Raw genomic sequence first — 135,618 nt, forward strand, 5'->3', positions numbered from 1 at the left:
AGATCAGCCCCAGTGTTCAGGTGTATCGACGCTGTCCGTGCAGCCAGGGGGACATTCTCCCTCTTTCGCGGGAGAAAGCTTTTATTCCCTGACGTCAGGCTTCAGTAAATCCTCAGGCAGGAGCGTCCTACCTGCTGAGTGGATTCCTGGAAAAGAGTGCTCGGGCCCAAACTGCTCCCTGAGAAATCTCACCTCCACTACTTAGCACTCAAGTGGCTCTCCTTCACACACACACACACACACACACACACATTCTTCCTTCCTCTCCCCTCTCTCGCTTCCTCTCGCTCCTTTGTGTAACCGTTCTCACCGGTAGACAATGAACATCAGATGTGTGTAATTGCTGCTGCGATTCAAGGCCTGGATGCACCTGTGATGTATAAGATGGGAGAATTACACGCGTGACAGGGTAATTAGCAAGGAGCGCACCGAGTCAACTCAACAACCTTGAAGACTTCCTCATAAAATACCAATACAGCGGTGATGATCAGTGACAGTGGCCATGTGTGTCCCATTATCAGATGGCGGAGTTTGCAGGGCTAAGATGTGGCTTTGGTCTCAGTTTGAGTCTAAACAGAATCTTCTTTCCCAGGCTGCACATTTGGAATTTAACAGCACACTTGGGACGGGATGAACTCGAAAAGTCACAAGTCGAGTTAGTTAAGATTAAAAAATGGCAATTTAATTGCATAATGATATGTTTTTCATCTACGAATGAGATTGTTACTTGTTTGATCACGTTTCATGATTGTTATATGACTGTATGGTCTATAAAAAATGCAGACCAATAGATCTTCCATAATTTGGAAACAACACACATTTGTGTAACTTTTCAACGCAACATGTGTTCCTGATACATTTCCACGCAACATATGTTAATAATTCAGCTTCTAATGAAAAGTGCACACTGTCCTGAAGAAGACACCCAGATGAAGTCAAAATGTATGACTGTGTATGACCTGTGTGACTTGTTTTTAATGGTTCCTATGGGAATAAAGTCTTTATTGGTGCCTGACCTGACCCAACTGTACAAGTTGATCCTCTTAAACCAAACTCCATTCAAAAAAAAAATCCCGATCTTTTTGGATTTTGATCTTTTAAAATGATCTGATTTCTACTAGCGACCCCTGAGGCTGGGTTGTGAGCAGTTCATCAAAGAACACACTGAGAACCTATTTACCTTCCACCTTAACTGCATTCCAATAAATTTGATCAGTGAACTGACACTTTTTGGATTCTGATTCTAGCAGACCACCAATCCACCAGTTCATTTACTTAAAAACGTTAGTTCTGTTGTTTGTTTGTTTTTAAATAAGCAAGGAAAAATGTAATTGCTACTTTTTCGTTATGGAATATAATTTGTCTGTAGCAGCTCAGCAGCACGCCGTCGTTGTTTGGGAAGACTGATGCTCCGCCAGTGTACTAGTCACGAGATCAGGATCATGAATCAATGCATGGTTGTACCTCAAAGGCACAAACGGAGAGGGAATCATTCCCAGAAATAAGAGAGGAGAAAACATGATGTTATCCATGAAAGCACACCTACTTCAAAACATGTACACCATATACAGCACACCACTGTACAAAAGCAAAATGATCATCCGGAAAAAATCTAATCTTCCCCTTGTTGCTGTGATATGCCTTTTCTTATTGTTTCCTATTGTAAGCTGAAGAGGGAAGGTTGTTCAGGTCCATTGTGTGTTTGGGGAGTGTTCCCTCTTCGTCTGTATGTCAGGTGTCAATTACGTCATTCAAACTTTCTAAAAAAAGGTAATTATAGAAAACCACAATGGCCTCAAGCACGAAATCCTCCCATGAGCACGATGACATCAGTTTTCAGCAATTGGTTTTATTTTCAAGGTCGCTAATAAAAACCGTTACGGTCATTGTGCATCTTTTTTTTCTTCTTTTTTTTCCCCAGAATTCAGCAGCACTCCGATCCCAATATTGATACTGCGGCAATGACATCAGCTGGAGAACCACCGCGCTTCGTCAGGCCCTGCAGCCGGGGCATGTGGAGGGAACATGTCAGCCCTATTAAAGTTTGGTGAATGGCTGGGAAAAGTTTGGGCTTGTGTTTTAAAAAAACGGACACACCGCGAGTGAAAGTGAAGAAGTGAGACTTCACTGGCGAAAGACTGGAGCGGTGGTCGGTGGGTTTGTTTCTGAGAGGACTTGCGCAGCTGAGCCAGGTCGCGGCACAACGTTGGCCCAACCGGGTCCAGGGTCAGGACAGGTCGAGGTGAGCGGATACACCAGGGCCTGTTCTCAGACAGGACACCGGGGCTGCTGCATCTCCCTCTGTGCTTGTTACCCAGTCCCCCGATCCCTTTATTGTGACTATAATCCAGCAATAAAGAGTTATAGCTGCAGTATGAGGTCTCAACTCACTAATGAATGAGAGAGTACTTTGTGTCTTCATGCTGACTCTTTACCGCAGAGCTGGACGCTGGCCAAGACTGAGCCCTGAATCCTGCCCTCCTCTAGAAAGCTAATAAGCAAATCTCCCAGATGAAACTACTCATTGGAGGAATTTATTCTGAAGCAGTCATCTGCCTGAAACAACAAACTTAAACGGACTAAAATGACTTGTGTACAATACATAGCTACTCTTCACTCTGTTATTATTCCCAAGAGAGGCACGATAGACATCGATCTACAAAATACTGTGCAATGCAGCTATCAAATGTTCTTGACTTTCATTTTTCTTTTCTTTTTACCACCATTTGCTCACAGATTTTCCAAAAATAAAAGTTCAGTACGCGGCGTTACGTCCGACCTGTAGCAGTGACAGGATTAGAGTGCATGAGCGATTGCCGCAGTAATAACGACAAGGGATCTACTGTGTGGAGACCAGGTCACGACAAGGGTATAGAGTATCACTAAGAGCTGAGAATGACAGGGATACGGTGAACGACTTTGACCTGGGACTGACGCTGTGTCGGATGATATAGCCACTGCATAAATGAGGTGTTGATGGACTGCAGCTATTCTCCTCCCTGTGCACACTGTTCATCCTGCCTATGATATCTGCTCTACGCGGGATGGTCGTGAGGATCAGAAGGATCAGAAGGATTGGACGATCTTGGCCGGCGGATATTGAAATCAATAATCACAGTTAATGGGGACACTGCTACAGGGGCAGACAGCGTGTGTGAGTTTATTTATAATCTCACACGCACACACGTACACACACAGCGGTGTAAAGCCCAGAGGCCTGGCTCAGACAGGCAGCAGTGCTGGTCTGGCCCGTGTGTATTTTGTGAGGTGGCTGTGATGATGAACAGTACAGCAGACTATACACTGCAGCAGTGCTGAACTCCTTAAAAGCGAGCAATCAGCTTGAAAATATGAAGATGGCTTTGTGAGTAGAAGAAGTAAGGCCTGCTTACTCTCACCCTCAATGCCTCAGTTCTTGTTCTCATAAACTTTAAACTACAATAATAACCTGCAAACTATCACCGCTACCTGCGCAAAAGGCCCACGCGCTGACAAGCAATGCTCCGAGCTCGCTGGCTTTCCATGATGGCACAAATGTCCCGTCTGGAGGAAATGTCATTCCCGGCGGGCCGAGTGTTGAGGCCTTCAGACACCTGCGGGGGCTTAGCCGCGAGCGCAGACAGTCCGCAGAGCGACGCGAGGAGCTTTACAGGGCCGCGGAGCAGGAAACTGCTTCATGCGAACCTGGAAACAGAAAGGACAACTCGGCAGTCATCTGCATTACTGAAATTCCTGTTGGCGAAAAACTGTGAAATGTCCAACAGGTGGATCTGAAAAGACAGAGATGTATTTCTATGCGTGATGGGCTAAAATAAGTTATACACATTATCTCCCTAAAACAACCAAGAGGAGATGTGTATCAGTAACACGCAGCATACCTGAAATGATTTTGCTCACTGTTTACTGGCTTAAGTTAACTATTTGAAGGGTTTCACATCAAGTACAAACTGAACTGTACAACCACGGCCTTTTGCCGGCGAGTTCCTAAATTTGTCGGTGTTTCGAAAATCTGCTGGGAAAAAAACATGTGCAGTGTGAACTAGGCAAAATACAAAAGACGCAATCCCCCCACCCACAATAACGAGCAGGAGTTCAAGGCGCGTTAATAAAACCCATACGAAGAACCAGACAAGAAACATAAAGTGAGCTACATGTCAAATATTTCAGATGGGATATTTTTCAACCAAATTAAAAACATACAGGAGCAAGAAAAGATCAAGAGGCCGTACATACCAGATTAATGTTTCAAGTGATTCGAAGGGACTTGCACGCCCCCCTATCCTTGAATGACTCTGATGAAATAGTGTTGTGACAGTTCATAAATTTATCATATCATGAAATGAAGTTAGAGACCCTTGGTGCAGCGCTGCAGGTGCTTTCTATCATTTGTCCTGATCAGACCTCTTGTCATCACCATGGTGGCGTGAACAGACCACGGCACAATTACACCTTTATTGGAATTTGGACTTGACAAAGGAGAGATGTAATTAATGATGATGATTTAATTTACAGTAAAAAAAACAACATACGGCCGCTTTCCATTGGGCTGTGCCAGTCCCAGGGCCCTTGTGTTGTGCTAACCGGGACACCTACATGGAACAGAGCCATTGCTAATGTTATAGTTACAGCTGGGATTTTCTTGTAAAGTCAAAATGACTTGCAGTGAAAAGACCCTTTGTTTTATTAGCACATGTGGCAGAGCTGAAATGTGCAGCTGATTAATTAGTTGAAAACACAAAATTAATCTGCAACTAGTTGCTTATTAGCTCATCATTCATTTCAATTGAGAATATACCACAAGAAGTGCAGTGAGAATATTAAAGATTCCACCGCTTTGGATAGTGGATAACATTTTCAGAACCGAAATGTATAATTAATTTACCAAAATCAGCAACCTATAGTGAAAATAAGAGTAAGTGACCATGCGTAGATCTGTTATATACCTCCACACCTAAATATTCTGATTGTTTTCTTCTGAGTAGTCTTTCTTTATGGCATTACATATTTGCCCATTCACTATCTATGCCACATATCCTTTGAGGGTCGCGGTGGGGGAGGAAGAATACCAGTCCCAGCCGACATTGGACAACCCTGGACAGGTCGCCAGCATGTCACAGGGCTGACATAAGGAGACAAACCATTCACACTCACATTCACACACATTAATCAAAGATAAATGTCCTCAGATACGGGTAGAAAATGCAAACTCCCAACAGAAAGAACTCCGAACCGGGCTCGAAACCCAGAATCTGCTTACCACTGCGCCGTGCCACCCTATTTGTCGGTTAGCTAAAACACTTTGGTCCAGGCTGAAAGAGATTGACTTCTGTGATATCTTGTACATGAAAATAATTTGTGGTTTTGAAGTTTTGAGATTTCATCACATGATGTTATCATGCTGACATCAGCATTAAATTCAGAGTGTATTCATCTGTGAATTTTCATGCTATTTTTAAATCATCGTGTCCTTCATGCGTCATATATTTATCATTTCACTGTTAAAACCACCTCACGCGCAAACTTAAGCACAACCACGCCAATACAGATACAGGCAGACCACTCTTTGAAAGGGAGCTACATACATCCATGCCATTGGACTGTAAGTCTTTAATAACCCCAAAAAAGGAAACAAAAATTCATACAAAAGTATATGTACATGTCACTTACTGAACTGTATAGCAGTTTATGGAAATTATCTAACATGGTTCATCTTTTAGTTTTAAATACAGTCAGCAGCCACACTACAGGATCTGAAACTCTGAAACATAAAGTGGGCTGCCGGCCGAGAGTCCATCTTTGTCATGGCAGGTGATGCAAAGAATCTGTCCATATCAGGAACCACACACCAGTTATGATGATCAGTGTAACATCTGAAAGAATTAAAGAGGGACGTCCCATGTCACTTGGGAAAGTAAAGCTAATCACTGATTTCCTTTGAAACAGAGCACACAATTGCTGAGAGACATAAATAACGCATTATTTGAAAATCAGTGCAAGAAAAAGCATTCAGAAAAGGGAGACGGGACAAAATCACAGACAGTGGGATTGTAACACTTACAATAAAGCCTGAGTGGGAAGTTCCAACAGAACACAGACACAGAATGTAGTTTTTGGTCTACTGAATATGAGAATCAGTGGACATAACATTAATGTTGAAGTTTATAATGATGGGGTACATTTTTAAAAAAAAGCACATGAAGATGAAACGACAAACAATTGCACCCTATCCCTGCTATGTGCCGTGAGCTCCAACCTGCCCCTCATGATGCTGATCCTCATCTCTGAACCTGAAGGAGAAACTCAGTGGGTTGAGCTGCTGTTGAAGAGGAGGACATGTTGGGGAGCCTCTGACTGGGCGACTGGTTCCAGCTCCCACCTCACTTTGTGGAAGCAAAGTCCTGCAGTGGTCAAAGGTCATTGGTGAGATTATTTGACACCTAACTGTGATGTGTGACAGTGGCTGCATGCGAACGTGAAGCATACAAACACCCTTGTCCTCCCTCCAGCACACGGCCACTGCCATGCACTCTGAACGACGGCTCGGGAGGCATCCGAACATTTGCTAGTACAGTCAAATGTGAAAGCACTGGGACAGCAGACTCTGCGATAGAAGATGGTCCACTGTGAAAAAATGCTTCCAGTTGCAATCATACTCATCATGTGCATTAGTTAAGGACTGTGATTGATTCTATAATTGATAAATTTCCAACAACAAATAGATTGCATTATTTGGTGATGCTGCACAAAAACATTTTAGTACCCTCGTGATTCTGCACCGTGGGTTTGGATGTGAATCTTTTTAGAGATCTTGCAATTTAGAGATGATGGCGATAATAATGAGGTTCAGCACAAAATGTGCCTTGTAGCATTAACAGTATGTAAGCAAGGTTTAAATAATACACATCATAGTGTATGATTTTACACTAATGGTCCATAGTATGAAGAACAGACTACAAAAATGACTAAATCTTAGAGGGTGATTTTTAATACTGAGGCCAAAAAAAGAGCGTGCATTGTTGTTTTGTATCCAGTGTTTAAAATATATATTTATGCTGGAATCAAAAATAAAAGTAAAGCTTACTGTACCAGTACTTCCACTTTTAACTATTCTATGGAAATGTTTACAATAAGTGCAAATTGGTCATTTTTCCAGAATAGCTCCTATGATTTCTGATGCTGCAATCAGATGCTGTGCCCACACATTTCGTGTCACTTCTTCGTATTTTTCCAAAACCCCCTGTGCAAGGTTCTCCATGTCTCGCTCTAGGTCTTCTTCCTCACTTATCAGAGTTCTTGCGCGGCCTGCGGAAGCTGGACATGTTCTCATTTAGTGCATAGATGCGCCTGGAGAACTCCTCAAAGCCGGCCACGTCCAGCTCACCCAGCACATGTTCGTCGCACTCCACGGCTACAGCGTGGTCCACAGGGATGCAGCGGTAGTCTTCCAGCCGGGCCTCATCTACTAACCCTAACCCCATTCCTACGCCCAACCCCAGGCCTAAGCCGGTGGCCTCTGTGCCCATGATTTCCTCAGCTTGCTCCACAGAGCAACGCGGCTCTGGGACCAGGCTAACGGGCACCTGTCCTGGTACCAAAGAACCGTTCATGGTACCCGTGTGCTGAACAGCAGCCACTGTTTCTTCACCAGCTCCCTGCACTGGAGAAGAGTTAGGTGCCCCAGTGCTGCTGGGTGGTCGTTTTTCAGTCTCTTCACTTGTATCTAGTGCAGCCTCTCCATCAGTGCTTCTGCCTCTTTCTACCTCTACTGCATTCTCCCCACCCTGCTCCTTCTCCTCCCTCTGCTCTCCCTCCTCGTTGGCCTCTGTAGTCTTGGTCAGGTTAAGTGAGGCCATGCCAGCATCGAGGGAGGAGGACAGGTGCTTGGGTGAAGGCTCGGGTGGTGCCAGGGCACCCAGGAGCTGCTCGTCATTCATGGCTGTATCGTAGCTGGGTGGAGGTGTTGGCCTGTACTTATCTGCCTCCGAGCTCGCCCTTTTCCTCAGGCCTCGGTCTGGGGAGCTGGTGTGGCAGGGGTAGCCTATCTCTGAGGCGGCAGACACGCCAAGCTGGGACTTGGACGGCACCGGGATGGAGCTAGAGACATTGTGCCGGTCACTGTGAAGGAGGAAAGAGAGGAACATTAAAATGAGCAAGGACATAAAGAAAAGCAGTGACAATAAAACTACTTCTATGAACAGCGTCAAATTCGAGAAAAATATTTTGTATGTTTTCTATTTATCACAGTTAATATGAATCTCTACAGCCCTCATGACTCGGATGTCCTGAGGGGGCGTTTGAGACGCCCAGGTTCTATTTGGACCTGGTTCTCCATGGATGTCATCAGCAGCCCTCCACCCAAATAACCCAGCTCCTTCCCCCTGATCCAGGACAAAGACAGCTGCAGCTCTTTGTAAATCCCTCCACCTTACAACATTCAGAAAGCATTTTGTGCAGCCTGTGAGACTCGCCTCACGATCTGCTGAGTGGAGGAGCACAGCAGGCGGCCACCCAAGTATGTCAGACATTTTCCTCCATAACAGATAACAGACTCTGGATCTGGGACACCCCACCCCACCCCAGTACTGGAGCCATAAATTTACTTAAATGGGGGCCTCACCACCTCCTCTGATAGCCCAAGGCCATGTATAATTTACTAGACTACTTAGCAGTCTGCTTAACGTGACGAGTCCACTATCTCAGGAGGTGAGGCTCTGTCCTGTTGGGGTCAAAGGTGAAGCAGGGCCTCCCCGTGCTCTCCGGAGATTCACATCTGTTGGTTAAGGACTTAGGGACAAATCTCTGCTTGTTCAGTTGAACGTTCAGTTATAATAGATGTTCTTGTAAATTTTCGCCTGTCGCTTGGTAAAAGAAGTCTTGCTCAAAACAGTGGCGCTTACACACCAGTATTGAGAGCACTAGTTGAATATATGCGTTTCTTGTGTACTACCTTGACCCATGCAGACAAGCACCTTGGCGAGGTGGTCCTGACAGGGTTCATAGGCAGGACAGCGCAGAGTCGGGAGCAGAAGTCTGTCTAGTTTTATGGAAAGCTTGTCAAACTTCAAAGTGCCCGTGATAGAGTAAATGAGAACCATCCAAGGTCTAAAGGTACAGTATGTAACCGCTCATGGTAACAACCTGTAAATACTGCACCTCATGTCTAACATGTCAGCTAATTGGAGGCACACACATGTAAATGTTGGATTGGGAACTGAGGTCAGGGTTAAGAAAATAAAGGCATAGGGTAATGACCTGAGGCTGCGAGAGTGTTAGTCTTAAGTGGGCAGAACAGGAGATGGGGCATGCTTTACTTGGCAGTGCATGTCCATCAAGACACATCATTTAATACAAATGGCTTAAGCCTGCCCCTCCAAACGAGCACATGGTTAATTCGGCGGCAAAGGATTTTCAGGCAAAATAGGAACAATGTGCTCTTTAACATTTAATTTTTGGAGAGATAAATAGCAGTAAGAAAAAAGGAATATATAGGAGTTGAATGATTTACCATCTCAAACACATATCTGTGAATATTTTTTTCAAATGAAACCATCATGGGATCTCTGGAAGCCGGTCAAAAAATACAGAACCTGATTTGGTGGAAAGGAATAAAGACAGATGTCATGAGAAGTCAATTATCATTTAAGTAAGTGGAAAATGTGGTTCCGACTCTTTGAAACACAATACAGGTTTGGAAAGCGGAGACAGCTGGTATTGAGTGAAGTTAAGGTTTCAATGCATCATTTATAACAAGCTAATAAGTGGCTACTACATTTCTTTCAAGCTTGATTGAGTGATGTCCTTACGGCAACTTCTGATTAGTCGTCTTTGATTTTAATTATAATCAGCCATTTTCTTCCATTCCTCCCTCCAGCTGACTGCCTCGCATAAAATCCATTCGCTCTGATTTCAGCAGGACATCTATGCCACAAACAAATGTATTACTGACACTGGCAAAAAAAAAAAATCTCATGGTCATCACAGAGTCTTTTGTATAGTCAGAAATGTCTTATTTGGAGCATGTTATTTTGTTCCACTCTGTGTCTTGGTTGGGCCTGCATTAGTTCTGTTATTTGTGTCAAATTGTGCTGCAGCGTATGAGTAGCAGAGGAGAATGGGTGTGTTAGGGAGTTCTTCAGCCAAGCAAACCTCCGGGGCAGTCATAACATTATTCACATTCGAAAAAACATTTTCATTCTTTCACCAATGACATGTTTTTTTAGGGCAATTAGTCCAGACATGTATAGCCACTGTGAATATACGTGTCACTGAAGGGTGCTGGGAAGACAGAACTGTGGAAAAATGTTTTCAGAAAGTTGTTTGGAAAAGCTGGAACTCATAAAGCATCATTACAGAATATGATCACCATTGCAGGAACTAACTGTGTCCGTTGTTGACATACTTGGTGCACTGTGAGATTTTGCATATTCTTTATAAACATTTACTCTGTTGCCTTACGGAAATTCCCATCCCCTTGCACAAAATAATTTATGTAAGTAGTCCTGGTGCTTTTTGAGAAGAGGTGGAATTCAATTGTTTGCTACGTTGGTCATTGGGTTGGCCCTCCACTTTGGTCCACACCATGTCAACTGTTATTGGATAGACTGTCATTATATTTAGGACATGTTTGGTATACCCATGATTGCAAACTTATACAACTGTCTGGCAATAGATCCTATCCTATGATCATGCAGTTAAATCAAGACCTCTAAAAAGTTTCAACATAGCCTGAACATTATAACCAACATGAAGGGAGGATTTATTGCAGGACTGTTCTATTCCATTCCATTCCATTAGTCAGATGTACATAATAAATTCCCAATTGAATCTACATTCATGATCCCCAGAGGAAGACTCCTAATGACTCTGGTGCCCTGACCTTTCCTTTAGAACCACCATAAGGTGGACATTTGTGGTTTAAAGTGAAATGTGGTGACACCTATTGGGTGGTTTGCAACAAAATTTAGTATGCACATTCATGTCTCCCTAAGGAGGAACTGTAATGACTTTGGTGACCCCATCTAGGCGCCATCAACATCTCCCATTGTACAGCCTCACAGAACTGATAGAATGACTGCAGATTTTTTTGTTTTATTAAAAACATAGCTGGGTTCAAATAATCATTGTATCAGAATTCAGTTGAGACAGTATTCACCCATGATTTGTTGGCAGGCTTCTCTGAGTTTGACCGATGCCTGTTCTGGTGGACGCTGCGGTCAACTAGAAGTTATAATGTTGCATATAATAAAGTTACTGGGTACATTTTTTGTACTCCTCAGCTCAGTATGAATAAAGTTTTAACTTTGTAAATGGAAGTTTTGGGAAATGCACTCTGTCATATACAGAGTGCAATATGCCCAGGGGGATGAGCCAGATTTTCCCCTTTCTGCTCTCTATATTCCAACCTCTGCTAAATTATTTTAATCCCCGATGGGGACAAAATTAATCCAACCCTCAAAGTGATCAATGCTTCTTCACCAATACACCAGATAAAATACCTAAATAAGATTGTTTTTTAAATAAATAAAGCGCTGAAACGTGAACAGTGTATAGTGCAATACAACGATAAAATCTTAAGTGGACCAGCCACTGTCAGCGCTCCGTATTGTGAGACAATAGATGACATTGCGACTAATTTACCTAATGATCGTGGTTCAATTAGCCTTGATCAATGCACAGCTTTTCAGAATGTCACCAAGCAAAAAATATTTGGAAGGGGGATTTAATTCTTGCATTTTTTGTTTTGTTGTGCATGTGTAACGGTGGCCAGCCAGTCAAGTGCTGTGCAGTGTGTAAACCTCACTCGCCATTGGTTCCTTCTACTGGTAGCCCAAGCTAGCCACCTACAGTAAGTCTTTAGTTTTCACTAGGCCTCACTCTCTTCTACATCACTCTGACAACAACTTGACTGGGCACTGAATACAGCTCAGAGGCCTGTACCCAAATCATCATGCAGAAAACTTGAGATGCTGATCCAGAAATAGCACTCACTCCTCCAAAGATTTATCCTGCTCTCTTCCTTTCCACTGCTGATGTCAAACCTGGCATACTTCAGACCGACTCAGGAATTCGGTAAGCCAGACCTTTCCACTGTCCAACGACATGCACCTCTTCTTATCCCAGTCCTGCTAGGGAGCCATTATTATGGGCCAAAGCAAACAATGGCAGATGAGATTAGGTTGTTTAATGTGGTTTAAGGAAATCGTTGTGAAACTACAATGTGCTCTGAAGGAAGCTGTCGGATGTTTTCATTTTTCTTCAACAGGGCAGTCTGGCTTTTGAAGACATGGAATCACCACAACATGGCATGAGCGACATGATCAACAAGGAACAACACTGCTCAACCTTAGGCACATGACTGGTGTACTACATTGATTACTAAGAGAGTGATATCATTTTTTTAACTAAAATATAATACTGAGATGACAGGTAAATGCAAATATAAATGCATTATTATTATTATTTTAATCAAAAATATCTGTATATGTCTGATAACATGTCATTTTGGAAAATACACCTATTCATTCTGGATTTGACGGGACTCTCTACAGTTAAAATAGCTAAGAATAAAGAGTGGAAACTGGTAAAAAAAATATCTGCCTTTCAGCACATCTGCAGTTTAATAATTAACATGTCATACTACATCTTGTTTGTTTAATCCACACAAAAACAACAAGCTTCAAGTCTTTATGCTAAAATAAGCTAATCTAATCGTTGTAACCATTGTTACAAAGTCAGATGTTCGTATTACACAAGACCAAAGAATCAAATAATGAGGTAACAGGGGCTCAGGCATCAGACTGCTCACAACCAATCTTCCAATGATTTCTTCTACTACTTGACAAACTGATGTCGGCTCATCATGTCAGCAGTATTATGGACATTAAATGTACTGCAGTATACAGATAACAAACAGTTGTTTGGCAACAGCAGAATAACCTTTTACTAACGTTTGTATTTTCTGTGAGCAGACAATTTTCCCAAAGTAGAACTATTTACAGGGGCGTATATAGAAACATTTCTACATATTGATTGTGACTGAAAGTTGTGTCACACAATCAACAGGTAATGGGCAAATATTTTCAGACAGATACGTCCTGTCGTAATCTTTGTTGCAGCAGATGTTCCACTTCCATATTTAGGATCGGATTTGAGCTAGAACACTTACAGATTAATTCGAGTGGTTAACACTTCATTTCATTATGCTCTCTTAATCAATTTTAAGATAAAATAATCCTTTATTTGTCCCACAATGGGGAAATGTGGGTGTTTCAGCAGCAAAGTGGATAGCAGAATAGTAAAAAAGTGACTAGTTACTTAGTCTTATAGTTTGCTGTTAGAGCCTCCACAACGGTAAGAGGATGAGGTGGTCCTCTGAAGAAGGTCTGGGTTAAAGTTGTCCGTTTCAATCGAAGGCTCTTTTGATTGCTGTATTTTTTGAACTGTGAATCATGCAAAGCTGCATTCGTGGAGTCACTGAATAAAAATATAATGAGCATCATAATTCTCCTTTAAGGTTATTCAGTTGAACAATCTTAGCTGGACCTTGTTTGATCAACGTTGATGATCAGCAGTACTGTACACACTTCTCGTGGTGTGTGTGTGTGTGTGTGTGTGTGTGTGTGTGTGTGTGAGAGATCACTTTCATACATGTAGCCTACATGACAAAACGTCCCTCCTCATGAAGAGTAATAAATTGTAGGGGTATTTACTGTCTACTTTCTATAATGAGCAGTGTACTGACAAAAGCTGGACACATTAGTTTAAGTCAGGTTAACTGGACATATTGATGCCAAACATTACATGTGTGAGATCTTGCCAAGACAGTTATTCTTATGAAAAACTATTATTTCAAATGCAAACATATGGTTGGCGAAATGTTTATGTAAGAGAGCGAGGAGAAATGGTATGTCATTAATATTCCTGACTGATAGTGAGGAAATGGTGTTTGAAGGACCAATGTACCTTTGTACAATATCACATGATCAGGGAAAAGATGATTTATTCTTCAAATCATCATTAATCATTGTAAATATAGTGCATTTGTAGAGCACCTGCCTGTTTTAATGTTAAATAAATTTAAGATTATGTCTTTTCATCTGTCATTGATGAGACTGCCGCTGTCAAAATGTCACAACACTGTGTACATCATGTAGCACATGGGGACTACAGTGGTTTTGCTAACTTTTCACTGCACTATGGGATCTTTGGGATGGTTCACATCCTCCAGCTGCAGTGATGAATCTGCCTGGCCCGGCGCCCTGCCACACCTTGCCTCCCCCCTGTGTACGCAGCCATGCTTCCAGGCACTGGAGTGGGATTAGGGCCCTGTGAACCTCTGCCAGGCCCTCAGCGGATGTGGAGCGGCAAATGGGAGCATGTTGAATGCATTTGCTTTGATCTCAGCAGACTGCAGTTTACAAAGATTTGGTTTCTGGTACTGTCTCTGTCTTTTTCTTAGTAATTTTTTCACTGTTCCTTGTCCTTGACCAAGATTTATTTTTTTTTAAAAACCTATGCTGCCCATTTTTCCCCAGAGCTTGACTATATATATTATGACATGTTATGATGTGTTTCTGAGACCGTGCTGTTTGGAAATGTATAAAGATAAGATCAGCAGCTCCACAGATGAGCATTATATGCCCACTGTACAAAATGCACATACGTTTGTATTATTACGCGCAATCTACTTTTCCTCAGTTTTTCCATCCGTTTTGTATAAAATGATTCTTCAACGCTCCCGTGGTTTGGGTCTCTCTATGCAGACTGAATGTATGAGGAATTCCTTCTATATGGAGGGAGGAACTGTTTCCAAATCTGTTCTGGAAACAGTTCTATCAGCCATATCCTTCATCACATCATCCGTGTTTGGATGCTTGAAAGAAAGAAAGAAAGAGGTGGCAAGGAAGAATAGAGGAAGTAGATTAGCCTCTCACACACAGTCTACATAGAATAATCATCTGCAGCTTTTTTATACAGTCATATTTCCTAAGCTGGGTCTCAGCATTGGAAACTGTATCCGAGTTTAGGCTTCTCAAACAGGGAAGGAGGACTTAAACTGAAATTGGAAAGTAATGGTACAACATGTGAAGAAAAATCTGTGCACATCCCTCATATTACAGGACATTGTAAAAACAGTCACCTCCTCATCCTCACTGGAGGATTTAAATTGGGCTGAAAATGATTTAAGATGAGAGAATGGCAAGTTTATGGGTTTTTTTGCATATTTTTCATGTATATATTTGTAACTGTTTCCACTGCATCATTATAGACTGTGCTTACAGTACAGTATATATTGGTTTTCTGATAGTATGAGGCAGCCAATTATCTTATCTTAGCAGAAAGACTGAAGCATTTTATTCATTGTGTTTTATACTGAGTTATCACTAAAGAGACATTGAAAAAGCCAACCTGATAAAGGCAGCGTCTTGACATCTGAGTCAGCACATAACAGCTTTTGTTCCTGTCCCTGCGGTCTCATAGTCACACAGGAGTGTGGTTGTGGCAAGTCACTGTGGCACTGTTAGACTTCCACTTCTTTAAAAACTTCCATGCATGTGTCCACACATATACACAGACACGTAGCTTAAGGGGTTAGCGGCCACACACTTTCATCTCATCTATCTTCGGGCCCTTCCACTTCCCATTAAGGAGGCGGGGGCAATGGAGGGCTGATTTGAGAGCTCCGGCTTTTCATGGCTTCTTTCCTTTCAAAACAAGAGATTATCCAATTAATGTGTGTAATACAAATTTTCCCCTTTGCTGACCCTGGGAGACGAGTGGAGATCAAAGACAGCTTTCTCTTTTTATAGGGCAGTGGGGCTGAGGTCTGATGCAGACCAACTCCCAGGTTTTTAGTGAAGGGTAACTTACAAGCCATGAGACTGAAGAGGAAGAGAGGCAGGGATTTGAGCCTGAGACGAGAAGTGGGTGCTGCGAACGGCATTAACAACTGCTTTCTTTTTTTTAAATGTCGAGGTACTGATGGTAGGTGGTACATCATTACAAAGGCGAGGTAGAGATAGCACCTTTAACTGGGACCTCCATAGGATTTCAGACAATGCTGTGCTGTGTCAGACCCATTTTCTGCTGCCAAAACAACAGTTCTTCCTCGAGCTAGTTTCGATAGTAAGTAAAAACTATGTGACCAATCTGAGAGAGATTGCAATTAGTGCTGTCAATCGATAAAAAAAACTAATTAATCGCACAATTTGCTGTGATTAATCGCGATTAATCACATTTTTATTTCTTAAGACTGAAGTTTGTAATAATGGATATTTAAATGCAAAATTATGTATTTAATGTGAATCATCTCAAATAAAATATTTTAATTCAAATACAATTTTTTTCACAGATTCTCTCCTGTGAACTACAGAATTCCAATAAAACCATCAAGGCAAAAGTGACATACTGAGGCCTCGCCGACATGTCCAGATATGTAGCAGCTAAACATCTGGACGCGTCAGGGAACCATCTCCTGTGTGAGCTGTGATGTGACAGGCAGTGAGTGTGTCAACCCGGAAACCACAACAACACTCTTCACCTATATTCTCTGCCTTTTACGTGTTTCTGAAAAAAACCATCGCGCAGACTATATGCAAGACTTGTTTCTGTCATGTTGTGCGTTTTCACTGCAGCAGATGACGAGCGTAACTTCGAGCTGACTTTAATGCGGAACCAAATTAACGCTTCAAGTTATTTCTCTCCCTCCGCATAACAAAGAACATCCTGTTTCTTTCAACCTAAGAGTATCTTGCGATATATTGATCGCTTTTCTTTTTGACGTCCATCGTGAAAGTGACAAACAATTCCTGTTTCGCGTGTGTATCACATATTTCCCCGTGTCACTTTTTGTGTGTGTTTTCATGACAAATCGTACTTTAAACTCCTTAAACTCCTTCCCTGTCCTTATCCATCTTCAGCCAGGATGGCTAATGGCAAATGGATAACGGTTATGCGGCACACGTCGTCAGCCGACACAGGAAGTAAACAAAATGCGTCAATGGCGTTAATTTAAAAAAAAATAGTTCACAATTAACGCAAAGATAAACACATTAATTTTGACAGCAGTAATTGCAATATAATATATAAATCCTGCAATGTGCTGTACATACAGACACATGATTTTTATAGAACCTCTATCAGGCGTCAATGACTTATGCTGAAATATTCGTGGTGTAAAGTGTCTCTGATTCTTACCATCGGACCAGCAGGCCATGTTCCAGGAAGTTCTTTAGGTTGGGTAGTGTCTGCTGCAGGTCTGGGGTGGTCAAGCCATGTTGATATCTCAGCTGCAAGAAAATGGAACACAGACTGCCTCATTAACCTCAAACAGCCTACAGCATCATACTGAGTTACTCATATAGTGTGGCGGCCCAGCACCACTCTATATCACTTAGAATCGTGTCCATATTCTCCATGTTTGGATGTAGTTTAGGGAAGACAGAAATATACCTACAGGAGATGTCTGAAGTCTACATACTTTCAGCATGACACAATTCTGTTCTCCCCATTAGACTATTATTCATCTGGACACAAAATGGGCATCCCTCCCTGATAGCAGGCATGTGTGCTAATATGTAAGGTGTGTGGATAGACACGGGATTAGACACGGGATTAGATGCGGGTGGCAAGAAAAACCTAATTTGCCGTTAAAACACCTGGACGAAATGGGGCAAAGAGAGCACATTAGAAACACCATTTATTCCTCCCACGATCCTCTCCCTCTGTCTTCAATAGACCCACTCCTAAATTTGGCTGTCAATGTTCCCTCAGTTGTACCACAGTAGTTTATTTCATGAGGATGAAATCAAATCCAGAATAAAAAAAGAAACTAAACAAAACACCTTGGAACCCCAGCTCGGGGGCCAGAATTTTTTTCATCCAACAGTTGAAAAATGTCACAGCAAGCCAGCTCTTGTCCTGGAGAGTTTATTTAAGCTATATTACTGAACAGCAGAAGAGCATCATGCCGCACGTCCAGCATTCAGCTCTGAGGCCCCTGTCACCCCCGCAGCCTGCACCAGCTGACATCTGTTTTGTTTCCACTTAGGTGCCACGACAACCACTATACTTTTCCACACATACACACACACACACACACACACAAGTGCAAAAGACTCATACACTACTTACGTGGGATAACATGCTCCTCATTCATATATAACCGTATAACGGATGAGTGGCAGGATGATAAAGGTTAAATGTTTTAGGCCAAAGGTCACATTTCTTCGTTATTTGTTCAAGTTCGATTTTTGTTTGGTTTTACAGTTTAGACGAGACAAATTGTTATCTGGTTATCAGCCGACCTCCAAACAGATCCATACCAGTTTACCTGTGGCAAATGCGGTACTATAGCTCTGCTGTAGTGCAAAGTGGCTCTTGTAAAGCTTGATTAATGACCAGAGGAGAGGCGTAAAAGCTTTAACAACAAAGGTCATGCTGACAGAGTACACACAGGCAACATGTGCGCATGTGTCAAATTTCTACTCAACATAACAAGGCTAAAACCCACTATGTCTGATCGGCTGCCAGAATCATGTGAAAACTGTGTAGCATGAATGGTACAGCATGTGTATAGGACATGTATCAATGTGTTCACGTGTCTGCATTAGTGCTCCAGGGTGTCGTGTGTTTGATTTGGCCTCAAATGGTCCGTGTCTGTTAGTGGAGCTAAAGAAACGACAGTTCTGACAATATCAGAGGAGGGTTTTATCAAAAGCAGCCCAGGCCGAGGGAGTCGGACAAGGGAAGGTTGATGCCTGGAAACCCAGCTGGTGACGGGTCCAAAACCTTTGAGAACAACACAGAGATCCATTCATGGCTCAGAGTTTAACCTCAGGGTCTGACCAAATGACGGCACTGCGCCGTCCACAGGGCCGGCTGAACGGAATTGGGTTTGAAACGGTAGGCCAAGATCAATAACACAACGAGGTTAGAAACAGAAGAAGCATAGCAACATTGGGCAGGGGGCTTGCTTGCTCTGTGGCCAGATGCTAAAAAAGGGGGAAAAAACCCAATCTCATGGAAATCTCAATGTTATAGTCTAGAAAATATGAGTTAGAAATCAGATACAAGAATAGAATATGTGATATGAGTCAAGAGTAAATATTATGGCTTCAGCAAAGGCAAACAGCATTTTGTTGGAGATATTTAATGCTTACTTTGATAGTTAGAAAGCGTAACAAAATGCCTCAAATCCCATTGCTTGGCCTGAGCTCTGGGGTGAATGTAATAGGCACACTGTGCGTCTGACAGGAGCCCTATGTCAAATTACATGTCTGTATGTCTGGGTGTGTGTAGGGGACAGAGAGAGCATGAGTGTGCATTTGTATGTGCAGCTTCTTTTGCTTTCCTCACGTGTGGAGATCTTGCCAAGTGTGCAGCGTACAGAAACTAGATATGGGTGAAGACAAGAGCGTGATGAGTGACATCACTGGCGAGGGTACTTCATTACTATCAAGCTCGCTGTGGGGGATTAAATTATAGGAGGATGTTACTGGAAGCACATGTGTGGATGCTTTATGTTTCTGTGAGGAATGTGGTTGTCCTTAGTTCATGATGTATGCCTCCGACAAAGGCAACGCATACGACGGTGAATGAATGTTCGCTCGGGCTTTTGTCAAATGTCTGCCAGTGGGCACCAACAACACTTGAGCTAAGTGCCTGGTTGGCAGCAGTGCAGAGCCACCAGCGCTGGGCGACTGCTGCTTCACACCGTCTTTGTAATGAGGTGTGTTTAACACATTCAGACAGGTTGGAAGACGGAATACTGCAACCCTACAGCTGACCCAGTGCTCAGCCAGCCAGACTCTATCAATATTCATAAACCGGTCTGGCCCTCCCTGGTGGAAACTGCATAAGGTTTCTCCTCTGAGTGCACTGTATGTGTATGTAGGTGTGATCCTTATGAACTTAGTCCAGGGAAGGCATATATCCTGGACGCTGGCTGTCGAATATGCAGACATCAGCCCCCCTTCCCATCTTCTCTGCTCACCAGAGATAAACAGAATAACATTAGTGGGCCTGACTGTGTAATCTAGACGTAGAGAAAGTAGAGAATCTTGGAAAAGAGAAAGAAAAGAAAGGAGGCAGCTTAATGGCATGAAGCTGTGTGTCAACTCCAATAGTTGCACCATGAAAGTTTTGACTGTAGTGTGGAAACAAACAGCTGAGAGGAAAGGTTCAGATTTTGGTCTATAAACAAAAACTGTTCTTGGCAGTGTGTTGTAACTGACAAAAGTTTAAAAAAAATACATAACAGATTTCTTTTGCTAACAACAGGAATGAAAATCGATGCACCATTTCCAGGTCCAAAAGCCATAAACGAGTATCTTTGAGAATTTCTGTACAAGCACAACATCGCGAATAACATAGAAACACTCACACACAGTGTTTCTATGTCAACAACTCCTGACCAAATCAGACAAATTGCTCAGAATCAGTCCACTTGAGACAGCTTGTCATTTCCAGTTTCCCTTTCATACATCCTTTTGATGAATGCTGGTGGAGTTCTTTGCGTGTTGGGTTGAATGTGTGTGGAAGAGTGCTTTTTACGCTGGCCACGGGGTTCTTTGTAACAGGGCTAACCAGATCGTGGTGAGAAATTCCCAGGGCCCATTGAGGACGGCTGAAAGGTGAGAGGACCTATGTGTGGAGGGGGTGGACTGGGGGCACCCACTGGGGCTCTTTCACATGATGACATATTGAAACAGATCCGGCCAGGTCTCCTCGTCACTGTCGACACCTTTGTGTCTGGGCACTCCTTTCCCAGTTTACCTTTTTAACAAATCCCACTCAGGGCTTTGGAGACTCCGCAGCGTGTGTAGTAAGTAATCAGCTGGCATGACCGTAGGGTTTTATATGATTGTGTTTGAGAGTTTAGCAGATGAGCACATCTGACCTGTGACATTGGGGGATTTGGGGGACTCATCATTATCCATCAATAAGACATTAACAGCCCAAAGACTGCAGCAAGTGTATACAGCCCCAGCCGGCCAATCCACTGCAGCCCGACCACACATTAACACACTCAAATGGACTGGAGTTGGTGGGAACTGGACAGTTTACGGTACATTCCACCCATCATTTGGCCAAACCTGCCTGTTTGCCCTGAGCTCTGTACATGGGCTAAACAAACAGTCTAGCTTATGCCACATATTACTGTTTCCCGGAGTTTGTCAGTACCAATCACCTTCAGATCAGACCTCAAATGTGGGCGGGCTGCAGAGAATTTTGAAGGTGATTGCTGCTGATGTGGTGTAGGAGGGCGGCCGAGGTTACACAGCACCCCCAACCCCACCCTCCACGTCTTCCATGAGGTCACCGTGGAAGCGGCTTGTCAGAGCACAACGGTTCAACTGGTGCACATTTTTTAAGCATCAATTGACAAGAGGTTTTCCGTTGTCATTGGAGACAGGATGAAATCTGGGACGCAGGATATCTTCCTCAAGAGCAATGCATTTCATGTGTCAAGAGGTTAAAAGTCTTCAAATCAAACTGCATCACGCACAATTACGGTGGTATATAATTAGCATACTTTTGTCCACTGAGGTAAAAATAGATTTTTTTTTTTCTTATTTCATAGTACATAGGTTTAACATGCTCCCTAGAGAAGATAATCAGGGGGCTCATTAGGTCCTCTGACAGCTAACCAGGTGTTCCTCCCTCCATCATCCCTCTATTCAATCTGTGGACTGGATACTTCAGCAGAGACCAAGAGGTTAACACAGACATTAGTCTCCATTCATAGACCTCATGTTCGGAGAAGTGGAGCCATGGGAGATAACCTGCCACTGACAATATTTCAGGGCTGTGCCTCTCATGGTTAACATGACTAATTCATGAAGAGCTGACCAGTGAATATAAAGAAAAACACTAGATGAGGAAAAACTGTATAAGAGCCCTGAATGATACTGTGGTGTAGCAAAATATCCTGCAGCAAATTAGGAACATGTGTGGACTAATTTGTTACAGTGTAATGAAACACTTCCTGTTACTTCTACCTTTATTTCTACTGATCCTGCCAGGAAATACTACAAAGTGCACATACTGTGCTGTTAATCATTAAGTCAAAGCTAACAGTGCTTCAGTGACCTGTATGCCAAACAAGTGGTCACTACTTTTTGAAAATCAGAAAACACAACAGTGCTGCACTTTGAGTTGATGTGGTATTCTGTCTGTCTGTACGGAGGCCAATCCTCAAAAGGTTTTAATACATGTAATTTCGAGTGAGAAAAGCAATAAAATGGCCACTAACCAATTGTTTCCTGGCTTGTAAGAGCAGCTTTGGGGCATCTATAGTGTCCTCTAGAGTCATTTGGCTGGAGCATGTAAACCACATGGCCCACACAAGGTGTTTTGTTCAGAATTAAACTTAAGGAGCCCTCAACTCTCACCAAGATTTGGCCTGCAGATGATTCCTTCACTCTACACTGCAATGCCCAACGTTCTCATGGCAGCCAGTGAACTTTTACTCTACTCATTACAGATATCATTAAATTTTCGTATTCATGTTCCTGTTTTAATCCTCTCATTACGTCTCTCGGTTTCCGGACGGGGCAGCTCATGCTGTGATGAGTCAGCCAAATTACTTTTTGTTTGGGTTTACAGCTCTGTGGGCCACACATGCACCTCAAGATCTTTATATCAAACATCTTTTTATTTTTGGTTTGCCAACGCATCTACTGGAAGGCTGAGTCCAGCTTTGGGAAAATAAGACATTCACCTCAGCGGCCTGATATGGTGCAAAATGTTAGGATGCCATATTAACATAGAGATTCCTGCTGGATCAAGTGTTTTGATGTTTCAATAAACAGTTTGACTCGCCCAGAAGAAACACAGGCGTGTCTTTTCTGGACAAGCTGCAAAGCCAGACCTCTAGAGTAGATTTACAATACAATATAACAGAAGTATAATTGGCCGTCAGTTTGAATTTAGGGAAGGAAAAAAGATTTGCAGCCCAAACAGAAAATTAAAACAGAGTAGTAACCATGGCAACTGCTCTTTAACATATCGTATGAATCCAGCTTTGAGCAACGGCACAAAATAAAATAAAATCATGAAAAATTGTTATTAAACACAAAGGCTCAGAATTTAGATGTTTATTGAAACATTTGTCTCGGCACAAGGAGCGAGGTGAGAATTTAAGGTTAAGAAACACACCAATCTACTTCTTGCATGTTAACACTACATAAATATGGTGTAATATTGTACTTTCTTGTCTTTCTATGATGTATTTTGCTTTCTTTGTTTATTTCACAACTTAATTTGATTTAGATCAAACATAATCCCCCCCTCTGAAAAGCTGTTTCTAGCTCACTGGTGGATTTGAAATGGTTGATTATGTTTGCTGCAGTGTGGCGCGTCTATGATTCTGCCCATCTGGTTTATCCCGTGCACATAATGACACTCACTGTGTACACCCTTCACTCTTCCACTAGATAAATTACACTGGAATGTTGAGCAGGATGCACACAAAACAGCTACAGATGGCAGAATGAAAACACGAGGATAATATTATATTTATATTTGATGTGTATTTACAGTTATCCTTCACCTTATTCACAGTTTTTTTAATTTCCCATTTGCAGGTCTGTACTACAATGGCAGGTAAAACTTCACATGAGGTTCAAGACCTCAACAATCATGTGGTACAGCATGGAATATGAAATCCAGCTTGATTAATCACTGCTGCCTTTCATGTGTCTCAATAAATATACAGAGCAGGGCTCAAGAGTTGTTTGAGTCTGGCTGGGTTCTTATGATGCATTCACAAAAGAAATTCACTTCCCTTAAACTCAAAATTTCTCTGGCCTTGAATTACACGCCACGGTCATCATCAACCAGTCTTGAAGCCAAACTGAGAATCAGACTTCATAAACACCCCAGCCACTTGCTTAGCACAGAAAATATCTTCCCACATATTTATTGCGAATCCCTGACATCTTGTACTTGACTTGTCCTAGGGATTTCCATAAATCATGGGCTATATTTAGAGTTAAGATTGAAATTGTTAATGCATTTTCACTTCGTTGCATTAAATTTAGACTGTGAATGGGAAGAAAATGCCACACTGAAATGCTGACCGTTTGATTTAAGGAGCAGAGGACTCCTTAACGTTTGGAGACTTATTGTTCATCCACATGGCCTGACATTGAACTTTCCAAAGGGCAAACAATAAGAGAAAAGGGGGATCAAACAAAGAATCACATTCTTATTTCTTCTATGACAGGAGTTTATTTTCATAAAAAATATTTCCAAGGAAGTAAATCTCACACAAAAGCAGTTATATAGAAACCCTCTACTCAGAGAAACTAAACAAACAAAGTGACGCTGTGGCGTGCACTGTGACACAAGATTTCCACTGCCTGAAGCGTTTATTTTGCACTGATTGGGTAAAGGTCAGAATATTGATGTCAATATAAAATGTTCAACAGTCAATGAACTGCTCCTGTTAATTCCAGAAATTAGTCAACTTAAGCGATAAATTTGAAAAACTGATGTCCGAAGTCAATGGTTTTGAAATAATAAATGACAGTTACACTCACACTAATTAAATCAACCATCCTGATAAAACAACAAAAACATGCTCGAGTTTGTTTATGGTGGTTTATGGTTCTAAACATAGAAAATATTGTTAAACATGAGCCTTTAGGGGTTGTTGGGAAAAGTGATAAAGCACAGCAATTGCAACCCATTCTTTCGCTAAGCAACTCAATGTCAACAAGGAAGAGTATGAGCAACAGGCAGACTGGGGAGGATTATACTAGAAAAGACGTGTTGGCCAGTCAATCTGAAGAGAAAAGTGTGATGCCTGGTTCCTTTCTCCCCTCCACACAGCTGGCCAATCACTGTCAGTTTCACACAGTTACAGAAATGGCCAAAACAGGACCCCCGCCCCCCAAGCCTTTCTGATGTTGGGCTTCCAAAGGTATTCACCCATCCAACAACCAACTGAATTGTACACTGGCCCCTTAACACAACTGAATTACGGCTAACGGCTATTTGAAGAGTTAGAACAGGACTGCTTCTGTGTCGAATGAAAGTCATGGGTTAATAAATCATTACTTTTATCAGTCTCTATCATCTGAAGGTCTGTAGCTTACAGTGGCCTGTAACTGATCTACCACACATCAAGTTTAATTTGCAAGAAAATAATTTGTGAGATATTTAGAAAAAATTAAACAATCAAGTGTTATTTGGTTTATTTGGAAATTGGGAATTCCTGAAATTAGGGTGATATTGCTGGTCGGCTATCCTGTCAAAACTTAATGGTTATTTTGTGCTCACAGCCCAGGAAAACTAGCCTGGGACCCAGGCAAAATCTGGGAGCTCATTTCATTTGCTCTGCAAGACTACGTCTGGATCCCCTCCTTTGAGAAAGGATTTCCAAGCGGCAGAAATATTGCTGGTTACAAAACTGTCGTTTGTGACGTCTGTTTGGCAATCTGTCGCCAAACAGACGTCACATGATTCGTTTCTCTCACTGGTTGTAGGTGTATCCAATTGTGTCCGAAGGCACTTTGATCTGTGTCCATTAGTAACGCCTCTTGGAAATCATAAAATAAACTAAGAGGTCCCAGACTAATACACATTTGAGTATTAGTCTGGCTCGACCAGGCAAAGAAAAAACTGTACTAATTGCAATTTTGACATTAAACATCAAAGTCTGTCTCTTGGTATTTAGGAATAAGAGTAAATATGTGAAAAATGTTGTTGGGAGGGAGTTGTGTGATGTCTGATAAATGTCATTGAGTGACATCACTTGAGTCAGCGCTAGTTAAGGATAAAGAATTAAAAAATGTAACAGACCTCTGTAACCTGCTCTTCACCTTTGCTTGGGGCAGGTGGCTGGACGCTACATTAGCTTGCTAGCGTAATACATTTTAAGCTCTGATGGGACTGTAGGGCCAAGTTCAAATGGTGGGTAATGTAAGGCTGATTTTTTTGACAAGGAAAGACGTGTGGGTGTTATAACAAATAACTTAAAAAAACCTGAAATATTTTAAAACTGTTCAATCAAGATCAATTGAACGCAATGCTAAATCGGTGGGGTAATCTTAATTGTCTTTTACAATGCTCTCAAGATGTGCAGGGCCTAAAGCCTTTCACTTTCATAAACATTTCCACACCTCTTGGAGATTAGATATTATATAGTGGAGAAGTATGTGTAAGATTAAGGTGTTTGACTAAGTTATTGACTTTAGCAGCAACCTTATCACAGTAAGACGTTTAAGAAGCAAAGCAAACGCAGCACTCAATTGTTCATGGGAATCGCCTGACTGCACAGCTCACACTAAATGTTTAAAAACTTCCTTAACAGGTGAAATGTAATATTCGTTGTACTTCCTGTCTCTGTTGCCATTTCAAAAAAGCATGTAATAAAACAGTATTTCATATTGCATACTTAAGTGTTCTTCCACTCTCTTCCAGCCTTTCGCTCGGCCAGCTCTAGCCTTTTTCTCTCCCTGCTCTCGGTCTCTTCCACACTGTAGTAATGTAATACAGGTGTGGTGTATTCACTGCGCCCAGGTCTGATTCTAAAGCAGCTCTAATTCAAACCAGATTCTTCCGCGGTATAACTTGTTGTTACACTTTGCTGAGTATCATATTGCCGCCAAATTCAGTCAACAGATTTACATAATTACGGGAAAGGCTGTGTGAGATGAAGAGGAAATTCAGTTAGGGAGACCACCGGTGACAAGAGACCAATGTTAGTCTCCTCTGACCCCAATCACTGCAGGGCAGGTCGGAGGTGGGTACTGCCATGCCCACAGTCTTAATGAGATCCTTTCATGGTGTGGTTACTCAGTCTGTTTGTGTGCTGGTCAGTGAGAAGGCCAATGAGTCTTGTGTGCTACAGTGACATCTATTGGAAGAGCCAGGGTCTTCGATGTCACTCTGCTCCTTCGGGCTAATGACCCTCGTCGCTGTAACACTGGAGCTGAGCAGGGGTAACCCAACACCAACCCAGGCTGACCCCGTTTGTGAAGTCACAACACTGAGGTCAACTTCCTGTTAGCAGTATTGACATGCAGGACCATCATCAATCCTCTTTGGCAGCTCACATGAACTCCTGGTTCCTGGATGAGGCACACCTATGAGAATATGGTAATTCGCTACTTTGTAGTTTAAAATTTAAAGCACACAGAGGTTGCTCTTGAGTGAAGCCACAAACGTTTGTGGTCTGAATGACGAATGGTGCCAAACAGTTAAGGGCACAAAATGTGTGATGGATGACTAGAGGGAAAATGGAGAGTGGAGAGCCTTAGTTCAGTACAGGCCTAACGTCTGTTTTTTTGTTTTGTTCTTTTAGAATGGAAAGATACTTTAATGGAGGAAAGTAACAAACACAACAAACTTTGCCCTAGTTGTAGCATGCCTCTTAAATAACTTTGCCAAATATAGTCAATAAGACATCATTTTTATTTTAGCCAAAGTCTGATCACACTCATTTTATTATCTGGAATTAAAGCATTGTGGTACTTTACAAGGGAAATCCTTTTTTTTTTATGTGTGTTGTGTTTCCACAAGGCCCCTTGGAAAATAGAAGGCCAGATGGGAGAGAATGAATATATGGTTTGTGGGCAGGTGTCTATCCTGGCCTCATGTTGCCCACAATTTCTCTCAAACCCACTTCTTGTGAATGAGCATATTATTTTCTTTTTCTCTTTACGACTGAGATTTCCTGTTAGTATTACCATTGGATTGGAGGTCACAGGGAGAGCTCGGAGTAAATTCTTCCTCATCTGTCTGAGTTACCTGCTCTCAGATGTATTTAACTGTCTGTTTCAACAATTTCAAAGTATGAGTAACCAATAAAAAGAAGTGAAGAATGAATTGTAGCTGATGTGGGACTTGGTTGGTAGTTTCTCACTATTCCTCACGACACAAAAATGACAAACTTCTGCATCTGGCTAATAAAATTATAAACCTCTCTCAACTTACTTCACAGACTCCATTTGTCAAGTATGAATACAACCTTGATGACAGTAAAAAGACCATGTCTGGCCTGCAGTACAACTGACAGGCCAGCTACATGCCCTATCATAACCGTAAGCAAGGAGACCTAGATTAAAGCTCAGACTTCCAATATTTCACAGAGTTCAAAGGGTTTTTCCACCAGATCCTGCTGCTAATCTAGCTGGATAAAATATATAGCATCAAACTGCTAGGTGGAGGAATTTGGGTTAGAAGGGATTAAGGTATACATTGAAGAGCGTGAGGTCTTTCATTGACCCACACGGTGAAGGATTTGCTTTGTAGCTTACATCAATATAAGTGTTTTCATTGAAGGTACAGACTATACATACAGATTAGTGCGATTTTAGTTTTTGCGAGTATCAGTGTAAAATGTTTGTGCGTGAGCCATCAGGACAGGGCTATGACATATTAAGTATTGGCAAGGATCCTAGCCGTAGGCCAACAGATCAACCATTCCTGAGCTCTCAGAGAATAGATCTGAGATTGTGGTCTGCTTTCCAAGAGCCACTCGCAAAGTCCACAGTATGTTTCGGAAACAACTCTTACATGAGAATATTAGAAAGAAAACATACAACATGAGAAACACGGTATAAAAGATAAGCACCATTTCACATTGATTTTAGCCACATTTGAAAGTATAAGACCCAGTGGCTCTATGCACATCCCACAGTATGAGAACCATAGCAGTAGTGAAAGAATTTTTTTTTTGAGGGTAGTAAAAAAAATTCAAAGCAGAATAATGGTACAATAAACAAAAGAAAAGAAAAAAAAACAAGGCTCTCCTTTCCGTTGGCTCCCAGAATCAAATTAAAACCTGCCACGTTAAGCAAAGCGTACAGACTGTGTCCAGTTTACTTTGGAGAGCCTGGAGCATTCCCCGGTCTTCTGGGTTTGTTTAATTATGACCCTGCACAGCGTTAAGGATGTTAAAAGGTGTTTCGTTTTTTTCAACTGCCAATGGGCTGCAGTGTTCGGAATTTAAACACTCATTGTAAATTGCAGAAAGAGATTCTGTTAATGATTGGCTCATTAGAATCAGGGAATTGGTCTTTGCATCCATCTGAAGTGTTTGCTGCATTATTAGTTCAAAATTAGAGAAGAAGGTGTAATCTGTGGTTAGACTGGCTGACTCAAGATTGTAATGTCTTCATACTCAGTGCTGTCCAGAGTTCACAATACCAGTACGGCCAAATGGTAACGACCCATTATATTGCTTTTCCCTGATGTGGGTGTAGTTCAGTTGAACATCCACCGCATTTACCACTCTTACCCAAAAAATGTCGACGGAGGTTTCAATAATAGACAAACAAACATAAAAATGGTTCCAAGAACCTTTAAAAAATTAAACCTAATTTGATTGGAACTTGAATAAGGAGACAGAGACAGAACAATGAACAAGAAACAAATACTAGTTATTGTGTGGTTATTCCCCCCCACCAAACTGTTGGTGGCCAACTATGTAATAATCTGTTCCATTAATCTCAGTGCGGGGGGAAGAGTGTAATGTTGAAAGTGGGGTTTGTAACTTTCTAATGAGCTGGAAGAAGCTCGCTGCTGAATTGAACTAAAGGCTTAAGTGAAATTCGGGTAAATCGAACTCAGCCAATTCATAAAAACCAACCGCTTATAAAAAAGAAACTGCTGTATTACATCATCTGACCTCACGGAAAAAAACATTAAAACGTTAGACTGAAAGAATCAGAGGACTGAAAGAAATATGACAAACATGACAAAATGAAACTAAAGTGAACTTACAAATAGCAAATAACAGCATTTCTCATTAGCTAGATTTATTGATCATGGACTGTCTGAAGTTGTCAGGAGGCGAAGCCCTTGTCAACAAGGATGGAGGAGATAAATTACGACGTAGCTGTTGCCAGGTGTACTTCACAGGCTCTGTGTTTCTCAGTGCAATAGGATGGAGCAATACTCTCCACCTCTAAAAAATAACTTTTTGCTCCACGCCACTTCACTCTGACTGTTGTAATGGTTGTGAGCTCCAAACACATAAAAACCAAACACATGCGCTGACATAAATAATTACCGCATGTGCATTCGTGTTTATATTTGTAGTTGGATGCATACTTAGGCAGGGTGCAGTTTATGTGGACAGTGTCATAATTGCTCTGAAAAGTGCAAGCCAACGACCTGGCTGAGACATGTTTTAACTTAAAAAAGGGTTCTGTTTCCATGGGGACAACAACAGTATCGGCAATAACTTGTCCACTAAAACTTAAGAGATGGCTGCTTGGCGTCATCAAGGGTAAGTAACAACCTGGAGTGTAACAACAAACAAAACAGTTGAGAAGCAATCAAACTGAATCTAAATATACTGTGTAATACAAGCTTATATATCAATTTTAGAAGTAACTGAATTCACAGACATAGCGAGGAATTTCCTGTGAAATCTAACTACTAGCTCATTTCATTATAATATCTTATGATTGGCCAAAATTCCTAATTCCTTTTTATTCTAAAGTTGATACAGAGTATGTATCTGTTCTTGCACTATTTTTAGATCGCGTTTGTCCTTTCATCACATACGCCCACATGCTGTAGATATCAGTAAGTGCCTTGAATTGTATTACTTGTCCCAAGACCACATGGTGAAAATAACATTCTTCATGCAGCAAATATCTTGGAATATGAAAACTTATTTGGATTCAAAGCAAACAGCTGACACTAATTATTTCTAAAGGAAAAGAGAGAAGAAAAAAAAACACGCAGCCTCCTCTTTAACTTGAGCTGGTGTTTATTTAACAGCAGCTTTCATTAGCCACTTAGCCACTTTTCTCCAATAACTGTAAAACGATTATGTGTCCTTCGGGGCAACAGGCCTGGGCTCATCACAGACGCTTCATTAATAATAAGAAAGGTGTGGCAGGAGGTTTGCGATGATGACATGGCAGTGAGGACACTCCACCCATATCATCTTCTCCCGGCAGAGTAATGGAGGCTGACATCAGGGGCTGATAGTGAGAGACACTCCCCTAATGAGGTGAGGCTTTATTTGATGGAGAGAGGTGTCGGAGCGACTGACGTTTAGAGAACAAGACTAATGCTGAGATTAACTTGTCAAAACAAAACTAGAAATACACTCAGAGAGATAATTCTCCTGCACTCCATGCAGTCTTAAATATTCCACATGGGCTACATTGTTAAAATGTTAATTTTATTAAAAAGATAAAGACAAAATAATGACATTATCATAACTTGGCTATTACCTTGATAAAGCCACTGTAAAATGAGATGACATGTGTGACATGATGAGCATAATATATTTGTTTTGTGAGCATATATGTGGTGAATTAAAATCTATGTATAGAGGAACATGTAAATATGTATTAATACAATCTGTAAAAGAACAAAAACCCATTTCACTTGTATATGTAAGTAAATGTGCTTTCAATGTATTTCCCCATATGTGGTGCTTGTCCTTTTTTTTTATTCAGATGACTGCAGGGACGTAGACAGACATTTTTATGTAGCTGTTGCTCAAACTTGAAAAAAGGGACATTATATTTTTACACTGTGCTGGTTATATATAAAAATAGAAATGTTCTCTTTACCCCACTGTTACTGGTATGACCCTTTTATTATAACTCTCACATTCGGCCAAACCACCCTCATATGTACCGTCTGATTTGTCCTTAAAATATATATAAAAAAACTATAATAATTTCCTAAAACCCAAATTAGAGTAATTAAAAAGATTGTTTTGTACATTTAACATAATAAAAAAGATATAAATTAACTATCACATAAGACTTGAATAGCTAATCTTAATAATTGACAGACAGACAGACAGACAGACAGACAAATGCCAGAGACTTTGACTACCTTAACTTGACAATGAGCGCCACTGAGAGAACTCTGTGGTCCAGAGTCGCTGTGTTAATTCAGATAAAAAGCTGCCGATTGGCCAGAGTCAAAGGGCTGTAATGAAATCCACATGGAAGCAGGAACAGCACTGGATACCAGGACTAACACAGAGCCAGCATGGCTGATATTCTTTCAAATACTGACCAGATGGGGCCAGCATTGTTTTATCCTAAGAGCTGTTTAATGTCATTGAGCCGCAATAAGCCCTGAGCTCATGATGGAATACCTCTACTCCCAAACACCCATATGACAGCACAAAGGGTTTGATGAATTAAAAAAAAAAAACGAGTTTTTCTAAACTTGCTGACATAAAATATACTTGCCCTCTATGTTCTTATGACATGGTCTAGAAGGAGGGGGGTTGGCTAGCCAAAAAAGCCCACAAGAAGAGAGAATTCTTTTGTTTGTGTTCATTGGGCCAGTTTCCCTCAGATTTACCAAGAGCAACACAGAATTGATTTTAAAAACTGATGATTTTAGCTTTGTGCGTTTTACTCACTATGACATAACTATCATCAAAGGAAGAGATAGGAACTCCTGTGAGGACTTTACTCAAGTTGCAACGTACTGTCTGGCGGCGCTTTCTCTTCCCTTTTATCTACCGAGCAGTTAGTTTACTTTAAGCAAAAGCCATTTTTCAAAATGATTGCAGAAATGTGCCTGTTGAACTGGAGTTGACAGAGACGAGTTATCTGCGAGTGAAGGGACTTTAGAGAGGACTTGGTACTGAAGCGGAGTGGTATATTTAAGAATGCGCTAAGACAACAGGAGAACAGACTCCAAACAAAAAGGCCTAAGTTACAAATTCCAACCAGCTGGAAACTGCAGACGCACTATTAAGTAAATGAGGGTGCAGAGCAGCCAACGCTTTCAAAACACCCTGTATTACAGAAAACCCCCCAATTGAAGAACAAATCCACAGTCTGATCTGCAGGAAAAAACCCAAGAGTAAATGCATCTTCTCTGGATCTCAACCTATTCATTCCAATGTAATGAGATAAGCTACACTCTCAGGATTGGTCCCTCTCAGCCCACATATGTCCTCACTCTCATCAATCTCTGAACTAGCATTGGCCAAGGCCTCAATAACCCCAAAAAACTGAAAATGTTGTCAAATCACTCACTCTCTCTCCCTTAGAGAGACACACACACACACACACACACACACACACACACACACACACACACACACACACACACACACACACACACACACACACACACACACACACACACACACACACACACACACACACACACACACACACACACACACACACACACACAGGATTAACGTTTACTTTCGCCCTCATATTTAGTGAAACTAGTTCCTCTGGTACCTCTTTGCGGTGAAGAACCAACCTAGAACTACCAGCCACAAAATGTGGAAATTCAATTACACAAATTTAAGTGTTTCATAAAGTCTTAGGTGGCTGTCCAGAGGAATTCCCATAAAACCCTGGAGTTCAGGCGTAATCGCAGCGCACTGACGGCTTCACTATACCTACACACACCCAAAACCAGAAACCAAAGAACACAGTGAGATCTGCTTATAAATCACGGCAAGCTGACAGACTACAAAGAGCACTCTCTTATTGTACTGGTCTACTCTGGAGCATCTTTCTTTCTTATCAAAAACAGAACCTGCAGTAGGGGGGCTAAGGCTTTGCAAGCTAGAGCCCAACCGGCCATTCGTCGGTTTATCTAATGTCGGTTTATCTAATGTGTAAATAATCCAGTGTCCCTGAAATCGTTTTTTTCTTTCTTTCAGTATGATACAACATAGAAGGTTTTTATTAGTTATAATTATTATTTGGCCTATCCAATGTGCTGAGCAAAACTTTCTGGTGCATTGTAGAATGCCCCCCCCTGCGAGGTTCTGTCTGTGATCTTCTCTCCTCCGATTGTCTATCAGCAGGGCCCCTACACACAAATGGTGCGGTTAGTGGGAAATGGGGAAACTTAACATTCATATTCATTTTCGGAGCATTTTTAAATGGCCAAAAATTAGACAAAACACACAATGAAGATAAAGAATACAAATTTAAGGATGAAATTTGCTGATAGTATTATTTTTCAAACCAACATTGGATATTATGTTAATGTTGGCAGCATCCTTTCCAAAAATCCAGCATCAGTCGGGCTCTATTGCAAGAGCACAGCGCCACAGTTGCATTATTTTCCACACTCTCCCTGATACACCAGTATCTGGTATATATCCGTCTATGGAAAAAGGAGCTCCTGCTTGTGCTTGTAAAAAGGGTAGCACCAACAACTCTCCCTGGCCAGTAAGTGGCACTGGATGCAAACTGTAGCTAACAACAAAACTCTGTGATGGAAAACAGGGACCACACAGTGAGGGTACGAACACCAATAGGCGTACAGATGAGTAGGTTATGGCCTGGGTTTGGTTAATAGATAGCTTGAACAAGAGGTTTCAGAGAACCACAGGGCAACTAAACCACAGGGTACTTTCTTTTTCCTACAGGCGGTTTCTTCAGAGCAGCAACACAGGTCCTATCTCAATGCAATGTCTCATTGTCAATCCTTCTTGTAGTGCAGCAGTGCAGTGATCGGGATAAGTTTCTCCGAAAACATCTGCTGCTCAGCCACACTCAGTTCATATCTCGAGACGTTTCCTTCTTTATATTTTAAATTTAGCTACGAGCAAGCAGCAGTAGATTCTGATACTTCCTGGTTATTGTGAAAATTTGAGGATAAATATACATATACCACAATTAAAAGGCAGGATTTTTTTGATGTGTTAATTCACCAATAATCAAGCTAATTTACAACAGCATTTACACATATTATCATAATAATTCAGGTAGTGTCTTTCCAATTCATTCAATGTATAATTCATATTATGCAACAGTAATGTAACAGTACCAGAAACTTAAAAATACAAACGTCTGACAGATCAAATCACAAGTGTGGCACCATGAGAAAAGCAACATCATTCTTCTCTACTTCCTCTTTGCATTAATCATAGGTACCACCATCAGCCTATACTGTCACTGCTCGTCAGACTGCTAACAATCTCACAATACAACACACGGTAACACACTGCCAAAAATAATTTCTTGCTTGAAATGTGTTAAATTAAGTATAGTAATTAAGTGCTTTTTACTGTCAGCTTAGTACGGAGATCTTGTTAGAAGTGGCACCTTAATGGGACTCAAATATAAAACACATTGTCAGACACAGGCTCTATAACTTAACCTCTATTAGAGGTAAGGGGTGATTATGCAACATTTGTACAACATGTGGCAATGTGGGAAATGACGCTTGGAGCATACAGATTCTATTCTTCACCGCGCTAAAGCAAAAACAGACACGTCTATGGCTTGGTCTAAAAGACAACTTCACTTTGTACTCCATTTATTCTACCCTCTCTCCTGTTAAGGCAAAAAGTGAGGTATATTACGTTGACATGCCACTGCATTTTCCGGTGCCTATCCTGCCCATTTATGTGTTTTATCATATCAGTCTCTGTAAAATAGAAAACGGATGTGGCTGTTATGGACGGATGAAGACAATGAGTGGCAGCAGGCGGTTGAAATGGCCTGATTGCTTCCAGGCCCCGTCTGTCTTAGGGTAAAGATGGTGGCAGAGCCTAGGGAACCGTGGTCCAGGGTTCAGGTAAACAAACAGTGTACAGTGGGCTGCTTTATGATTTCTGAACGTTCAAGAGTCTGTTTGTTGAGATGAGGTTTCTGCAGAGGCGACTGGACAGAAGAATGACGGCTGTTGTTCGAGGGGGACAGTGGAGATGTAATCGCCTTCTTTTTCTTCTTCCTTTTCGTTTTCTGGAACGATCTCTGGAACGCTCTGAGAATTCAGTCACAAACCGCAAACCTCAGCTGGGACAGGAGAGGAAGAGAGACCAATAGGCTTCTATGGGGAACCTGGACTAGTTCTGTCTAAATGTCTTCCAATTCTCAGAAAGATCCTGCTTGAATCATTCAAGGGAATTCAAATACTGTACTCATGACCAGATAGAGCAGAACTTTTCTCCTAGTAGCAATGCCTTGGAGATCAGACTAAGAATCCTTGTCAGCTCCCTTTCCCCCCAAACAAGTTTGTTAAGTAGGTTGAGGATTTACGCCTCAGACACATTGTATCTATCACTGTTATCTCACTGAATCCTGTTTTATACAGTACTGAAGGAAGGTTTGCAAAACGTGACAAAATCCAATCAAAATTAGAGTCCTGTGCATTCACATTACAGTGTACAGTCTTTACCACACAATGAAGAGGGAAGCACATATTTTGATTACCTACATTGCGCAATCACTTGTTGTACACACACATTTCTGATTCACAGGCTTGTGGACTTACAAGAGAGTAAACATGCAACTGCTTACGGGAATGTCAACTGTGGAAAAACTGAGTTCATGTGCAAATTTAGCACGCCCTTTGTTTCACTATAGGGACTTGTTTTTCACAAAACCCAGTTGTAAACTCTGTACCATCTCCAACATCCGCATTAACAGAAATAAGGTAATAGCTGGAGATAGCTTTCTGCAGGGAATTTTAACAGTCTTGACAACTTGCTCTGAGGTGGAGGGGAGTTATGATGTGGAGGGTAGCTGTGTAATGTTCTCTTTTTGTATGACTTTGCTTGGATCATATGGTTTTCATCGAAACACTATCACATGAGCTAATGGCTGCAGAGGGCTATGCCAGGACTGTTGTATCTCTGTTGACTGGGGTCAAAAGCTTTGTCGCAGAGGTGAAGAACCGAAGGAAGGGCCAAAAGCTTGGAATACTATGTGGACTTCGCAAAAAAGAAATGGATGACAAAGGAGCAAGAGAGAAAAGAAGAGAAGGGTAGGTGAACGAGTTTGCTTGCAGGCTCCCTTTACCAATCCTGATGACACACACCATATTTCCATTTTTTTTTTTTTACGAGAGCAAACAGAGACTGCTCTCCACCCAGCTCACTTTTATTTGTAGATCACTCAGACTTTTGTTTAAACAGCGGTGGAAAAAAACTATTTCACCTTGTAAGTTTGGGATAAGTGAAAGCAAAACTTTTACAGTTTGGGCTCAGTGGCCTGTGGATCATATGACATAACCACGAACCTCTGAGTCTATATCTGACACAGGACTTTCTCTGTGCGGAAATATTTCTGTTAATGAATTTGGGATGTTTAACACAGTTTGAGAGTTAATATGAGTGTAATGTAATCCCTGTTTAAAACAAAATTTGACTGACGATTTAGCTAATGAATTAGCTAATGAAGAACGAGTATATCATTTATAATGCAAAACAGCGTGTGATATAATGAAATTAAGTCACAGCATTATTCATACAGTCTATATCCATAGTTAGTATTTGCAAAAAGCATATTATATTTACTCTTGTCTTGTCAATGTAATTTTTAAGCAAAAGTTATTCTTGCTTAAGTACATACAACCATTTTCCAAGTAGCTTCACTTAGACAGCCTGCAGCCAACCAGCTCCTGTTCCGCTTGCTGCCACCTCCACTAACCACTAAACACAGTAGGTTCCCCCATGAGCCATTGCTGTGTTTTATGGAGCCACAGTTGCCACCCTTAATGGCAATAGGAGCTCTGACGCATGCTCCAGACCACCAGTATGGCGCTCTGCCTGCAGCTCATGGTGTGAAATTTTCCCAGAGACTTGGAAGGCAAGAGACTGCAAGGCGACTTTCCCCAACATAAAGAAATAAAGGTGAACCCAGAGGTGACCTGACTGGGCCACAACAGATTTACTGTTTTAATTCCCAATACTTGGTTTCCTGTGCCTGAGGACCACAAAATATGATACACCAAGCTTAGTGACTGAAAACTAATTGTTATTCATACTGCCGCACCCCCCCCCCCCCCCACCCCACCCCCTCTTCCTTAAAACTTGATATTTTGTGTGGCATCAGCTGTCATGTAATCAGCTCCACATGCCTGTTTCACAACAATGTAGCATAATAGTGGATAACAGGGAGTAGGTAAAAGCAGCACAAGGCCTGCTTCCAGACATTGGGCGGCTGTTTTTTCTTAGGAGTCAGCCACACTAACTTGGATAATTTGTCTCTGTGAATGGAGGAATGGGAGGTTTAACATTTATGCCCCCCTGTGGATGGGCATTTCAGACCCAGACCAAGTAACAAACCTGTGGCCAAGTACTTCAAACAAAACCACAGCCAGATGCCATTCATGTAACAACTGAGCTGAGAAACTCCAATCACATTTTCATGTAAATCACATTCGTGTTCTGGTTCAACTGGGAAGAAATATCCATAAACAAAAATGGCAATGTCTCCACATAAACATGAATGACTTACTCAGGTGTTGGTGATTTTGTAATATTTTCTGATTGGACAGGAAATGTGAAATGAGGGCTGCAGCCCAGACATTCCTTCCCTTCTTAACTTCTCTTTGTCAAACAAATGAACCTGAAGTGGCAACATGGGAGTGGGTTACCACCTGACATCCAAGGTGATCCAAGCAGACTACCCATCCTTACCCTTGGCCCCATGACATGTGGCCTAATAAAAGCAAACTTCTCCCTCTGCCACATCAAAGCCAGGTGACCCGCTGTGGCCCTGATCCTTCGCCAGCTTTCCTGTATCACTTTCAAACACACCCACACAGGGAAATCTAATAAGAGATGGACAGCTAATGTCTTCCACCCATTCTCCAGTGAGTCAGCACACCAGCCAATCAGCCAGTCAGCCAGTGAGCCAGGTCTGCTGTGAAACCAGACCTCTGCTTTGTATCACTGAGCTAGACATTGGACAAACTGTGCAATGACTGCATAACATGCATGGCTCAACCAAAAGAGGCTATTAAAGACATGAAGAAGAACAATTCACAAACCACGAAAAAAAGATTGGTCTGTAAAATGCTGTCTGTTGGGAAATCATATCAGCAGTAGAAAGTCTATGCTCAGTGTGTAACCCTCAGTAAAGCAACCACTTTCCTAATAAAAGCCCCATAAACAAACAAGAGACACAGCAGAACAGGTGTGAAACATAGTCTCACTAATAAAGTGCTGAATGGCAAGGTTTATTAATCCTCGTTAAATCAGAAGCAGAAATTAAATGTGGCATGAAAGAGTTCTGCTGACTGACACTTGTCCCAGCTTTCACTCCCAAAATTTGGACATGTGAGATGTGATATCCAGGAAACCGAAAAGATCAAAGTGACAGGAGTGCACATTTTAATGCGGTGAGCAGAAATCAACCAAGCTAAGATGGGAAGGCTTTGTTTGTGGTGGGTTCTATTTTATCGACTGTGACATGTTTACCACTTTTTCTGTTTTAAAACAATGGTCTTTTATCACTATCATATGGAGCAGGAGTACTCATATGGCACGGTTATATTGTTTCAGAGTCAACCTGATAACTCATCCTTAACATGGACGTATTTAGGAACACATGGGACGCATAAGACAGGGCTTTGAATGAAAGCTGGAATTTCATCCTGCAAAATTAGTGATGTTCCACTAAACAGTTAAAAGTAGAGCGTGTTACTGTAGATTTAGCAAAAATATGGAAAAAAAGGTGGCCTTAAATTGAAGGTCGCCATAAGCCTGGTGTTTGATTTAGTTTGCTCAGAAACGTACCTCTGTAGAAATGATCCACTCAGGTGTTGAATCAGGAGCAAATGGATTTGGTTGCTGCTCCTGATTCAACACGCTTGTGGATGACTATAACCTGGATGAATGAGAATCTCCACAGACTTCCATACAAATTACATGTTGACGAAAACAAAGAAGTATGCCCTCTGCTTATTACTTCATCATTCCACAGCTTGCTCTTACAAAGCCCACCTGTTGTACAGCTGCTTCCCAAGCCTTAAATTAAAATCTCTCTGCCCTGGTTTCATGGATACAGGTGGAAACGTCCTGCTGTCTGGATCTCATTTTGCCTCATCAGTGGACCAGATTTCTTTAAAGCACACTTTTTTTGAGACAGCCATTTGTATTAGAACTTAAAAGGTGTCCACTCTACAAAACCAGAGGAAACAGTTCTCAGTGCATTACGACATCTTTTTAACATTTATATTCAGCTATATTATTTTTGCTTTTATTGTTGTGAAGCTGATTTAGGTTCCACATGCATGTGTCTCCTATCAGTTGTCACATTAAACTTTCAAACATAGTGAACATGCAGTGTTACATTCGATGGCAACACACGGTTAAGATTTATGAAAGAGAAATCACAGAAAGCTTAGATCATGGTGTGTGGCTTTGATAAAAAGGATTATGGGTGGGGAATGTGTGGGTTGATGAGTAGGAATAAGGAGGAATAAGAATGGAGATGGCAGTGTCATAAACATTCAAATATTTCTCTCTGTGGCATGAATAGAAACAAAAAAGGTTTGACTTATGTTTCACAATCGCATTAGCCATTTTTGATGGTTTGAAAAGCTGAGCTAGTCTACAGATTGTTTATTATGACACTCGCTAAAATGCAATGCAATGAAAAGTACAATGCATTCAACTTGAGGGATGTATAGTACATGCAGATAAGTCACAGTGATAAAACTGCATGTCCCTGTGCATATATTAAACCATCAATAAACTCAATCAAATGATATCGACCTCAGTAATTCAGTCCGGCTAACATTTCTTCTCTCCACTGAGAACGCTTGGATTTACAAGCAGTGACTGTGTCAAAGTGAGTGTCAAGAGTTTGCTTATATTCAACAACATCCAATAATATAATCTTTTTTTATATCACTACACAGAATTAAGACAAACTATACCCAGTGAGGCTGAATCAAAATCCAACCTGCTGTTTTATTTCCCCTTTGGTGGTTTCAGACTGTGCTGAGTGTTTCGTTATCAGGCTAACTTTCTTATTCTTGGACAATGGTTGGAAGGTGGCAGACATGGACACTGGTTCACAGCATTTGGTCACATATCAGAACTTTAACCTCCAAAAGTGCAGTGGTTTGAACTTAGTCACCTGCTAGTGCTAATTGCCCAGTCTAATTCAATGCAGAGGCCTTTTACTTCCGGGTGGACTAGGAGGAAAACAGGGAATGGAGTGCAAATTTGGTAAAAAGTCATTGTTAAATGTCTGACGGAAGAACGGAAGGAGTCACCCAGGTCAATACATTGGGTGTATTTTAATAAGCATGGCCAGTTGAAGAACTCAGTCTTCCTCTGAAGTGTTTGTTCCAGCAAGAGAGAGAAAGGAAAACCAATTTAGAGAATGAATTCAACTGGGATATCAGGTGTTTGAACCTGATCTGAATGGCCACACTTAAAGAGAGGGGGAGATGTAAGATCATGAAATGTGGACAATGGAACATGTATTTAGACAGTCTCTCCTGGAAGACATTTACAGTGTTGCACTCATGTTGAAAGTGTTAAAAGTGATAAATAATGTAACAAAAGAAACCAGAGAACTTTCTCACCTCCACACAGCTGGCCAACCATGGCCAGAATTGGGTGTGGATGGTTAGAACCCCCAAACCCAAAACCTGATCAACTCACAAACAGTTCTGAATATAATGCCCCCATCAAGGCTGAAGTCCGCTGATAGCTATATGTTAATGTTAATGTCAGCAAATCCCATGAAAACACCAAATCCAACAATTACTCCATAACAAGTAATTGCTGTGTAGCTGAAGACTTTAGCTGGTTCCTAGTACATTTTTTCCTGCCTCCGTTTTTTGACACTACAATACAAAATGAATTAATATATTATATTATATTCTAGTAAATATATGTATTTTATGTATAAACCATGTCATTATACTTTTCCAATCTAAAAGTAACTTTCACATATTAGTGGCAAAATATATGCGCTGGATGTGTGTTCATATATTACCTGGGCAATGTTCTTGTTGAGTAAGTAGACCCCGTATTCAAAATGGAACCGCTCTCCTCTTGGGTACAAGGGGAACCTGTGAAGGTGGGGGAAAAAGAAAAACTTAGCATTCAACAGGTGATTTACTCCATTTCATTCATTACAGAGAGTCTGACAAGGTGTTTCCAACCTTCAAACAAACACTCCAAAGCCAACTAAGCATAGTCAATTCTGCAAAACGCCTTACATCCATATCCCAAGCATAACACAATATACCGTAGGTCTAGGCATGTGAAAAAGTCAAAGGACGGTGAAATTAAATAGGGGGTTCATTGTTTGTTAGTTTTGCTTTGAATGATTCAAACAACTGCTGCTCTTTGGATCTGCAACAGGCACTGATTTCATCCTGTTACTGAAAGTCCTCGTTCATGTAGCCACTGGCGTTTACAGAGGGTAACACTTGCAGATGGTTGAAGAAGCCGGGTCTGCGTCTGTGATCCCATCCCACAGACGCCACCTCCGTATCTTGTTAAACTGAAATATCAAACAGGGCAGAGGCGTCCAAACAGCCTGTCCATCTGCCTCTCAGCAGGAACAAAGAGAACTTTTCCTTTCAGCATGGTGGGAAAGTCCCATCGGTGCCAGTCAGATGTCTTAGTTAGGACTGCACAGGGAGTGCTCAGGAAGGATGGGGGGAATTGCCTTGGGTGCTGGACTAGGGTAGAGAGGGGAGTATGCGGCAATCAGAATGGGAACGTTCTCTTTGCTACCAGGAACTTAAGGCTCGACTCATCCCTTCCTGTCATTATGCGCTTACATCTGCTGCTCTCCCGCTGAGGAGGATACAGTCTGTTGGGAAAGCAGCTAGACAGATTGAGCAGGGTTGCGGTCAGGCAACACAAACACACACACCCTCACACACATGCATCACTTGGTAATCTACATTAATACAAAACCGCCATTCCGTCTCTAAATGTGTCACATTAAAGGTATAGTCAGCATTTCTAATCCATTACACTTTTGGTCAAATTCTGCAAATATTCCCTCACGGCCCACTAAGAAGTGCTGCGATCGGGCAGGGGTGAGGAGCTGCTTTAACATCGACTTAGGCTTTCCATCGGTGGTGAGACCTTTCGAGGTCGGACTGAGTTTAGACCGTGAGTTGTCCCACTCATAACACATCCAAAAAGAGAGGGCTGGTAAAGACACTGGTGGGGCTGGAAAATGTCATCCCGTTAGTACCAATGGCCAATAGAACTATGCTTCAGAGAGTCACAAGGCATAAAGACGGCTGTGGAAGTTGCTCTGTTTCTGTTTGACAGGTGGGTTACATTAGTTTTATAGCTACGAAAACCCTGAAAGTAGTTTGCCGGTACAGTGGATTTAACTGGATTAACGCAGAGTTCTTAACTTGTTAACTTCGCTACAGACCTACTAATTTAGCTTCCCAGTAATCCTGTAATAACAATCTAAACAACAAATGTGCTACTTTTTACCCCATAGTGTTTTGGATGCTACTATGCAGTGTAAGACACTCGACAGTCTGCCATATGTCTCTTAGTATTGTTGCCTTGGAAATACACGTCTATGGATTTGGAGGGGCGGGGCTTCTGAAGGAGCACTGAAAGGAGGGGTGTATTGTTTTTGACGTTGAGTTCAAATACCTACAGTTTTTCTCACTTATAAACCACACTTGGAAGGGCTATGTGTAAGTCTTTGCTTTTAGGATTCATGGTTGTTTACTTACCAATCTAGTGGCAATGTTGACTGTTTCAGACTTAATTCCATTACTCAACAACAGCCGTCTCCAACAGTGGAAAGCAACACCAGCATGCTAACTAGCTATGCCCAGCATGGCTGGTCTGTCTCGTCACTGAAGCACAAGTGGCCCTGACGAATTAGCCCTGCTTTAGATGGCTGAACCTCTTGGCAAGCAACTATCAACCCCCACCCCCCGCGTTAAACCTTAAAATATCTTATTTTTCAAAAGAGTTTCACTGCTTATTTCTGCACATGAAGTTGACATCTGGTCTTTGTAAAAGAGAAAAATCCAACAATAAACATGCACGACGTTACCAAGGTCAAGTACTGTCCCAGGCATACAGACCCACACTGTAGACACAGCATCCATGCACTTAGTCAAATAAACAGCTGTTGTTTTTTGGTTGCAACAGTTGTTACTGCCAAAATGCAGAGGAAATATTATTGTAAAAAATAAGCCTCTCCATCTGAAAACTGATTCATAAAGCTTGTGTTGCTGTTGATGTCAAAACAACAGCACAGAATTGTGTTTGGAGTAGCACCTTGACGCATCTGTTTCATTGCATCTTCTACAAATTATTTTTAAAAAGCCCAATCTCTTTGAAATGACCTTTCAGTCAATTAAAATATATGACAGTATTTTCCTTGCTGCTGGTTTTAGTTCCGTTTTGAAAAAAATTGTTAGGCTACTTTATCATACAGACTTTTGGTTGGAAATACTGAGGGAGGAAATTCCAAACAATCGTCAGCAGATTATTCAGAACAGAACAAATTCTAGACTGAGACAAACTAACATGAGTTAGAACATAGAAAAGCTTTATCTTCATACTATATACTATAGCATACCACATCTACAGTAGTATGGGAAGATGTGTTTAATGCTTTGCGCACATATGAGTGTGTACTGCTGAGTGTGTGCATCCGACACGTCTCCGCCCTGTGCGTGTGCCCCCTGGGTACTGAGTCTTCATCCCCTCATACTATGACCTATATGTGCCTGAGGCAATGGGAGAATACAGCAGAGAATACACTGTCTCAGTGCTGGTACTTCGCTAGACTGGACTGTCAACTGAGATCGTGTTAACAGCAGCACTGTAACGCTGCATGTTAATATACTGGTTTAGAGTTGTTTGTGGCATGTTGCAGACCTGATTTTCCATCGTGAGACAAATCTCTGAAGACACATTAGTTTCTGCATTTCAGATGTGCAACATGGCTCTTATTACTAACATTACTACCTTATTTTTAACACAAGGTCTCTATTTCATTTTCAGGAGGGCTATAATCCATTTCCTGCTAGTTTGGTTTGTCCTACTTGTATCTGAGCCTGTCTGTAGATCTCAGACAACACTGTGACCCAGTGCTCACTGTAAACACCTCCTCACTCACACATTACACTGCAACTCTGAAGTAAACTCTTAACAGATGGAGATCATTCTAGCCCTAGAATGAATTCTAACAGGATGTTGCTGCAAACGCTGGCAAACAAAAAGTCAGACACTGTGGCCCGAGGGCCACACAGCCGGCCACTTGTTTGTCCTCCATATCACTGACATGAAGCCAGGGCCCGGTGGAGAAAGCAATACGCCAGAGGTCATATCTCAGCACCAGGAAATAACTAACAGAGAGAGGAAGAACAACACAACAAGCATTCTCCTCACGCCGCTGGCATTCCCAATATCACCTCTCCACGAACAGATAGGATTTGTTTGATGATGAACACGCATGACAAGAAAAACAGAGACACTTCCAACACACACGCAAACACATGATTACACACTCCGGCTCCGTCACAGCAAAGTGATTAATGACCGCTGTCCACTGTGTCTGAAATCACACTGGAGAGACTCCGGTTCACCAAACACCAGGAATTCCTCCTGGGGACGTCCAGTAAAGTCAAATATATTATTACACAGCAGTGGGGAAGATCGACAGAGGACTCTGACGATGGAGGGAGGAGAGAAAAAAACAATGGTATATGTGAATCTCAGATCAAAACACTTTCAAAGGAGACTTTATCACGCTAACACGCCATCAGCCATTGTTTCCATTTTTGCTACAACAGATAAGTCTATGGGAGAGACCTAAAGACGCAGTGAGGGGAGACAGAACGCCATCTTTAATCCCTCAGCCAGTGCCATGAACACTAAATAGGATGAAATGAATTACAGGCCTGAAGAAATGCGGCGGCCAAAATCAGTTTGCTTCAGAATGTGTCCAGAATAAACAGGTACAAAACAGAAAGATTCGCACAGGCTGAAGAAATTGTGTGTGGCACTTCCCCACTAAAGAACAATTTGGTTACGTGTTGTTTTTAAATAAGGCCATGCTTACTTCACCTCTTGCACCTTGTGCACGATATTGTTTGGTCTTTTGTCTGGTTCTGTTGTACATTCAAATCAAATCAAATCAAATCGTCTCTATCTTAGCAGTCCTCCTCGTGTTTCCTCACTTCCCTTAATCAAGGTTCTCTCTTCCATCAGCACATCCCTCTCCTGCTCCCCTTCAGGGGCAGCTCCGCTGAAGGCTCACGTCTGCGAAGCTAGCACAGCAAACTGGATATGACAAGCAACAGTAATCAACACAACCACTCACATTAGTGACCATCGAAAAGACTGATTACTAAAACAGGAAAGCTGCTTTGATTTAGCTAATTTTATATTGGCTATGCACTGGATAAAATCTATATATATAAAAAGAAAGAATTAACAGTGAGCAAAGAGCAGAAGTAAATCTGTCACTATTTTTCTCTGTCATAAAAACCATTCTCTTCTCTTCTAACCTGAAGAGCAATCTCACCACAGGATAGTTAACATGTAAGTGCTGGCTCAGTCTATAAACACAAAATATGTTATTAATAAGTGCAGAGCCATGAAATTGTAAAAAGACAAAAGCTACATCTCAGAGGAAAGTCCCCTGTCTTTATGAGTTAGAAGATGTTCACCCCCGGCCTTCCAGCTCGTTAACTGCCGTGTCTAGACACTGGGTTCTCCTCACAGACAACCTTCACATATAAAGCAGGCACTCTTGTTAAATGGAGGAAACAACCATTAAACGTACAGCTACGATTATTGAGATCAAGCAATATTTCATTGCACTTTCTTCCTGTCCAAATCTTTAAAAAAATAAGAGAAAGAAAACACGCTCCATGTCCTGTCTTTCCCCTGTTGAGTTTTATTTCTGTCATCTCTTTGGATGATCCACCATCACCACTGTGTGTTTTATAGCCTCCGGTTAAAATAGCCTTATTTGCTGGCGCAGACTGGTTAATGACTTGTGTGTATTTTGCCTTGTATATACAGCCTGTTTGAAACTGGCGTTGCTCTCTGAGCTTTTACAATACAACAACAACAGGGCAAAATGGAGGGCGCCGAGTCCACCTCAGCTCTGTTTCTTAGGAGTTGAAATGGCCACGTCTCTTCAGGCAGCCCTGTTAAAAGCAATGCATTAGAAAAACAAGGCCACAAGGTCAGTGGGTGCTTCTTGTGTAAACTACAGAGCAGAGCATGTATGTTTAAGCATGCTCTAGTATATTAGACTGCTCTCTCTTACCTCTCGGGTCCATTGTATTAAAAGTATAAAGGACGACATAGACCTGCAGGTGGGTGGTCGTGCTCAGCTATTCTGAGGTTCATGAGAATACAGTGTGAAGAGTCCTAGTGAATGGCTGACCTGCTGTAATGTATACACACGCAGAGGTCTCCACATGTGTTGGCTTGCCTGTTTAGACATCCTAATTAATACTGCAAAAAGTCCAAAGCAACAGTTCTGCACATGGCGAAGACCAAGGTTGGCCAGTACACCTCTGCTTTAACGGTAGTGGGGGTGGAGATATGGGGGTGGGGGTGCTGCTCACAACTTCTTTAATGTGCAATTTCAAACGGCAGGGGCCCATAAATCATATGGGCCTGCTTTTGAACGAAAAAAAAAAAAAAAACACCTGCCTTGCGACTGTCAAGGCTCTAATGGCAGTGGTTACTATATAAATCATAGTGGGCTGTAATTTTCAATATCTGAGAAATGATTACAATGAGCATCTGTCAGCGAATGCTATTTTAATGACCGCTGCTGCACTTAAGACCCCAGTATAACTGTTTCGCCATCTTGGTCTATGCCGTTAAAGTGTCTCCTGAGTGATGTGGCGGTTGCTCGCTCTGTCACACTGGGTTTTCATCACGACTTTTAAGAATATCCAGGGTTCCGCTGACCCTGCTTCCCAACCCCCACACTTTCATTTTTTCTCTTTCCTTCCCTTTTGTTTTTTCTTCCATTGTTTTAATCACAAGCAGAGCTGGAGATGAGCAGTTCAGTTTGACCAGGAGCCTACACAGTATTCCCTCGCCAAAAACCTAGTCAAACATTCGTTCAACCCAATGTCAAGCTTTTCAAAATCATATGCTATCTGACCAATACTTAAACTTGTTTAACTATTTTAGGATTAATATTCAAACCTCCCATGGCAGTAAGCCATTGTAATCCAATGGTCTTAGGTACAGCAGTGCTCACAGTGAAAATGTAAACATGCAGATGCTAAGCAGGTTGGATATTTACCATGTTCATCATCTTAATTTAGCATGTTAGCATTCAAATGTTTGCTAATTGGTGCTAAACACAGTGTAACTGGGGCTAAGGGAGATGTCATTAGTTTTACGGGTATTTGGTCATAAACCAATATAAGGTCCCATATTTTAGAAAGTGAGATTTGGTCTTTGATTACAAAGCAGGTATAGGTATGTATTAGAACTGTGAGAGTATCTAGGGGCTCAATCCATACCTGGATCCAGATCATAGTGTTAACCTGAAATCTGCCAATTTTTCATTTGTCATTTTGCTTTTTGATCAATCTCTAAAACCACAGTGGCACTAGAGTACAAGTCAGGGTATCACCCAAGTCAGCAAAATTCCTTCGCAGGGAACCATGATTATCTGTGCAAAAGTTTGTTTACATCTAATAGTTTTGGAGATATTTCAGTCTGAAGTGACACACTGACAGACAAACCGACATTGCCATTCCTATGGCCATGCATAGTGCAACTGAAAAGAGGGCAAGAGCTGACATTGACACAAAGACCGTTACATGTACATGCATTTCTCAGTCTATGAAAAAGTATAAAATACTATTAAATGTTCACAGCTGGGCCATTCCTTTCAACCAGCAGCATCCTTCAGAAACGTGTTCAGCGCAGATGTTTCTTTTTATCTTTTTTTAATGAAGTATGGACAAAGAATGAACAGAGATAAACATACCATTCCTGCCATTGTCCCTGAGTGATTTTGTAGAAAACCTCAAAAGACAAGTAAACATTCTCTCGAGTCCCATGGTGTCGTTGCAGTTGACATACAGATCTAAATAATGAGCTTTTTGCTCAAATTTGATTCAAGCTCTCTGACTCCCAGGTTTATTGCCTCTGTCATCCCTTCTATGAAGGATTCAGGATCTGTGTATCTGTACCATGAACCAACATGTGCATATGACACTGCTTAGACAACAGGATCCATTTCACAATGCCAGAATAGGAGCTGTTTCTTATAGAAGCCACTAGTGTGCCATTCAAAATTTCAATTTTATACTCAGCCACAACAATGCCAAAACCATTAAGATCTTTTAATTTCAGTTCCGTACTGTAGGGGCAGAGTGTAGGGAAATAATGAGTAGGGCTTATTCAAAGAAGGTGGATATTATCAGGTGTAAAAGGTGGATTTATATTGACATGCATTGTAAAGTATTGGTAGCAAAAATTCCAGAAAAAATATCTGCAAACCTCTGTGGATAAAATGTGAGACAGAATGTATACCTTCTTGAAATGTGGGTGATTTGACTGTTCACAACTACTAATACTAAATACCATAAAGAAAAACTTTTGTGTGTCCCTATAGTGTAGATTTAGCAGAATGTTAAACCTGCTCTGCTGCCTAACAGTGCTTTTTCCTGTCACTGCTGTACAACCTAAGCCAGGACATGGTAGCTTGGGCGTAACTCCCGCTTCCCTTCTATGCACATGGTCCATGTTAAGAGACATGTAACCGCTGAAGCCCCAGAACAATAACCTCTTTTCTTGGAGCTCACAGGTTCCTCTTGTCTTAAGCTGGCCTCCCACCCCTGGCGTTTGAGTGCACAACCTCCACCAGCAGATTCTTTGGTGACTGAACCAAGCACTGATGTGTAAATCCCACTTACATCCGTTTTTCCTTTAGCCAATGATAAAGTAAGTCAATTCTACAAAAACTGATTTGCCTCAATTTAGGCGAAAGACTATATGACGCAGCGTTTGCTTTTTAATGGCTGGGTCCTGGTCTCAATCAAACACAGGACATCTGGATCGCATCTCCTAACTTCTCTCCCAAGCAATCAGGAACACTGGAACTGTGCTCTCCTCGGGACAAAATGTGGGAGCAACGTGCTGATAGTGTCCACTGATTTCAGAGAACATCTTCGACAGGGAGGAGGAGGATTTAGAGATCCCAAAAAGGACACATCATGCTCAGAGCCAAATACAGCAGTCATCTTCTACACCTTCCTGTCAAACATTCTCCCAGGGCCAGTTTTTAGACTCTGGTCAGTGCTCAAATGCTGGAGGGTAACCAACAAATTAGCCAAACTATATAAAATAAGACAGCCATTATTCTCACCCACAGTTAGCTAGAAATAAAGTGATAGGAGCCAAACTCAAGAGGTGAAATAAATTCATATTTTTCACACCACACTGAAGGTACTGTGCTCGTAACACTCCATTTGACTGGGTAAGAATAACATATTTCTTCCTTTCTCAAATATTTCGCAAATGTTGCCAGTGTTATTAAACGTAAACAAGAGGGACTCTATGTTGGATTGTAATTGGGGGAGATATTTGAGCTACTGAAACCCATAGGTACAGCAATAGAGCCACAGGATGGGCAAGAAGACTGAGCCTCACTTAAAAAAATGTGTGGACCTGAAAAGGGCAAAATGATTCATCGCATTGCAAAGGAAGGGTTAGGACAATTACCATTCGACAGGGGCCTACAGTGCGACATACAACTAAAATAGCATACGGTTCCTCTGTGCATGCCATTATAATTGACTGACTGCTTGGTAATCCCACCACACTTTGAAAAAACTGATCCCATGCCACCTCACTTATCACCACTGGCTGCCTCTTTCCGACACTTTAATCACCCCTTTTTGAACAATTTTAGAGCTCAGCTAGTTGCTTTCCGTCTCGCCACACATCATTTTGCTGTGTGTCTGCAGCCCGCTGGGGCCTCAGGGGTCATAAACATGTGGAGAGTGGGGGGTTCAAAGTTTGCCGGAGTGTTTGGCCCCAATCCGAGACACCTAAGGGTGCTGCGGGATTGCCGTGTCTGCTCAACGGCCACAACGCTTACAGGTTTATTTTTTTGTTGCTGGATGCTTGTGTAAATATCCTGCATTGTAGGACTGGAAAAGAGTAAAGTGACTCCCATTGAGCCTCTCCAGCTGTTTTCATGACATAATCACCCACACAGAGGATGGCCACTCACTCACTGTGTTGTCTGATGATGTCTTTCTTTCTCACACACTTTCTCCCAGCTGTTTGTCTGCAGAGTATGACAAATAAGGATGTAAAAATGTCAGGGCTTATTTGCCTCATCATTCCCACGTGCCCTGACAGAGGATAAGCTGTGACTTGTGTTGGACTGGGGGGCTATACCCCCCGGTACCGAGAACTCCATAAGGATGAGCTCGTTCATTGGTTCCCTGAAATTCCAAAGATGGCAGGCAACGACATAACATCTCTCATGTTTTCTTTGATTTTACACTTATAGCTTTATATGCTGCGTTTGATTTGGTTTACGATCAGGGTTAGGGTTGTGGTTTGTTGTCATTGTACACTAAATTTAACATCAAACAACAACTTTTTTTTCGAACCTGTTAAAACCTACAACATATTGGTTTTCAAAACAAATAACCACTACAATTAAAAAATTCATTACATCTACCACTCTTCTTTCGCTTCTTTCATGCCAAGTTGCCGATAATGTGCCTATTACACTGGTTGCCGACTGCCATTAAAAGTGAAGAAGAAGAGTGTACAACCAATCACTGGTTGGCTGGTTGTGGCCCAAGAACAAGGCCTGTAACCACAAAGTGTCACTGGTAAACACAGGAGTTGTTGACCCCTATGTAGTTACACCCACGGTTGGCAACGCCATGAGCATCTAAAAGGAGAATATAATAAAGTGAGTGGATATTTTGAGGATTTCTGGCCGGCACACCTGTTACAACAATCTGATTTAACATTTACATGTGTAAATTCACTATACTGAGCCCACTCCAGGTTTCAAATGACCCCCCAGGTCGCACATGTACAGCCGTCTGCTGTGCGAAACTCAAAATGCGAAGGGCCCACAAGTGCTTTCAAAGTGACCATATTTGTTTAGCTTTTGAACAAATATGGCCAGTATTTTGTCTGGATAATTCTTTCAATAAATCTTCTTTCAAAATAAATTTAAAGATAAATACTCCCACCATCTGTAAAATCAAAAAAACGTGAGCTTGATGATTGGTCTGGTTTCCAGGTTAAACAAGGTCATGATATGAAGAACTGACGAGTGCGAGCGTGACCTGGGGTTTTCTTCTTCACTCATCTCGTCCAGTGGCTTTGAACCTACAGCATCAACTCTAGCACTAAGCACTGAGGGGGCAATCATATTCAACCATGACTATTAGCAGCACAGCTGATAATAACATAATCTTCCTCATGACTCCTCCTCTCTCACTTCTTGAAAGGGGTTCTTGCTCGTGTGGAATGCCGACATCCATGTAAGGTGCATACCTGAGCATGTGTGACCAAAGCGTGCAATTATCATAACGCAGCAGGGTTTTTAATTCTGACTTGATGCATAGTTACAAGACCATAACACATACAAATAATAATTTCATTACATTGGTCTGTGCTGTAATTACAGTGCCTCTACACTTCATAACTTACACAAACTGCCCTGACTGCCCCGGGTCAGGTTAGACTCTCAGTTTATCATTTGCTGCTCTCTATGTCAACATGGTGTTTTTCCAATTGTTAACAGCACTTGATTCAACAGAAATGATATCATGCTGTGAAGATAGTAAGCAAAGTTGTTAACGGCCCTAGGGTGTGATAGAGACACAGGCACATAATGGGCACAGTGATTTACAGTCTCAGCAGAGTTTCATTACTCACTCTCTGATCACCTGAGTAAATTGAAAAAGGGGGACCTTTAAGTTGTTACCATGGCCAAAACAAAACAGCTCACTAAGACAGCACATACTGCCCAAGCTGTACAGGTCTGTAGATGCAAAAACAAGCATCTGTACTGAGGTTTTTTTCTGCAGTGTGGTTGGTCCGCCCAGTCTGAAACCTAATATTGGGCTATGACTCTGAATCCAGAGGCCAAGCCCAAGTGAAGACAGCAGTACAGGCTGCTCCCCCATTTGTGCAGGTGAGTGTGTATTGATACAATGGTGTGTGAAGCTCAAGATACCGTGTGAGCTGCCAGACAGTTCTGCATCCAAAGAACATTGAAGTAGGCAAATGATACGACAATCTAATCTGAACAATTTCCAAGAGGAAGGGGAAATAATTCCTTTGGAAAGAAATTTAATTTGAATTAGGTTAGATAAGTTGGGGGTTTCCACATCACACAAATGTGTCACAGCACAGCACAACACAGCACAGCACAGCACAACACAAAAGAACACAACAAAGCCCACAGCAGAGTTAATGTTATATACCAAATGTAGTTGATGACACAAATATGGCTTTGATGGACTTAAAAATGCTTTGATGGCGACGCAAGGGAGCATTTCTACTCTGCACACGCAGAACTGTATCAGCGAGTGAAAAACCATTCTCGCGAGCATAAAAACATTCTCGCAAGCGAGCATTTGTGCTCTGCGAGAATGGTTTTACCCTCGCGGTTACCGTTCTGCGTGCATGCGGAGTAGAAATGCTCCTTCGCAGTCGCAAGTATGTTTTGCACTCGCAGTGTTGATCTGCTCTCTCGTATTATACGCGCTTGTGTGGTTTGTACGTGCGGGAAATTTTAAAGTAAATAAACGCCATGCACAAAGCACTTGTCTTTACACACTGCTGTAAGCGATGCCTGATAGTACGAAAGGAAACAGATGATATACAATTCAAAACACAAGAGGAAGGTTTCAAATCAAAACCTGACAATGCACTGTCAACACTACTGTTCTGGTTATGTGCTGAAAAACAGTACAGTAGTAAAATGTCTTCATTTGGATTGTAGATGTGTGCAGAAAGAATAAATTATCAAGTGGCTGGCCTCAATTCTCATGGCAATATGAGAATTGTGAATAAATATAAGAAACAAGAAAGAATGCAGCACACCATCTACAGTAATTATGTTCATGAGCAACAGATGGGGGGAAGTGAGTTAAAGATGGTGTTGAGTGAGTTTCCAAATAACGCACATTAGACTGTAGAAGAAATATGAACAAGAGACCTTTTTCTAACTAGATATTTTACACAATCCAATCCAAAATCTTCTTAAAATGTAACTGTTTTTGCTTATGAACATAAAAAAAATTCAGCTACCACTAGCTGAAGGACACAGCATACTGTAGTAGGCTGCAGCTGAGGGGTGTGATGAAGACAAATATGATCCCTCTTTCACACTACACTGCAGAGGAAGCCAACAACTGTTCACTGTCACTTTTACCTACTTTACCTAAGACGACCTGACATCCTGACCAAAACAAGTAGTTGGAAAATGCATGGATGGATGGACTGACTGGTACTACATCATCAACACTTCACAGTTATCTACTATCTCTTATAACATAAGGACAAACAGTGGGGATCCCATATGGAAAAATCTATTTAGATTTGTGTTTGCTGGAAAAAAAGAAAAAATGTCTTGGAAAATCATCTCACTCACAAACGCACACCAAGGTGCTGAGCCAAAAATTATGTGATGGTTTCCTTTTTCCCAGCGATTCGCAACGCTGTAATTGAAAAATGTACCTTTGGCTTGAGAATTGGTACATTTGCTAAATTTAATATAGTCATTGCAATTTTCAAAGCGGCCATTGTGAGTGTTGCACAATTTCGGTAACAATGTAAAAATGTGTTTATTTATTTTACAATCGAATGATCATAATGTACCTTGATGAAAACCTTGTGGTCAAAATGTGGGATAAATAAAATTATTTTCCACACACAGACTACGATTGTGCAACACTTTAGAAAGTACAACATCTCGAGGCCAAATTGGCAGTTACATTGTTCAATTGCAGTCCTGCAAGTCTTTGGGAGAAGAAATCCAAATAGTTTTTGACACACACACACACACACACTGTAGTATTAAACAATGTCCTTTAACAGCTAATGTAAAACATTTTATGTTTTGCTTTACTTAAATGATCAATAAAGTTGTATTCAAATGAAGTGGGTTTGCTACCTCCGTTTACAATAACAAAAACCACACTGCAACATACACTGTTGAGTGCAGCAATAGTCTGTTTGAACCCTCACATGTTTGTATAAACTGACAGTTACCCATAATAACCCTGTTTACATGAGGGCATTGAAGAAAATGTCTATTTCTAAAACAAATGACTTGTTTCCTGATTCACCATCATCAAATCTGGCCAAAACAATTACAATCATGATTATACTCCATCAGACGAGGTCTATCTTCACTGCCATTAAAAATGAATTTTGAGATTGTTTAAAAACTGCTTGTTCACATTATTCAGAAATGCTCTGTATGTGTTCCCTCGTGCATTTTGTTTGTGCTCACTGGCAGAGTCACCAGGTTTATAAAAAGATTGGTGCTGTGTTGACAACACATGTGGTCTGAACACTAAATGAATTGCAGGGCTTGTTTCATGCTCACAGCACCTCATGCCACAGTCTCCACACAGCCGTGAAAATAGAGCCTCTAATCTGAACATCAGTGCATGTGATCCAAATATTTTGGGAAAGTGGAACTAAAGCGTACAGTCCACACAACGCTGACTAAGAGCTATAGTCTATCCTAGTCACAAGAAAATATCCTCTATCATTGATTAGAAAAGAACATTTACACTTTAGTTGCCATGTAGCATTGTGCAGCAAAGAATACAGACTTGGCCAACCATTTATGTCAGCATTCCTGACCAAAGAGACCCGTGTAAAAATCTTAAGATTAGATGTTTGGTGCTTCCATGTCACATTTTCCGCTGACTTACTCTCTCTCCTTCTCCGTCAGTCTGTCGGTGATGGTGTCCTTGATGGAGGAGCGTGAACCCTTGTGAATAACTGGGTATCGAAGAGGGATCTGCAGGAAGCACGAGATCATCAGGACCAGGTGTGCCGTGTAACCCAGGGCGACTGCAACGCTCCCATCATCCTTAGCTGCAGGACACAAAGAAGACAGGCACCAGTCAGTTGCACATTAGTTCAAGTTCATTTCAACAGGAAACGAAACGTTTAGGTGATCTCAATCAAGATTCTCAAAACCTACAATCGAATTCAAATTTAATTCAAAGTCTCAGCGTTTTAATCACGCAGAGTAGGTATTTTATCATATCAAAAGCAATGTTTTTGTTTGGAATGTACTTTCATACATTGTGTTTCCATAAACAATGTCCACATCTTGTGATTCCAAAAAAAAAAGTCTAAACATTGAACCGGAGATGTTTTGGTAGCCAAGTATTCACAGGAGGAAGAGCAGAGTTGCATTCATGTGGCAAAGTGTTTTGAAAGTGATACAGAATGTGGCACAGCTACATAGCATACATTTTGAAAAACATTGGCTGCAGTAGGATACCCAATTTCTTTGGGATATGCACTTGGGAGGCGAAAACATCATGTGGAACTATCCCCTCTGAGGCCCAGTAACTTTAAAGGAGGAAGACTGGATTCCTCTGTGAACATTTTCTGACAGGGAAAGAAAACAGCAAAGCATCTCGCACAAAAAAATGGTTTCAAGACTACATTCTAAGTGGTTTCACATTCTCAAATGGCAGCAGGACACTGCCTGAGGCAAAGACCTAAAATCACAGTGGTTTTTATCTTAATGCTTTGAAATAATAGACTATGGCAATATTGAGTTGCCAACTCCTTGGCTCATAATGTCTGTTTTTCAATTCAACACAAAAAGCCTGCTTTGTATGATTCCTCTCCCTGCATTTATTTCTTCCCTCCACAGCAGCTAAGGTACCTGGAGTAAACAGCTTCCTGGCCTCCAGCGCTTTTGGATGATGCGTGACACTAACAGGAATATTGGGTCAACTAAAGGACATGCTAACATAAGCGGCACCTCAGGGTGCAACTGGAGACTGCTGGTACCTGGTCAGGCTGAGCTGACAAGGTAGGCTTAAGTTAAACGTGAAACGTAGATATGCTTCAGTGCCACCCTGTTCCACTTTGACCCCCAGTGGGATTAGGACTCCAACTAACTCTGACCCTGGTCTCTTAATGTGGAACATCCTCCCCTGTAGGCCTCTTTAACCTGACTTCAACGCCCATCCAGACAGCTCTGGACTTGAACAGTCTCTCTCTGGGGCAGACCTCACACAAATTGGAGTAGGGGTCAGCAGTGGGGTAAAATGGAGGGGGTAAAATGCATGCCTCTCCATCCTTTCTTCCTCTCATCTCTATACAAATTCTTTACATGCAGTTCAGACTTTTGCAAGACGTCTCATGGTCACACAACAGTTAGTGAGTGAATATGAATTGGAATTGAATTTCCCAAACCACAAGTCACCTGACCAGATTGGAGGGGATATGGGAAAGGTTAGTTAGGAGTAAATGTATTAGGATACTCTCTGCTCTTTTTATCTACTATCACAGCACATGCTCGATAGTCTACTCACTGCTCGGTGTCCACCTATGCAAGACTGTCCGGCAGAAGCAGACACAGGTCTCCACCTTAAGGGAACAGGTGACCGCTGCAAACACAAATTTGCTGGCTGTCACTACAGTGCACTTCTGTGCGCTCATAAAAGATGTCGAACAGGTGGAGTGTGACAGCAGGGAGCGGAGGAGATTGGGAGTGGCATTTTTGAATTATGGGTTCAGAGGCCTGCTTGGTGTCAGCAGCTGTGTGGAAGTGGAGCTAGAGACTGTTGAGTGGACAGTAGCTGGTGTGTTCTCAATGTCAGACAAGTGCTGCAGACCAAATCTAACCATTCACTTCCCCCCTGTCCCCCGTTTATCTGAGCAACTGAGAAGTCATGAAGTCATAAAGTTCCCCCACGCTGTGACAGCAAATCCCATTTATCACAACACATAAAGCATGACCCCTTGTCTGCCCTGCACCACCAAAAATTATAAGATTCATTATTTTGGCTGTAGCTGCCTACTGACTAAACTTATTTTTAATGTTCTGCTGCCCAATACTGTGTCTTCTATCAAACCATGAAGGTTTTGTGGATGTCTCACTGGGGGGTTGGGGTGGTGGGTGTGGAACACAAGCTGTGTTCATGCTGAACAACTCCTCCATCAGTAACAAGCAAGAGATCAGAAAGGCCAAGTGTTGACAGAGAGGCTGCCCAGCCTTCAAACAGGCTGTCAAACCCTCAACATTTAACAGGATAATTAAAGAAACAAAAACATACCCAGCGTGGTCTGTGCATGTCTGTTAATTTGCATTCGAATGCTGTCTCTGACGAACGTTGCATTGCATTACATTGTTGCTCAGCTATTTCTGAGCGGGAAAGACTGATTGTATGAAACAAGTCAGAGTGAAGATGGATCTCAATCATTCCTAGCGGGTAAAAATAGTGGCTCACAACTGATGACTCAATTATGTCATTATGTCTTTTACGCATTAAAATAACACACGGGTAATTATAAAATAATATCATTCATGCACATAATACCCTAATTGCCATGTGCAGTAGACAAAATGATATCATAGATACTGTCTCTATGATATCATCTGCCTTCAAAATGGAAAATGTTCTGCTTTGCCAAAGATCTCCATATAGTCATAAACATTAAAGCGAAGACAAAACATTTGCTCTGCATGCCTTACCACAGTTTATCCTCAGGTAACCCTGAAACACATAATGAATTACCTTGAAAGTCTTCAGAGTTTGGCAACTTCACTCCGCAGATGACATAATCCGACTGATTAGCCTGGGAAATGAAATGAGAGGTTTTCATATTAAAGATGAACAGACAGCAGAAACAGAGCCAGACAAGATAAAAACCTGCACAGGACAAAACACCAGCTGTGCCGGCACTCGCACTTGTTTTAAATCATACAGTCATTGTCTTGAGGTGTCAGCGTTTAAATGATTCAGTTTGTTTTGCAACCGTTTTTTTTTCCTGCAATGTATATCAGAGAAGCAGGTTTACAAGAAAGGTGATGACTGTGCAGCAGTGTACCACCAGGTCCAACTCACCACATCAATGGGGTAGATGTAGGAAAGCTCAGAGAGGAGCTGACGACAGCGGAAGGTGAGCTGGGCGTTGGACTTGAGAAACTGCTCTCTGTGGAGACCAAAACCAGACACAAGGATGACACAATGAGATAGAAGCTGCAGCTCAGAGAGGTGGACACAGGGAGTGGTGAGGCAAAGGAGAGACAGGAGAAAACGCAGAGAGGGGATTGTCGGAGAGGAAGCGTAGCTGGAGGAGATTGGAAGAAATGGAACCAAGCAGCAGAAATCATCCAGGCTATTTATTGGTCCACTGGGACCCACTGGTAATGGAAAATATGATGAACAGAGAGACAGTTTATGCATCTTGCAGAGTGGTGTGATAGCAGGTTGATGTCAGTCTATGGGTCTGCACTTTGTCTAAGGCCACGCTTGGAAGAGTGCTAACTGAGTCAGCAGTGAGTTGTATTAAGTTTGACGGATAAAAAAAACACGGGTAAAATAACACAATGGCCAAATTACGGGCCATTCTATATCCATAACAGGACAGCCCCAATTAGCTTTGCTGGGTCCATCAACCCCGGCTTGTCACATTATCAAAACAGGCTGGAAGACATTCAGCAATTATGACCTGTGGAAAGTGGTAAAGTCTCGGTTTGCCCCAGCAGCTGTCAGTGTCAGCTGTGGTCTGACCTGAGTTATGCAACACAGATTGAGAGGGAGTATTTGTAGTTTTTGGTGGAGTAAAATATTCTCTTCGTAAAAGGCACCATATTATTATTATAAAAATATTGCAAAAAAATGATTTGACTTTTCTTGTTGCTGCTAAAGCAATGACCAGTGTACCAGATCAATAAGCGAAACAAGTTGTACTGTAAATATAGCGGCATATACAGTCTGACAAAATATGAAGAAATTCCTTTTTTCTGTGAATTTTTTTCGTCTGTTTCACTTCATCAAATAAAAGATGAAGGCAATGATTTGCAAATCATTTAAACCCCATATGTAAATGAAAATAGCACAAAGACATTTCAAATGTTGAAACAAAAAAAATGTAAGTGCTTTGGAAAATGATATACTAAAGGGGAATGTTTTCCCATTCTTCCTTTATGTAGAACATCAGATGCTCAACAGTCCAGGGGTCTCTGTCGTATTTTACGTTTCATAATACGCCAAACATTTTCAATGGCTAACAAGTCGGGACTACATGCAGGCCAGTTAAACATCTGGACTCTTTTACAACAGAGCCATGCTGTTGTAATACGTGCAGAATGTGGATTGGCATCGTGCTGCTGAAATTAGCGAGGCCTACCCTGATAAGACGTTGACTTGGCAGCATATATTGCTTCAAATATCTCATATATCGTTTCGTTCCGCATTTGCCTTCACAAATGTGAAGGTTACCCATGCCATGTGCACTAATGCAGCCCCATACCATCATGGAGGCTTGCGTTTGAACTGTACGCTGATCGATCAATCAATCAATCAAAATGTATTTAAAGTGTAAAATCCCCATTGGACATGGTCTCAATGTACTTTACAATTAAAGGAACATTTAAAATAACAGACAGCAAAAAGACAATTGAAGCAGTTATAATTCAACAATGAAAAAACAAATACAAAAAATCAATAAGTTAAAAAAAGTGATGATTTGTAGAGCTGGAACAGTCGTTTTTAAATTCTCTGATTTCAGCTACTTACATGTGAATATTTTATGGTTTCTTTGCTCCTCTGTGACATTAAACTGAATATCTTTGGTGTGCGGACAAAACTAAACATCATGTTGGGGTTTGGGGAACACAATCTTCATTCTTCACAATTTTATGACATTTTATGGATCTAACAACTAATCAATTAATCAAGAAAAATAATCGAGAGATTAATTGATTATGAAAATAATAAAGTAATAATAATAATAATTTAAAAAAAAAATAAAGTTAAATATTCTTATGGTCAACCTTTTAAAAATGAATGTTACAGTAAATATATGGCAGGACTACAGACAAAAGGTAAAGTATAGTAAATGGAGTACAAGTAGAAGGAAATGTAAGACAGATCTAGTTATTGAACTGTTGTAACCCCACCAGAATTCAATCAACTTTCAAAATTTAGATTTATGACAATCTGCAGGTAAAAGGTGCTTGTTCAAATATTTGAGCAGTAAATTAAAAGTGACTCTCCAATGATGTATACACTCATGCTCTCAAAACTGCCTATGTCTGAGTTACACAGCAAGTTGACGACTAACCTGACTGACTGCTTTGTTTGGATGGCGTGTGTGAGAGAGAGTGTGGCTCTCCCTTGGGTATCATGTACAACACTTACACCACTACTTGTGGTTAAGAGTCCATCATAACATGCAGATGAAAAGAGATTTTGGATGAAAAATGGTTATTGGATGTGATGTATCCTTCCATTCACGCTCCCCGCCTTTCACATGAATTTCCGACTTAGGGTTTGCCTGTGGTTAGAAGTCTCTTATCATTACCCTTTCCTTGTGTGTGGCTGCTTTGTGTAAGTGAGAGAGGAGGCAGTTTGGTGTGTAATGATGGTTTGACCTGAAACAACACATCTGTCCATCAGGATCTGCCACTTGTCCATCAAGATCTTCCACTTGCATTTGGTTAAACCAGGATACAAACCCTTTTTCCAATACATGCAAACTAATGTTTCCCATCACACTGACCTTCCTAATGTTTCCCCGTATTCATAAACAAAATACTTTGTGTTAATCTACACAGGCACTTGGCATAAGTAAACAAATTCACACATCCTGTCTTGTGCCCAACGGTTGTGGAGGAAGTATTCAGACTCTAGTACCAACCAAACAATCTATTTTGTTCCCATTTGACAGAGCCAAGCAAGATGTTTCCCTTTTAACAGTTGTTGTGCTAAACTAAGCTAACCTACTGGCAAAGCCTTATGTTTAACAGAGGGGGCTGTGATGATTACTGGGGAAATAAATAATGGAGAGAACTCAGACTTAAAATGGTCTCAAATGTGTATAGCATTATCTACAAATAATAATTTTAAAAAAACGTGTGAGATTATGTGTACTCACAATTGGATGTTCAAATACCAGTCACAGCTGACATCAAAATGTGTTCTGGGTGATCAGATTGCACAGAGGACGGATTGTGATCTGATCGACCAAACCTACGGAGGTGGTCAGGGACGCATTATGAACCCGTTAAACACAAGTGTAAAATGCAATTATGTTGTCAATCTACATACAACAACTACGTGGGCATAATCACACGCGACTGTTCCAAACCAGTGAGCTAGCAGCTAGCAGCCATTAGCCAGTAAACACAGGCGGCAGTCCTCTCCTCAGTGCTTACATTTTTAAGGACACCAGTGGACAGAGTGAAGACGAAACCAACCACAAAAAGGAAGAAAACACAATAACACAGCTTCAAGAGTGTCAACCATCTGCTTCTATGTGTCTTCTTCTATCTTTTTTGTTGTAAGTTGTATTCAAGGACACATTAATACCAGGTGTAAATGTAATCGGGTTAAAATCATATCAAGATACAATCTGGATACAGTTTAATGCCAGGTGGAAATGGATTCTGGAAAGTAAATTTGATATTTTCAGAAAAAGCAATGACATTAATAAATGCATCTACTACAGCTTAAGAAAATTTGAGTGAAGGTCAAACGGGAAGAGAAAAATGTACTGTACATGCATAACCTTTTCCTAGAAAAAATGGAAAAAGTTAAAATATAAAAAAAGAAGAGATAATTCTTTGAAAAAAAAATCCACAACACAGATATTTCCAAGGGATGGATGTCAGGCAGATGTATAACTTTCTGCATTCATTTCCTGTTTGCTGGGTCTGTGGGGCCCTGCTGGCCTTCCTGGGGCTCTGGGTCACTCCCTGTGACTGCCAGGTACTTCTCCAACAAACAAAGCTGTATCCAGGGTCGGCACCTTCCGCACACGTCTCCACACTGGCCAAGGCAAACATAGGCTGATAGGGTTTTTAGCACAATGTGCAAACTCAGTGAACACATAAATAGGCAGCGCCAGCCGCAAAAACATCCCCTTGTTTTGAAAGAACGAGGTGGGAGACAGGGTGGAGGATGTAATCTCATCACAAGTCAATACGATTGAGCAAGACACCAAGTCACATCGTTCAGTGGGCTCATTGCATTTAAGAAATGTGTTTTCGATGCAGAAATAAAGCAATAGCTAGTTACAGGTTTACACATACCTCTTGGCAGTGCATTCTTTCTGCAGCTTGGTTAAGGATTCTTTCTCCTCCTTCAGACTCTCGTACTGAGCAGAGAACGCTTCCTCTGTGAGAGAGAGAAAGAAAAAAGAGGAAATTATCAGAGACGTGTGTGTGTGTGTGTGTGTGTGTGTGTGTGTGTGTGTGTGTGTGTGTGTGTGTGTGTGTGTATGTGTGTGTGTGTGTGTGTGTGTGTGTGTGTTCTACAACATCTAAACAGCCAGGTGGGCTTGTGTTTTGTTGGCTGCCATCCACTGTTAAAACTTGAGCAACATGAAACAACTCTTTTCATGAGGCCAAAACCATTTGCCTTTGACACCACATGAAACTAAACAACACATGTATGCGAATTACAGGATTTGTCAGACTCTAAATACAGAGCTGGGCAAATAAATGAAATCAGACATAAGGGACAGAAATGATACATCTTGTGGAAGTTGTGTAACCACAATATTGGCAAGCTTACAATAACTCAGTGTAGCATAAAACCATAAAGAAGCGAAGTATAATTTAGGGTTATAACAGAGTATTTTTTCTAATCTGTGTTCATACAGCATCGCACATGGTGGGATGGCGGGAAGATGCAGCAGGCATTTGACTTGTTGTGGTTCCACAATTTTAATAAGAAGAGGTTTCAATATTTAACGCAGATTAAAACATCTATTGACGTAATTTTGTGAATTTATTTTTAGTTTTGAAAATGTCTAATGGGTTTTGTTTTGCAGGAGTTATTACATATGATCCCCATTGCAAGAAAATAAGTAGAGTAGCAGCAGTAGAGTGACCAAACCATATGGTTGCTAAATATTTCACTCACAATGTGTTTGTTATTGCTCTGTGTTGGTTGGACAATGAAAAAGGAAAAGGCATAAAAGGACGATTAGTATGTGACAATTATCAAAAAATGGGGGTTGCCGTTGGAAATAAGAGCTCAGAGGAGTATGAGGCTGCTCATCATGTACAACAGCCGAAGTACTGTTGCCTTTATCAGACTGTGGTGACGAAGAGAGAACACAGCTAAAAAGCAAAACTCTTCACGCCAAAAATCACACCTGCTTCATGTTCTGACTCTGAATGTAAACAGCGGTAATGAGGTCTCTCTCCAGGGTAACTGGCCTCACTCTGTGGGACATGGGGAAGAGCACGGTCATGTAGAAGGACTTTGGGGTCAAGTCATTGCTGCTTATGATGAGGATACTTTTAAAATCCACTGCTGACTAAAACTGAAGGGCCTGCAGATCCCCAGGACGAACAAGAGGAGGAAGTTGGTCAAAACCATAATAGGTATAATAATATCATCAATTCCAATTCTCATTCTGCTTGTCAATTCTGGTTCTTAACAATTCCTGCTTTCTATTCTTATCAAATTATTTGAGCAAGAAGAGAAACTGAAAATATGTTGAAACCAATAAGCAGTGATGAGTGATCAAATTATTATGCACCATTTCTACAGGAATTTACAAGACAAAGCAGACCTTTACTATCTCCATTGCATGGAAATACACAATTTTAAGCACATTACTTCTGGTCTAAAATATCATTAAAATTGAACAACAAAAAGGTCCAAACTTCACTCAGGAACTATTGACAGGAGCCAAATAGCTAATTTCCTGAAGATTCCCACTTCCTAGCTGTCCTCTCAAAAATCCAGCCTCATGTTCAGTTTTTTGGGGGGATCTTGATGATTCAAGTTCTAAGCAAGACTGAGCTTCACCCTCAGTCAAGTGGGGCAACGGGACCTGGCAGAAAAGTGAGTCCTGAGCCATTGGATACGTGTGTGATCACATGGATAACCACACCTGCTTTTGATCACATATTTCCACTCACGTCGAGGCTGCTCAAACGGGCGTGGGGAGGATGAAAGGAGAGGGAGAGAACTACACGCAGAGGGAAGGACAAAACAGAGGTACTCGGATGCATCTCCATCAGATTAACTTAAGAGACAGATAGTGTCAGACAGATCAGACAGACCATCCCTCCCTTCAACACCGACTGCTCGGGCCTGTGTTGCAGGCTTGCTTTCATGTAATGCCCAGCTATGTCTTATCTGTTCTATCCATCAATTTTTTCAACCCGTCATCCTTCCAAGCTGTTCCAGTTGAAATCACAATAAACCGGAACGGCACATAACTACAGTGTGTAACACGGCAGCATACATGAGGCATTCTGGCTATTTCAGTGTTGACATATTATCTTCCATATCAAAACATGAGATGTGGATTTCAGGATCCAAAATGTGGGAAGGCCTGACAATGCTACAAGGCTGTTGAATTAATGTTGAAAATGTATAATCTACCTGTAATCTCATTATAGCTCTTTATAGTTTTCTAATTTCAGACACAATGTACAGGAGGGAAATGCAGCAGCAAACTGGACAACCACTCCTATGACAGGACACTTTAGTTTTACAGTGCAAAAGCTCAAGAGAGATAAATCAGGTTATCCAGTGACATTTCATTCCAAAAGCAGCTGTGTAACATGATGGAAATAAAGGTGGCGATGATGCAGAGTGCATTCCATCAACTCAAATTAAAATCAGAACCAATGCAACGAGGTCTTCATCACAAACAATTTTCAAAGGAGTACATCACGCATGCTGAGGAAAAAATGCATTATCAGAGTCCAAAACGGTTAGGAAGCCACGTTTGATGATGCATGTTGGGAAAAACAACTGTACAGAACATATCTGAGAATGAATCTGCCTGCGTCTTGTTTTCAACCAAATGCTATATAATAAAACAAGTTTGATAATGAAAATTGAGAATGTACGACGGTGTGTTAGGGCCATTGCAGGAAAAATAAACAATATGGACCCGGGGGAGGGTTGTAATATTTCGACAAAAACACGGAATTTCTGAGATTAAAGTAGTAAATACACCAGAATTATTTTTGCAACTTTACCAGAAAAAAAGTCGCAGAACAATTTACACAAATTTTCCGACATTATATCCTATAGATTTGTGAGATTTTTCTGATAGATTTGCTACTTTTTTCAAGTAATTTTACAACTTTAATCTCAGATAATGTACAAGTTTGTTGTATGTATGTAAAATGTATGACTTTAATGTCAAAGTCAATGTTTTTTTTTCGAAATATTAACCCTAACCCATATTGAGAAAAAACACACACACACACACACACACACACACACACACACACACACACACACACACACACACACACACACACACACACACACACACACACACACACACACACACACACACACACACACACACACACACACACACACACACACACACACACACACACACACACACACACACACACACACACACAATAACTTCACAATACTGTCTTTCTTACACTTGTGAAAGCAAAACCCAAACCACTGACATTTATTGCTCTGGAGCACTGGCTGTGTTACAGAGTGTGAGAATAACTAGCGTTACTAAGCACAACAAACGCTGCCCACGAACCTGATTTATGTCGTCTGCTCAAGGTGGAAGGAGGAAATTTGACAGGAGGAAATTGTGACAAGAGTGTGACCCCCGCCAAAACCAAGCCCATTAATTCTGGGTGCAGGAAAGACAGACTTTTACAGCTGTAAAGAAACTGTTGGTCATGCTCCCATGTCCTCTGTTTGGCTTTGTGAGATAGACACGCAGTGGACTTTGCGTGTGCATTAGAAGAGGAGAAAATCAACCTTTTTTTTACACTTCAGCTATGATTTCACCGCCATTGCTGTAAATCAGCGGGCGTTGAACAGCCAGTCATTAACCTGTCGGTGGGATGATACCGAATGCTGATGTTTTTCAGTGCTTGTTATGCTAACGCTGTCAGCAGCGCATATACTGTACAATTTTTTTTTACACGGAACAAGCATCAGCAAGTCTCCAGCAACATTCAGCATCACTTCACCAAATGTGGACACCAAACGTTCATCTAGTCTTCATCTGCTGACTCACATGTGGCTGCAAACACCTGCAGAACCTTCGCTGTATGTTTGGGTTTCCAGAGCCAACTGTTTTGAGGAGAGGCCATTTTTGTTGGAATAACAGGCTAATAAAATGTATTTGCTAACAGGCTCTATTACTGTGTGAGGGATGGGAAGACCACATGGCCAGGTACAGAAGACTTCCTAAAGAGTATGACTAAGAGAGGAGATTAAGTCCATGCGAGATGCCTTCTGGGGATGTATTGCATAGCAATGTACTTACACAAACTGTCAATAAAAGCTTCACGGAAACCTGTGTCTCATAAGCACTGGAATGTGTGAAAATTCTGCAAATTAAACACTAATTGAATCAACATTGACAGTAAATGGGGAAATAAATCATTGGTCCATTGCCACCAGTTTGCGTGTTAAGCAACCTGTATTAAATCTTCAAGTTTGTGTGGGAAAGTAAAGTTTTTGGAATGAAAATCATAAGATACTCCAAAATGAAAGATGAGATCAGATGAAACAAACATGTTCACGGTGCCAACCTAAATATAATCAGACACAAAATCAGCTGCTGTATGAAACACTATAAACACCTGTCTTTAAGAGTATCCTGTCTGTAATTAATGCAGCTCCCCCATCCACTTGTGAAACTAATGAATATAATGCAGGCCAATTGGAAAAGTTAAACAACAAGCTAAAGTACAACTAATCTCCCCAGCATATGGTTTTTGGCTTTTGAGTTATGAGTTTGGGAAGAAACCCAACAAAATTTCAGCATAGGCCTATTCAGCTACAGCTTTTCAATCTATCCTGAAATACCATTTTCCTCTTGAAAGCCGCTGGAGGATTTTTTTTCCTCTGTTACTTAATAAGCACCTGTCCAGTCGGGAAAAAAAGGCCATGATAGAGCTGCAGAGAAGGAGGGCAGCAATGTCTTTTGTTTTGGCCGTGGACAGAGTGGTGACAGGTAAAGAGGCAGAGGATTAACTGACAGTTTTTAGAATTGCAGCACAAAAGGCTAAATGTCTCCCTCCAACCCTCTTAGTGCCGTGTCTCTGAGTAAGTTGTGGATGTCTGTGCAGACTTCATGGTAATCATTGACAATCCCCAGCAGCGGTTGGCGGCTCAGTGAGGTGCCCTGCCCTTTGGCCAAACAGCAAGCTGATCTTACAGACAAAAGGTTCCTCACAGAGAGCATCTGGGCTGCTTAAAGACAAACACCGCTGGTGATCGCAGGAGAACCAAGATATTAGTCAATGCAAGCGGGGGTTAAAAAAGAGGCAACTAAAGTTAAGAAAAAAAAACTTTGGCCAAAGAGCAAGCTGATCTTACAGACAAAAGGTTCCTCACAGAGAGCATCTGGGCTGCTTAAAGACAAACAGCGCTGGTGATCGCAGGAGAACCAAGATATTAGTCAATGCAAAGAGAGTTAAAAAAGAGGCAGCTAAAAAAAAAAAGCAATCCTGTGATGCACCTGCATATGTGCTTGGGTTTACGTCTGTACAGTATATACCAGCCCTACCCTCAATAACACTGCCTTTTCATAAGCCTTTTTATTTCCATATGAAAAGCAACAGGCAGCAGTAAAACACTCCTCGGCTCCCAGACTTCACAGGGTTAATGAAATGACACCACTACACAAACACTGTTCTTTTAGTGGCCTGGTCTTTAGTCTTCTTACATAAGCTGGATTTGAGTTATGCTGCAATACATCAGGCAACAACATGAGTTGGAGAATGCTCAGTGCCTTTCATTTTTTACTACTGCCACTGCCTTGATGTTAGCTCTGGTAAGAAGACTTATTTAGTGCACTGACTTCATAAAGCAATATGCCCTGTAATGTGTATACAACATTCCCATTGTTGGCTCAGTTGCTTGTGGCTGAATGCCAACTAGTTTCTGATGATATTGTGCATTATTTGAGTCTTTAATAAAAATAAACACTTTTAATTCCTCATAGCAGTACAATTAAAACAAAACAAGAAAAGATTATTTTACATTAAACTAATCAATAGAGTAATTAATTCCTGTCATTCACTGGACTGAACCTTTTAAAATATACTGATCAACTTTTATTGAGTTGAGTCATGTCTATATAACGACAATTATTAGAGACATTGTGTTAGATGCAGAATATGAGTAAAGCAATTAAGAGCAGTCTATGCCCCACCCTCCACTGCTTATAACAATAACACTTGCAGTGTCAACAGGCACATGGGTCCATTTACATCAGTTGTGTGAGATCCCGTTTTGCTTTACCTTTCTTCTGAAGCTGTGCCCTCTCCTTCTGCCGCAGGTCTATCTCCCTGCCAAGCGCCTTCCTCTGCCGCTGCAGCTCACTACGCAGCACAGCTCTACGCAGCTGCATGCACTCCCGCTCTTTCTTCTGCTCAGAGCAAACAGAGGACAAGACAGATATGGAGAGAAAACACAGAGAGATGATGCATGTGGTCACAGCGATTTCAGTGTTTATTACCCAAGCCCCCAAAATTCCTACAATCTCCCTCAAAAACAAGTCGTGTTTTCGCAGGCTGATCCCTCTGTCCCTCTGATTTGATACTTAGCTGCTGAGCCAATACTCACTGTCAATAATCTAGAATCCACCATCAACAACTAATGACAACAAAGGCGGAAAATGATTTAACTATTCAAAACATCTCGCTGAGCTCTGAGATCAGTGTTGCTGGTGAAAAAGTTTAGTTAACTTGGTGTGGAGTTCTGGCTGTCGGCGTGCAGCAAGTGTGTGTGTGTGGCATTCAAATTGCCTCATTTAAAAAAAAAATCATGTATCCACATATTTCACACTGCTTAGGATTAATAGAAATAATAATATAAATAATAACAACTTTTACTATTGTAATTCCTTTTTAAGACCTTTGTGACGGACAAGCAAGAAACAAATAACTGTAATTAATATCATTAATGAGGGCCGCATTTCTTTCAGCTTGTGCAGATTCAGCTCACAGGCCATTATTATTATTAGTAGTATTATTATATGTTGCTTGTTATTGCTGTGCTTTTCCTGCTATAACAACTACTAAAGTCTGCTGCTGTACATAGAAGGCGTTTCCTTGTACACACTAATGATGATATGATCAGTGTGTCAATTCAAGCTCAGATGTATAACAAGGGATGGGATGTTCTGGGTTGAAAATATGTCAAGAATCTGTCACACATTACTTCAATGAAACCAGTGGCAAAATGTTCTTTCCTATTTATTTTATTCAAACATGTTGACATGATTTTGGTTTGGTCCATTTTTCTTCCCAGTTTGTGCTGATGCCACGTCTTCGTCTCTCCATGGACATATTGAAAACGCAGGTCTGCCCACACAGGTGTTTCCACTTATTTTGCCTTATTAAACCTTTTTTCCCTCTGGACTGTGCTGTGGGTGTGTGCAGACTGTGTCTGACACTCGCCTTTTAGTTTTGCTGTACCTGTGAGAGCTGGGCACCTTTCACAGTTTAAAGCCAATTTCAACACGGATATTTTCACTCATCACTGCACTGAGAGCAAATGTGTCATCAACGTTGGCTTGATTGACTTGAGTCCGACTCAAGTCGCTATTTTCGGGACTCGAGACTCGACTCGGACTTGTGTATTAATGACTCGGACTTGGACTCTGATTCGAGGATAAATGCAAGAGGACTCGAGCTTTCATGAAATCGGACTCAAAGGTGGATGAAGTCCCTGACAACTTATATGTTTTATAGGTCTGTCAATTAAGTCTGTAACAGTTTCTTGCAAGGGCAGGGCGTGTGTGTCCTCTTCCACCTGCAGATTCAGCGCGCCCAACGCTGTGAACAAATTTTGAAGATGCTGCGGGACGTGCCCCAGGTTGTGAAGTTTGCCAGATTTCACTTCCACGTCTCGGACTTGACTCAAACTTGTCTGTGGTGACTCGGACTTGGACTGGGACTTGAACACCGGGGACTCGAGACTCGTCTCTGATTTTATTGACCTTTCAAGAGAGCCTGGCAGGCTGCTTTCCTCCCTGTTCCCAGTCTTTATGCTAAGATGAGCTAACTGTCCGTCTGATCCAACTATTCCTGGCCTTAAACCTAACGACTTTCAAGCATTTTAACTGTGGTATACAAATTTCCATTGTCGGTATAAAATCATGAGAGTTTTGCTTGAGTTGAAGCAAGCTCCCATCATCTCGATCGATTGGTGTAAGGTGGTGATCTGAGCTGTTTTAAGTCGGCCTTTTCTCTTTCTCGTCTACTACCTGGTTGCGTGAACGGGGACAGCGCAGGGGACAGGGCAACCAGGTAGTTTCGAAACTGCAGCGGTCGAGGCTCACCGGAGTCTCCATGCGATGTTGCAGCATGTATTTCTTGCGTCTCCACATTCTGCGGCGTCTTCTCTTTTTCTTGTTGGCTTATATTTTCTGTACAGACCATTGCACGCACACTCGGGTACCTAGTGGCTAAAAGCTGCTGGTGGCTAGACTGCGACTAAAAACTCTGTGTCTAATGACAAATTGTCTTAAGAAGTGAGAGGGTGTCAGACTGAAAGTCTTTTCAGTGTCTTTCTCAAAGTTGTCTAGTGAATGGGAGGCATAAAGATGTTCTTATCTTACTCTCAACAAGACAGCAAATAAGGGAAATAGCAAAATAACAATAGCAAGTCAAAATGGCATCAAATCATTGCTTCAATCAGGCAGTAGCGACAAATTGTGTTTTGAATGTGAACTGCTGCAGACAGTGATGTTTTCAAGTCTAAAGTAGCAGTAGAAGAAGTCAAAGATATTTAGGATAGGAGGTTTGCAGGTAGTGAAGTGGTTTGATTCTGTGGGAGCTGTGAACTGTAGGGTGTAGCTATCAAAGACAAAGTGAGCTTGGTCGCCTTTCACTAAATGAAACTAGAACATCATGGCACATGAAGACATGAAGGACACACAAAAAGTCTCAAACAAAGACCCTGGTGAGAAACCACAATTAAGTCCATCAACTCCAGATGAGAATCTGTTTTTAAATCTACGTATCACAACTTTCAACAGGCATCTCTCTCACCACATGCTCCCCGACCAGCATCAGCAGCATCAGAGTGCAGGTCATTAGTCAACATCTTGCCCGCTCTATGGGATGTCCCTTCATCAGGCCACATGTCTCTATCTAGTCGAGGGGGAGCCTGCAGTGGGCTAACCATTAAATGAGGAACAGCACAAGGGATTCATGGACTGATGGATGTGAATGTGGTGCACAGTTGATGATGGAAAAAGATTGGAGGTTAACAGAACCATACGATGAGAACATGCAACGGGAGATTCAAGGGCTGACGTTTAAAGACTCAGTGGACAATGACAAAGAGCTGAATGAGCTGGAACAGTTGAAAGAGAAAAACATGGAGATGTGATAGACATGTGACGACATGGATAATAGAGGGATGGGAGGTGGGGCTGTTGCGGTATCGATTTTGTCCTTGCTGCGCTAAATTGGTAAAGCAATTGATACGGCTGCAGTAACCACCTCAAAATATGAATACATAAACCTCGGACACTAAAGAATAGTTTAAAATGTTGGTTCAGTTCCTAAACAGAGACTCCTGATTGACAGGCTACCTGTCCCTACATGGCTGGCTCGCTTTACATATTACAATGGCTGATGGTTGGGGTCTTTCCTGCATTACATTAATTACCCTGCATAGTTAGCATAGATGGGAGCAGGGTATTGTCTTCACCCCTGTCTGTGTGTGTGTGTGTGTGCGTATGTTTTGTGAGTACAAAATAACTCAACGCATGGACAGATTTTCCCCAGATTTAGGGGGGATATAACTTGGGAGGATATCTCCTGATGATTAACCTTCGGAGCTGATCGGGGGATGTGTGTGTGTGTTTTGGGGGGACGAAACCCAACAAGCGATACGGTCTTGCAGTCAGGTCTGCATGCATGCTGACAGACGGTTAATGCGTTTGAGAGAGAAAGAAAGAGAGGGCAACAGGGGTAATGAGCACTGCACACAGCTTTACAATAAGGCATCGGACAAAAATGCTAACTTTTATGTCGTTTATGATATTGTATTATTGTGAAACTGAAGCGGGACAAATACGTGTGTATAAATTTATATATGTAGTCAGTGGTGAACGTGACGTGATGGCTTAACTTGGCAGCCCTATTGGGACGGAGAGGGAACTTACTCACAGGATAACAGAGACTCATCGTTGTTATTTATCCTGTAGCTAGCAGGCAAGGGATGTGGCATCTCTCGCATGCATCACTTTGATAGTGATTGTGGGCGAGATCTGAAGAGAGACACAGATCTGTTTCTTTTTTGCGGACTTCTAAGGGTTTTGTGGCAAAAACAGAAAGTGGTATCAGTCCCGGAGAGACGACTGATAGAGCCTCCATCTCTGCGCTTGGTCGCACCCTGATGCTTGCATGTTAAACACCACTCACTCTGGCACGAACCATGAGCCTCCTACACTTTCACTGAGCTGCATAGTTGACAAGTGGGTCACAGCTATGCAAGTCTGTGTGCGAGAGCGAGACTGTAAACCACCACCAGGGCTGTCTGACTCCTACTGAACATCAAACAGCAGAGGGTCAGCTGAGTAAATAATCAGCCGGCGTAGGGGGAGCACGTTATAACCCCCAGATTAATGACAGAGTGTGGGTGAGAGGGTGAAAGGGCCATGCGCTAGGGTTGGTGGCCTCCGCTCTGTCCTCCTTTGATCCATGCTCACTAGGACACGCACAGAAGGATCGTACAGAGCTCTCCAAAGGCAATGAGGGAAACCCTTAGAAGAGCCAGACAATGCTCCACTCACTCCAAGTTGCTGGGTTTTTACAGAAAGGTAGGAGACGAGGATTATGCGATTTATTAGCTGAAGTGAGCTCTGAAAGGGTTTTTAATAAATATTTCACTGAGGGGGAATATCAGAGACAAGTTTTTGAAAGAGATCCTTTGTGGCTTAAGAATGAAGCCTCACTGTTTCTGTGGGAAGGCTAAAGGAGGCTATAGTGGAGCAGCTTCAATAGGTGGGGTGAAGTCTGGGGAAGGAATGGAAAAAAAGAGCCCTATCAAAAGCCAGTGGAGAGCATAATGGAAAGCAACAGCTGTAACAGCTGTACAAAGAGGCACTGAAACCTGTTAAATTTGGGATCCGCGCAGAAACACAAACATACCAATGGATGTCACGAGAACTGATACTAAGTTGGTGCCAAAATTCTGGATATCTTGACCATACATGTTTTCCCCCTGTACTGTAGGTACCAAGGACACAGTAGAGGCCAAAGGTACTGGAGGTGTGATTCCTGGACTGACAAGAGTAGAATAGGAGCCCTACAGGTGCTCTAGTCCGACTTGAAGAATAGAAGGCGACAGGCACAGTAAACAATAACAACAACACATTATATGGTGGCAGAAAGTTTGGGTGCAGCAACAAAAGGTCCACGGCAACTTGTGGTGGGAAAAAAAACAAGCCAAGACAGGTGTATGGAGATTTTTTTTTCAGTTGACACGGACCATCGGGGACAAGTCACAGATAACCAAAGGCAAATGGTCCCACAGCGCATTTCAATTGAAAGCAGTTAACACCTCAAACGTATCTGAGCAGCCCAGCATCAGGGTGAGTGATTGTCTACAGTAAAAGTGACTTCATATTAAAAACACGTCAAAATGTTCATATCCTGGAATGTTTCTGTTAATGTTTGTGCAATGCAACACCTGGCATTCATTGTAGCAACACTCCACACAGAACTTTCACAAAGCCTAATGTTATCTTGATTAAGCTCATGCCTGCTCAACATTAGAAGGCGGATGGCATTAGTCAATTTTAACAACTGCTTGCACACCGATGATGTTTTCACTGGTACTAGTACATACCAAATTTATGCCATCATGACATCCCTATACACAACACACACATTCTCGTAGATTTAAACAATGTGTGAACACAAAAACATCCCAGCATATAAAGGGATGTAATCCCGTGAGGGGTTTTTTTTTTTGCAAAGACAAGTCTACCTGGAGGATGAAAACACCAAAGTGTCACTGCCTCGGGGGCTTTTACAGCAGAGGCGAGAGGGGATGCTTTTGAAGAGAATGTTTACAATAAACACAATGTCAAACCTGGGATCAGTTCTCCGTTTTCGCAGCTGTGTGGCTGCCAATTCCAAAAATGTCAAATATGCTTTCTTGCTTTTGCTTTGGATCCTAGTCGAGGATATGACAAGAGGTGGAAACATAAACAGTGGATTTTGGTCAAAGTGTTATCATTTAGGCAGGCGGGATGTTGATCCTTCTCCACTGTTCACTTGAGCCATCAAAACAAAAATATACAATAGTTGCGCAAAGGGTATAATTACAAATCCCATCACTTTACATTACAATTACACCTGGAGCTTTGAGTGATAAACGTTCTTAAATCCTGTTAAGTTTTTGGAAAATTCAGTCTGCTGATGTTTATTATAAGAGTTAAAGCCAATACGCCTGTTATTGCTGATCACAGCACTAACTGCTCTTTGGTGTTAATGACTGTTGCTTGAAAACGTCAAATCTCAGACTGCACCTCATCTTTCTCTATTTTTAAATACATGAAATTCAAATCATCCAAATATATTTTACCATCACCCAAGCTGATGAAACAACACTGACTGCTACCGAGGATAAGGACATTTGCTGTTCAAACATTCATGGTGACCTAAAGGTAAGTTGCTGATGAGTTGAAATTTGCTCATAATGGGTGACTGTGCTCACCCGTTCTGTGCAGGCCGCCGTTGTCCTCAGCTTTTCCTCAATCTCCTTCCCGATCTTCTGCACTGTCACTTGGGTCTGCTTGATGGCTCTCTGGGCTGTGTGGAGCCTGCATGAGGAGGAGAGCACGAAGTCATTATCCCTATCGAGGTGCGTGTCACCACACACTGGACCACAGGAACAAACCCATGTTGTAATTGTGTTTCCCAGAGGCCACTAAAGTTACTGGCTGGGTATAATTGGTGCGTCAGTGTTATGACTACACCAGCAGTTCATTTCAATTTAGCTTGGATGTTTACAATGACAGTTTGCAGGGCATCAAAAAGATGAGGACTGTCCTAATGTGGAGGAGTCATTGTGCAGTGTTTATTATCCCTCCTTGTTTCTTTTTCGGATTTACTGCGGTTGGTCTTCATTGTTCTGGCACAAATGCTTAGTCTCCAAAACTGTAAAAGTTAAGAGTTAAGAGTTTTGGCTCGAAACAAAAAAGGACAAAAAAATATCAAAAAAAGGCCCTATTTATAAGTCCCAAGTTCATTTGATTTGAAAGATCCAACCACATCATAGCACAAAACACAAATATCACAACAAAAGTTTCACCACTATTATTTTCTAACAAGTTAATCAAAAGTTGAGATCAAAAGCTGTCCGAAAGTGAAGACAACTCTCAAAGCTTCAATTAATTAACTGAAGCCACAGAGACGGAGGCCTGTTTCCAAAAGCTGTGTCACTGTCATTACTGAAATTGGGAACAGGACTATTTTTATACAAAGGACACACCAGCACATGATTCAGACTGCCAATCACACAGGCAATTAACATCTGAGTAAAATGTCTTTAGATCCACAGTGTGAGGGATTTTTTTTTTTAGGACTCTAGTGTGACACAGCTGCCCAATCCCCATCGGTTGTTGCCAAAGCAACCAAGATCATGAAACAGACCCTGGAGAGACGGAGCTTCGGGTGGAGGAGGTAAAAGCCATAACAAACATACAGTGCAGCCGGAACAATTTGTTGCACAAGTCTTTGCTAAGTAGGATATATATACAGCGTGAATCAGATTAAACATGGTTTAATGTTTGGGATTTGATACCAAATATATTATTCCCGCATCTATGGATTTGATGTTGTTCTGGCCATGATGATGTTCCGGGGCATCTGGCCATGAAGTGAGTACGATGTAGTAACGGCTTGAATACCACCAGAAAGGAATCGTGGCGTTAGACAGTGCTAACTCGAAACGATCGTCTCTTTTCTCCTTGGCCAAGCTTCAAGTAACGCTTCTGCTAAAGACATCTGCGCCTTCCAAACCTCTTCCATCAGCTCACAAGATTTCCATAACACAGAGACAAGCCCTGCTTCAACACCACCCAAGGGACACCAACGGCTCACCAACAAACAACAATCCCACATGGTGGGAATGAGTTACAGAGGACAGACAAAAAGGGGGAACAAGCAATTAGCATCGAAACTGACAGACTGGGGTTAGATCATCCACTTCTTGCTAAATGTCTTAGTTTCATCCATATGTCACAAGAGTTGGATTGCACAGTCATGGGTTCTTTCTTCAACACAGAACAGCTCATCTCTTGGGGGGGGCAGTAAAGATGTGATTAGCTACTACCGTCAGCATGTTTCTTCCTCTTCCTTCCATTCGTGTATATCACCACAGGGTATGGAAACAACATCGACCTTGAGATATTGACAATAGTGTTGAGGGCTGATGCTTTGTTTCCATGTGAAAACACCTGTAAACTTTTATATTTCCAGAGGAGCCCAACCCCTCCGCTGGTTTTATGACAGATTCTATCCAATTTAAACTGTGGTATTTGCAGGCCAGACAGGAAAAGCTCAGTTTAAGGAAGCTTTATTTTGCATTAAGATAAGGCTGCTCCCTGTCTTATGTCTTTGAATTAATGGTTCACAGTGTAGACTCACTAGTCTGTGACACAAAAACTGAACCACTCCAAGTTGAGTTCACAAGACACAAGTAGAAACTGGAGACAGTGATAATAGCAGACAGAAAGAAGAGATTGTGGTTTGGGTCATGAGGGTAATATGAATTTTTTTTTGTACTTGCTTTGAAGAAATTCCTCTTGAGTGAGTTAATGTGAGAGGCTCTTTTATTTTAGTCATTTTACAAATCCTGGGGGGCTTTTAAGTTATGAAAGTAGCACAGTCATATCTGGATATTACTGACTCGTTCTGGCAACCCACCCAAGAGAAAAAGAGGCTTCTATGGCAATTTAAATAGATCTTGGGGGAAAAGTCCCACAGGAAAATCATTTCATGTTTTCTGCCCACGTTTTTAATCTGTCTGAGGTGACAGTGATAGCAGTTGAAGATAGTTCTTCAGAACATCAGGGCAGATCTGTTTTGACAGCTTCCTCTGTTTAGGTGATTGCAATGGGAGAATCTGATATGGCCCTTTTCCCCCAGGTGAGAATAGTTATCTCCTCTCTCCTTTTCACGCATGTCTGCCTGCTTTATCATTCCCTGAGTCTTGGCCTAGCGCCTGCCCATCAGGCTCCATCACAACCTGTGGTCCAGCAGGGGGCAGGGGGCGGCCACTATACACCCTCATTGGGAAAATAGTAGAATCGCTGGGAAACTGTCCAGAGAACGGATCCTCACAAGCCATGACAACTTTCCTTTTCCAAGGAATGAGAGGTACTGAACAACTCTGCCACGAGGGATTTACCGGAAGTTTTGACTGAGGCTGTGCACTCAACCCATGGTGGCGATAAACATCAGAAAAACAATAACATTGCCCCCCCTTTGACTGTGACACTAGACCCTGCAGGGGTGTCAGATGAAACCTGTACTTTTGAAACTTCAAGATATTTGGATAAACAGAAGGCATCTTCTAGAAAATCTTGGATAGGGGCTTTTGGGTGGAGTATAATCAGGAAATGTTCAATGTTTTTTAGATTTACAATCAAGTAAATAAAAAAAAGGTAAATTCAGAACAGACAGTCAGCCGTACACTAGGGAGCCTGTCCAATGCAGGTCTTTTGTATTTACTTTTTTGGATTATCCTAAAATAAATATTTGCCATTGTTTACATTTTGTGTTGTGCTCCAACATCTGCACTTTTTGCAATCAGCACTGAGTAGGAATCAGCAAATGTAGATGTGTCATCTGGTTTACAGCAATAAGCAAGTGAAACTGACAACAACACTGTGTTTGTTAGTCACGTGAAAAAAACTCCCGTCCTTCTTTGCAGGTAATTATTCAATTCATAATAATACATATCACTGCAGAGCTTTTGCTTCTAGAGATTTTTTTTTTGTGAAGGGGGGAATGTAATGCAGGTGGCAATAGGTAGGATTTAGCAAAGTAGTAGAGTCCCCTTCCCCCCTCATGTCAGAATCAGATGTCACATCAGAAAACGATTGACTGGTTCAAATTCAGTGGAAAGGCCTTTCCAAAGCAGGTTATTCTGAATGAATTAAACATTATGTGGCCTGGCCTGTCCTCCAGCCGTTCATCACATGTGCCCGATGCACTTGTCAAACAAACCTGGGTCAGAGGAAACAAGTCCAGCGACTAATGACTGTACTGAATTCATTTCCAGACACCACTTTTCAACCACTGCTGGGTGAACAGGTCAGCCAGTTAACCGATTCAAAACAAGCGCTGAGACATTGTGTGTAAGCAAATTGAGGATAATGTTCCTGTATCACACCTCCGCAAAGAACACAACAGACATCACCAGAGTAGGGAAATGACAACAAACAACACTGGTAAATTCTCTCGGTGTCTCATTGCCAAAGAATGTCAACAACATCTCACCACTTGCTATTCACCTCACTTCACCATTGTCTCCATCTGCGCTACCTGGCAAAAGCTGTAGAGAACACACACATTTTTTCAGTTTTTTATGAAACCTCAGCTCAAGTCCAGTAAGAATTGTGCAATTGCAAGCAAAGAACTGAGGTAAAAACTATTTTTTAAACATTTTTAGGGTCGAAATAATGGGATTAATTTTGTGCAGAAATGAAAAGAAGTAAATGAAGCCTTAAAGATTGATGCAAACAATTCCTACTGACTTTTGCCAATTCCCTGTCTGTACAAAGGCGGCATTGAAACAAAGTATGTTACTACACCCTCTGATATATGTATTTAATACTATATATTGCTATCAGAATGGTGAAGAAAAGGCAAACAACACAGGAAGACAAACTGGTTGGTCAGAATTCCACCCTAGAGCAAGAAAAATGTAATTATTGAAATTAGAAGTAGGAGGAAGCGCAGCACAGCCTTCGGACTTTATTCTCATGGAGCTCGTTTGGGATGAAATGGACAAGAGGTGAAAGCAAAGCAACATGTACAATACATTGGTGGGAAGGTCTGCAGCAGGGTTAGGACAAACTTTCTAAACAATGTTTCTAGTGTAGGAAGAGCGAAATGAGTTGTGTTTGGCTGCTTGGCACTTTTAATTCTACAAGTTTCTGTGATTCATTGTTTTTAAAATCTCTCAAATGTTTATTTGTTCTTCTGTGCTTCAATTTCACTGCAATAACATAACAGCAGGAAAAATGGACGACATGTACTCAAACGTCTGAGCAGTAGTGTCCATGAAGGGAAGATAAGATTACTGTAGTGACTTTGGCGAATCTGCATATGCACTCCTCCATGCAGATGTTTTTGTTTTTTTGTGAGGCTGTGCTAAGTTGCTAAAAGCCATGTTTACATGAAAACTACAACAGAGATGCAGGAAAGCCAGAAAGATCCTAAGAAAAGATATTTTTGTTCTCCAAAGGATCAAGAAGAAGTCACAAACTATATATAATTATAGAAAATTGGATCGTCCAGTATATGCCTTTGTCCTCATCCTCATCTGTAGTAATACAAGTATTTTTAAGTTGAGGTGTAGTGTCTGAGGGGAGAGGGACACAATACAGCGCTGCTAGGCAGGGACCTAACAGGCTTCAATGCTGGAGACAGTGAAAAAGACGTTGTTTGGCAAACAGTGAGAATGGATGGCAGATGAGCTGGAAAAAATACTTGACAAAGGTCTCAACCATGAGAGAATGTAATTTCAGATTGAAAAAATATGTGTTGAAAATATAAAGTACCATTTTAGAAGAACGGACAGGGAGAGGGCAAACCTTGGAAAGGATGTTGTAGGCCCACAGCCTAAATTGAAAAAACAACCCAAGACTACCTTTTAAGTTATATATAACTGTGGGCGTTATTTCAATCCACTACAGAAGTGTAGAATGAATGCAGGAGCATTCACATCTGTATCTCCACAGCGTCCAACAGGGTGGTATAGCAGGTGAGTAGAACTCAGGACACACACACACACACACACACACACACACACACACACACACACACACACACACACACACACACACACACACACACACACACACACACACACACACACACACACACACACACACACACACACACACACACACACACACACACACACACACACACACACACACACACACACACACACACAGAGAGCTTCAGGAGTATGTCACTCTGATACGTACATGCACGCTCCACGTAGGAGCAAAGACAAGCAAATCAGGAAACATAGGCAGCATATGGATCTGATCATAGAGGGGGAAAAAAGAAAGTTTCCCCTTAAGGCTCCAGGAGCTTGAGCCAGGTTTAATCTTCAATGTCACAGCGTTGAACTGTGAAAGTTGTGCCCCAAGAATGATGTTAAACATGTGTCACATGAGCCACTGTTAGACCTGAAAGCTCAGCATTTAGAATTAACAAGAGTTGTGTTGTCATTAAAAAACAGTAAAGTCTAAAAATTATTGCACAAATCTTTGGTGTCGGAAAGTTGTAAATAATATCTGAGGGGCCACTAAAGTACTTCCACTTACTCACCACTTCCAATGTGATATTCAAAAACACATTCGGCCATAAACAATGGCCCCTAACCATTGTAAACTGGAAGAGGAGCCCACTCTGCCACTCTCTCTGCCTCGTCTTTATGCTAATATCCAACTAGTCCAACATAAAACTCTGTCATATGATAGCAAGAAGTTGATTCTACCACCACTCCTATCAGGGCTTCCTTCCTATCTTACTGCTCACACATCAGACCTTCCCCTGATATGGCAGAGAAGTGCATCTGGGAGGTTGGGGAACATCTGAATTTGAAAAAAAAAAAAAATTTGTTGAACTTCTGAATCATCTTCATCACTGTCCTCTTAGCTTTCTTTCTACACAGACTGGGGTCCAGCTCTTTGTAAGATGTGGCTCGACCTCTATATCAGCCTCTCTGGAAGAGACAGGAGTTTGCTGATTGATGATCTGTACGCTGCCTCTCCATCTCTCCATCTGTGATGGACTGTGTTCGCCAGTCCACATCACCATGTTACTCACACAAGTGAGGGGTGTTGTCAGCTGGAGCCGGGCAGAAAGGCAGACTGTGAATCTGCTGACAAATTACCGCCATTAATCAAGATCAGGTTGTTTCGCTAAGAACAACCGCAGCTCATCCTTAAAAAAAAAAAAAAAAAGCACTCTGCTGAGAAAGACTCTTTGCACTGGGCCAAACCAGAGTGGGAGAAAGTGGGGTGAGAGTACTTGACACTGTGGGTGTCCCTTGTGGACATGCATCATTGATCTTTGAGAAGAAAAAAAAAAGGATATACTCCAAACTCTGGGCAAGGCACAACAAGAACTAGGCCACCAAAGGAGGACACCCCTCTACACATTGATGCAGAGAGTGGCATATTAACGTAAATGCTGCGTATAAATGATGCAACCAAGCAGGTGAGACAGTACAAAAAGCAGAAACTTTCACATGCAAGGTTTTATGAGCGATGCTCCAGCTGAAAGCTTCAGAAAGTTAATCTGCTTCGTGAAAAGAGAGCTCAGAGAAGAAAGTGAGTGGTATATATAGTTTGTACCATGAGAGGTGAGAGGATAATCCCTGTCGGAGAGTACAATATCTGATGAATCCTTCTATAGTGCATAATCATAAACCATGTGCGTATGAGTTCACCAAGCCAAGGGGGAAAAAGAGTCTGACAGGGGTGAGGAGCTGCATGCAGGGCGAGGGAAGTGGGGGATCAGTGTTAAGTGTGTTAAACCACTGGGTGTCGACTGAAGAAGAGGACGTGGACGACGGCTGCAATAAGAGAAGAAGTAAAAGCAGGGGTCATAAGAGTTGCGTTTCAAACTGGGCATTTTTTTTTAATGCAAGCTGCTGGGGAGGTAATAGTCTCCTCTCATATAAACATGACCACTTCTAGATGAGGGAGTACCGTTAAAGTTCAGCCAGCTTTGGCATAACTATGTTGTAGACACTGCACAGGCCTGTGACACATTTATATCCCCATATTTAATCCCTATGAAAGGAAATGTTAGTTGAAGGCTTCCTCCTAATTAAAGGATCCTTATTTTATTTTGGAAATGTCCAACTTGAAACTTCCAGATATACATTTATTTAGACAAAACTGGGTGTAATTATGTGTTATGTGAACAGGCTTTGGTAAACAGTGGGTTTCCCTCGGGGGAAGCCCTGGTGATCCTGAAAGTAGTGCTCACGTCCTACCGCATTTAAATATAGACACGAACAACAAGTGTATGTTTGTCAACAGATTCAAGCACTGCCCCGTCGTCTCAACTTCTTAATTATTGTCCAAGGGTTCCCCTACTGACAAGCATTGTACTCAGCAAATCTCTGTCTCCTCTTAGTGGTGTGAGTATGTACTGCAGCCACTACACTTAAATCAAGTACATTAATTTAAATGAAAATCACAGACCCAATTGTGACACTGGCTTCTTGATTAGGAGCCTCCTTAAAATGTATCAAACACATATTATTTGTCTCATTGTGTCTAAGAAATACAGCGAGGACTGCAGGCTTTGCAGCTTTAAATAAAGTTGGAGACCAACAGAACTCCTTGTCGAAACGTTGGCTTTCCTGTAGCGCCACCTGCTGTCAACAAATTCTCAAGACAAAAAGGCCAGAACGGAATCTAAATACACGGCCAATATTGCAGACACGTAAATAAAAGATCTAAGAAAGTGAGATGTGGCTTCAAAAAGACTGTAAATATTCTTTGTAAGTAGTAAGTCTGCTGCACATGTGAGAAAAGACTCTAAAAATGGATTAAAAAAAATGTAATGATAATATGATGTAATAGTGGGGCTTTGCATGAATCTTACCTGAGCAAAGAGAAAACGCTGTAGGAGTTCCTGACTGAACTCTGGTCGACCTGAAGCAGACTGTTTTTCTTCCGCTCCGACTGATCCTGCAACGGCAACATGTCAGTGTTTCAGTGCCGAAGCCAAACAGCGTCCAAATAAAGTTAATGAGATTAGGACTGGGTATTCCATTATGATGCAGGAGCTCTGGAAAATGGACAAACGGCTGTACCTTGTGATCAAAGTCAGCTGCATAGTAGCCATCATTCAATCCAAATATGATCTCATTTGGATTCCTGGATCGAATCTGTGGACAAAGCGAGGCAGCAGCGGCTTATTGTGCCGAAGAGAACAAAGGACAGCTGGCATCTGGATGTGAATAAGAGACTGTGCTTTCTGTTTACGGCCTCTGAAAATACTCTCACTATGGAAATGGCAATAACACTGACTTCTTTTACTGTCTTTTGTAACGTGCTTTGACTCAGTTCTCACAGCGTACTATCAATGTGCAAAACATTTACAGTCTTCAGTCCCCAGAGAATAGGCACAGACAAGATTCTATGTCTATTACTGAGCTTACTCTGGTGGGCAGCGCTGCAGCAACATTGCTGATTACCATCAGTTCTATACAGAACATTTGAAATGTATGAGTGAAAGAAATGGAAAAAGAAACAAAATTTCCAACGGTTCTTGAGTTGTAACGTATTGAGTCCATTACAGTAGTGGAAGTTGTTTACAGCAATGTTCTATATTGTATTGGAGATCAGCGCAATATATTTTAAATCATTAAACTTACAAGTGATGGAGTCTCGGATAAACTATGTGGTAAATACAGAACAGAAACACTAAACTGATGTAGTTAAGAACAAACACATTTGACCCATTAAGAATGCAGGATTTACTCTTGTGTCAAGTCAGACTCTGGTCTACATCATATCACAAATAACACAATAATTGATAATATCATTTTCCAAAGTCACTCTTACTATACAACATTCCAAATATTGACTACTGCATAAATTGCATGTGTTTTTTCCTCATTGCTTTTTGTATAATGATTACTTCAAGAAATTAATTGCAGACTCTGTTTTGATGAGATTCAGTTAGAATTCAATTTTAAATTATGTTTTCTAATTTAGTCAGTAAATGTTATGATGTGAGTGTGTGATTTATAACTAAATTTGGTTTGATTTTGTATGATATGTTAGAGTTCGAGTTTACCATTTTCAGTTCATTGTTTTGTAAATTGAACGTGAAAAACAAGCCAAATAAATTCATTGTAATATATATAAACATATATATGTATATATATATGTATATATATATATATATATATATATATATACACACACATAAGATATTGAAATGCAGACCAAGTGTATAAATGACAACAACAAATTGGACGTCATGTGGTTGCTGACCTGCTGTCCTGTGTATCTGAGGCCGTCCAGATTGACCTTCCATTCGATGAGGAGCTGATACTGTTGCTCCTGTCCTCCCCATATTCTCACCACAAAGCAAGACACCGACGTGTCCAGAAGGTCTGGCAGCATGCCGAAGTCCAGGCTGCGCCACGTTGGATTCTAGAAATTACACACACAAACATACTCATGAGGATTAGCATTAAAAATATATTAGCACCTGATCAGTACAAACAGTGGTTTATTTAATCTTAATTAATAAAATTCATTTTTTAACATTTAATTAATATTAAATTTGTCATAATCAAACATTAGAACGGAAATACATTCAAACAACAGCTAATTCTTAGGTCAAACAAATAAAGGCAATAAAACTGGTCTCTTTCTTTGCCGAAGACCTAAGATCAAAATATGAACTGTGTGGTTCCTCTGACAAATTCAATTACAAAATGTGCCCTCCATCCATTCTAGAGTAATTGAATCATCCTGTTCTAAATTAACCTTTAAGTCTGATCCCGTCTACAGTTTGTTCTCTGCTCTTGAACTTCCAGACTGGCAGCACTGAAGGCCGTTTCTACGAAGCACTGTAGCCATTTACATCATTCAATTATGTGCCATTTCCCTCCATCAGAGAGAAAACCTCTTGCTGTTTGGGTCACTTTCAAGGGCAGTTTGGAGAGGAATGTCAGAAGCAGAAGTAGAAGTAGAAACTGGGGGGGGTCAATAGCAAAAGCGTTGTTCGTAGCACCTATAATGAAAACAGGAAGCGCATTTCCCCTGGACCAACGGTGACAGGAAGGACAAAGAATACTAGACAACATATGTCAGCAAGAATGTGAAATTCAACAGGAGGAAGTTGGGCTGAGAGATGACAAAGGTCCAGATTCCTGGACGTTTGCACTCAGCAGTATGCCTGGAAAGCAGCTTAGGTCATGACTAGGCAGAAAGCCTGACAATAATGGCCAACCAACCCTTGCTTCTTCAATAGTTTCATGTGTAACTATATCAGCTAAAAACTATGTGGTAATATATAGTTGGTCATTTACACAAGACACATGAGAAGCAACAAGACCAAAGGTAGATAAATGTGGGGCTGGCAGACATACAGCAGGTATAAATGTCAGCCTTTGCATCAGGAAAACACAGGAAGTTTGTATTGATTCATTACAGCACTGCACTAATAACTAATCCACTAATGTGAAGAGGACATGAAGAGTTTGAAGAGCAAGCATACTCACCAGTGAGTCTCGTATGACTTCACTCTTGTAAAATCCTAAAAAAAAAAAAAAATCAAAGAATGCTGATTAAAAGGAGAAAAGAGTAGTTATGCAAAAGCAACTGGGTTAAATCTCCTGTCAAATATCAATTCTAAAAGCTGTAACTTGTGGATTTAAACTGGACAGGAGAAACAAACACAAATATGACCATATGTTGACTGCATTTCCCACATTGACTTAAGTAAATGTATGTTAGTGTTTTATCAGATTTTTTAAAATGGCCTTATCAGATATGGCATCGCAGCTTGGTTTAGTAAACTCTCTGTGAAGTAAAGGTCCAAACTGGTCCGACTGATGCAGACTGCTTAGACGATCACGGGCAAAACAGCACATGACCCTGCAGTCTATTTACGTACAGGCTACCAACAGGACCATGAGTGACCCATCCCACGCTCTACACACTGAGTAGCAGCTTCTGCCCTCTGGTCCGAGGTTCAGAGTCGCAGCAGATTAAATAACTGTACACAATTGTTCATCCCAGTGTAAATGAAACCAAATAATATGGTGGCAGATAAGGACAGGGTGGACACGGGATGAGCTCTAACGGAAGGTTTCTTAACCCTCTGCAGTTTACAATCAGGCTGGTGTGATCAAATCACATGATGCGTCTTGTGTGATTCTGTGTCCTATCTGTTGATAAATGTCAAAGTGAAACATTTATCCTCTGGTCACATAGGCAATGTTGAGCTGAAAAAGATAACAAACATTGGCAAACTAAATATATTAAGGCAAAATAAAAAGCCTTCCAAAATGGCCAAAATAGCCCAGGACTATGGAATATTGTAATTTTTCATCTACATACTCTATATAGAATCTTGGTATGCTATTTAGTAATACCTCTGTATGTTTTCTGTGCCTTAGATCATTTATTTACACATGTGCAAATTTTCTGCATCAAATGTCTGCAGCATGGGAAAATATCTCAAGACAAATTTCCCACTCTGTGGGACAATGCAGTTACTCATGAATCTTCATGAAAATCGAACTATTCGATGTGGAAGATTTGGCCTTTAGTTTCACCAGAACACTTGTCAACAAATCTTGACAAAGACAATGTAACTGACAACGTCAAGTCTTGACGCTGTTCCGTAAACAGTGAGGACATTATGACAACACCCGTGTGACTGTGCTGGAGTCATACATTTTAAGAAAAAATCTAAATGAATAATCTCGTAAGTATACTCGCAGAAGGTCACATGCTGGTTTTACGTTCAAGCGTCATCTGGAAAACATTATAAGCTGAGGGAGACAGATTTTGTTTGCAGACGTAAAATTTTGTGTCCAAAATCATCGCACAGTACATCATTTCTATTATAGGGGGATTTGTACGGTGGCCCTGAGAGCTCAAAGCATTGCAACTTAAAAAATCATACAAGTAGACAAAAAACAAGCAAATTAAGAAAACATCATCAATTTGCATTAGCATTTAGAAAAAACGCTGCAAAGACCGCAGTGAAACAGAAGTGTTTTCAGAGGACACTTAAATGTGATGCACACGTCTGGACACATTTGTGTGCAATAGGCTAATATCTGAATCATGCGAGCACTTACTTACTTTTTATCTCATTTTCCAAAACCACTGACGGAAACATAACCTTAATAGCGCTGAGTCAAAATCCGCGGCAACAACAAGCTTGTCCAGACACGTGCATCACTTGTAAGTGTTCTCTGGAAACAATTTCCGTTACCGTTTCATTGCAGTCTATTTGCAGCGCTTTTTCTTAATGTGTGTGTGTGTGTGTTTGTGTGTGTGCACACGTGTGTGCTTGTGTGTGCGTGCTAGAGTGAGTGTGAGTGTGAGTAGGACCTCGAGATATACTGTCTCCTATGCAGAGGTGGAGGGTGAAGTATGTGTCCAGAAGTGGGGAACCATTCTTGTTGACAATGTTTCTGGCTGCGATGCTCCGAAGATGACGCAGTCGTCTCTGTATAACAGGGGGAAATATAGAAAGAGAGAGAGTGAGGACAGATAGAGAATAAATATTTATTGTTTGTGACATAATTAAGAGAAAGCTGGGTTATAGGATAGGTTTTATCTTGATCATGTGATGGTTGCGCACAAATACTTTCTACGCTGCTCTGAAGACTCTGTCCTGGGTCCCAGCAGGACAGATAAGAAAAGAGATCAATAAAGTATCACATTGGCCCATTCATGGATAATCAGCCAAAAACAGCCCTTTTTCTTCAGGCACAGAGGCAACATCTGCTGTGACAGTGGGCTGTGCGATGGCGATTTCATTCAGCAGAGGTCTTACATTTAATAGGAAACATTGACAATAAAATAAATGACGCCTGGAGAAGCAGTATGTGTGTGTGTGTGTGTGTGTGTATGGACACACAAGACATACAGAGCTGGTGTGTGGCAAGTTCCCACTTCAGGAAAACACGTCGCCACAGCACAACTTCTCCCCTGACCAGGAGGCGAGACTAAATCTAAGTCATGGGATTCCCTGTAAGATTAAGGGCCCAAGAAACAAAAACACTGATTGTTCCACAAGAGACATTTAACCCCCAACCCCCAACCCCCCACCCCTTTGAAATGTCAGTGTACAATATAAAAGAACTGTGGGTCTCCAGAAAAACTATCCAAACCCTTATTGTACACTACAAATTCAGACCATGATCAAAGCGAGGGTCAGTCTGATTGTGGTATGCGACAAAGAAATTAGCTGGTCACAAGCCTTTTGATGAATATCTGTAATTCAGCAGCATACACTATTCCCTTTTGTAACTAAATCTAAAATGTGGTTTGAAACAGTTAGTGAAACAGAGATGCTTTTCACATGTAGGGGATCCCCTCAAAATAGGAGTGCTACATCACTACAACAAGCACTCTTGGGGTATTGCAGTATTGGATTGTGTTAAACTGTAGTTATATTTGTACTGCTGCAGATTTTAAGGTATAGTACAAATATATATATATATGCTTTAATGAAAATATCCCAGTTTTCATACTAGGTTTTTGAGTTCAAAATGTATTCACAAGTACTGGGTAGGCAATCTCTTTTTTAATTTTTAATTTTGGCACTAGAGATCTTGTATTGAATGTACAATTTGAGAAATTTATAGTTTAACATCTACTTTTACACTTTTCGCTGATGTCTGTATCTGCAACTAGTGCAGCTGTAGTATAAGCTTTTGTTCTAATATATAAAATACAACCACAGTAACATTAACTGCACTGGTCACATGCCTTTATAATATGCATGTGGTCACTGAAGACTGCATAAGAATATTGAAAGGGGCAGGTCACCAAATTTCCAAAAAGGTCAATCAGTATTATCTACTTATCGATAAAAACAGTACCAGATATATGTTTTTCAATGCAACTTTCCAATGCTTTGGGGGGCATAAACAAAAAGAAAAAGATTTTCCGTTGTATAGGGTTGACTCCGTAACATGTATCTTATCTAAACATTCAACACACACAACTGAAGTTGCGTGGCCAAAGCAGTTTGGGTTAATTGATTCTTTATGGGGCAGGAGGAGGGGTTGGAATGTTAAAGGAAATTATAGCAAGAACCATGTGAGCACGATACATACAGTATTTATGACTTTCAATCTGAAAAACGTATGGAATATGTTGACTTCGTTTATTGAGCTTGAACTGTTGATACAGTTTGAATCGACATACACACTAACTACACCATCTAAATGTGCATCTAATGAAATTACAAACCTAAACAAGGCACAAAGGTCAAATAGTGAGGTTACCCTGCTGCTGCTGCAAAAAAAAAAGGAATTCAATTATAGTCCTGTTATGATTTTTTCAATTCTCTCCATCAATATGTTCAATGAGAGGAGTGCGATCGAGGCAGACCAGAGAGAAGGCCAGTGGGACGATAGAAGGCTGAATCATGCTGTGTCACTAATCTGGTGGATTTGAGAGTTGCACTTGCAGTTTCACTGTTTTCTAAAGTCAACTGGTTTTCACACCTTTACAGTGAATCCGGAGCAACTGAGTTTCCTGGTTCACTGCTGCACACACTTGCTGTTTCCTGAAGTGAACTATTACAGTGTCATGTCCAAATGAATGAATTAACAAATGAATGAATTAACAAATGGATGAATTAACGAATGGATGAATGAATGAATGGATGGTGGATGGATGGATGGAATATTGATGTTGACGTTTCCAAAAGAATCTTCCAGTTTGACTGAACACACGTGCCATCTGTGCGTGACCTGGAGTTTTGTTTTGTTTCGAATCACTATAACTCACTATGCAATATACCTGCACTGCGATGACACTGTCGTTTCCCTTCAACTGAGCTGTCACCTGAGGACTGACACAACACCAGGTTATTAGCATTAGCATTAGCATGCTAGCTTCGAACACAGCTAACGGTGGAGAATGTTTGTGTTCTTAAAGGTTTAAAATAGGGAGCACATGCCGGGCTCGGAGGTGTCGAACAGCAGCCTGGCTGTTTTCAGAGTGTCAGCGTGGCCAGTCGGGTCCGCTACGTGCATGTCCAGCTAGCTAACTGTAAGTTAGCACTTGTGAGCTAACTAGCTAGCCTCGCGGGCCTGTCGAGCTTCTCCCGGCAGCAGTTCTAAGAGACGCCGTGAACTCGTGCTCAACGCACGTTTGCCTGCACTCGTCTGAATGTCAACAGTGTGAACACGAGCCCACAGGCTCCGTATTTACCTGCTGGGAGGTGAGGTCGACGTGTAAGGCTCGAGAAGATGAAGCTCCAGAGTTGGTGACAGAGGCGGCGGGGATGGCGAGAACCCGACCGGTGATGGAGTTCATCCTCCTGTCGGCATCTAACGGGTCCTCCTCATTCAGAAACACGTCCCATCCTCGACGACCGGGTTACTCGTTTTTTGAAAGTTTGCGGAGCTCCGGACAGCCACCGGACTCACGCAGACGCGGCGGTTATTGAGGGGGAAGGCGCTACAACAGCTGTCAGCTAACCAGCAGGACGTAAACAAAGTACAGGCTATTCGCTACACTTTGCTCGGAAATCCGTCTCCGGCTGGGAGGAGCGCCAGCGAGGCCACCGATTGGCTCACACCGACGTCCGTCACGCAAAGGCGGGCCCCGCTGCTGACAGGTCGCGTCGCGATTGGCGTTCGCGTCCGTCGCTCTACCAGGATGGGGCGGGTGTGTTCGTTGGAATCTGTCAAAGCTGCAGAATGTGAGGAAGTTGCGTGACATGCAAGTGACAGTTGAGCGCTAACGTTCATAATTTCACAGTTACGATTTGCTTATTGTGAGCAAAAGTGACAAAAACAGTTCAAACTGACAGCACCCGGCGACCTATGACCTCAGAGCCACAAACAGTAGGCCGTGAACACAGCAAATAAAAGAGGTATTTGTCTGAGTAGCTGCATGAATGTCTGAATTGTGTTTTATGTTTGGAATATTTGCTGTGCACTCGACCCCAGGAAATTAGAAGATTCCTCCTCTATCTACAGGCCAAAGAGACATACCTCAGGAGACTCCTGGATCTCAGGGACACAACAAAGTAAAAATAATGTCAATGTAAAATGACCAATTTAAAAGTGTTAATTATATATATATATATATAGGACCGAGAGGACCGAGTGGTATATATATATATATATCGAGCTATGTCATATTTTTGGATGGAAATAACCAGACTATATAACTACTTTATATACAGTTGGGTTTTTAAGTCTGTTATAATGTTGGCTATCATATCTTATAAGCTCTGCATGGTAAATGAAAAGTCTATATCACACTGACTGCAGAATGTTAAGCAACCATCAGGAGGCAGCATCAGTCACATACTAGAGATCTGGTTCCACAAGTGGACATTACTAGAAAAATAATGTATCGCTTTTTTTGTCTGCCCATTGACCTATTGGACTACAAAATTTGAATTTCAAAAATAGTTGATTCTGCAATGGACAAATTGTCTGCTCATATCTTATACTGAACTCTTTCTTTCTTTACAGATCAAGATCAATATTGGCCAGTGGAGGAATGTAACTAAGTATATTTATATTTAACCACTATACTTTAGTACAGTTTTGAAATCCTCATACTTCACAAATTCTTTCATAATATTATAAATTAATATTTTTGCTTGTAGTAGAGTATTTCTGTATTCTGGTATTTTTAACTATTGCTTAAGTAAAGAATCTGCATACTTTTTCCACTACAGACAGTTTGGTGAGCCATTACAAACTCATACTGTGCCGCCAAAGTATTTTTTATTCTTTTTTTCAAAAAAAAAGGGTAGAAAACCATCTGAAATTATGTAGAATATATTTCTATTTGATGAAATTATGTTGTTATAGAGTATTTATGGGGTCATTTGTTTGAACATCTGACTGAGTAAACGTCATATAATGTAGCTGCATAATGCTGTATTTATTCAGTATGATATTATCTGACAATGTGGAAGAAAATTATTTTAACAAGTACTTAAGGGTAAATTTGTTCATATTGACAATGCAGGTATACATACTGTATATTGTTAGGGAGGCCCTGAACTGTTTTGTCTTACAATGGCCTCGCAATGTCACAATAAATGACAGATGTCTTCTGAAATATATTTCTGAAAAACCTGCAGCATTAGAAACAGTGTCCATAGACAAGACAAGACTCAACACACACACATCCTTTGAAAACATACAAAAGTTTAATTTAAATATTGGCTGGCAGATGATGCCATTCACCATACAGACAGGTCTCACTGTGTTTATTGCTCAAATTTACAGCACAGGGATTACACTGATCTTTATAAGAGGTCACAATGGTGAGAACAGGGGTAAATTGCTCATCAAAACCCATCTCTGTAATTCACTGCTCAACTTCATGCCCGTCAACATGACAAGCTCACTGAATTTGATGATTCCCAGGATACATTCAATACTCACATACTCTTATTTCACATAAGTACAAGTGACACCCTTAAATATAATCTATTCCCAGCAATAAGGCATTATCCAGTGTAATCCTTTCCTTTTCTGGTATCATCCATGCAATGGTTACAAAGCAATGTGCTCAACTCTGGAATCATTTTCACCCACCAAACGACATCACCTTCTTCAACAGCAGCTCAAAACCTGAGCATAGAAGACTGCATAGACAGCACACACCCATCCAGACCCGGACACCACTGGGACAAGAAAGGGAAATCAAGCCAACAAGCACAATGGGGGCCTTGGAAAAAAGGCTTCTTTTTTTTTTTAGAAGAAGAAAACCTCACAAGGTAATCAGCAATACAAAAAGTGCATCAGAGATATTAATTGAGGGGCAAGCACCAAAATTGGCTTTTCCCTCGCTACATATTACAATTAATACTTTATGGCACTGTATAATCACGAGCACTTGTGTATTGTGCATTCACTATGAATCCACTGACAATTCCTTCACTTTCAGCTTTCACACAGTATAAACTTTGGCTCAATTATCCTTTGGGCTTATTATCCCAAAAAATAAAGTTTAAACCTCCATTTGCATTGTTTGTGCATTCAGCATATTACAGAATCTAAAAGAGCTTCCGGAAAATTCTATGAATGCATTAGTCAAAGAACACATTGGCACTTCTTTAAGGTCCTGCACGCCGTGTTTCAGCTCCATCTAGTGGAAGTTCCCTCCTTCTGCATTCAAACATGATGCCTTCACTGAGAAAATGGGAACGGAAAAGTTTGTTTGATGTGTAAGTCCAACTAACACTGGTCAAACTGCTGACAGATGCAGGGAGAGATCACTTTTCTTTAAACCTGCCATTACCTGAGACGTGAGACGAGTGTGTGTGTGTGTGTGTGTGTGTGTGTGTGTGTGTGTGTGTGTGTGTGTGTGTGTGTGTGTGTGTGTGTGTGTGTGTGTGTGTGTGTGTGTGTGTGTGTGTGTGTGTGTGTGTGTGTGTGTGTGTGTGTGTGTGTGTGTGTTTTGTCACCACAGAGAAGTGTGTGTGAGAGACAGGGACACAGCCCAGAGAGCAAAGGTTTGTGTGGCAAACATGCTTGTGTGTTCAGTTTGCAGTCCAGAGATGATCCAACGCAGGCACCAAGATTGGACAGGGAGGAGGGGGCAGAGGAGACTGATGATGCTGCCAAAGTTCAGAGCTTTTACAGGGACCCTCCCTCCATCCTTTCATTGGATGTACAGGACATCACTCTCTTTCAGGCCAAAGCGGGTTTTGTACTTGTCAAAAAGGCACTGGAGAGACTTGATGTACATCACATGGTAGAGGTCCACCATCTCTTCAGTTGGATTCTCAATTTTTGGCACTGTGATTGGCTCGCCAACTATTTAGAAAAAAAAAAAAACAACAGGAGAGAATGAGAAGAAATCGATGTGGCTGAAATTGTTAGAACAATTGTTAACCACTTATACACCCTTGAGGAAGCAAAACTGACATTGTCTGTTTCTGTCAATCTGTTTTGTTAAGTTTGAATCTGACCATACACTCAAAACAAAACACTAGCAGGTACACTTGCCTATGGTGGTGATCGGGTTGCAAAAAGGCACGATGCCCCAGGAGTTGCCGAAGAAGAGGCCACATCCATGGAAAAGGCACGGGGCGAAGCCTAACATCTTCTGTAATCTCTTTTGGAGAAATCTCCACCAGGTTCCCTCCTCAAAGATCACCTGCTTGTAGGCGTCGTTCTCTCCAAAGGAATACACTGGAACCAGGTCAGACCTGAGGGAAGACAGGTGGACTCAACAAACGTCCTGCTACGAAAAGCCCAGCTAGGACAAAGCCATGAACTAGGGTTTGTGTACAGAGCAGTGTTTTCAAGAAACAAAACAGCAACAATGTAAAGAAATAAGTCAGTGAATGATTTAAAATGTATATTAACAAGTGGTGAACAAAACTTTACCACCTCCCGTTCGTGAAACAAACTTTCCAGCCTGGTTATGGCATTGTGTAGCTTTTATGAACGCAACATGCTAATCATCATGAATCAGTTAAGGTTACTGGTCACGTAGGCAGGCTGTGGTAGTTAGTTGGTAGGAATAAAAGCACACAACACATATTACGTATTTCTGTGTAACAGTGCAACAGTTGTTTTGGCTAGGATTGAGACTTATGTAAAAAGGCATTTTGTAATCAGAAACTATTCTGGATTTTTAATCCCTTGAGATCCACCAACAGTTTTCAGAGAAGTGAAATTGTTTGGAAGTTTAGCCCTTTAAAAACAACAAAGTAAACTCATGAGCACTTCTGAGAATGATCTTTACTTTATCTGCCCAAAGAACAAAAACTGTCCAGTATCTCTAAAAGGCGTGAGAAAAAAAGATAAGTATTATGAAATAATTTTAATGAAGCATAAAAAAGTTTTTCTTCTCTCCTAACTTGATCATCGTGCAGCTCCATTGTGGGATCTGAGTTGGAGCCATTATTCTGTACGATTTGCATTCTGAAACGTGGATTTAAAGAAAGAAACCTTGTTACAACTGGTTTCGAAACCATATAGCATTATAACAAAGCTGCAAAAAAGCTCCAGTAAGTGAACCCATGGTGACCTCAATTCACAGTCTGGGGTTATTTAAGATGGAATTGCTAACCTGGTTGTTATGAATCAAAGTTCTACATAACTGCATGTCTTTTTCAGCAAGCTCTAAGCTTCTTTGGACAACCCTAACCCTAACCCAGTGATAATCCTGGGGAATATCTGAGAGGGAATTGGGCTTGTTTAGGTAAGTAAGACAAACCAGTGCACAGCCCAGTGCCAGCTCACACAGTCTGAGCACGAGCTGCATGCCTCAAGCAGCTCGAAGCTTCATCAAACATGTTTTATAACGCCCTTTGTGAGGTAATGTCAACTTTTCTGGGGGTAATAATACAGTGTTTCAATCATTCCAATGACTCACCACAGCCCCGAGATTGACATTTGTGTGTTCGAAACAGATTTGTTCAAGGCTAAGTCTAATCGCTGAAACTGCACGTGTCCTTGTTGTGCAGCCGGCTCACCCTTTCTGCAGCGCCAGCCTCACAAAGCCTTTACGACGCTTCAGAGTGACAGTATTCATGCCTGGCGCACAGTGCAGCGACTCCGCTGCTCCTCCGATAACGATGACCACAGCATTTCCTGTCCCGTTACGTGACAGCAGGTAGTCGATAGAGTTCCTGTTCACTGGACAGATACCTGAGGGGGGAACAAAGGAAACATAATTCAAACTGCAGTAAATACACAGTGAATGAGGGGCAAATTTATAGATTGGTTTTCATTCGTACAGCAACAAATTTGGGCTATTGTAGTTTAAAATAATCAATATTATATATAGCCTATGGAGTGGCACAATATTCTGAGAAAGACGTAAAAAACCAAGATCAAAGTCATAAATATCCAAAGAAAAAGCTCAGATGTCTGTGATTAAAGTGTTAAAATTTACTAACAAAAAAGAAATATCACCAATTTCTGAGAAAATCAAATTTTCTGAATTTGATGGGGAATTTGTTGTTTTGGTCAAGGAACCACAACCATTCACATTAGATCAGTGTGATCACAACACAGATGCAATACATTTGAAATAACATGTTTTATCTTAATTCTTCCTATTAGTCCTTTTCAAAAGCTGGTTCCAACTTTGTAATTAATGTTTCTGAACTCAGCTTTATTGTGCTTCATGCATTGCTGCAAGTGGCCACCAGTCTGTCCGTCTAGCACCTGTGCAGAATTTATCTAACCTTGTTAAGCGCTTGCAAAAACTGATTCTATGCAGACAAAGAAAAACTTTTTTTTTTTTTCAAAACAGCAGATGTTTTGCTGAAAAGACTGCTGCATAACCCATTTTCCAGAGAAGAACTAATGAGGGGCTGTCTTCCAATGAAACCACATGGAGAATAACCTACAGTAACCCAAGTGGGGATGTACAGTATCTATGGGCAAACAGCTTTGTAGAAGAGAACAGCTAGAGAAATCAGCACATCCAAGTAAACAGAGGCTGTATCAGCAAAAGGACAAAGGTCTGCTCCCTTATAGATACAGTTATCATTGTTACCAGACCTCATGGCTTCTCAAAGCATCTCACCTCCAGACATCAGGTAGTCTCGAAGCACGGGCATGCGGAAGTTTCCTGCCAGGGTTGCCAGGGAGGGCTTGATGCCCGGGAATTTTTTGGAGAAGCCGGTGGCCTCTGTCCCAAAGTTACAGAAAGCACCGAAACACAGAACGCCGTGGGGGTGGTAGCCAAATATGTAGTTCCGGCTGGGCAACAGGTTGTGGGTTTTGATTAGCTGAAGGAAAGTAGCACAAGACGACCAGTGAGAGGCTAATTTCAATAAGAGGCGCACAGACCCGGAGCATCTGATAGGAGAAAATCATCTCATTAAGCAAAACAGTATGGCTAAAAGACTTAAGGTCAGAAGCATTGTCTTAATACCGTGGTTAATGCTCATTTTATAAAGTATATACAAATCTCATAGTGTTTATTGGTTTCTGCCATGTTCAATTTTATTTCTGCATCTTTGTTGTCTCTGGAACCCCAAGATGACTTTGTGAACTCACCTGCTTTGTCTGAGCCAAAAATATTAAATTCGCCCCGTTTCAAAAAAGGACAAAAGAAGCAACTTTACATAAAGGAGATCATTTTTGATTCATGAATGGCCATTCATTGATTATCAATTTTGTAGCCAGAAGCTGTTCTGTTGATCTGATAATCGACTAATCATTTAAGCTCCGAAATTATGTAATATGCGTTGGGAAAAAATACAATCAAAGGGTAAAAAAATTACACCTAGAAAAGATTAAATGTTTTTTCTGAGGATTTTGTTCCTAAATCTGACTTGCCACCATTAACAAATCCTTTTTGACCAAAGAAGTACTTAGTCTGACTTGGTTTCATGTTTGAAGCTGTGAAACTGCAGAACCTCATAAGAAACGTTCAGCGGTGCTCTGATCTGCAGTGTAGATTTAGATCCATCACACTGTGTACACAAAGCTCCCTGGGTAGATGGTCAAATACAACAGTTGCATAACCACATTTAGCAAAGGAGCTCCCATTCAAGATCCCCATAGTATCACAGGAGACCACCTGGTTGCCATGGCAGATGTGAAGGATTACAGTGGGATGAGGAAGACTGGTGGATTCAACACCTACATGTAGTCTACTTAGGAGAGAGTAAAGACATGAAGGCTACACAGGATTCAATGGATGCTGCAAAAGAATTACAGACGAGTCTTTGTTTCTAATCTTGGAAGTTAACGGAAACGTCACACTCTGGATTTCCTGCATACCTCACTTTGATTTTAAGACTGGTTCAGGCTTTGACCACTTGACTTCAAACTCATGAATCATAGGTTCATGACAGATGATAGAGAATTCTTGACCTAGAGACAACTGATGCCCTGCTGTAGATACACTGGCATGAAGTGTGACTCAAATTTGCTGTCGCTGTGAATACTCACTGAACTGATCCACCACCAAAAAGGCCAAGTGCTAGATGAAGCATCTTTTACAATTTTGATTGAAAGATCAGTGTATATTTTAGAGTAAGAAAAGTGGGCGGCCTGAGGATTTTAAGTTGTCAAATATCTTTTACCAGGGTCTCAGGATTTATTCCATTTGTTGGGGCTTGGGAAATGTTTCACTGTTTGAGGGAAGAATTCTGGCTGAAAACATCCATCTCTCCGTCTACTGTACACACATGAGGATATGTTAGTAGCTAAAGACGAACATTAGAACATTGACAGAAAACCATTTAGCAAAATGGAGACACGAGAGCTGTCAATCCTCTGAGCGACAGAGTGATCTCATCAACCAGCGAGACAAACAGCTACATGGTAAACACAGTGCAGATCAATGTGATGAACAAAGTTCAGCTGCAGAAAGTGGGACTTTGCATGTAGCCTGCAGCATTCTTTAGTTTCTACCCGGAGCAGAGTACATAAACTCATCAGCATCCGAGCACAGTTCTCCTTTCACTGAAGTGATTTCCTACATTTAAACACAATCAGTGGTTAAGATTTTCTTTTGATGGGACACATTATGTGAAGAAATGAGAGTGTTTCATTAGCATTCTGAGGATAGTTAAACAAGAGGCTGGCCAATCCACTAATAGAGAGGAATACACATTAGATTTGACAAGATCTGTGTCTGCTAGGGTTGCTACCAAAGATGATTTTCTTCTTTGATAATCTGCTCATTACTTTATGCTTTACTTTTAATTTATGACATGCCAAAAATATATTGAAAAATTCCTATCATATTATAGTCGTTTCCCCGACGTGATGTCATCAAATGTATTATTTTGTTCAAACAACATGCCAAAGTGACAGATATTCAATATACAATTACATTGTTAATCAATTATATTAAAAAAGACAGAGAAAACTCACGTCAAGAATCATGTCACTGGAGAAGAAGAATATGTATGTTTGTAATGTTTTTTGCAAATTAGTAAAAAACTATTAATTGATTACTAATGAGCTTACCGATTGTATTTTGGCAATTGAATAATTGATTCATTGACTAGTCACTTCAGCTTTAGTCTGCATAAAAGTGGTGAGTCAATAAATCATATAAAACAGACTGAATCATGCAGATCGCATATATTCCCTTTACACACACTCAAGCCTTGACCTTTGACATGTACAGCTATGTACAGTACTGTGCCTTCCTCTGCATGCAGTGCATGTGGGTGTGCGTGTGCGTGTGTGTTGTTGAACACATTTATGAATACACGCTCCTTCAGTCTGACCTAGGTTTGTCCTCTCATCTAAAGACTCAGGGAACACAAAACAAGCTTCTTAGCCTATGTGGAGGGCCAAAGTCTAAAAGTGTCATTCCCTCATCTTAATCAACACGGGACAAGGAGCGACGTGGAGCAGACAGCTGATACCTGATCAACCCCTGATAAGATTACCTATAATTACAAAGCTGTGCACGACTGGATATTGATGAATTAGCTTAAATACACGCATTATGTTCCAAGAGTCACGGTTCATCTTCTTGCGATTCTGGCGACTCCACTACTCTACTCTGCAGCTGGTTTTCAACAAGGTACCCCAAGAAACTGACACAGTCACCTACCCTGATTGGGAAGTAGTCCCGGAAATATGTCCACATTGTCCAGCTCCTCACCCAAGAGGACCTTCTTCCACCTGAGGACAAGATTACAGATCATTAATCAATCCATTATACATGTCAGCGCATTTAAACAAGAGCAGTGACTTCAGTAATTAGAAACGTAGGTTAAGAATTCTTTAAGTCTGTCTAAAAACAACCATCACATTCCCCCATGTTCGTCAAAACTGTTTTGTTTTTTTGCCACAGTGATTGTTCTGGTTCAAATATCTCCAAATGGAGGATGTGATGCTTTTCCTAATGCACACTGGGACAGATTTTGGCAGCTGTATTTGTTGTCCAACCTGTCCTCAAAATATAATGCGATATCAGGTTATCGTTTTGTTAATTTTCTTCACATTGCTCCTTTTATTTGGCCTAAAACCCAGACATTAGACAATTCAACAACATAACACCAACAAAGGAAGCAGCTGAGAGGCTGGAACCACAGAGAGTTTTATCATTTCAGTTTGAGAAATTACATTAACCAAACTGTCAACTCCTCCTCCAGTGTTACAGCACTGTTCAAAACCACCTTTAGCCCTACAATTACATAATCAGTCTACTTTCTTTACATTGAGCCCTCATAATCTGAAATGCTCGAAACATAATGTAGTCCTTGTTGGTGAACAATAATTTCAAAATATGTTACACAATGCAGATGATACTTGGAGGCTATTTTCTGTGCATTCATTTCTGTGCTGACACGCTGTCAGCCAGGACAAGTCTGTGCATTCATCCACATACGGTCACACTCAGTTAACATTTTTAGAATTAAAAAAAAAAAGAACACATCCTCAATATGAAGCTTTGAGGAATAACCAGACCATTGGTTTTTCATATATCATGCCAATATATTCTCTTTGAAATCCCATCATCACTGAGTTTTCCGCTCACGGGGGGTTTAATGGAATTATTAACAGTTATTTCTGATAGACATCTTTAAATGCATTGCCTTGTTTTGGGGTGTTCCAGTCAACGATGAGCCAGGCCGTGTAAATGGCAGCAATAAGCCAGCAATCAGTGCAGAACATGTAGATCAGCAGCAAAGTACAGGCAGCACCTGGGTGGAGAGGACGGAAAATAAACATTCAGCTAAAGTTATCTAACAGTCTAAATTATTCTTTTACAGGACAGCAGATTTCTCAAGGCCCAGAGATCATAAGCAAGTGTGTGTGCCCTTAGTGCTTTGACCTACTTATTAGAAGACTAATTAGACTACAAGCTAACTCTGCTGGGCTTCTTTGCCTTCTTACAGCTTAAGTGAAATGCATAGGGGCACACACACACACACACACACACACACACACACACACACACACACACACACACACACACACACACACACACACACACACACACACACACACACACACACACACACACACACACACACACACACACACACACACACACACACACACACACACACACACACACACACACACACACACACACACTTACCCATGGCTAAGAAGCTGATGACCCACTGCAGCACAGAGAGGACCTGCAGATGTTTTTCCATCTTGGATCTGCAGGGCCAGATCGCCACGGGCAGGTCCTGCAGGGCCGAGAGGATACTGGAGCCGGTGCCTGGAGAAAACACGTGACGAGACACAAGAGAAGCAAAGGGGTTTGTTTAATCCAAGCTTGTCAGTGAACGGACAAATACAGAAGCTTAGGTAAATGAGACACACCAAAGTGATGATCAGTCAAACTGATTTAGAGTGAGACAGTCCTTTTCAAAATATGTCCCTAGGTAAACCAACCCAAAAGGTAAACGTCAAACAAAATAAATCAATGATTTCCGAGAAAAACTGAGTAAACTGATGCGACCAGGGCGCCCCTTGCATCAGTGTTCACCACGGACACCAGAGTCTCAGCTACTCCCCAGCTCTTTTCGTTCACCAGCGCATAAAAAGCAAAGCAACGCGGCTGGATGTGAGGAGACGGCGAGCGGAAAGGAAGTTAAGGTAACTGACACATTAAGTGCGGCTGTAGTCCCACTGAGAGCCAGTAAGAAGAAGAAGATCCCAGGAAAACACTGCCTAATCCCATGTGTGCACACTGAAAATAACCCAGCACCGGGCTGATTGCGGTAATACCTGTACACTATGAGGCCATGACTCCGAAAGACTCGCACTGACTGCCAGAGAAAAGAGAAAAAAACACTAGATCTGCCAATTGACAGTGTGTGTATGCGTCCTGCTCCGAGCCACAATGTCCCCAAAACAGAGAGGTGCACAAAAAGCCATCAGGTCCCCTCGGACGGAGCAGCCGGGTGAATCCATGCATCCAACTCGATGATTCTGTAACCGCACCGCCACACATCATCTACAGTCGCAGAAACAACTTCAAGGAGACGTTGACAAGAGGTTGGCGGGTCACAGAGCCCTCACTGGAATCACCCTTCTCACACTTTCACAAAGTAAAGTCGGAGTTTCTGAGCCCAACACAGCAAAGGAGTGTCTCAGGCGCGGAGGGGTTTATCAGGGAAGCAGACCTTGACGCGTCTAGACTGCGCTATGAAATAATGGCCTTTCCAGCTCCATTCATTTCTCAAGACAGGATTCTCATTTTTGGACAACTGAGTATGAATCTTCAATCTGCCTCAATGTCAAACTGTACACCTGGAGAACAATGCCGCAGTTTATCACGGTGCAAGTAAAAAAACCGAGCATTTGTCAGACTTGAACGCAGCCGCACACACAGTCACAGAGCAGGAATCAAACAGTGGATCCTCGGATAGATTTTGGGCAGCACATCATTTTGACCATGTGATGAAATTGTTCTTTCAAAAGGAGGGGATTTGTCATTTTGGGCTTTTTATGAAAAACATCTTTTGGGGTTTTTGAATGAATTACCTTACCAATTACCCTCAACTCCAACAGTACTTCTTTATCTATTGATGGCATTCTTTACAGCAGTCCTCTAATGATATAGCACACGTGTATAAATATTGGTATTAAAATAATAATAATACACTTTGCTTTTAGGACACTGTGAAAAGTGCCGTGCACAGAATAACACACAACATGACAGAACCACATCGGCGTGTGGCGCTGGGTGCGGAGTCTCGGATCTGGTCATCCCTCTGCGCGTTTGACGAATCGGCGTCATTGTAAAAAAAAAAAAAAGAAGAAGAAGAAGAAGAAACTTTTTTGAAGCCCACACCGATCTCACCTTTGAGGACGCCAGAGTACGCGGCGAGAATGGTCTTCATGGCGGCCTCTTCACTGACGAGGGGAAGGGAACGAGACCATGCAGACGCGAGCTCGCTGCGGGGGAGGATGACACGAGTCCGGCTCACAGCCCCACGGTCATGACTGCCGTCGTCTGCGGCGCAGCCAACAGCTGAGCGGGCACTTAAGAGGCGCGGGGAGGAGCCACGGTCCGCGGGCAGTGAGGAGGGGGATCACGTGTCGGCCGTCCCTGTCTCACCTCCACAGGTGGACACGGGGACCGCGTCGGAGCCTCGGAGCCTGGAGGAGGAGGAGGAGGAGGTGGAGGAGGAGGAGGAGGAGGAGGAGGTGTCACTGTCCCACCTGCTGCCGGGCTCGGTGCGCCCCGCGCGCCGTCTGACAGGTTGTCTCCTATTGAATTCATGTATGGAATAGAATCGCTGTCCATAGTTTCAGTCGGAAGAGCAGCATTTCTTTCTGTTTTTTTCAACGCCATGTGCAATCATCACGTGTAATAATGTTTTATTTTGAAACATTTAACGTGGTGTTTTTGTGCATTATGTGCGATATAACTATTATCATGTGGAATATGATTTTCAGCATTATAATCACGTAAATATTACGTTCGATACCATGCACTCGTTGTACATTCATTATGGGGTGCAATATTACTTCTTTTCACTTCTCAGTAACCTAATATTACTTTATACACTTTATATATTTCATACTCTGTTGTTATTATTCTTATCTTATCCAACACCTGGTTATTTTTTGTTTTATATATATATGATTATACAATCGAGTTGACACCTTACAGACTTATTGGGACGCACTGGACACACATGCTTTGATTTTACATATCATCTGTTGCATATTTTTTATTTACTATTGGCTCATTCCATGCCAACTCAACCAGGGCCTGCATGTTCACAATTTGAAAAAATAGGCCAAACTTCTAAAAATCATAACTACCAAATTGTTTGGAGTAGAGCAATACGATTGTTGCAAGATTCCATGAATTTGATAGAAATTTATACAGGAATTCTTTCCAAGAAAAATCCATTATATGAACTGGCAGGACCTCATTGAGTTGGCATGAAATGAGCCTCTTGTCATTGGCAGCATTTGTAGTCTTGCACCATACAAACCTGGGTCTGCCAGCTGACTCACCAAACCATCACTGTACCAGGACCTGGTGGAGGTAGACACACAACTGATGTACAGCTGCTGATGTTTCAATATATTATTTCATTTTCTGTATGTATAATATATAATGTTACAGTATGTCACATCTCAATTAATCTAACCTGTTTATACACAATTTATTTGAGCATCTCATGTTCTTATGTGAAACATGCTCCGTTTAACCTACTGTGTACTTAGGAATCATGTTTTTGCCCCAGTACAGCTTTTCATTTTTTTGCTCAAACTACTGTTGAAATACAGTATATACATATTCGTGTATACTGTATATTAGCGGTAACTTTGAAGACCGGAACTGCATTTACAGTTTGTTTTCTTTTAAGAAAAAGACAAGATAAGATATGACTCAAAGGATCCAGGTTTGATTATTTTGTACTTTGACCACTTTCTTCAAAAATAAGACAATAATGTTGTCACCCTGACCTCACTCACACCCACCGCAGAGAACATGGGATCAAACCGCTGTGTCCAAACAACAGATCCCAGAGTGACGAAAGAATACACTCCCCAACACAATAATGTCCTTAATCAATGAGTGACCTTTGAACACAGAGCCCCATACACACATATACATACAGTGCATCCGGAAAGAATTTACAACACGTCACTTTTTCCACAATGTATTAAATTATTTTTTTTCCTCAAAATTCTACACACAATACCCCATAATGAGAAAGTGAAAAAAATAAGCTTTGTTTGAAATTTTGGCACGTTTATAAAAAATAAAGAACAAAAATATAACATGTACATAAGTAATCACAGCCTTTACTCAATACTTTGTTGAAGCACCTTTGGCACCAATTACAACCTCAAGTCTTTGAGTATGATGTTACAAGCTTGGCATCTATTTTTGGGCAGTTGCTCCCATTTTTCTTTGCAAGACCTCTCAAGCTCCATCAGGTTGGATGGGGAGCGTCCGTGCACAGCCATATTCAGATCTCTCCAGAGATGTTCAATCGGGTTCAAGTCTGGGCTCTGGCTGGGCCTCTCAAGGACATTCACAGAGTTGTCCCATAGCCACTCCTTTGTAATCTTGGCCGTTGTCATGTTGTAAGATGAACCTTCGCCCCAGTCTGAGGACCAGAGTGCTCTGGAGCAGGTTTTCATCAAGGATGTCTCTGTACATTGCTACATTCATCTTATCCTCGATCCTGACTAGTCTCCCAGTTCCTGCCGCTGAAAAACATCCCCACAGCATGATGCTGCCACCACCATGCTTCACTGTAGAGGTGGTATTGGCCAGGTGATGAGCGGTGCCTGGTTTCCTCCACACATGACGCTTGGCAGTCAGGTCAAAGAGTTGAATCTTTGTTTCATCAGTCCAGAATATTTTGTTTCTCATGGTCTGAGAGTCCTTCAGGTGCTTTTTGTCAAACTCCAGACGGGCTGTCATGTGCCTTTTACTGAGGAGTGGCCTCCGTCTGGCCACTCTACCATACAGCCTGATTGGTGGAGTGCTGCAGAGATGGTTGTCCTTCCTGAAGGTTCTCCTCTCTCCACAGAGAAACACTGGAGCTCTGTCAGAGTGACCATCGGGTTCTTGGTCACCTCCCTGACTAAGCCCCCCCCCCGATCGTTCAGTTTGGCCGGGCGGCCAGCCCTAGGAAGAGTCCTGGTGGTTCATAACTTTTTCCATATACGGATGATGGAGGCCACTGTGCTCATTGGGACCTTCAATGCTGCAGAAATCTTTCTGTTCCCTTCCCCAGATCTGTGTCTCGATACAATCCTGTCTCGGAGGTCTACAGACAAATCCTTGGACTTCATGTCTTGGGACCTTATATAGACACAGGTGTGTGCCCTTCCTAATCATGTCCAATCAACTGAATTGACCACAGGTGGCCTCCAATCTCAAGGATGATCAGTGGAAACAGGACGCACCTGAGATCAATGAGTGTCATGGCAAAGGCTGTGAATACTTATGGACATGTTATATTTTCCTTCTTTATTTTTAATAAATTTGCCAAAATTTCAAACAAACTCTTTTCAATTTGTCATTATGGGGTATTGTGTGTGGCACAGCCATCAGGGGTACCTTTGGGTTTAGGCCCTTGCCCAAAGACACATCGGCATGCGGACCGGAGGAGCCGGGGATCGAAGCATCACGTTAGTGGACGACCCTGTCAACATCCAAAGCCACAACTGTCCACAAATAATATTTTTTATTTGTCTCTTTTGCATCACAGTACTGCTGTAAGTTTTTCTTTTAGTCAGCATTTGTTTTAAACACACACACACACACACACACACACACACATACACACGCACGCACACACACACGCACATAGAACACACACACACACATACACACACACACACACACACTCACGCACACTTGTCCAGACAGTGTTGAAAGGATCAGGGCATTGCCAGTCATTTCATTTTGAAATATCAGAGGTTGCCATCTGATGTTAAAAAGTCTCTGCCAAAGTTCACAGACTTTAGAACTAATAAACCAATAATTGAGACATCTATTCATATTTGAACATGTTTGATCTACATATGACAAAAAACAGGTTTGACTCCAATTCACATATCACAAAAAATAAATATGAATAAATCTTAGAATTAAAAGATTCATAGTAAATTCTGTTTGTGTTTTCCCATGTTGTTTTACATGTTTAATGATACTCAAGATCCTTGAGTTCAAATATTTTAATAAATTGCAAATTAATTTTAATGGAATAGTTTTTCATTTCAAAAACATCATTCACTTTCCGATGGAGGGTGAGATGAGTCGATTATTGCCATTCTCAAAATATGATAATGTAAATACAATTAGCTTGTCTGTGGAAGTCTCCAGGAAGGCTTCAAGAAATAGTCTCCTAAAAGTACCAACATTACAATGTAAAAATATTTATAAATGCATTTAAAATCATACTTGAGTGCAAATATTTTGTTAAATGTACTTAAAGTTTTAGAAATTAAAGAACTCATTCTGCAAACTTATTTCCCCTGTGACTGATAATACACACTTATACACTAATAATGTTACATCAATGCATAAGTAGTAATTTCGCAGTTGCAGCTATTAACGATGGAGCTGATTTTAACTACATTATGCAGAGTTGAGTGGTTTAATCCAGTGGCTGCTTACCAGAGGTGAAAGTGCTGACAACTTGAAACGTGGTAAGGAAACACAACCGTACTTATTTTGCTAAGAAAAAAAAATGTTGGGAACAGCAATTTCAATCTCTCATAATGAATTGCATTGTATTAGTATATCATATGTTTTCTTCTTTCACACCACACGGTATGGAAACCACATGAACAACAAAAAAAGCACAATTGAGCCATTTAATAGATTCAGTATATGTAGACTCAGGTCTGAGTTTGATGTAATGATTCCCACAACCGTTTTAATCACATTCTCAGTTTTTGACCTCAACCACTGTCAGTTGTTCAAATTAAATATTTCCCCTGATCTCCTCTGGAAATTATTTTGCACTTTGTATCTAATGCAGTTCATCCCATAAAGTTGAACTGATACCACTTACAGTATCTAGTGGTACCAGGTCCAAGAACCACAACCGCTTTTGGCTGGAATCAGTCATACAGTCCTTGACACGAGGCTGCTGTTGAGAAATGTCTCTAACAATCTAACAATTTCGGACATCAGTGGTATAATAATCACCGATATCGCCATTCAGTTTTACTGTATAGCGTCTCAGCAATCCACTGCTGCTATTTTTTTTTTATTATTTCTGTTACTTATGGTTCAAATGTTTGATTGTTCTGTATCGTCCAATTCTGTAATGATCTGAGGAGTTCAAGTGTTCGGACAAAGTCGTTTTCTCAGCATTTACATTCTGTCCGTATGTCTCACAATATGCAACACCTCAATCAATCTTACGGACCTCAGTTTAGTATCCGTTCTTATATGATTGATGCTGTGTATAACCTTCTGTATCTGTAAAGCAGATAGCCAGCCATCTTCTCTATAGATATGACTCTGATTCCTTTGTACTTTGGCCACTTCCTTCAAAAATAAGCCATTAATGCTGTAACCCTGACCTCACTCACACCCATCGCAGAGAAACCTGACAGAAAACAGCTGTAAACTGCTATGTCCAAACAACAGATCCCAAAGTGACATATGAATACACTCCCCATCACAATAATGCCCTTAATACAAATGAAATTTACATCAGTTTCCCCTTGCAGCTTTGCACCAAACTATGATAAAAGAAGATGTCAAAGTGATACGTCTGTTCTGCATGTGAAGACATCACATATTTTACCCTGATTTACAGGTGACTGGTTTCAGCAGGTTGTACATGCTTATAGGTCATTTAGGTCCAGTAGCTCTATTCCATTATACTTACATGACATATTTTACCAATTAAGTTGCCACTTTTACATCACAGCACTGCAGTAGGTTTCTCTATTAGTCAGCGTTTTTTTAAACACACCCACACAAACACACACACACACACACACACACACACACATCTTGTCCAGACTGTGTTGAAAGGATCAGGGCAGTGCCAGTCATTTCATTTTGAAATATCAGAGGTTGCCATCTGATATGAAAAGTATCTGCCAAAGTTCACAGACTCTTATCATTTGGAATCCTGATCCAAAACCTGTCTGACCCTTTAAAGTGGAGTTTAGAACTAATAAACCAATAATTCAGACATGCATTCATATTTGAAAGTGTTTCATCCACATATGACCAAAACCAGCTTTGACTCCAATTCGTGTCCAGCAGACAAATAACGCATAAATAAATTAAAATATAATATAAAATTTGAGATCAATAAAATATTATCTGTGTTATTACATGTTGTTTAACACGTTTAAAGAGAATTAAGATCATTCAGTTTCAAATATTTTAATAAATTGCAGAGTGAATATTAATGCAATAGTGTCAAGGCTGTAATACACAAACACAAGAAAGATAATTCAGTTCAGTTATGTACATGTTTTTATTCACCCTTCAACATTTGAAAAGAAACCAAACACTGAAAATATCACAGTTTTATTATAATAGTCTCCGTATGATTTGGTGCAACCCAAAACTAACCTCTGACTCCTATTGAGAAAGTGTAAGGCTTTGCACAAAAGCCCAGAAGAGATGCAACAATTGGGAGAAGTGAGGAAAACTTCACTTGTGTCATGAGTTGCCCCTTTGTCCTTTTCCCCTGACCTGAAAACACGTAGGTCTCAGTCTGTGGTTATAAAAGCATTTCCATGCATGTTTAATCAATAGTACAGTTGAGGGCAAATTCAGTTGTTTGGAGCCAGCACTGGAGCTTTAGAAATAAATATGCATTGAAACCCCCTCCATCCTCGTTCCAGGTTAGACAAAGATCAGGTGAGTGTCCTTGTCCACTCCATAGTTGCCTTTGTGCTCCTCGAAAAGAGTGCTGAGATCGTCCATGTACTGCTGGTGGAGGGCATCCAGCTCCTCGGCTGTTGGCTTCACGTTTCTCTCCACCCTGATTGGTCGTCCCACTGCATAGAGGCAAAGAGGTGAAGAACAACACACTCAGAGTCAGTGAACTTGACGTTTAACAATATAATCTGATTGATTCAAAATCAAAACCCTAACCCCTAAACACTGTAAAGCCCCAAAAACAATGACTAAAATAATTACTAATAATTATTAAATATTACAATTATTAAAACCTAAACATTTTATTAATTTATTATTTGTTTTAAATCAAGTGCAATGTACTAGTTTAACATATATAATGTTTTCAGTTTCGCCACACTTTATTTTGATGAAGTACCACTGTATGCGGCGCCTCCTGGAACTCCACTGATGAATTTGTTCATTGTGTGATTTAAATTGAACTCAACTTCCCAGAATTCCTCCTGACAAAAGCCCAGGCTCGGTCGACCTAATGTATAGAGTTTACTTTACACGATGCATGCTGGACTTCAAGTGTTGAGCGGCTAAATATATGTAACGTGGAGGGAGAAAGAAGCAACTTGAGATCTCCTCAACGGAACTGAAGCCGCACAGCTTGCATAACGCTGAAAGGCATCCCCCTACCTCCATGGACCTGGTAATGTTAATTCAGCATAGTATAGAATAGCATTGGAAAGTACAGGACTGTTACGTAAGCTATTGATGTGATTTGATTTGACTTGGTTTTGCAGGTGACATACTAACCACTGTTTGGTTAGTATGTTGGCCTTTAACATTGACACACACACAAAGAGAGACAGAGAGAGAGAGAGATTTCATTTTCATTTTTGTTGCCAGATCCCCTCCATTGGGGAGTGATATCCCTCCGGCAAAAATGTTGTCGGTCCAATCACTACCAATTATCTGATAATGGACGTCATCTATACCGTGACGCGGAGAGAAGCGACTTTTGTGAACAACCAAGGCAGCCGCTGATGAACGAGCATTTGACCAAAAATACCCAATATATTCATTTCATTTCTCCCACAAAACGTTCACAGACATTGTGGAATCATCATCTCAGACATCTCCTCTCCTCTAGTCTGTTGAGTTTTTGCGTCGCTCAACAGACGTCACATGATTCGTTGCTCTCACTGGTTGGAGGTCTAACCAATTGCGTCCAGAGGAATTTTGGTCTGCGTCCGTTGGTAACGCCTCTTGGAAATCAAGAATGAACTCAGAGGTCCCAGACTAATTCGCATGTGAGTATTACTCTGGCTACGCCAGGCTTACTACTTGGCGTAACAAATCAATTAATTAATTATTTGCTTCTGTCACAAATTTATTAGCTGTTGCATGTACAAAATGCCATTCAACTAAGTCCAAAAAATATACTTGGGCATAACTTGTAGGCTAATGATTTTTTGGATTTGTTCCCCAAGCATATGTTCACATTTATAGGGATCAGTATGTCTAGTCATCCATATGTAATCAAGGGGCCTCAGGCGGACTTTCTGCACACTCCCAGTCTGCTTGAGCTGCAGACTTCACCAGACCTCAATGATTTAATTACCCTCAATTCATTGAAATATCACCGTGACTATGTTGTTTTTCGAGTTGCTGACTAAAGAAACAGAAGGAACTTATAACTGTGTAAAAGAACAAATTTATTACAAATTTTCTTTTTTCTCTGCGATGTAAACAAGTGCTGCAGCCATCACAGCGTACATGATTGAAGTTGGAACATATCCACAACAATGAGTGAAACAGACTTGAGGCCTGTCTGTCAGAAGCTTATAAAGCTTTTCAATGTGGCATATGTGATGATCCTGAAGGGTTTAGTTTACATGTCCAGAGGGTGAAGCTTGGTGCAGTGTTTGGTTGAAGGGAAAACCTTGGACAGTGACACCTCTACCAATATAAACTGAAAACATCCAATGTAATGAATCTGTATGCGTACATGTCAAACACAAAGGAGCAAGAGAAATTGGAGCATCTTATGCTTTCCATCAAACTACATAGGAACTTGAAAAAACACAATACTAAAAATGTTGTTACATTATTGCAGGATTCAGATCAACAAGTTGTTGTACAAACTCCTTAAAGTGCAAAATAGTGTGTACATACAGACCCGGACACATACGAACACACAATTGTAATTTTGCCATCAGTACTTTGTGGATGAAGGTAAAAGTGGGAATGTGTTCCCTGGGATCTTCCAAATGCAATGCATACATCAGCCCAGACAACAATGCATCAAGTGCATCAGCCAACCTGCGGATGTCGCTCATCACGAGTTCATCTCCCACAACAACAGCAGTGCTTGCGGGACTGAAATGAGCTGGACTTTTAGTTCCCACGACGTCTGGCTCGTCCAACTCTTCCACCTGGAATACGCACAGAAGGGACCCACTGTGAGGTAAACTTGCAGGAACTAGACCATTGCATTTATATTACAGGTGAGTATTTCAGAGGTCATTACTGAGCAGGTGAGTAAATAACTATTCTATAGGTCATCATCCAACATTTAGGATCTGTGTTTTACAGGTACATATGGTTATTCAATAGATGAGTATACCCAGGAAGGTATTTTTTGGGTGAGTATTCTAAGGTAATTAATATATATAAATAAAGATGTTATGATATGTGGTTACTTTTTTAGAGGTAGTTTTTACTGTAAATATTTTTAGCAAATGCTATGAAGTGAGTGTACAGTGTGTAAATATGAGCCATCATAAAATACTGTGCATCTAAGGCAGGGTTTGACGGATGCTTATACTACTGCTTTTAGCAGTACTCGCATCACAACTACTTCCTTTACTGCTACTTTTACTATGACTACTACTGGTACAAAGGATTGCTGGTTGACTCTGACTTTTTACAGACACTGCAGCATTGCATCTGCCATCCCTAACCAGATGCACAAAACAAGCAGGGTTTCCATTCTTTTTTATCAAAAATATTTAAATTTTTTTACTAAAGATGTCTACACTGAAATTTCCATAACCAGTTTTAAAATACAACAGACAGATAAGAGGGAGCTCTGAATGCCGCTGGCCAAGACAAAAGAATAAGGACACAGACAATTTTGTCTTGGTGAATAAATCAATGGCCAGCCAAGTTAGCATTCAGTGGGGCCCCAACTAAAACTCTATTGGTTCTACTCTTCCAAAATCTGAACTTTGGAATTCATCAATTATTCCAGAGAGAGTCGAAGCTGCAATGTGGTTATCAGGTTTCAAAACCGAAAAGAAGTCTTATCTGGTTTTTGCTTTGATATGATGAAATCAGACTGTCTTTGCCAGTCTCCCTATAATTTTAAATTAATTGCCTGGCAACACAGAAACCATGTAATTTGCCTTTACTGAGTAACTGACTTGAAATTCACAAATATTTGCCCCAAAAATGATTGATACTGTAATAAACTGAAAATGCTCCAAATAAATGATATAAGATAAAGGATACAGCGTAAGTTAACCATTTAATGTTACCTTGATTCTGGTGGACGGTCACTGCTCGGCACCCACTTCAGCCTGGAAAGAACATTTGCAGAGTCTTGAATCAAGTTTATAGATATCATTAGATATTAACATTATGTAAAAATCTTAAAATCTCATATCTTGCTAACTTTATGTCCGTGCATTGTCCTTAATCATTGATTTTTAAAAAATGCAGCCAGTTCATCCAGAGTATTCACATTTACTAGATCAGGGCATTTAACATAAACAGCCGCAACACACTTTCAAAACAGTCAACAGTTACGTTGTTGACTGAAGAGCTACGCCCACATTAACATTAACATTAAACATAAGAGTGTGTCCGAAAAATAAGAGAACTGCCGCGCCGTGTACATCATCTTGAACGCAAAAACAGCGCAGTCTTACGATCAAACATTTTGTCCATCACGGTATCATCACAACGTTTCAACGAGCGAAGGACTTTTTTGAGGTTATTTTGGTTTACTTACAAGTTGTTCCTTGTGTGATCTCCCGTCGCTCGCGAGGGCCCGCCATGTTGGATAGACTTCTGCGGTAACGTCAGCACAGGAAGAGCCGCCACGTTGTCACAAAGATCGCTTGTGCGTACTTAAAAATAACCATTGAACTAGCGGTGTTTACTCAGAAATGTTGTGCCGCACAAAAATAAAACTAGATCACTTGTTAAGACAATCAAATACTTTTAATTTGGATCAATCGTGCCGACAGATCTTATTTCATGGGTTCTCAGTATTTGTGAGTTGGTAGTACTGTTCATGTTCACAATGCACATGAGGGCTGCATGCCAACCAGTGACAGAAGGACAGAGTCGCATCTTTGCCACAGATAAACCACAGTCAGTGCAGAAAAATGATAACTGCACACAGTAACCTGCTGCATTCCCTATAGGCCCTAGTGACAGATACACCATTGTGCTTACTCACCTACTGTATTGATGGATTTTCTGTAAGGCATGAGACCAAAGGAGTACTGGAAAATGCCACGTGCGTGGAAGAGAGGCAGGGAGATACCCATGATGCTCTGCAGTCGTTCCTGTAACCATCGTAGCCAGGTTCCTCTTGGGTTTTCTACTTGATCAAATACTTCATTCTCTCCAAAGGAAAAGACTGGCACCAGATGAGCTCTGCAAAGATGTTTAGTGTCAATGTTGCCAGACTGATTATCATCCACCATTTCAACTCCTGGTGTTTTACACCTGATTTTAAATTGATGTCATAACAGACTTTGTGCTTTTCCAGGAATTTCCATGTGAGGAACTAAAACAGGCCTCTGTTTTAAAGAGGCTAGGCCCAAGCCTCAAGAAACCTACAAGGAATATTGACCAAACCCGTTGAATAATCCATGAGACCTCAGAGAATTCACAGAAAAACCTCATTTCCCAGGGCTCCCTGCTCTTACCCATTCTCCATGGCCATTTTGATGAAGCCTTTCCTCTTCGCCAGCATCACATTGTAGGACCCAGGGTGAGCATCGAGGGCCTCTGGGGCCCCACCTACTGCTATTACAACAGCGTTACCAACACCCATTTGGGAGAGCGGATAGCTGGCGCTCTCTTTGTTTGAAGGAATCAGGCCTGCAGGGTCAGAGCAGAAAACAAAGGGTGAATGATACACACCTTTGCGTTGTATGTGGCTGAATGACAGACACAGTTGAATCTGATACGGTACGATTGAAGTGTCCAAACCTGCACACATGATGTAGTCTCTGAAGAACGGGGCCCTGAACCACAGGGGCAACATGAGCATGTAGCTGGTGAGGCCAGGGAACAGCTGTCTGAATCCTGTGGCGTAGGTGCAGAAGTTAGCAAAGGCTCCCGCCACCAGCACGCCATGGGGATGGAAACCAAAGACGTAGTTGTGCCTGGGATCCAAGTCAGCTGTCTTCACCAACTGGGGGAAGAACATTGACAAAATGGATTAAATTCGCTCACTGCCCCTTTAAGAAACGTCCTGGAACTATGGATTGTTTGTCCCTGGAAAATAACTAAATTCTTTCATGTTTACACCAGAGGCTGAAGGGACAAGCTATTTTCGAGGAATGTTTTTTTCTGTAGCATCAGAAATAATGGTTCTTGATCATAAAACTGTAAATGACTTGCTATGTTATCTCAGCTGTGGAGTGGTGTGTTTGCGTGCCTCCACTAGTCCAGAGCAGCAAGGCAGGAGATAGTGAGAGGCACTACAGGTCACTGTCGACGGCGGAGAGACACTCGTCATGTGTTGTACGTTGTTTGTTTTGCAGTGCACGGTGAGCATTTTGCCCTCATTTAAAAAAACAAACAAAATGCTGCTTCTATCTGTGTGAGATTAGTATTTCACAGTGCTTCTAGAGCCACATTAACAGCCCCCATCTGAGAGCCATGTTATCTTCTCAGGGATGAAAATTCAGCTTCATAGGGCTTTTTTTTTTAATAGACATTTTTTCTTCTTCTTCTTCTTCTTCTTCTTCTTCTTCTTCCCATTAATAAAAGTAGCATTCACCAAGCGCAGATACAGTACTGAGTGCCTTTGACAGACCTTTTTTTTGATGTTGATCAAATGCCGGAAATGAAAAAACAATGAGACTAAACAAGTTTTTTTCTTCCTGTCTAATCCAGTCACGATATTGAACGTTCACAAGGCCGATGTGTTGTTTTGTCTCCCCACAGTGAGCTGTGTGACCCCGGGTCAGAATGTTAATCATTGGCTCAAGTTCCTCTCTTGAAGAACACGGCTGTTTATAAGCAAAAGGAAAATGTCCACTAGCGACCAATCACTGAGCAATCCTGAGGGGTCACCACAACATAACCTATACTACCTGAAAAGAACGTCAATAAAGTTTGGGGGACCAAAGGTGCTTTGTTCGAGTTGATGCGCATGCAGATCTAGGAATTTGTTTTCAAGAATCTCCATCATTGTGCAGTGAATATTTTTTTCTTTAACTTTTTTTACCGTTTTCTGCTGAACCTCTGCAATGTGTTGTGAGGCTACATACAAGATTTAGATAAGCCTGAAAAAAAAAGATTAAATCAGTCTTTTTACATGCTGTACTGTTTTTTGTTCAAATTGGTTGTCAAATTGATCTACAGAAGCATAAAGACTGGATGTGGGGAAACTGGCTTTGTCCAGAGGTGTTTTTCAGCCTCAGTTTCTCGGCGCCTGTAATGCTCCCTATCTGACTGAAAATGAAAAATTGAAGTAAGTGAAATTGATCATTTGTGGGGTGACTGAACAGTTAGGGTGCATACCACACATAGGCATACATGCCCTGAGCCGCAGGATCATTGGTTTGTCCCTATCCAATGAAGGCACAAAGGCTGAAAAATATCAACTTTAACAGTAATAATTTAAAAAAATGATATACAATAAGCATATAAAACATCTTAAACTAAAAGTTGTGTTTTTACAGGGGGTTATGTGCTTGATATTTCTTGACTGGACCATAACTCAGTGGTCATGAGTCTGACTGGCTTGAATTTGTCAATTGCAAAAGTATGTCACTCCCTGATATGATTCAGAGGTTTGCTAAAAATCATGGCCACCATCAGCCAATCTGCATCGTTGCCTATCGGTGTGGATTCTGCTGCAGAAACTCACGCTGAGGTCATAGATGTGCTCTGTAGAGAGCCTTACTTACATATGAATTAGCATCATGATGACGTCTATGCAATTCTGCCCTTCTCTTAAAAACCATGTGAGCACACATCAGCTGGTGAAACTGAGCTGATTAGAAATGGTGGAAAAAGGCACCAATGAAACTAATTGGCTCTCTCAAATACACTGCTTCTCTTTACCCTTACATTGACTCTTTGTTTGAGCCTTAATCAGGCATACAGTCAGATGATGCTGGAAATGATTCGTTTTGAACTAGATACATGAGATTGGTGCAAAAGGAAAGGAGTTTCCGTTTTGGAAACGTTGGAACTTGTATTCAGGCTTTTTAACACAGGGAGAAAAAAAGAGGCAGCAGTCTTCTGTCTGGTATACTGTACGTTCACATGAGAGCAGTGATGAGAGATTTCAGTCACAATGAAATACAGACCCTGATGATGTTACTGTGTTGTTATTTATTATTTACACAAAAAAGGTTTACAATGCAAATTTCTGTGAGACTTTCTGAAAGCCCAGGTGTTGATTCCACTCCACACATATTTCTATTGTATTAGTTATATCTAAAATGGCACTGTTATTAACTTTACAACGTGCATTTTTACGTCATTATAGTATTATTACTTCTGTGCTGGTCTTCTCCTGGCTTTTATTATTATATAGTTGTGCTTTTATGGTGCTCACTGCTTTAAATGCCTTATCTCCCTTTTTCGTGGCTTTTATTATCATAGTTGTTGTTTTTTATTTTATTGATCATAATTTTTTTAAAATTCTAGCATATATAAAGCTACTATAGCCTGGCATAGCCAGACTAATTTGTCTGGATCCCAGGTAATACAGCTACATTAACAGTACAGAAATATGTTGCAGTGCATAAATAAGGTATGATGATCACCTCATTTGAGTAATATAACCTTCAGTCATTGTATATAAATAAAAAATTATATAGAAGAACGGAATCAGATTTCCGCAATAAAACAGGCCAATATGGATTAGTGTGTACCATTTATGGCTTTGAGGGCTCAATCGTGTAAACGTAGACATGACTCACTTAATACTCAGAGATTCAGACAGGTCTAGTGTGATACAAGTGATGGACCATGTAACTTTAAAGATTCTTATCTGAGTTTCTTATTTTTAAAAGCCTTCTGTAAACTTGCCTGTTCCCATATATTACACAAAGATCTAGTGTATGCTAAACTTACGGTGTGTCTTTATACGGAGAAATAAGCTCAAGATATTAACTACACATTCATAAGATGAATAAGTAGTTATGCAATACATACACAAAATGGTTTGTAGCGATGCTCGACATAGTGGAAGCAGAGCTCTTTTCTCAAATTGCTGTGGAACTTGAGTTGTTGTTGTTGCCCTTATCTTATCAGCACAGTGAAGCGCCAGGGGCCCGAGGTACAGTCGGGGAAACTTTTGTTGAGTTTGAAGTGAAATACCAGGCTTTTACATGATCAAAAGCAAACAAGTGAAGGACACACACTACCCATGCATGACCACAAGAGGGACACACCAGACCGCAAGGTGGACGTCTGGGGTCAGCTCTCACATCAACAGCACTGTTCATTTATGTGAAAGTCATCTTGTCTATCCTTGCAAAGAATTTCCTCAACCAACACAACAATGCAAGTACTGTAAGGGCACTGATCTGCTTCAAGATTAAAGGAGTCACTATGGAAAGTACATATATTCACTTAACTGCCATGCGTTACACAAGCGATTGATACCAGATTCATATTTTGTCCATTAAATTGTAAGTAAGCGCCAGGGGACTGCAGTTATGTTACGTGTTGAAGTCGTGTTACTGAGCAGTGTCAATGTGTGATTTGATATACCTGCATGTGTTTGGATGTGGTGTGTAAATAAATCAAAGAAACGCAATGCGTGGTGAACGTTATCCTAGTCACTGCACAACTGATGGAGAAGGCACGCGTCATTAAAAGTTTCACCGACATGTAGCAATATCTATTGACTTAATGGAAAGCCACTATAGCATTAGTTTAGCAAAAGATAGTACTGTGTGACAGGTATGTACATAGGCAGTGTATGACTATAGGGAGCAGAGGGGCGTCATCCATCAGTGGTCCAATTGCTGCCAAGGACAAAGATAGAAGCCGCTGCTCTGTATCAGGCGGTGATATGTAGCTGGAGATCAAAGATTAGATCAAATGACGGGGCAGCCCTTCTCTCTGGCCTGCAGAGGTGGATCCCACCACACCTGACGTGGATGTCAGGGCTGCTTAAAGGCAGTGATGTGCGTATACAGTACACACAGTGATTGAAACGTAGGCCATACACACCCACTGTCAAATAAACTGTAACTCACCTTGATGGGGAAGTAATCCCGCATGTATCCCCAAAGTTTGAGGCCACACAGGAGAGGCACCCTGCGGCCTCCCCGGCCTGGGGTGTCATAGTCAATGAACCACCAGACGAAGTACAGCACGCTGATCAGCCAATAGCGGGTGAACAGCAGGTAGAAGAACAGGAAAATGCAGGTGGGTGCTGAGGAAGGACAGAATGTGTGTATGAGCGGCAACTTTACTGTAAACAAGTGCATTACATCACCATCCATTCTGACCTGACTTATGTTACAGACCGTCGAACATCATGAGTCTGGAATTGACCATTTCATGCACGATGGTTATCTGCTCTGCGTCAAAAGCACACATTTACTTTGGAGATGATATAATGGGTGGTTTTGGTTGTTGCTGTTAACAGAGGCATCTTAAGGGAGAATGTGCTTGTATGATGTCAGTACAGTTTGATATATCAATATATGTATTATGTGTTTTCATTTGACCTCAGGGGTCCTTTGACCTCCCTGGTTTCTCCCTGTACAGTCAACAATGCTCCATTGACGGACTCTTACGTACCACATCTAAACGTCAAATTATCACTCCCACCATGTAATGCCTGGAAGATATTATATAATCTGTAAATATGTGAAAAATTATGTATATATATCTCAAACAAGGTTGAGATGTGCATCACTGTAATGTCTGCTGCCAAATATAATGTGAGTGATTATCTGAAAGGCCTCGTGGAATTTAGAAAACACAGTGCAGCAGAACTACTGGAGATGATATTTGGTAAAATAGATTTTTTTTAATATCAGTGGTCTCTTCCTAGTAAAATGAAGGTTAAAAAATACAAGATCAGGACCTCCTGAAAGGTTTGATTAGGTTTGTAGTTTGTAGTTTGCTACTAGGACAAACACACACACAAACACACACACAAACTTGTCTGTTGAGGACTGAACTTTACTTGTGTTATGTCCTACCTTTCTGATTTACTTTAAATTTGACCGAAGAGCAGCCGGGCCAACATGTTTGGACACGTACTCTAAATAAGTTATGACTAACTGTTGAAGATTTGTAATTCATCAGCAGTTCCCCCTTTCTTAAAACACCATATATTAATATGCCTACTCACCCAGGCCAAGAAAGGAGTAGACCCACTGCAGCACCGTGGCCGTCTGTAGTCTCCTCTGGAGGGGCACGTCGATGGGGGCAAAATCGATCTTCATGTTTTCCACAAGTGAAGGGACACAACCAAAGGCGCTGCAGCCTGCGGCGAAGAAGAGGAGCGAGTGAAGTGGGTCCAAAGTCTGCAACTCTCACCACTCGGCCATCGCTTCTGATTGACGGTCTTATCTCATGAACTCAGTATGGGGATTGATCTGACAAACCATATCTGCCACATCAGGCGCTTCACCTTGTAAGGACTAAACTGCTGAAACGCACAGTGAAACATTCAAACAGTGAACAACATGCAATGCAACCCGATCCAAGTCAGTGGACGAGACAGAAGTCTACTGTTTTCTGTTGCTTTTCCTGCTATTTAATTCCCTTCCCTGCATGGGAGGCAGTCAGTGGTTTGTCTGACTGTGGGTCTGTAAAAGATTGTAAAGGCCGCCCCATCTGGTTGAGCAATCACATAACAATAAAGGCGATAAAGGTCCTGACACATTTCTTATCACTCAATGCCACTATCAGTTGTGGTAAGAAATACTTTGAAATTATTTTGAGGTTGTTTAGGGTTAGGGTCAGTACACCTGCAGTTTTGAATGGCCCCATAGACAAAACTCGAATCAAGGTGCATGTGTGCGTTCAACACACAAATTTAATGGGGGGGGGGGGGGGGGGGTGGAAACAGGAGATAGTGGAGGAGCCATTCACGCATTGCATCACACGTCAACACACAATACTGAGACAGACACTTGAAGGATTGTAAAACTGAATGCATGCTCTCTTTCTCCCTCTCTCTCTCACACTCTTTTATCTTTCTTTTACTCCCTTTAGTCAGATTGATATTAGCCAGGGACGACGGGTTTGCTCACGTTACTACTTGATTACACTTTCCTAAATTATTGATTTACTCAGGGATTCACTTCCGTAAATACTTAATTAGCACTTTGATCCTCACACTCTGTCACTTAATGTTTTACCTGCAGCCACTGGCAAACGATTAAGTGAATGCAGTTACACAAAGCAAAAGATCATGTTTTAAAGCTAAGAGTAATTGTTGCTTATCTTTTAAAAAAAGAGAGAAAAGCTGCCCATCTTCATTATAGAAATGTCTGTGTGTAGATAATGCGCTTGTCTTTCAGATGTCTTGTGAAAGAGGGCCCTCTGGGTGTGTAAATGTGTAGGCTCATGTGTTTTAATGTCTGGTAGTACAGTCTGCCAAAAATTGACAGACAATTTTGCCTCAGTGGCTGACAATCAGTATCCTATAATTGTTCTCATAGCAACTTTTAGTCTTAATGAAATACAGAGCCTGATTATGTTACTGTGTTGTTATTTGTTATTTACACACAAGAGGTTTACGATGCAAATTTCTGTGAGACTTTCTGAAAGCCAAGGTGTTGATTCCACTCCACACACATATTTCTATTGTATTAGTTATATCTAAAACGGCACTATTATGTGCCGTTTTAGATATAACTAAAACGGCACATTTACAATGTGCATTTTTACGTCATTATACTATTATTACTTCTGTGCTGGTCTTCTCCTGGCTTTTATTATTATATAGTTGTGCTTTTATGGTGCTCACTGCTGCTCACATTGATTGTATATGATATAATAATATTTTATATATATATATATATATATATATATATATATATATATACATGTGTATATACATATTAATGTATATGTATATATTGTATATATTCTAAATAAATATATTACATATTATTAAGCATTTTAAAACCAATCTATCAAATAGCTTTAACTATAATTATTTTAGATTTTTTTCAGTAACCAGTTAATTTGCATCCTTTGTTTGTGTTTTTCTTTGTATCCAGGTTATTAGCAAATATCTATCTAATTGTTGAGAGGAGAAAATAAGTGATGGAGGGACCTAACCTTGCTCCTGGACCGCTACGCCGTGTGCGTAAAGACGAACCATTTCTGTCAAGTTCGTCGTGTTTATCAGCCTTCTAACGGAAATCCATATTATTCAGATTTCAGAATCACTGCATCAGGCCTGCTTGGTTGTAAAATGCGACAGTTTTTTTTGCTGTGTGAGAAGAAATTTGCCACAAGAATACACATAACTTCCAATGTGCTCTGTTTTCCTCCGGGTGTCTATGGTTCCACCATATATTTCACCTGCGCATCATCGAGGCCTTTGCCTTGCATGTGAAACCGGAAGTCGTTCGACATTCTCTCTGGCTTGACGTCGGTCGCCTCGGCTCCGGTTGAGTCTCCGGGATGCTGAGCGGGCGGGGCCGTTTACCCTCGAGTGATGTAGCAAGAAGTCCGGGACAGAGCGGACACATAGGGAGGCAGAGCTCACCTCAGTGCGGCTGTGTGTGTGTGTGTGTGTGTGTTTGTGTGCGTGTGTGTGTTGTTCGAACTGAACTCGTTCAAATCTGTGGCAGTGTTTTTGTCAGAAGCACAATGGATTTACCTGACCACCGAATCTAACAGCACTGGAGCCATCCGTGCAGCCTGACACACACGGACATTTTGTTTCTCTCGTACCAGGATACCGGAGAGGAAAGAAGACACCCCCCCTCCCCCTCCCCATCCCCTCGCTCCGGACCGGCTGGAGATCGCAGGTAATTGTGGTGGAGCTCTCCGACCCGCAGCATGGCGTGGCCCTGTATCAGCAGGGCGTGCTGCATGGCCCGCTTCTGGAACCAGCTGGACAAGGCCGACATCGCGGTGCCTCTGGTCTTCACCAAGTACACGGACGTGTCGGAGATGCAGCACATCCAGCTGCAGCCGCCGCTCCACCCTCCGCAGGCCCGCGTCGCCATAGAAACGCAGCCGTCTCGCGCAGAAGCCCGCGCCGACGCGGCGCCACGCGCGCCGCGGAGGTGCGTCTCCGAGGAGCGCGTGTGCGGCTCGGTGATGCGCGAGGACTTCAAGCACTGGAACGTGCGCCCCGAGCCGAGCTGCAAGCCCAAGAACCAGTACCACGGGCCGGAGACGCCGTTCAACAGCAAGACCCAGTACCAGAAGGACTACAAGCCCTGGCCCATCCCGAAGAGGCACGACCACCCCTGGATAACCAAACCTGCCCCGATCGCCTCCACCGGCGACGAGCGCGCGCCGGACAGGTCCAGGCACGCGAAGCAGCATGTGGCGCCGGCAGAGAGTGGCGTGGAGAAGAGCGCCATCGCCGACAAGGTGCAGGAGAAAGACCTCCTCCAGGGGCAGGAGAGGAAAAAGCGCGCCGGCAAGCAGCAGGCGGAGAAGAGCGGTGTGCCGAAGGTGGAAGGAGAGGGCAGGGGGAGGGCGGTGGATGCTGTGAACAGGCAGATCCGAGAGGAGATCACAGCCGGCAGCAGCTCATATACGTGAGTTCACAGCCCATGTCACTGAGAGGTAGAGGACGAGCCTGGGAGTCCATGAAGGGGTCATAGGGGTCAAAGTTTCATATAAATCATACTCATTCACTTCATTAACAGATACATCTACCTTCAGCAATCTGCTGTCAGGTGGAAACATTTAGGGGCTGTTTGGGGGGAGAAGAGAGGGAGGAGAGATTCTGGATTACTCTGTAAAAAGCAAATTCATCTTTATCAGTACTCTTCCCCAAGGTAAAAAGTGTGACATCTACCCCTCAGTGTGTTAAAGTAATCCAATACTATGAAATGGGGTTTTTTTGCCATTAACGACCAAAAGTGCACAAAGACTGTACAACTGTGTATGTTAATGGAATAATCCTTTTCACATGAGCAACACCACGGCATTACCAGCTGTCAAAGTTACGGCAAACACAAACAAATGATCCATCCTTTTCACCAAATATACCAGCTGTTCTTTTTTGTTTCTGTGACACGTTTACATTTTGTAACACATTTTACCCTCCCAGCAGATATTATTTATTGAAGCTCCCTTAAATAAATGGAGGGGCTTGCTTTCCATAAACACAGGAGTCCATAGAAGATGAACGCTCCGTTAGCGGATGCATTGCTGGCCTCTGGTGAGACGTGAAATGTGATATTTGTCTAACTTAATTTGAGGGTGACTCATTTTACCACATCATCTTAAGGAAAATTGTTGTTTCACAAGATAACTAGAGGCTTGTTTTCTGCGAAACAAGCAGCAGCCCAGAGGTAGACGAAGGACGTGAAAACATTACAAGCAATCAACTTTCAGTTTCCCTAAATAAGCTCACTCAGTCAAACGGAAATGGCCAAGGTGGTGTTGTTGTCAAACACTACTGATGTTTAGGCCCACAAGGCTAATCTCTGTCCTGTTATGCAATGTTCCAGAGGATGGTGGGTTCTGGTGGATGGATAAGAATCAGGTCACGCACGTCACTGTACAGTCGTAAAACTGTACATCGCTGTTATATGTTGTATTTATGTTCTGTGAAGGCCGGTTGTGAGCTTTTGTGTTGAATAGTGTAACCTGTAGAACATTTCATTTGATTCAGTGTTCACTTTACAGGATGCAGATTTGTCAGCCAGAGGTGAATGGTGCTACAGTGTGTGTGAGATCAGTGAGTCCTCCAGCTGTTTGGAGCCATGCTGCCGTCGTTGAGCAGTCCTCATGGTGCAGCCCAGGGCATCCCCCCACATGCACACATGCACACACGCAAACACACAAACACACACACACACACACACACACACACACACACACACACACGATATGAAATGGCTGCACCGTAACAAGCAGCAGCCCTGTCGGCCCTCTGTCTTGCTCTGCCAGAGGAGACTCTAAGCAGGTCAACTGTGGCTTAATACTTTGCTCACAGCTACAAAGCACACACATTAACACACATGTGCTTTGGCTCTCACTTTTACATTATTGAGTATTTATTCATCATTACACAGGACCCTCACTTTAGTTAAAAAAAGGAAGAGTGTAATAGCTCAGTTAGGTCTGGGCAATATTGTGGAAATCAATATTACAATGGTAATAACAATGATATATGTATGAGGTATAAATCACTGAACAGATGTAAATGATCAATTTAGTATAATTTATAACTTAATGCAATTAGTCTCATTTCATGTGCACATTTCACACTCACTGTCTTGGATCTGGTACAGTTCTGTTTTGATTCTGGACTGACATGTGGATATGCTTTGGGTTTTGGCTGTGAGACACAATGTTGTGTTATTGTTGAGATGCTTTAAATACATTTTGCTGGGTAATATCTGCAAAATACTTGGATGATAGCATATCACAAACTTCAGCTTCAAGGGGTTCTGGAGTGCTTCAAAAATATCTTCTTTGTCATATTCTTCAGACTTCCAGCTGACTGAATGGGGCCGCGGCAAATATGTTTTTTGAGGGTCCTTCGGGGTGGGGTGGGGGTGGGGGGTTGAATTCCCATCACTATGGTGAAATTACATTACATGACTCATAGCACATCCAGGAGTTCATCATTTATGGTTTTTAATAAAATATCTTTACATCTATTGGATGAATTGCTGTGAAATTTGTTGCACGCTGGTTTAAGTCACAGCGACTAATCAGATGAGGGGAATTAGCATTTAATGTGGTTTATTTTTTATAACTGGTGAACACTCAACTGTGTGTCATTTAGCACATGTTAATATGCTAATGTGCTTAATTAAGATTGTGACCATAGTAAACAACATGTCCTCCACCTCATACGATGAACTCTGTCGTGGTACAAATGACCAACGTCAAACCGTTTCTTAAAATGGTGCCTCGACCGCCTGTCACAGCTCAGAGCATTGTGGGTTTTAAATGCATGTAAAGGTAAAGGTGATGGTTAGGGACATGGCAGAGAATCATCACAATTACTTATAGAATATAAGGAAATCCATTTAAGTACACAAGCCTGACGGACTTACCAGGACCACCGCTGGCCCCTAGTGGCCATGTACATAACTACCGCGAGGTATGCGGTCTTTAAAACGACCACAAACGTCGTAATGCGCTGTTTCAAAAATGACATTTTTCGTCGTATAAGTTGGAGGACAGGCTCTGTCGGTATGTCAGCAGGTGGATGTTAGCGTTTCGCGTTTCAAAGCACCACTGTGCCAGAACCATGAACCTGAACAAGGGCCTCACAGAGCTGCTCGACTCTAAACTCTTGAGTCTTTTAAATTGTAAAAAAAAACTCCTACAGGAACACATCTTAGTCTGTCTTGTTAGACATAACCTTGTCAACGTCTTTTGAAATGAATTCACGTGATTAGATAAAGAAGAGAATACCGGCTGATGGAATGATACGTTGATATCATCAATCGTGGAGCTACAGTTGCAGTGAAACTTTCATTATGGAACCACAAGAAGTGTCTATTCACAGCCGACCCCGCTCTGCCATTGTGATGGTTGGGTTCTAAGCAGCCCTGTTCCCCTCAGCTCTTTTCTGACGAGGACATTCACTGTTCTCATAAACCTTTAAGCTTGCTGAAACCAAATCCTTTTTTTCTGCAGTGCACCAGAGAAATGTTCAAGGCGGCTGGTTCTTTTGGCAACTGTTAACTATTTATTTTCTTGCCTGAGGTGGTGCAGCCGCAGCGTTTTCAACCCGCAGCGTCCCAGTCACAAGCCCCATCCCACCTTCATCTCACCGCTGCATTATGTGTAAAATGTCATTTTCCGCATGAGAATGAGTCACGAGTCTGGGGCAGAAGCAGCTGGCGTCTTTGTTAGTGTTTTTGTTTCGTTACCAGTAGGCTGGTGCTGTAAAAGACAAATGCCATTGTTCATCTTGAAAAGCGTCATTTGTTGCATTATGTGATGTGTGGGGCGTACAATAAATGACATTTAAAGAGCACATTGCATGAGGAATTAGCAAGCAAATTAATGAAAAATGACAAATGTGAGTAGCGTTTCACTGCTGACAGTAAGGCAGGTAGTGCAGGTTCACTGAGTTCAGATAGGAAGAAAGATGCAGAGAAGGCATCTGAATTGAAATTTTTGTCACATCAAGCTCCACTTCCGTGCAACCTCACAGGCTTTTTCCTTATCTCAAGTTTCTCACCTGTGCATATAAACGATAAAACCCTCCCTCATACACATGAGGATGCTCAGCAAACCCAAAATGATTTTTGACGTTCATGTCACGTTTACAGAACGTATGTAGCATTTTAAGCAGCAGACAGTGAAATGTGAAGAGGCCGATGGTTTCTGAGGGATTTAGAAATGATCCTCTTTGAGAGACTGCAAAGCTTCATGTTTTCCTGACAAGCAGTGAATACAGAAACACAGATCCTGCCTCAGCTCTGGGACACAGAGAGAGACAGGACCAAACTGTAAAAATGGCTGGTTGTTGCATCCAAAAATCCCTCAAATAGCTTTCAGCTTTTTCCTCTGCTGATAGTGAAACTGCCGAGGGTTTAGTTGTGCGACGTTTTCTGCATATTGCTGCCAAAATGTAATCCTAACATCGCGACTGATATCCAGCATCCAGTTGTTGCATCAATTCAGAGCTCTGAGCTCTGCCTTATATAACCAATCTGATCAGATTTTATCGTATCTGATTACAGTTCTTTCACAAGGAAATGTCTTCAAACTTTGGGATTGTAAAAAATCCCTCAATGACTGAAAACATGCACTTTGTGACAAACTGGCAGCATCATTTTTAATAAACCACCCTATCGCAAAGGAACAGTCACTGACAGTAGTGACTGACAACACCAAGGATGCCTGTGAAATCTGACCCAATGAGAATCATCCCCCTGTCACACGGCTGTGTGCTCTTATGGAAGGACTTTCCATTGAGCCTCAGCCTAGAAGCCAGCGGGAGGCTGTGAGATAGCGATGAGGCCAGATGATCCCAGGTGGGAGGATTGACCAGAAACCAGGCTCCACGCCCACTGACACACCAAGACACACTGTGAGGAAGTGAAGCTGCTGCACTGCGCGTGGGCCGATTGACTCCATGCAATAATGCTCGGAGAGAAGCCGACAAGCCCTTTAACTCAGGCCAGCACTGGTGTAGAAGTAGAGCCCGCATCACCGCGGTCACTGTCAATGAACACGGCGCAGGGATTGGTCTCAGATGTATTTATGGTTTACAGCATTTCATAATAGGACGTCCACGTTGGGCTGCAGGATAATTAGAATTGAGCTGTCATTGTGGTTTGAATCGATGTATAAAATATGGGGCAGATGCAGCATTTTTACATACCCTTTTAAAATGCAGAATATTGTTTAAGGTTTCCTTGATCATATTTTTATGATTTTGTGTTGCACTCTGTTGAGAAGGTATATGTGGTGTTTATGCTCCAGCTGTTATTGATTTTGTTTTTGGACTTACTCTTACTGAGGCAAATTTGACTGGACTTTTTTTGTTCTAGTCCCGGGTGGTTCTCTGTGGCCTGTCAGCAACCTGCCATCCTGCTTTTAGCTGATGACATGTCGAGGCAGCTTGCGCAACTCGACGCGGTTTGCATCCCCCCCGTGCACCAATGTGCAGGCATTTGTTCTTTGTTCTCTTCTGTCAGGGACTCTCTGCTTTGGTGAGAGGTCCAGATTGTGCCACGTTAGGAGCAGGGCTGCATGAAGCTCAGCAGTGCTGTGTGCCCTGGCGTGTTTCTACCTCTGTCAGTGCCAGAGCTTGCTTGTAGTGACGAGGCCTTTCTCTGCACACCCCCTCCAACGCAGCGGGTCACAGGGGTCAGCCATCCAAAGCAGCTTTAGTCACACAGCAAGAGGTATCAGGCAGTATATGATGGCATGGATACTACGCATCGTGGGCCTCAGTGACTCTGGAGCGGAACAGCATCTATTGAAATAACAAAATATTTTTTAATGATTCCTTTTTTGTTGTTTTTTTGTATTTTAGTATCTAAGGAACTATGTCACATGACCAATGAATGGACAGTGCTAATGTATCTGCATGATAAGGATCAGAAAACAAAAGCTGAAGAAGAAATAATACATATAGTATAGCATAATGAGTTGTGTGACATGTTATTGATATAATATTGTCCATGAAACAAAAAAAACATTTTTAAAAACACAACTGCTGACGTAAAGTGCTGCAAAATAAACAGTTTACCAAGTACAGTATGTTCAGGACCTCCGGTCCTGACAGATACTGCTTTATAATCTCAGCGAACGGCTATTTTAGTTGTTGCCCTGTAAGTGCTCAGTACCCCAGGGCACTGAGCACAAGATAACACTTACAGAGCCGAAGGCTGAACGGCCTCATGTGAAACTCAGACTGTTTTCACACCCGTGATATACAGTAGCTAGACGCAGTAGATACAGTCGCGTTGGCACGGCAGCCACCGAACGGAGAGAGCTTTGTGAACACACGTTTTTTTACACAAGTACCAAGTACACACTGGCCTCCAAGACACAGGCGTTATTGTTGCACAGTCATATGTTCATGAATAGCAGCTATCTTAGAGTACAGACCGGTGTTTCACACTGTGAACACTGTCGGCCTCAAAGACACACACCCTGTGGTGCCATGTGAGTGCTTTATACCCTCGGCCTTGGACATTGTTGTTTAACCTGTCTTCGCACTGTGCGGCTTCTTGGCCCAGTTGAGCACTGGAAGTGGACTTTGGTGACGTTATGTAATTGCTCCTTGTGAGATATCCATCTCTGCTCTGCACCAATGGAGGTATTTCTGTACGCAGCAGCCATATCCCTTATGGCCTTTCTGTCATAATTGTACCTAATGGTAAAAGAACATTTTACGCATCAGTTTTGAATAGAGCAATTATATACTGTTGTTGGTAATATTGGACTTCTAGGGACGACAATATTGGCCGCACAGGTACAACCAGGAAATTATGAACCACCAGAAAAAAATGAAAATTGACAGAAATCCAATGAATTCGGGCCTCTGCCTTTCTCGTCACGCAAAAAAAGTTTGTTGTTTCCCTACCTCATGCCGTACCCATGACAACCGTCCACAAGAACATTTGAGGTCAGAACCCAGCTTTTACGATTTGATGGAAAAGTCGTTCATCTCAGCTACAGTCTTCTAGCCTCCTCCTCAAAGGAATACATTAGAAAATGTGCCTGTCCCTGCCACATACATTACATTTAACAGGATTACGTGGCGCTCCATGGCTAGTTTCCATAGCTGCAGTTATTGATTTGATGTCTTTCCATTAGACTTGGCCTTATACACTCTAATGAGTTCCTCATACAGCAGCACGGCCTCGTCTGCTCCTCTATCCACATGTAGTGCTGTTGCCTAATATACTGCTTTTCTTTACTCACATAGGGAACTCTGACTTTTCACTGTATGTGTGAATTGACTGGAGCCACAAGAGACAACTGACAGTTGTCATCTGAGTGGCCTAAACCACAGAGCTGTTGGTTTCCCTTTGCAATGAGCTACAATTGCAGGAGACGTATATATAGCGGTGTTTATGATGAAGACACAGAGGTCAAGTTCTGGAACGTGTATTTGTCTCATTCCTTAATGATTATTGACAGTTGTATCTGCTTTATACTGTGTTTCCCAACACTGGTTCTCAGCACAGCTCCCTCACGACAGCAAACCTATCTGCCTTGCTATTGGCTGTAAAATTTAATTCTTCTTTTCTTTTTTAAAGTCTTTTCAAGACAGACCTGGCCAAAAGAGCAGCATGATATATTTTAAAAGTATAGCAGCATTTTACAGCTGATTTCTATTTTCTGAAGGGTTACCTGGTGTTTTTTTTTATGATGAGGAACCATCCCTACAAACAGTAACATTTAAAGCGAAGGCATGCATGAATGTTAGTGTGGTCTGAGAGTAGCTTGTCAATTGTGAGGATTTGTTGCTGGTCTCTGTCTTATGTGCACACTTTGTGGTCTAAACAATACAGCAGATATGTTTTTTATAAAGTTCCACCATAATTAACTTACAGTTCCTGTGTCTGCGACATAGGGTAGTTCGGTGCACATGCACTGAATGAGTTGTGCTGAGGAAAAACAGCACATTGCAGATAAAACAAATAAAGTGTAAGAGAGAGAGGGATGCAGTGGAATATTAAAGTAAAAGGCATTAATACGTGCCTGCTATCAAGCTGCCGTGGCTGTCCTCTGTCATACACTAATGGGTCTTCAGATGTGAGCAGGCAGACACGGAACACACGCTGCAGGCTGCAGACTGCTGACCTTCATCAGAACTGCTGTGTGAGGAGGACTAGAGAAGATCCCACCGTCAGACCGTGGTGCACACCTCCTCCCATTAACTGTACACCACCATGTCACGAATGTTTTGTAGGCAGTGACTGTAAACATCAGAGAAGTAGATGTTCTTACGATACATGACGTCCTTCTTTCCACACAGAACTGAATTCAAGGCTTACAGAGATGTGAAGCCTGCCAAAATGATCCGGGCCAGGTCCCAGTACCTTCCCCCGGATGAGAAGACCAGCCTGGAGACCAGCTACAGTGCCACCTTCAAGGGACAAGGCCCGCTGCAGCCAGCTAACAACAAGGCCCTGGAGAGGAGGAGGATACGCAGTTTGTACAGTGAACCTTACATAGAGCCCATCAAACAGGTGAGAGCGCACCTTTCTCACTTTGTTGTGTTGTTCAAATTGAATTCAGGAGGGGAAAGAAGGGGGGAGCTGATACAATATTTGTGTTACCGTAATGCTTTAACGTCACTCAACACGGTTTTAGAAGTTGATAGCCATCCCAGCAATCTGATTTCCGCTATCCGACATCCTTAGGTTGACAGATATAGTGCAACTCGCTCTAAACCCAAAAGGCCTGGAGCCACAGCGACAGGCCAGGGCAAACCTGTGAAGAAAGCCAAAGATAAGCAGAGCGCCGGGCTGAGGGGCACCAAGAAGACGACCTCGGAGAACCAGCTGGAGAACCGGCCAGCGGTGGGGGACAAGGAGAAAAGTAAAGAGATGAACAACAAACTGGCTGAGGCAAAAGAGTAAAAAATCATTTAGCACTACTTCTCCTTTTATTTCTTATATTTTGGGGGAAATCAGACGCAGAGGCTGCAAAATTGATTGTTCTCATCTCTTTCTTCTGTCAACTCTGCTTCCCCCTTCAGTCTCTTCTTCTCTTCTTTGCTCAGCCTCTCATTCAGTCCGTCATTCTCACATTCCTCTCTGTCCTTTCACTATCTCTTGGCTACATTTTTACAATGATACTCAAAAAAGATGTCGCCATGACATGCCTTTGCTCCTCCTGCCTCATGCTGTATTAGATCGCTATAGGAAGGAGTAGGAGCATCCTCCGCCATTTAATGCCACCCCCCTCTCTGCTCTCCCCCATCTCCAAGTTGCCATGGCTACTGGCTGCCTGGCTGCCCAATGGATGGCTTTTGTTGTATGGACCCACTAACAAGCAATTCTGAACTGTTGGCTTTAATCAGCTGAGCAGATTGCTTTGTTGAGTTTATCAAGGATTTGCTAAATCAAGAACAAATCTGAAATCTTTGATAAATGTCCTGCTTGGTGTCCGATCCATGGCTTGTTCTGTACCTGCTCTGTCATCAGTGCCATTGTTCTCTGTTCATGTAGAGCTCACAGCGTTTGAAATGTGTGTTGGGTGACATCTTGTTACATGTGATTTTGTCTAACTTATAATTAAACTCTTGTTGCAATCTACATCCAATTATTTCTGTTAACCTTAAGAAAAGCACCTTGTCTGTTTCCTCCATTCATGTGCAACACATTCATTACAGTGGTATTTTACTTCACTCCGGCTATTTTGTAACACCTAATTTGTTGCCAACAAACCATGTGGGTCACACTAGACCGATTATGCATTAAACACCAGTCATTTGCATAGCAGATGAGCATCCTCGCTGAATTAGATAACACTGTTGGGACATTTTGCATTCGAGTAACAGCGACTTTCAGATCCAGAGAGGGATGAGCTGCAAATTGTTGTGTTGAGCGGTTGCGTTTCTGTCCTGTCACTCTCATCGGCCATTACTCCATAGCTAGAGGACTCACATCCAACACAGTCTTTATGAACAAGACTGGGCCGTATGTGAAGCTTCACAACATGATATGTATGATAATAGCCTGCACTCAAACACACACACACACACACTCCTCCTCCTTTGAGCCGTACGCTGCCCGGGCTGACCGTAACCAATGTGATCAGACTGCAGACGGCTCATATTGCTGCTTAATAGCACTTTTCACATCACTGTTAAAGAGGGAGCCTGATGGAGGAAGCACAGATTTACCAATCAAATAAATTGTGACCAATACTACACGACCATTTGTTAAAGTTTGTCTACCAGGATGAGGATGTGTTCTCATTTTCTTTATGAATAATAAGGTCCTTCGTATTTTATCCGCTTATGAACCAACCACAGTGATGTGATTTATGTTTAACTCGGACTCCGCCCGTTCATCGCTCTCTGTTTCTGAATCCACGTTGTTCTTGTTGTTTTGCCAAACCTTTTTGAAGGTATGAATAGCATGTTGGTTTGACGAGGTTGAGGTTTGTTTTAAAAATGATGATTCAAGAGTGGATTTACCTTTGCTTTGTGTGGCAGGTTCAACACGGTGGTGCAGTGTTTGTGTGTAAGAGGTATCTAGCAAAGCTCATGAAATCAAGCCTGATTTTTTCTGATTCTGGTTTTGATCCTGATTTCCTCAGTGATGTGTGTGGAAGAAAAGGGAACGAGAAGTAAGTTGTACTGTAACTGTTTATTTGTTCAAACCAATTATAACCTCCCTTGTATATAAAGCCTACATTTGTGTATATATTATAGCAGGGCAACGTGTTTGCTGAGTCCTAGAGTCATGTCAGTCTCAAATTCTTAGCATATGTACATATAGAAACACCTTGTTTGGGCTTAGAAGAGCACTGTACGGTCTGTCATGGGTAAACCCATCAATGTGCTCCACCCCCCCTCACATACCTCACTGTTCTCATTAGCTTGGCTGCTTAGCAACCCTCCCTCCATTCTGACTGGATGAGTGTGCCGCCTCTGCTTTCTGTGGTGTCTGAGACAGCAGCAACCATCATTACCACCACCATGTCTATCCAAGCTGAGCATGCGCCCCGTCAGGATTGAGGGCCCCGACTCATGAGCAGTTTGCAGCCTTTGGTTGGGGAACGCTTTGTCATGTAACACACGGGACCGGGGGGGGGGGGGGGGGGGGGGGCTTGCAGGGGCAGTAGATGTAAACAGTGCTTAGCACACCACACACATGGTGCTATCTTTGTGACTGTTAGGAAAATAAGGATAGAAAGTATGGTAAAGAAAGTTATGTCTAGGGCGAAAAAAAAACAGAAAAAAATAAATTGACTGTGACGTGCTTGTGTTTCTACCTGCTTGCTCATATTTAATGAAACGTTACAAATAAATTGCAAAAAGCAGAAAAAGCAGTGTCTTCTTGCTTTCTTTTGTTAATGGTTAAAGTTTAGTGGTTGCAGGTATCTGTCAGTGTTTTCTTTTGTCCCAGTCTTTGTCTTTGTGAGACAGACGACCATTATTAAATGAATCCACATGGAAGAGAATTTTGTTGTCACAACTTCTTTCTATGCTTATCCAAACCGCCCCGCTTTCTGGCATGAGCTCTGACATCCTCTCTCCAGGCCCTGCATGTTGCCCTCGAGTGAGAACTGAAGAATATATTATTGTTGCACCTTGTCTCAATATATTCCAAGAACTCATCCTACTTACAGAGCAACATGCAAGTCAAAGGATGTTCAGACCCTTATTCCAGAATAAGATGTCATGTGCTTCTTAGGCCTCTAGCTAATGTTCATTGTGGGGGGAAAAAACAACCACAAATGTGTGATATTAATTTTGCTGAGATCACATTCTTCTCTTTTTTATTTTATTTTGTGGATGTCACAATTCCTGTGTCCAATTTCCTGTGTGCTAATGAGTGACATTCTGATTCATTTGAAGGGTTGTGCTAAAACAGTACCACTACATACAACTCTGCCAGCCAATCCGAGATATTGGCTGGGTGCAGACTCTAAAGCAACACCTGTGGGGCTGTGCACTCCCCAAT

At 41.6% G+C, this 135,618-nt stretch overlaps 4 protein-coding genes and 1 long non-coding RNA gene across 11 annotated transcripts in view; 2 read left to right on the forward strand and 3 right to left on the reverse strand.

The window, feature by feature from the left end:
* Positions 1-5,562: 5,562 nt before the first annotated feature.
* Positions 5,563-91,353, reverse strand: uvrag (UV radiation resistance associated gene). 2 transcript variants are annotated; one of them, XR_004790144.2, is made up of 16 exons: positions 91,070-91,353; positions 88,229-88,346; positions 86,383-86,417; positions 85,145-85,306; positions 83,956-84,030; positions 83,745-83,830; positions 75,592-75,697; positions 69,151-69,277; positions 62,967-63,051; positions 58,774-58,861; positions 58,444-58,504; positions 55,609-55,774; positions 41,673-41,748; positions 17,197-17,288; positions 6,488-8,115; positions 5,563-6,398 (listed from the first exon to the last, which is right to left on the reverse strand). XR_004790144.2 is itself a non-coding variant. In XM_035625395.2 (15 exons), exons 1-15 carry the CDS (start codon positions 91,172-91,174, stop codon positions 7,278-7,280), a joined length of 2,220 nt encoding a protein of 739 aa, XP_035481288.2. In that variant the 5' UTR covers positions 91,175-91,353; the 3' UTR covers positions 5,563-7,277. The 2 variants fall into 2 exon arrangements, 1 of the variants encoding a protein (XP_035481288.2); XM_035625395.2 differs by having other exon boundaries at positions 5,563-8,115.
* A 227-nt stretch (positions 91,354-91,580) lies between these two features.
* On the forward strand, positions 91,581-92,872 carry LOC118300729. The gene is made up of 3 exons (XR_004790145.1): positions 91,581-91,736; positions 91,843-91,892; positions 92,347-92,872. It is a non-coding gene; the product is annotated as an uncharacterized LOC118300729 (long non-coding RNA).
* Positions 92,873-93,013: 141 nt separating this feature from the next.
* dgat2 (diacylglycerol O-acyltransferase 2) lies at positions 93,014-103,864 on the reverse strand. The gene is made up of 8 exons (XM_035625396.2): positions 103,598-103,864; positions 101,879-102,007; positions 101,370-101,477; positions 100,382-100,452; positions 97,382-97,586; positions 96,321-96,495; positions 94,843-95,045; positions 93,014-94,650 (listed from the first exon to the last, which is right to left on the reverse strand). Exons 1-8 carry the CDS (start codon positions 103,635-103,637, stop codon positions 94,496-94,498), a joined length of 1,086 nt encoding a protein of 361 aa, XP_035481289.1. The 5' UTR covers positions 103,638-103,864; the 3' UTR covers positions 93,014-94,495.
* A 5,844-nt stretch (positions 103,865-109,708) lies between these two features.
* On the reverse strand, positions 109,709-121,081 carry mogat2 (monoacylglycerol O-acyltransferase 2). Of its 3 annotated transcripts, XM_035627083.2 has the most exons (8): positions 120,687-121,080; positions 119,578-119,756; positions 115,337-115,541; positions 115,051-115,225; positions 114,576-114,775; positions 114,123-114,181; positions 113,647-113,688; positions 111,806-112,542 (listed from the first exon to the last, which is right to left on the reverse strand). In XM_035627083.2, the coding sequence occupies exons 1-7, from the start codon at positions 120,778-120,780 to the stop codon at positions 113,665-113,667; spliced, it is 936 nt and encodes a 311-aa protein (XP_035482976.1). In that variant the 5' UTR covers positions 120,781-121,080; the 3' UTR covers positions 111,806-112,542; positions 113,647-113,664. The 3 variants fall into 3 exon arrangements, with proteins under 3 accessions (XP_035482975.1, XP_035482976.1, XP_047186557.1); XM_047330601.1 differs by having other exon boundaries at positions 111,806-113,688; positions 120,687-121,081; XM_035627082.2 differs by lacking the exons at positions 111,806-112,542; positions 113,647-113,688; positions 114,123-114,181 and adding an exon at positions 109,709-110,256 and having other exon boundaries at positions 120,687-121,065.
* A 1,877-nt stretch (positions 121,082-122,958) lies between these two features.
* map6a (microtubule-associated protein 6a) overlaps positions 122,959-135,618 on the forward strand; it is a 14,391-nt gene continuing 1,731 nt past the window's right edge. The window contains exons 1-4 of one of the 4 annotated variants that reach the window (XM_035626927.2): positions 122,959-124,071; positions 131,955-132,168; positions 132,343-132,557; positions 135,513-135,618. The exon at positions 135,513-135,618 is cut by the window's right edge and continues 5 nt beyond it. In XM_035626927.2, coding sequence (XP_035482820.1) covers positions 123,359-124,071; positions 131,955-132,168; positions 132,343-132,557; positions 135,513-135,618 — 1,248 coding nt within the window. In that variant the 5' untranslated portion in view covers positions 122,959-123,358. The remainder of the gene's footprint in view (positions 124,072-131,954; positions 132,169-132,342; positions 132,558-135,512) is intronic. The other 3 variants (XM_035626931.2, XM_035626928.2, XM_035626929.2) reach the window with 3 other exon arrangements.

This window comes from Scophthalmus maximus, chromosome 2 (assembly GCF_022379125.1).
Source record: "Scophthalmus maximus strain ysfricsl-2021 chromosome 2, ASM2237912v1, whole genome shotgun sequence".
Taxonomy (NCBI): Eukaryota; Metazoa; Chordata; class Actinopteri; order Pleuronectiformes; family Scophthalmidae; genus Scophthalmus; species Scophthalmus maximus.

Excerpts from the sequence above, each read along its gene's own strand:
- dgat2 (XM_035625396.2), bottom strand. The coding sequence starts at position 103,637 with ATGAAGACCATTCTCGCCGCGTACTCTGGCGTCCTCAAAG. Across the intron at positions 102,008-103,597 it reads GTACTCTGGCGTCCTCAAAG|GCACCGGCTCCAGTATCCTC; the intron begins GTGAGATCGGTG and ends TGTTTTCTCCAG. Across the intron at positions 94,651-94,842 it reads CAACCCGATCACCACCATAG|TTGGCGAGCCAATCACAGTG; the intron begins GCAAGTGTACCT and ends TTTTCTAAATAG.
- uvrag (XM_035625395.2), bottom strand. The coding sequence starts at position 91,174 with ATGAACTCCATCACCGGTCGGGTTCTCGCCATCCCCGCCGCCTCTGTC. Across the intron at positions 75,698-83,744 it reads AGCGTTTTCTCTTTGCTCAG|GCTCCACACAGCCCAGAGAG; the intron begins GTAAGATTCATG and ends CTCCTCATGCAG. Across the intron at positions 69,278-75,591 it reads CGGCGGCCTGCACAGAACGG|AAGAAAGAGCGGGAGTGCAT; the intron begins GTGAGCACAGTC and ends TGCTCTGAGCAG.
- mogat2 (XM_035627082.2), bottom strand. The coding sequence starts at position 120,780 with ATGAAGATCGATTTTGCCCCCATCGACGTGCCCCTCCAGAGGAGACTA. Across the intron at positions 119,757-120,686 it reads CTACTCCTTTCTTGGCCTGG|CACCCACCTGCATTTTCCTG; the intron begins GTGAGTAGGCAT and ends GTCCTTCCTCAG. Across the intron at positions 114,776-115,050 it reads AAAATGGCCATGGAGAATGG|AGCTCATCTGGTGCCAGTCT; the intron begins GTAAGAGCAGGG and ends ACATCTTTGCAG.